Source organism: Salmo salar, chromosome 22 (assembly GCF_965601325.2).
Source record: "Salmo salar chromosome 22, fSalSal1, whole genome shotgun sequence".
Lineage (NCBI taxonomy): Eukaryota > Metazoa > Chordata > Actinopteri > Salmoniformes > Salmonidae > Salmo > Salmo salar.
In genome coordinates this window covers 15,479,421-15,623,599 of record NC_138312.1, presented here as the reverse complement: position 1 = coordinate 15,623,599, position 144,179 = coordinate 15,479,421, and the positions used below count along the sequence as shown (strand labels likewise).

Sequence of the window (144,179 nt, the reverse complement as noted above, 5' to 3'; positions counted from 1 at the left end):
CCACAAACCCAGGTGGGAAAAACACCTACTTAAGTATGATCTCCAATTAGAGACAATGATGACCAGCAGCCTCTAATTGGAGATCATCCCAAACAAAACCCAACATAAAAATACAAAACTGGAACATAACATAGAAAAACGAAACTAGAAAACCCCCCTGTCATGCCCTGACCTACTCTACCATAGAAAATAACAGCTTTCTATGGTCAGGATGTGACACATTTCATTAAATAACATAAGGTTAGAGAGCATTATTTTAAGATGGTCAGGGACAGAAGAGTCTATGTTCACCAAAGTTCCTTTTTAGAGATAATTTGTGTTTACCTAAATATTTGTGTTAAATTGCTGGGACAACTCAAGAAATTACAGAGCACACCTTTCATCTTAGCATGCTGAGTATTGCTATACAACAGACTATTACAGGAGGCAACTATAAAACCTGTAGTGGTGCGTCGGTAAAATCACAGAGGAAGCCAAGCCAAGCCTGTAAAAAAGCCATATCACAACCTATGTTGTGATAATTGCGTTGTTTGCTCTATAACCCATTCGTTCATACGCCACCGTGATATACAATAAGGCCAGCAAAACAAAAAGACAACAGTCACACTGTGGCAGAATAAATTCAACTACACATACGTCTGTTTCAGCACAAGAGTAACATTTGTCCGGTGAAGTCCACAAAGCAAATATTGCATGTAAAAACTGTTATATGACCTGCAGCATGGTCAAGTAAGGGAATGTTTTCAACAGTTTACTATACTACTGATTTAGTACCACAGAGTTACGGGAAGTCAGCACAAAGACAACAGGAGCACTGCCTCGGCTATTCCAGCACCATCAACTTAAACATTTAAACATCAAATCAACATTATGCTTTGTTTAATACACTGAAAACAAACTTAAAGATACCAAAAAAAATGTGTCTAATCAGTGTTGCTAAATATCATGTGGCTGTCCATGGTACTGATTTCTCTGTGTGTGTGCGTGCACAAGTAAAACAAAAAGTGTTGACTCACCCTACTTGTAGACTCGGTAAATGCCAATGCCATCCTCCTCTCTTTCACATTCCAAAACGGTCTATGGCTCTGTCATACTTTACGTTTTTGTTGTCATATGCTACCTATCTAAAATGCTTGCTAGCCTAACATCCTTGCATGGGCAACAATAAACCAGCTAAGCTAGCTAGGTAGTTAACGTGAGCCTAAAAGGGCAAGGCTACATCTAGGCTACATATTGAACTTAAATTGTCTAAGGCCAGTGGCACAACATATACATTTATGGTTAGATCAGAATCACCGTCATTCATAATCATTGACCTGTACAGAGAATTAAGTCAAAACCACAAGTCCAAATCCCCAAATCCATCCATGGTATAGGAAAGGGATGATTTAGAAAGCTAGCTCCTGCAGGACATCAACACAAGCAGACCAGAATCTGAAATGCAGTTTTGCTTAGAATGTGATTTAATTGGTGTGAAGCCAACTCCAAACTGGCCTCCCTTCGGGAGGCGTTTTGCTGCACCAGGACAACCCACAGTTGAGCTCACCTCAATGCTGATTGGCTAATTATTTTATCATTTTTTTATCAACGGAGGCCAAGTGCTTGCTGCCATCAGTCAATCAAATTCCACGGCCGCAACATGTCATAGTCTTTTGGTCCAGACAGCATTAGATACATGGGCTACACATACTGAGACAGAGGGCGCTGTTTCCCTCATTCTGATGATTTCTCATGTGACATTCAGGCATTTGCGAATAAAACACAGAGAGGCGAAATATATATATATACATTTTTGTTTTTTATTGGTCAAATTTTTGTGAAGCCTGGCTTTCCTTGGCATCCATGAATACACGGCACTGTATAAAACCAATACGCTACCAGATTTGGATCTCTTGGACTTGGACCAAAACAAATGTGTAGTTCTGCTATTTGTAACGCTGTTGTTTCAGTGATGAATCAGTCTAGGAAAATCATTGGATCTGATAGCAAAAATGTACCAAATCCCATGGTTTTTAAGATGAGATACTGTCATTTTCAATCAGAATCTGAACATTCCAACTTGTCTCAACATTCTTTTATCAGCCTGGGAACATTCTATTGCATTGACTCCAATACAGCAAGATATATAAAGGTATGAAAAACATAGAAAGCTACTTTTTTAAGAATACATCGATTTGATCAGGGGCTTGTGGGGAAGGAACAATGTAATACCATCAAACCTTTGCCATCCCAAAGTGGGCACATTTTTCTGCTGGCCCATGGACTAAATTACATTGAAAGAAACTTCCCTTCTCCTCTGGCTGTGAATAGCTGTATAAGTCTGGCGGGCATGTTGACAAATGGCTTGGGAGGAAATTTGAAAGGTTGCAGGGCTTTTTGTCTAAACAACTTGTTTAAAAGGGATTGCCTGAATAGCACATCACTGTCAATTTTATTATAGCCTTTGGTAATGACTAAATTACCCAGATCCTATTAATCCCAGATGGTTTATTAATTTTGCCATGGGTTGTATATTATCATACTGTCATTAGAGTATTTATACCCAGGATCAACACGTGATTAATTGAAGTATGTGGTGCAACATGACAGGTTAAAGAACCAGGGCCGGCAAAAACGTGGTTTCCTGTGTGTTATATGAATATATTTCCACACTACGAGGTTGGAATAATACTGAAATTGTGAAAATGACGATGATTCCCTTTTAGTTTAAGAGTTGTTTGAGAAGACTGCCTGAAATTTCAGCCTGTTTTGGTGAGAGGGAGTTTTGGCCTTCTGTGGTGAAATCACTGTGCAGTATATTAGTTAATAGACCAATGAGAAAGAGAGTTCCAGCATGCACAATCAGGGACAAGGAGCTCTTCTGTTTATCATAAGACTTCAATTAGGATAATGAATTTGAAACAATACTAGTATGATCAAAATATTTACTTTGAACCAAAATGTTATCACAGTGAAATGATAAAATATCGTATTACATTGCTGAATTGTTTTCGGTTTCAAATGTGAGGGACAAAAAAAACGAAAGAAAAGAAGACTAAAGTACGCTTGCATAGGCCTACCAAGTAGAACATTTCAAGCCTGCTGATGGTGCCGGCTGGCTGCCGATGGGAAATATTGAATTAAATAATCTCCTAAATAACAGAGCTGTGTGTTTTGAGACGGGCAAACAAAGACATCTGAACAGGAGAAAAAGGGGTTTTGAGACAGAACCATTTGAGGAGGAGAATAGAACAGAAAATGAATAATCAAATAAATAAATAGTAGAACAGACAGATAGCTTGTGACAAGGAGACCAGGAAATAATATTAGGGACTCGGCGAGAAAAAGAGACAGTGTGATACAAGGATTACTCATAGTGAGCGCCTCAAGGGAATAGAGAGTAACAAAGATGGAAACCTGTTTGTATCTCTAGTCACGTTTCCTTAATGGACTCACAATGGGACCTAGTTTGTGGTGTTAGATGTGGGAGTATAACCAATTGATTACTGCAAATCAAAAGCAAAAGTCTGAGGCTTCCCATGTTGCTCAAAAACAATATATTTAACAGCAGGTTTGAGAATACAATAGTAATTACTAGGCTCAGTGATTTGTGACGACTGTAACAAGCTCTGCAAGCTCAAATAGACTAACCCAGCACTATCCTGGTGTTTATACCCCTGAGATGTACAATGACTTCAAAACAACACTTTTACACATGCATAGTCAAGTTGGACTTTCCTATGCTCTGCCATGTTCTTTATGTCAACATTAACCATCACATGACATGAATAAACTCTCATTCTGTAGGCTGTGTGTTAATTGTTTGATGTCAATGAGGCTAGTGGTCTTTTGAGAGTGGAGGTATGAGATTTCATTGATTAACAGTTAAAGGATCATTGATTTACTGCTTCAAGCTGCTTAGTTATCTCCATTCAACATGGTAAGACATAACAAAATATGTGCTGGCTTTGATGTCTCTTAATCTCACAGTACAATTAATCCATGGGCAAGAGCGCCAGTTTTAACATATTTGTCCAATTTGGGGTGGCAAAGTCTAATGACGATTTTCATTAAGATCCATGTCTGTGGGTTATGTTTTGGTACGATAACCACTTATCGGAGGTAACTAAATGTGGTTATCACTGCATTATATAGTATGTTATAACCCCTATGGGGATAGTTAGGCCAACAGGATTGAGGGTATGAAATGTAGTGTTGTATTGTCAGAGAACAATCTTCTCATACTAAGGCAATTTATATATTATTAACTTCATAAAACATTACAAATTAAGGTATGAAAAAATTGGATTGGTAATGATATCTCTATGAGCCCACCTTAGGGGGTCAAAGGTCCTACATGTATGCATTTTGGGGTACATCAAGACAGAATGGACAGTATTGGGATGCACTCTATTATCACATGGTACCATAGATTTAGCTACATAGAGTCATCATAGATTTTGTCTATAATCAGTTCCAGCAGCCTATTTTTAAGATGGCTGCCATTCATTTCATTGGGAGGAACTGCATTGATTTTGCATGGCCATAACTGAATAAATGATTGATGTAATAAGACAAATAATGGCTTTAAATGTGTGTTTACAATGAGGACAACACAACATTATGGCCCAAGTATGTCAGTTATATGTATTTAGCAAGATGTTACCAAGATGTTAATCCAAGATGGCGTAGCAGTCAGACGTCTTTGTCTTTGTCCTGTCGTGTCCCTTGTATATATCTTTTTACATATTTTTCTTCGCATATCTTTTAAAAATATTTTCCTAAACCTCAACTTCTAAATACTCTCCTGCAACCCGCCTCACCCAATGTGGCGTGGATCTGTTTTTTTTTCTAAAGTATTTCTATTTACTTCGGATCTGGAAACCCTCAACTGAAGCTAGCCAGCTAACTACCTACCAGCTATCAGTCAGCAAACCATTGCTAGCGGTCATCAGCTAACCTTTAGCTGGGAAAGCTCTTGCCAGTTCGAACAACGTGACTCAAACCAGAGCATAACGGACCTATTATTATAATTTTTTCCCCCCATATCCCCGGATTCCTACCACAAACTCTGAACATTTTCATCTGGATCTTCGCAACTAGCTAACCCCAATCCCGGGTGACTACACCTGGCTAGCATTTCCATCCCGGAGCAAGCACCAATTAGCCTGAAGCTAGCCCGGCCAGGGCTCCTGTGCTACCACCGAAGCCCACTCCTGGGCTACAATATCCGGACCCCTTCTACTGCCGGTACGGGGCACGGAACCCCGCCGATCCTCTACGACTGGAATACCGACATAATCTGCCTGAGGATTCCAACAGGCCCCTCAGGCGCGACGTCCGCTGAAGGCCCATTCTGCTAATCGCGGCCTACTAGCTACCTAGAGCTACTTGGAACCCTACTAATTCCACGACTGGTCTATCAACGTCACCGCACGAAGAGGCAAAAACAAACTTACCCCCATCGCGACGTCTCCCAAAGGCTAGCTTGCTTGCCCCGGTCTGCTAACTGCTAGCTTGCCTGCACCGGTCTGCTAACTGCTAGCCCCGGTCTGCCAACTGCTTGCTTACTAACCAGGTCTGCTAACTGCTAGCTTGTTTAGCCCCGGCCTACTAACTGTTAGCGTCGGCCTGCTAACTGTCTGAATCGCCGTGTCTGCAGTCAGCCCAACCACTCACTGGACCCATATGTTCACTTGGCTACGCATGCCTCTCTCTAATATCAATATGTCTCATCCATTACTGTCCTGGTTAGTGATTATTGTCTTATTTCACTGTAGAGTCTCTAGCCCTGCTCAATATGCCTTAGCCAACCATGTTGTTCCACCTACTACATATGCGATGACATCACCTGGTTTAAAAATCTCTAGAGACTATATCTCTCTCATCATTACTCAATGCCTTGGTTTACCTCCAATGTACTCACATCCCATCTTACCTTTGTCTGTGCACTATGCCTTGAATCTATGCTATCGTGCCCAGAAACCTGCTCCTTTTACTCTGTTCCGAACGTGCTAGACGGCCAGTTCGTATAGCCTTTAGTCGTACCCTTATCCTACTTCTCCTCTGTTCCTCTGGTGATGTGGAGGTTAATCCAGGTCCTGCAGTGCCTAGCTCCACTCCCACTCCCCAGGTGCTCTCATTTGTTGACTTCTGTAACCGTAAAAGCCTTGGTTTCATGCATGTTAACATTAGAAGCCTACTCCCTAAGTTTGTTTTACTCACTGCTTTAGCACACTCTGCCAACCCGGATGTCTTAGCCGTGTCTGAATCCTGGTTTAGGAAAACCACCAAAAACCCTGAAATCTCCATCGCTAACTATAACATTTTCCACCAAGATAGAACTGCCAAAGGGGGCGGTGTTGCAATCTACTGCAAAGATAGTAATACAGAACTCTGCAGGCTATCCAAGTCTGTACTCAAACAATTCGAGCTTCTACTTCTAAAAATTCATCTTTCCAGAAACAAGTCTCTCACTGTTGCCACTTGCTATAGAACTCCCTCTGCCCCCAGCTGTGCCCTCGATACCATATGTGAATTCATTGCCCCCCATCTATCTTCTGAGCTCGTGCTACTAGGTGACCTAAACTGGGACATGCTTAACACCCCGGCCATCCTACAATCTAAGCTTGATGCCCTCTGTCACGTCCTGACCAGTATAAGGGGTTATTTGTTATTGCAGTTTGGTCAGTACGTGGCAGGGGGTGTTTGTTTTATGTGGTTCGGGGTTTGTTGGGCTGTTAGTTGTAGTCTTTCTATTTCTGTTTAGTTAATGGGGTTGACCTTCAATTGGAAGCAGCTGCTCCTCGTTGTTTCTAATTTAAGTTCTTATTTAAGAGGGGTGGTTTTTCTATGGGATTTGTGGGTAAGTGTCTCCTGTTTTGTGTCTGTGCACCTGACAGGACTGTTTAGTGTCGTTTGTATATGTGTTTTGTTTTTTCCTTCTTTTAATAAAAATAAAGAAGATGAGTATACACGTTCCCGCTGCACCTTGGTCTACTCCTTACGATGCTCGTTACACCCTCAATCTCACACAAATTATCAATGAACCTAACAGGTACAACCCCAAATCTGTAAACACGGGCACCCTCATAAATGTCGCCCTCCAAATACACCTCTGCTGTTTTCAATCAAGATCTCAGCGATCACTGCTTCATTACCTACATCCGTAATGGGTCTGCGACCAAACGACCAACCCTCATCACTGTCAAACACTCCCTAAAACACTTCTGCGAGCAGGCCTTTCTAATCGACCTGGCCGGGGTATCCTGGAATGACATTGACCTCATCCTGTCAGTAGATGATGCCTGGCTATTCTTTAAAAGTGCCTTCCTCACAATCTTAAATAAGCATGCCCCACAAAAAATGTTGAACTAGGAATAGGTATAGCCCTTGGTTAACTCCAGACCTGTCTGCCCTTGACCAGCACAAAAACATCCTGTGGCGTTCTGCATTAGCATCGAATAGCCCCCGTGATATGCAGCTTTTCAGGGAAGTTAGGAACAAATATACACAGGCACTTAGAAAAGCTAAGGCTAGCTTTTTCAAACAGAAATGTGCATCCTGTAGTACTAACTCAAAAGTTCTGGGACACTGTAAAGTCCATGGAGAATAAGAGCACCTCCTCCCAGCTTCCCACTGCTCTGAGACTAGGAAACACTGTTACCACCGATAAATCCACTATAATTGAGAATTTCAATAAGCATTTCTCTACGGCTGGCTATGTTTTCCACCTGGCTACCCTTACCCTGGTCAACTGCCCGGCACCCTCCACAGCAACCCGTCAATGCCTCCAGCATTTCTCCTTCACCCAAGTCCAGATAGCTGATGTTCTGAAAGTGCTGCAAATACGGACCCATACAAATCAGCCGAGCTAGACAATCTGGACCCTCTCTTTCTAAAATTATCTGACGAAATAGTTGCAACCCTTATTACTAGCCTGTTCAACCTCTCGTATCGTCTGAGATTCCCAAAGATTGGAAAGCTGCCGCGGTCATCCCCCTCTTCAAAGGGGGTGACACTCTAGACCCAAACTGCTACAGACCTATATCTATCCTACCCTGTCTTTCTAAGGTCTTCGAAAGCCAAGTTTACAAACAGATTACCGACCATTTCGAATCCCACCATACCTTCTCCGCTATGCAATCTGGTTTCAGAGTTGGTCATGGGTGCACCTCAGCCACGCTCAGGGTCCTAAATGACATCATAACCGCCATCAATAAGAGACATTACTGTGCAGCCACATTCATCGACCTGGCCAAGGCTTTCGACTCTGTCAATCACCACATTCTTATTGGCAGACTCGACAGCCTTGGTTTCTCAAATGATTGCCTCGCCTGGTTTACCAACTACTTCTCTGATAGAGTTCAGTCTGGCAAATCGGAGGGCCTGTTGTCCAGACCTCTGGCAGTCTCTATGGGTGTGCCACAGGGTTCAATTCTTGTCCGACTTCTCTGTATACATCAATGATGTTGTTCTTGCTGCTGGTGATTCTCTGATCCACCTCTAACGCAGACGACACCATTCTGTATATTTCTGGCCCCTCTTTGGACACTGTGTTAACTAACCTCCAGACGAGCTTCAATGCCATACAACTCTCCTTCTGTGGCCTCCAACTGCTCTTAAACGCAAGTAAAACTAAATGCATGCTATTCAATCGATCACTGCCCGCACCTGCCCGCACCTGGAGATGCTTAATGTGAGTCTGGAAGGAGAGTTTACAGTCTAACCAGACACCCAGGTATTTGTAGTTGTCCACGTATTCTAAGTCAGAGCCATCCAGAGTAGTGATGCTCTCCTTCCAGACTCACATTAAGCATCTCCAAGCCAAAATTAAATCTAGAATCGGCTTCCTATATCGCAACAAAGCATCCTTCACTCATGCTGCCAAACATACCCTTGTAAAACTGACCATCCACCCGATCCTCGACTTCGGTGAGGTCATCTATAAAATAGCCTCCAACACTCTACTCAACAAACTGGATGCAGTCTATCACAGTGCCATCCGTTTTGTCCCCAAAGCCCCATACACTACCCACCATTGCGGCCTGTACTCTCTCGTTGGTTGGCCCTCGCTTCATACTCGTCGCCAAACCCACTGGCTACAGGTTATCTACAAGTCTCTGCTTTTTGTTCCCCCCCAGTTTTATTATTGGAATGTGATTCAAAATGAGGCAACGGGGTGCTTTAGGACCATGCGAATGTCTCAGAATTCACCATGCAGTATATTAGTTAATAGACCAACAAGAGAGATTTCCAAATCTCTCTACCAATAACATCACATTTTCTGTTTTCCCCTCTCCACTCAAACCACTCCCAGACAGTGATAGCAAAATTCATGCTTGAGAAAAAGCTGTTTTTGTTTCTTTTAGGCCATTTTAATTGAAAACAATCACAGTAAGGTACTTAATTGTTACTCAGAAATGATTTGATGTTTGAATAAAAATGGCTGCATTGGACCCAGGTGACACAGATCATTTTGATAAATTATCTCTTCGTCCCTTTTACTTTATCTCATGCTGTCAAGCTGTCCCAGTCTATTTTTCACTTACCCTCTGTGATAGCTCCTGTCCAAAGGGTTTCCTTTTTCTTGATCTGTTGAGAGAGGGCGATCATCAATCAGGCTGAATCAGGCCTAACTATACAACCTGTTCGCAGAGCATTTCGTATTATGATGTACGTAAATCCGCGACACTCCATTTATACTGAACAAAAATATAAACACAACATGTAAAGTGTTGGTCCCATGAGCTGACAGAAAAAATTCTCTCAAAGTTAGTGCAAAAATGTGTTTACATCCATGATAGTGAGCATTTATTTATCCTTTGCCGAGATAATACATCCACCTCACGTGTGGCATATCAAGAAGCTGATTAAACAGCATGATCATTACACAGGTGCACCTTTTGCTGGGGACAATAAAAGGCCACTCTAAAATGTGCAGTTTTGTCACACAACACAATGCCACAGATGTCTCCAGTTTTGAGGGAGCATGTAATTGGCATGCTGACAGCAGGAATGTCCACCAGATCTGTTGCCAGAGAATTGAATGTTACATCTCTACCATAAGTCGCCTCCAACATCGTTTTAGAGAAGTTTGCAGTACATCCAACCGGCCTCACAACCGCAGACCACATGTAACCACGCCAGCCTAGGACCTCCACATCCAGCTTCTTCACCTGCGGGATTATCTGAGACCAGCCACCCGGACAGCTGATGAAAACTGAGCAGTATTTCTGTCTATAATAAAGCCCTTTTGTGGGGGAAAATCTCATTCTAATTGGCTGGGCCTGGCTCCCCAGTGTGTGGGGCCTGCGCGCTTGCGCAGTCATGTAAAATCCATAGATTAGGGCCTAATGAATTTATTTCAATTGACTGATTTCCTTATATGAACTGTAACGTTTGGTATGGTTACATAAGACAGATGGTTACTTAACGCAAAAAAAACTAAATGAGGGTGGTTGGTCAGGCGTATAACACTAACATCTAGCAATCCAAAGGTTGTGAGTTTGAATCTCATCACTGGCAACTTTATCATTTTAGCTAATTAGAAGCTTTTCAACTACTTACTACATTTTAGCTACTTTGCAACTACTTGGCATGTTAGGTAACCCTTCCCCTAACCCTAACCTTAACCCCTTTAGATAACCCTAACCTTAACCTAACCCTAACCCTAACCCTAACCTTAACACTAACCCCCATCCTAGCTAGCTAGCTAGCTAACGTTAGACACCTAGTCACCTTGCTAGAATTCATAACATATCATACATTTTGCAAATTCGTAAAATATAAAACAAATTGTAATATATCATATGAAATGGGTGATGGACATCCAAAAATATACATACCATACAAAAATGGAATAGCTGTAACGGTCGTCATAAGGAGTGGATCATCTTCTTTTTTATTGAAGGAAAAACCACTTAAACAAAACAAACAACGAAAACAGTCCAGTAAGGTGCACAGACTATACTAGGAACAACCACCCACAAACACAAGTGAAAAAATGAACACACTTAAATATGGCCTCCAATTAGAGACAACGACAACCAGCTGCCTCCAATTGGAGGTCATTGAAAAACACAACATAGAAATAGAAAAATAGAATAAACATAGAAATAGAAAATATAGAACATAAATCAAAAACCCCGAAACACACAAAACAAACATCCCCTGCCACGCCCTGACCAAACTACAATAACAAATAACCACATCAAGGATGTACATTTTGTTCACTGCCTAAACTGTACATCCACTTACACAATGTGCATGCGTCATCCAACCTGAATAATCAAGCCTGTTCCCATATAATCCATGAAACAAAAGTGCCACAGTGTTCTAACAATAACTAGAAAAGCAGCCCTGGGAAGAATAGACTTATTCACTGATTAACAACCTTCTGCATTGCACAATGATTTCAATAATGACATTCAAGTTTTGCTCCTGTTATTGATGGAAGCCTTGGAATTCGATCTTTGCTCAACAAACCTTAATGAAGGAAGTAGCAGCCTGCAGTATGTACAGTACATGCTGTCTTGGCTGCAGCTTCTGCAACTACTGTCAAATAAAACTTTGTGTCAGATATGATCTAATTGTGTCAGGGTGGCTGCTCCGTTGTTGTTTACCTCTGGTACTGTTGCAGTGCCAATTCTGGATGCGGAGAGAGAGGGGTTCAACAATGAAGACCTTATTTTCTGGTTCAAACAAATGTGACGTATCTATACATTATGCAGCCGTTACTGGGTTTCTACAGCTGTTAAACATTACTCTGGACAGAGAGATTGCCACCAAATTTATATGAAATCTGCCTTCCATTATGAATGAGGGCCAGGTGTGCCTCATTGAAAGTGGGCCCGTTGTCAGGAGAACCTCCCATACGCACACACACACACACACACACACACACACACACACACACACACACACACACACACACACACACACACACACACACACACACACACACACACACACACACACACACACACACACACACACACACACACTATGTCTGAACAGACCTCCAGCCAATCGGGCTAGGTTTGGAATACGTGTGTGGTGCCCTTGAACAGCTAGTGATAGAAACTGGCAGCGAGAGGGCTCACTGGAATTCATAATGTAAAGTGTCACTGTTCTCATATTCTTTGAGAGTGAAGCAGCATTTTCAGGCAGCAACAATTAATTATTGCTGTTACATTTTATGTTGCAATTTTTTTTTTTTGCTTGGAAGATATCACCATTAAATGTATTGTATGTTGACCTATATTATGTTAGCAACCCCACCCACCTGCCCCAGCCACCTGAGGATCTGTCTTTTTCAGCCATATATTTCCTGTGTTTGAGGGGTGCAAAATCCACGTGTCACTTAATAAATCTTGCTGGATTGATTGCTTTCATTTTACTCCTGCGACTCTTTCATACTCTTGCCTGTGCCTGTCGTTTTTCCCCGTTAACGATACGACCGCTGAAATGGTTGTAATGACCTGTCAAACACCCCTCAGCAATGGCTGAAATGGGCTCAGTGTAATGCACAGTTTTTCTGTTGCATCTACAAGAACGCTAAAGCTTTGTCAGGAACTGAACGCATCGTCTCGACACTCACATCACAAGAAAGAGAAGAAATATAACTTTATTTTGATGGGTGTTCATTGTTTTGTGAAATATTTTTTTAAATAATTTAGTACAGTTGAAATGTTTACAAATTGGATGCTCTGAAATCAAAGCAACTTCTGAAAATGAACACTCGGATTATAGTGATATTATGTCTGATCTCACAAACAATGTAAAGTATGTTTAGATAGGTGTAGTCTAGAGCCAAGCCTGTTGATTTTTAATCCGAGGATATCATGCTATTGACACACTTGTTGAGTTATGCAACAGAACATGACCACAACAGTAATTAATGAGGCAGTCTAGACAGCGCGGGTGAGTGCAGGTAGGCCTAGACCACAGTCATTGGCCTAGACAGTTTTTGGTGGGTGCAGGCCTATGCCATCCCTTTATGTTAATGTATTAATATATGCAAATACACCCAGTGTAATTATGCACATTACTTGCATATTATTTTCTTTATTTCAACCAAAAATACCTGATACCATTAGAAAATATATATATAAGTGCATTCCAAGAAAAAATGCAAAATTTGACAAATTAAATACCTGAATTCCCACCAAAATACCCGAACTCCATTAATTATTTGTCCGTGCCAGTAAAATATTTAATGTGCTATAATTCAGTGATTATCTGATGGATTTTAGATGGAAGTTTAGAGTATCTTCATCCATTGTCCAACATTGATTATAATTGTTTATAAAAATCCTTTACCAACCTTGCTAATTATATGTGGCACATGTTATCAATTCAATCCTAAAGTATCTGGTCATAGTAGTTTTTAGGATACAGATTAGTGGAATGCCACCATCACTATTTACTACTTTGCAGTGAATACAATTTAGGACATGTGAGCAAAATAAATATATAAGGCAAAAATGTTTAACTTCATTCCTCCAAAGAACTATCAAGTTTGACTATTTACAAGCCCCTTACATTTTTGCTGTTTCATTTTATGGCTGTCATAAATCTGTTGCATGGAGTGCAGCAGGACATATTGTAGATTGTATGTCCCTCCATCTGGAAGACCAAGTTTTGATTTCACTTCCGAGACCCGTAGAGATGGGGAGCCAGATGAGAGTGATTCAAAGCCCAGCCGGCTGACTCCACTGGAGCGATTGAGTGAGCCCCGGGAGGGTGTCTCTATAACTGCGGTCCTCCATCTGCTGTCCTGCAGGATCCACTTCACAGGACTGGCGGGTGCCCACTGTACCTAGTCCCAGTCCGGCTGATTCTTCCTCCCTGGGCCCGTCCGAAGTTCTAACCTGACCCCTCTCTGGAGCTGTGCCAGTGGGCTCTGCTGGGAGCCGGGCTGAAAATAACCCACCAATTCATCATGGAGAATACCAGCCGGGTGCTGCTGCCTGTGCTGCCTAGGCGCTTCTCTCAACTTCTGTAACTATTTCAGACTGACCGAGGGGACCATTCACAACTTCAATGCATTCATTATTCAAAAGCCTCTGCTGTGTCGTCTTTGTGTACCCCCATCAGATCAGTCCTCCTCTGGGTGGTCTGTGGAAATGATCAAATATCTCACCTAAGGTTCCATCATGGATGCTTTTGGCATGCATTTAATCAGTTACTGCTTTACACTGCGACCAAGGCATCACAGTGATTGGCTTACAGCATATCACTGGCTGTTATGCAAAGAAAGGTAATGGTCTTCCCCACTTTGAATTGGCTTTTGATTGACCGCAATGCTCCTGAGAAATGTCCATGGCTAGCAATGGTTAGCAATTTTTCATATCAGCCTGTCCATCTCTCATCCTCATAAATCTATGAGGGTTTCACCAAAATTATCAAAACTTGTTGTTCTTCTGGGGTGCAGGCGAGCTGAGTTATAGTAAGATGGTAGGATACTAAACAGCTTTCAGAAATATAATGTTTAATCTCTAACAGGAAACACGGGAAATAGATGAATAGGAAAATAGCCACTTCCTCACCCTTTTGAAAAGCAAGATATATTTAATTTACTGTATCTCAGAACTCGCATGAGGTCTATCTACAACACAGGCAGCAGCACAATACAATCAAATACAATCAAACACAATCAAACATTACTTTGACTTTACTCTTCTCACTCTACACAAATGACTGCACCTCCAACGACGCATCCATCAAACTGCTCAAACAACTGCTGATGACACAACCCTGGTCTCCGACAGCGATGAGTCCTTGTACCGAGGAGAGGTTGACCGACTGGTGGCTTGATGCAGTCGCAACAACCTGGAACTCAACACAGTCAAAACCATGAAGATGGTAATAGACTCTCCCTCTCGAAATCAATGGCTCAGCTGCTAGCACAGCTGAATCATTCAAATTCCTCGGGACCATCAGCTCCAATAACATCAAGTGGGACGACAACATAACAGCAGTCACCAAGAAGGCTTACCTGAGGATGTAGTACATACGCCAGCTGAAGAAAATCAAACTCTCCGAGACAATTCTGATCCAATTTTACGCTGCCATCATTGAGTCCATCCTCACCTCTTCCACCACCATCTGATTTGGGTCTGCAACTGCCCGCTCCAAGGGAAAACTGCAGTGCTTTATCCGGTCTGCAGAGAGGATCATCGGCTCTCACTTGCCCTCCATCGAGGACTTGCACGACTCCAGGACAAGGAAGAGTGTAGGAAAGATCATCTCCGACCCCGTCCACCCTGGACACCCCACCTTCCAAAAACTCCCCTCTGGCAAACGGTTCAGGTCAATCATGACCAAAACCACCCAACACCTGAACAGTTTCTTCCCCTGTGCTGTGGCCCTCACCAACCGACCATTGGGCTCATAGGGATTAAAAGACATAGCACTCTGTGCCGAACACTGCACCAGATCATCATTGACCTTTCCTGACCTTAAAAAGAACAAGTCACTCCAAGTACAGTAGTTCATATACAGAGAGAGGTATTTGAGTCAATGAGTGACAGCTACTTTGAGCTTATTACTGAGGCAGCAAACCGAAGGTACTGTATGCCTTGTTTATCCCATTTCAAGTCTAAATATGAACAACCAAGAAATATGATTATACCCCAAACTGAGTTATGTTTAAGTATAAAATCACATGCGAAGATTGAGCTTACCTTAAGGACCTGGATTGATTTACTTTAAAAGGATTTCTGGTTTGATCTCAAATTTGTCAGGCTTCATCACTCAATCCATATCATATTTTCAAAATGACATTGCTACAGTACTTCCTATTCCTTAGTGTTCCATATTCCATGCCCCTTTACTTCATTATTTCAACATCTCATTGATTTCCTGATATTTAAAGCTTGTGAGTGGGCCAGCCAAACCCTTTAGCCAAGAAAGATCTTAATCAGCGAGATTGAAGATTGGTATCAGTTTGTCTCTTCCCTCTCTGTCCTCTACTGTATTTTACAAAATATGGTAGCATGGTAGTAATCTGCCTCACTATGTGGGTATTGAGTATTGTATACACCTCATACAGTGATTGGTATAATCATGAAATGTGATTGTCAAGTCACATATACAAGATGTGACATAAAACGACTGTCTCCATCACTCTAACCCACCTTTGTGGAAATACGATACAATAAACTGTATTTAAATATAAGCTCATGTAGTCAGATGTAATACTACATGTAATAAAGAACATGGTGCAAAGTGTATTAGAAATCAAGAGGGTTTCTTTATGCTCCATCTTGCCTGGTCTGCCTAGTATTTTATAACATGCAAGGGGAATCGACTGCCACAATTAATCACAATCTCCTGGCCCGTAATTATTACCTTTATTCTCACTGGGATCACTGGGATTTCAATCTGCAATTTATCCTCATCGGGCTTTTCAGCTGTTGTCATTCCATATAATAGACTGCTTTTGAAAGACAAGTGAACAGAATGCAGAATGTCAGCTTAATTAGTGTGCTTTCTGCCCACATGGCTCGCTGCTAGTCGGCTGCAAATTAGTTCCAGGGAGCACAGCTCAAGGACAAAGGGCTTGACACTTTGATATGTTTACACATGAAGATCACTTACTGAACAGACATACAAGCAGTCTGCTGAAATCTGTTCTGAAAGACCACAGTTGTTCACTTTCTACTATGATAAGTAATAAACACACAGTGTGAAGGTAGTCAATTGTGAACTAACCCACATGAAAAAATACTATAGTAGCCTATACTATGGGATAAATTCTATAGTATTCACTGTAGTGTTTTTGCACTTTACTGTAGCATGTACTGTAGTATACTCCAGTATTTGCAGTTAACTATAGTATAAATACTGAAGTAAAAGAACTGTGGTATATACTAAAGTAATTAATTTTGTGTTTTTGTGGATTGTAGTATTATGTAGTATTTACTATAGTGTTTTGTGGACAGTACTGTAGTATTCACTGTAGTGGTTTTGAGGACTGTAGTATACTGTAGTATTTACTGTAGTGTTTTTGTGGACATTACTGTAGTATTTACTATAGTATTTTTGTTTTATTATCTTTGACATGGAAGTGGAGGCATTCTCCTTGAGGAAACCTACTGAAGAAATACTTAAAGTGTACATTTCCCATAACCTGTAGGTAGGTAGGCTTGTGGTCTGAACAAATAGCTCAGAGCTTCCACTCTTTTCTGTAACCTCTAGGAAACACAATGTATGGTCTATACTCGGCATCTATGTTTCACACTTATGGGTGGCAGACATTACGATATGGGGGAGGGGAATGGATAGGGTGTATGCAAATTACATACTGTGGTATTTACTAAAGTCAAAAAAGGTTTATGTTTTTGTGGTCTGTAGTGTTTTTGTGGACATTACTGTAGTATCTACTATAGTATTCTACAGTATACTACAACATTCTATATTAAGTACTACACATGATCGAGGGATACTACAGTGTGTAGTACAATATTCTACAGCATACTAGTTTACTATATAAGTCTATAGTAAGTACTGTAGCTCAGTTGGTAGAGCATGGTGTTTGCAATGCCAGGGTTGTGGGTTCAATTCCCACGGGGGGCCAGCACAGAAAAAAAATTATGAAATTGTATGAAATGTATGCGTTCACTACTGTAAGTCGCTCTGGATAAGAGCGTCTGCTAAATGACTAAAATGTAAATGTATTCTATAGTAAATGGTAGTATTTTTTAATGTTGAATAATGGGTATGAAAATGTTTGTGCTGTTTTGAACAAGAGCATTCTTGTGAGTCTTTAATAATAGCAACAATGTAACTTTTTACAGAACAAAATAAATGGAGAATGAGTGTAGTTGTAGGCCTATGTGAGGCATCTGATTGAGTGGAATTCACTTTTTCAGTGCTTTTTTCAGATAGCAGACCTCTATTTTTTTTCTTTCCACTGCGCTACAGTACAGTGGAGTCCTGTAGGTGCAGTTTTACCCTCAACACCTTGACTTTGACAACTGGACCTGAAAAGTCTTCAAATACTTCAAGCATCAATGGGAAGCGCTGTATCTCCAGGATCCCCCACTTGTCTATTCTGTTTGTGTTTCTAGAGCTGACGAATCGGGAACAGGGAGCTTGGAACTCCTGGACTAGGAAGGGCTGTGAAATCTAGAATAATCATCCATCTAGGATGAGCAGACAAACCCTGCCCATTGCACCACAAACACGTGTGATACAGTAAGTGCCTCTTGTGCCTCTTCCAAGAAAAACATGCACTAGCATGTCATACCTAAAAGAATACATCCCATTTTCAGCAAGTCCCCGTGAAAAAAGAGCCATCATCATCAACATTAGCATGTCCTACTAATACAAGCAATAACCACATGTATGAGAGCACCCTTCGAGTCTTTCATTTGATTGTTTTCAAAGAACATGGAAGTATATTCTATATTTCTGGTGTATCAGGTATTTTTTACTGTTGGACAGTGGATGCCAGGTATTGGCATAACACAGTAGTAGTGAATGCACACTAGAGTGAATGCACACCTTATTGAATAAAAAAACATACACATTTCTGGGGATAAATTCAATTTAAATGTATAGCTGTGATTCAGAATGGGGCATCTGTATTGTGAGATCAAGAGTCCTCCAGAGATGAAAAGATGGGGACTTGACAGATGTGAATTTGTTGTGATGTGCAGGCGGAGGATAGAGAAGGGCAGAGAGGAGCTGTGTACAGAAGCTACTACAACCCCTCTCCACGCTAGCGGCTGATAATTGCCTTTTGCGTTACACTCACATTGCACCTGGATCCCATTGGAGAGAGACGCGGCACTTTCATCAGGGTGCTTCTTGGGACAGAGGAGAGCTGTAAATAGTCGAATGTTTCTCCACAGGGAACCAGTGAAGCATTGTTGTATTCACACTCGCAATCTGGGGGCATCACAACACCATTGCTTACTAGAAAAAATGTACGCCTGTCCGGTACTCTCTTCGTTTAACAGTCCGTTTAATCTGGCGACAGGTTATTCAGTGGTGATGTGTGTTTTCTCATGTGGAGGTGTATTCATTTGTTTTGAAGCACCGAACACTAAGGTTGTGGGGTACTGTTGGACAGCGCATATTTGTAGAGAGGTTGGCTCACAGTTGGCCTATTTTATTGAAGCCTCCAATAAACAACAAGTACACAGCAAGCTCCCACTTTCCCAATTTCCTCCTGGCCATGACTCATGAGCCAGAAATGTTATTGCTCTGTTACAATTTGCTCTCATTTTTGCTTTGCTCAGGGGTGTCACCAGTGCACCCCCTCTCCTGCCCAGCTCTGGAGTGGCAGAGAAGCCTGACAGTGTTAGCTGTTGTTATCTGTTATGTTCAGACTGTATTCATAATCATTGGGACCCAGCTCCATGTGTTGTCTACACTGCCTTTCCCAACCAACACTAACACCATCAAGCTCATTACAGGACACATACTGTAAGCTCTCAGCTCACCTCCCTTGAATAACGATGTGTCACTTTTTGACAGGTGAAGAGGAAACATATTGTAAAAGCACAGGAGAGGATTGAAATCTGTTTATAATAGTCAAAAGTTTCAACAAACAAGTGCTTCATCTCAGATAACACACCAAAAACTAGGACGGAAAAGTACAAAAAACAATAAATAAAGAAGTTAGTGTAGACATTTACTATAGGATGTTGGACTGAGGCTGTGGAGAGATAATTAATGTCAAAACAGTGCACTGGTACAAATAGGCTCTGGGTCTCCTCCTAGGCTGATATGGCCGCAATGCACCAGCAGGCTTTACAGGCCTTCAAGTGCTTCAGTGGAGACACATTCCACCAGAATGCACTGCAAAGCCTTTGACTGCCCCTCTAATGAGGTGGAGGACTGTCCGCAGCCTGCAGTCCCCAGCCAGGCCCTCCCTAGCTCCCCCTCGCTCCCTACTCACAGCCCCTGCTCCCTCTGGGCCTGTCAGCCTCCCTCCCGCCTCTCACTGACTGACTGGGCAGATGAATAAAAACAAGCTCTTTTCCGGATCGCTTGTGCCTTTTTAAAGACCGGAGCCCTGGCAAGTCGTGCTGACGGTCTCTATAATCCTGTTTGGCCCTGTTAGCTGGGCTAAAGTGGGACGCCACGGCAAGCGCTCAGATGTTGCCTTGAAAGATGTGTTTGTGGGCATCTGAGACACTGGTCATGTTTTGTCAGCACATCAAGGTCCTGGTGACTGTTGTATGTTGTGCATTGATGTCTTTGAAAAGGCTGCAACAATGGCACTGAGGTGCAACATGGTATAATTACTGCCCTCATTTACATCACGCTCTATGTACTGTATGTACTGCATGTTGTTTTTGAAAAACAACTAAATATGCTCTACAGGGATGATGGACTCCACTCAAATCATCAAGGAGCCTGGACCCTCTCTTCACATTTAAAGACCGCGTTGATATTGACTCAGACAGACCAAGCACCGCTCAGGTAATACCTCCCATCCTCTCTAAGCGTTATCGTTGTACTGTTGTCTATACTTCCAGGGGTGTTGGCAGTTGTAATCTTCTACCCATTTGTTTTAACTCCACTCTTAGTTCTGCTATTGTTAGCTCAAATGAGGAGCCCACTGTGGTCTGCTCACCCAGTGCTTTTAGTTCAAATTTCAGTTCCATAAACCTGAATACCCCCTCGGTTTTCAAATCCCGTAGAGAGCTTAGTCTGTTGCACGATAGCAACCAAAGCCATGTAAGTCAGTTTAATATTCCATCATTGGTTACTCTGAGAGTTCCTCATATTGACTTTGGCTGCGGCCTCAGGACCTATAGTTTTAACCTTGGAAAAATAATTATAATTTCTTCTCCTTCCTCTATTTTTAACAGGGATAGACAAAATGTTGCAGTTCTATGCAATCTGATAGCCATACCAATTATATAAATATCAACCATCAGACAGGGCCTGTGACCACCTATTGAGCATAGCTTGTTTGAGTTGGAGCTCCCATGTGACTTAAAAAATCGTAAAGGACTTGGGTTAATGTATCGGAACATTAGGAGCTTACTTCCTTATCTGGATTACATAAAGATCTAGGCTATGCAGGCGAATCCAAACATTCTGGTACTGACTGAAACCTGCATGTCTGGGGACATTCTGGACTCTGATATTAATATTGAGGGTTATCATATGTTCAGAGCTGACAGACAGGGTAGAGGTGGTGGAGTGTGTCACGACCGTCGGATGAAGTAGACCAAGGTGCAGCGTGGTGAGCGTACATTTTCCTCTTTATTGAATGTCGCCAGCAAAAACAATAAACAATACCAAACGACCGTGACGCTTACATGGCAAAGTGCCACAAACAAAGTTAACTACCCACAAGGACAGGTGGGAAAAAGGGCTACCTAAGTATGGCTCCCAATCAGCAACAACGAAGTACAGCTGTCCCTGATTGAGAGCCATACCAGGCCAAAACAAAGAAACACAAAACATAGAAAATAGAACATAGAATGCCCACCCCAATTCACACCCTGACCAAACCAAAATAGAGACATAAAAAGGAACTCTAAGGTCAGGGCGTGACAGAGTGGCCATTTTTATAAAAATATTTTCCTGTCTCTACTGAAATCCATTTCCCTTGCCAATTGTTTTTAGCAACTATCTTTAAGCCTTTGTCTAGGGAAAAAGGTATTCCTAACTGTTATAGTGGTCGACCGTCCTCCCTTTGCTAACCTTTGTGTACTCAAGGAGTTAACTAGTTTGTTGACTTCTTTTACTAAATCAGAAGTTGTTATCCTGGGTGACCTAAATTATGATTGGGAAATGTAAGCTTCTGACAATATAAAAAACATGTGTAATGATCTAAACCTAACCCAGTCGGTGACTAAGCCTACATGGCACAACCCTAGAGATCCTTCAAAGTCAGCTCTGATTGATCTTATTTTAACGAATACACCAGAGAAATGTGTTTCTACTGGTGTCTTCGCCCAATGCATTAGTGAACATTGCCCAGTTGTTTGTTTTAGAGATGTGAGAACACAAAAATCAAATCCTCGTGTCAATACAAAGAGTAACTTGTCAAGTGTAAACTTTCTTAATAATTATGGCCCAATTTCAAGGCTTTTTGTCTAGCTAAGATTCTCATATCCTTGCTAAATGTACAAGTTCTCTTTTTTTCTGAGAAATGTATTTTGAATGTAAACCAATCAGGGTTTAGGCCAGGGCATAGCAGTATTACAGCAACCCCTTTAGTTGTTAATGATCTTGTCATTGCTTTAGACACGAAAATGACATGTGCTGAGTTGTTTGTGGACCTGTCAAAAGCTTTTGATACTGTTGATCATAATATTTTATTGAATATGTTGTCCTCGATAGGCCTGAGCTTTGACACCTGTTCTTCGTTTCATGATTATCTTAATGACAGAACTCAATCAATCAATCAAATCTATTTATAAAGCCCTTCTTAAATCAGCTGATGTCACAAAGTGAGCATGGTGGGCATCCCTAGAAAGGCCAGAACCTAGGAAGAAACCTAGAGAGGAACCAGGCTATGAGGGGTGTCCAGTCTTCTTCTGGCTGTGCCGGCTAGAGATTATAACAGAACATGGCCAAGATGTTCAAATGTTCATAGATGACCAGCAGTGTCAAATAATCATAATGACAGTGGTTGTAGAGGGTGCAACAGATCAGCACCTCAGGAGTAAATGTCAGTTGGCTTTTCATAGCCGATCATTCAGAATATCTCTACCACTCCTGCTGTCTCTAGAGAGTTGAAAACAGCAGGTCTGGGACAGGTAGCACGTCCGGTGAACACGTTAGGGTTCCATAGTCGCAGGCAGAACAGTTGAAACTGGAGTAGCAGCACGACCACGTGGACTGGGGACAGCAAGGAGTCATCAGGCCAGGTAGTCCTGAGGCATGGTCCTAGGGCTCAGGTCCTCTGAGAGAGAGAAAGAAATAGAGAAAAAGAGAGAGCGAATTAGAGAGAGCATACTTAAATTCACACAGGACACCGGATAAGACAGGAGAAATACTCCAGATATAACAGACTGATCCTAGCCCCCGGCACAAACTATTGCAGAACTCAGGCCATCGGGATGGAAGTGGTCGATTTTGGGACCTGTTCTCTTCACTATTTATATAATCACCATTGGTCAATCTGTTAAAAATGGTCAACTTCATCTATATGCGGATGATACTATTGTGTGCCATTGCCCCGACTGTTGATCTGGCTGTGTCAAAACTAAAGTGAGGTTTTATAGCTATGTGTCACGCTCGTCGTACGAACTGGAAGCATACTCGGACCAATGTGCAGCGTGATCTGGGTTCCACATATTTATTAAAGTGAAATGCACAAAACAAAGAATAGACGATACGTGAAGCTCAAGCAGTGCTCATAGGCAACTATACAGAAACAAGATCCCACAACCACAGGTGGGAAAAATAACTACTTAAATATGATCCCCAATTAGAGACAACGATTACCTCTAATTGGGAATCATACAAAAAACCCAACATAGAAAAAGAAACTAGAACACGACATAGATATACTAGATCACCCCCTAGTCATGCCCTGACCTGCTACACCATAGAGAAACAATGGCTCTCTATGGTCAGGGCGTGACAGTACCCCCCCAAAGGTGCGGACTCCGGCCGCAAAACCTGAAACCAAATGGGGAGGGTAGGGGGGGTGATTATTGTCAGTGGCGGCTCCGGTGCGGGGCGAAGTATCCACTCAGCTCGCGGATGTGCCTGGACTGTGCCTGGACCTCAGTGTCAAGGAAGGCTCCTGCCATGGAGCGGGACTGGACACCAGCCCTGGCCATTGGTGCAGAAGAAGGGTCCCGCCATGGAGCGGGACTGGCCGCCGTGCCTGGGCTGGGCACCAGCGCAGAGGAAGACTCCCGCCATGGAGCGGGACTGGACGCCGTGCCTGGGCTGGGCACAGGCACAGAGGAAGACTCTGGCACTGGAGTTGGACTGGACGTCGTGCCTGGACTGGGCACTGGCACAGAGGAAGACTCTGGCACTGGAGTTGGACTGGACGTCGTGCCTGGACTGGGCACTGGCACATAGGGAGGCTCCTGCCCTGGAGCTGGATGTTCCGGACCGTGGCAGGAGGTTCCGGGCCAGGGACCGTCGCAGGAGGTTCCAGACTGGGGACTGTCACCGAAAGCCTGGTGCGTGGAGCCGGCACAGGTGGCACCGGACTGGTGACACGCACTCCAGGGCAAGTGCGAGGAGCAGGCACAGGATGTACCGGACTGGGGAGACGTACTGGAGACCTGGTGCATGGAGCCCGCACAACTGGTACCGAACAGATGACAACCACCGCACGGTGAGTGCGGGGAGCTGGCACAGGGCGTACTGGGCTGTGGAGGCGCACTGGAGACCTGGTGCGTAGTGCCGGCACAAATTGTACCGGAACGATGACACACTCCGCACGGTGAGTGCGGGGAGCTATCACAGGACGTACTGGGCTGTGGAGGCGCACTGGAGACTTGGTGCGTAGAGCTGGCACAGATAGTGTCGGGCTGAGAAGGCGCTCTTCAGTGCGCCTGCGCTGCAGCATACTCCTTGCCAAAACCTCTCTCCGGTATCTCATTACCTTCCTCTATCGACTCCCACACAGGCTCTGGCTCACTCCCCGGCTCCGCTGACCACACCGTGTGCCCCCCCCCCATTTTTTTCTTCATTTGGGCTGTCTTTTGGACTTTCCTTGTGGCCGCGAACCCCGGCGTCGTCGCTGTCCTCCCTTCTCTCCTTGCGTCTGCCGCCCCGGAAGGCGATCCTGTCCGGCCAGGATTTCCTCCAAAGTCCAGGATCCCTTCCCATCCAAAATCTCCTCCCAAGTCCAGGATACCTTCTCCTCCTGGGCACGCTGCTTGGTCCTGTTGTGGTGGGATCTTCTGTCACGCTCATCGTACGAACTGGAAGCATACTTGGACCAACGTGCAGCGTGATCTGGGCAATTACACAGAAACAAGATCCCACAACCACAGGTGGGAAAAATAACTACTTAAATATGATCCCCAATTAGAGACAACGATTACCAGCTGTCTCTAATTGGGAATCATACAAAAACCCCAACATAGAAAAAGAAACTAGAACACAACATAGACATAGATATACTAGATCACCCCCTAGTCACGCCCTGACCTACTACACCATAGAGAAACAATGGCTCTCTATGGTCAGGGTGTCACACTATGCAGGAATTCCTTGCTGATTTACAATTTGTGCTTAGTATGGGGGGGGGAAATACATGTTGGTTTTAAACTCTTGTAAGAATGTTTCAGATGAACTACATGTTCACTCATTAGATGATTCTCCAATCAAACGTGTTCCCGTATATACAGAACCAGTCAAAAGTTTGGACACACCGACTCATTCAAGGGTCTTTCTTAATTTTTTATTATTTTCTACATTGTAGAATAATAGTGAAGACATCAAAACTATGAAATAACACATATGGAATCATGTAGTAACCAAAAAAGTATTAAGTATCAAAATATATTTTTTATTATAGATTCTTCGAAGAAGCCACCCTCAGGATTGATGACAGCTTTGCACACTCTTGGCATTCTCTCAACCAGCTTCACCTGGAATTCTTCATCCCAAATCATCTCAATTGGGTTGAGGTCGGAGGATTGTGGAGGTCAGGTCATCTGATGCAGCACCATCACTCTCCTTCTTGGTCAAATAGCCCTTACACAGCCTGGAGGTGTGTTTTGGGTCATTGTCCTGATGAAAAACAAATTATAGTCCCCCTAAGCGCAAACCAGATGGAATGGTGTATTTCTGCAGAATGCTGTGGTAGCTATGCTGGTTAAGTGTGCCTTGAATTCTAAATAAATCACTGATAGTGTCACCAGCAAAGCAACCCCACACCATCAAACCGTCTCCTCCATGCTTCACGGTGGGAGCCACAGATGCAGAGATCATCCATTCACCTACTCTGCGTCTCACAAAGACACTGTGATTGGAACCAAAAAAATCTGACATTTGGACTCATCAGACCAAAGGACAGATTTCCACCTGTCTAATGTCCATTGCTCGTGTTTCTTGGCCTAAGCTAGTCTCTTTGTCTTATTGGTGTCCTTTAGTAGTGTTTTCTTTGCAGCAATTCGACCATGAAGGCCTGATTCACGCAGTATCCTCTGAACAGTTGGTGTTGAGATGTGTCTTATACTTGAACTCTGAAGCATTTATTTGAGCTGCAATTTCTGAGGCTGGTAACTAATGAACTTGTCCTCTGCAGCAGAGGTAACGCTGGGTCTTCCTTTCCTGTTGCGGTCCTCATGAGAGCCGGTTTCATCATAGACCTTGATGGTTCTTTATTGACTGACCTTCATGTCATAAAGTAATGATGGACGGTCATTTCTCTTTGCTTATTTGAGCTGTTCTTGCCATAATATGGTATTATCTTCTGTATACCAGGCACACCTTGTCACAACACAACTACTTGGCTCAAATGCATTAAGAAGGAAATAAATTCCACAAATGAACTTTTAACAAGGCACTCCTGTTAATTGAAATGCATTCCAGGTGACTACCTCATGAAGCTGGTTGAGAGAATGCCAAGAGTGTGCAAAGCGGTCATCAAGGCAAAGGGTGGCTACCTTGAAAAATCTCAAATATAAAATATATTTTGATTTGTTTAACACTTTTTTGACACATGATTCCACATGTGTCATTTCATAGTTCTGATGTCTTCACTATTATTCTACAAAATAGTAAAAATAAAGAAAGACCCTTGAATGTGTCGGCGTGTCAAAACTTTTGACTGGTACTTTATATATACATATATATATATATATATTGTGTTTTATGTGTATTTTATATTGTATTATACAGGGCACATTTGGAAAATAAACCTAGGTCTCAATATGTGTTCCCTGTCAAAATAAATTCTTGACCTTGAAATAAATATATTTGCTCGCTTAGGATTTTATGTCTCTAAATTCATTCCTAATGCACACATGCAGAGCAGTCTTTTTATGTGCTAGCTGATTTCAGAGAGTCATAATGTGAGCAATGCTACCGTGTAGTTTCCTCTGTGGAGTGGCTTTAGTGAATGCTATCAAGGCTGTTGCTTTAGGCCGTAAATTGTATGTATTGTTCAAAAAAGTGAAAAACAGCAAAGTTGCAGGTCTTTCTGTTGATGATAACCTGCATGCACCAGTGACTTCACTAAAAGTTCTCAATATGGATGAAGGAGTGCAGTGCATGCTGGGTCCTTCCCCACAGAGCGCAGGTTGCCAAATAGGAGGGCTGTTGGCCGATGGCAGATGGTGTGGGGGGAGATTACACTGTCATTGGTGCATGGCATGAGATTGCACTGGTGTGAGTCGCTGTGGGTGAGAGTGGGATACAGTTACTCCTCCGTATGCGGATTAGCGTTAGTGTTTATACTGGCTGTACTCTCCTATATGTGTCTGCAGAGCCAGTTCCCTGTATGCTACCAGACAGGGCCAGTTGCACTGTTCCCCAGCCTCAGGGAAGAATGTTAAATGCAGCATTTTGTCTCTAACGAGAATCCAAACAGTCGGCATACTGTATGGTTTATATGCTCCATTTCTCCCCCTGGACTATGTTGCGTGCTGGATATTTATTATACAAAATATGAATTACAGAGGAATCACTGAGCAAGCCTACTTTGCATAGGACTGTAGTAGAAAATGGCCGTCCTAATGATATTGCTACTATAAAACCAGGATGAGACTAGGGAACCTCATTAATTACAGTCCCAGTCCAACAACTCTTTACGATGCATGGCACATTTAAGACAGACTGTAATCCATTTGAACAACTGTATCTTTACAGGGGCAATTAAGGACAAGAACCTTGCTAGAGGGCACAAAATCCTGAACCTCCTGGGAATCTATCTCACTGGAGCTAAATCACCAGGCCATTGGCCATCTGTGGTATCCCATGCTGACACAGTGAAACAATGCTTTGATTATACATTCAAGTGAAATTGGTAGGCATAATAATGGTAAGACCCCAAGGTCAAGGGGAGCTCAAGGTCAAGGGGAGCTCAAGGTCAAGAAGAGCTAGCAGTGTAGACTGCCTTGGTTAGAGTGCTACGTTGCAGGGCAGAAAAAAAAGCATCTTTCAATGGGGATGTTTGGTCAAATTAGTGGTGGAGTGTGTATTTATTTTTTATTTTTATGTATATCATAAATTACACATGCCATTTCCAATTAGCCGTATGTACTAAATATTAAGTCATTAATATAACGTGATGGGTTGCTATATAAGATTTTTCTCATTATATTGCGCAAGCAACATTTTGTCCAGATGGGGGCACTGAAGACAAGATAAAACTGAATCAGGTGAGGGATGGGTTTCATTCAACATAGAGGTCACGAGCGATACATTATTGGAAGTGGAATATAAAAAACATGTTTTAAATAGTTTTAATAAAGTATTTGTGGAGAAAGTGTTACTGATAGTGATGATTATTATTGAATGTCATGATTTATGACCAAATCACTAAGGAAAACTGTGCTACTCTGCAACGTGAGTGCTGCTCTTGTCAGTTGTCATTTCTATCTCTACCAGGGGAGGGTAGTACAAGCCAAGTTTAGGAGAAGACTACACAAATTGCAGGCACAGGGAGGTTACATAGGGCTGTAGGACTTTCCCATCCCTATTTGATCCCTTTCCATCAGCTGCCTATTACACATTTTAAATATTTTTCTCCCTCTCTTTTTTACAAAGATACTTTAAACAATCAGCCAATACTTCCTCATCAAATTCCATAACTCCATGACCTTACATGGGGTGCAGATGCAGGTATTGAAATGACTCAAGTTGGAGTCCACTGAAATTACACAGACACACCTATACTGGGGTCAGAAATGATTGACAATAATACATTGTGTCAAAGATCATACCCCCAAGACATGCTAACCTCCCCTGTTGTTGGTAATGGTGAGAGGTTAGCATGTTTTGGGATTATGTACTTGTCATGTCTTGTCTTAGCATGTCTTGTCTTATTATTATTCACGATTCATTCAGGATTATTTATGATCATGGCAGCATCCACATTAATGAAGAAGTGTTTAGAAACATATTCTATTCTTACTTACAATACATTATTTACCATTCAATTCTATTGGACGCAAAATAATCTGAAATAACCTAAATGAACTGCAAATGTATCCAACAACTTTGTAAAGTCACAGGCTTGATGTAGTCCTTAAGTGCTAGGAATATAGGACAAAATGCTAAACCTTTGACTACTTTCTTTGTAAGAACCTTTAGGGGTGTCAACAGGGGCGGACTGGGAACAAAAATCGTCACTAGCATTTCTAACACACCGGTCCATTTCTTTCTTCAAGGCCCCCACACCAGCCATTTTTTTTCTTGAAGCCCACATTTCTTGAAGCCCACATTTGCCCAAAATACCAGATGGACAGTCCGCCCCTAGGTGTCAATAATTTTGACCCCTACATTTGTGAGAAAAAAAAGTATTACTTGTTGAAGAAAAACTCTTGAACGAGTAGGTGTCCTAACTTTTGACTGGTAGTGTACTGTACATTGTATGCTACATTAAAAACATTTTTTTTTATTTCATACAACTACTCTTGCTCAGGTATTAGATTTTGTTTATTTTTACTGTTTTCTACATTGTAGAATAATATTGAAAACATCAAACCTAGTGTTAAACAAATCAAAATATATTTTAGATTTTTGATTTTTCAAAGTAGCCACCCTTTGCCTTGATGACAGCTTTGCACACTCTTGGCATTCTCTCAACCAACTTCACCTGGAAAACTTTTCCAACATTCTTGAAGGAGTTCCCACATATTCTGAGCACTTGTTGGCTGCTTCTCTTTCACTCCGTGGTCCAACTCATCCCAAACCATATCAATATCACTCCATAACTCTCCTTCTTGGTCAGATAGCCCTTACACAGCCTGGAGGTGTGTTGGGTCATTGTCCTGTTGAAAAACAAATGATAGTCCCAGTAAGCGCAAACCAGATGGGATGGCGTATCTCTGCAGAATGCTGTGGTAGCCATGTACGTTAAGTGTGCCTTGAATTCTAAATACATCACTGACATTGTCACCAGCAAAGCACCCCCACACCATCACACCTCCTCCTCCATGCTTCACGGTGGGAACCACACATGCGGATATCATCCGTTCACCTACTCTGCATCTCACAAAGACACAGCGGTTGGAACCAAACATCTTTACATTTGGACTCATCAGACCAAAGGACAGATTTCTAATGTCCATTGCTTGTGTTTCTTGGCCCAAGCAAGTTTCTTTGTCTTATTGGTGTCCTTTAGTAGTGGTTTCTTTGCAGCAATTTGACCATGAAGGCCTGATTCACACAGTCTCCTCTGAACAGTTGATGTTGAGATATGTCTTTTACTTGAACTCTCTGAAGCATTTATTTAGGCTTCAATCTGAGGAGCAGTGAACTCTAATGAACGTGTCCTCTGCAGCAGATGTAACTTTGGGTCTTCCTTTCCTGTGGCATCCCCATGAGAGCCAGTTTCATCATAGCGCTTGATGGTTTTTGCGACTGCACTTGAAGAACATTTCAAAGTTCTTGACATTTTCCGCGTTGACTGACCTTCATGTCTTAAAGTAATGATGGGCTGTCGTTTCTCTTTGCTTATTTGATCTGTTGTTGCCATAATAAGGACTTGGTCTTTTACCAAATAGGCCTATCTTCTGTATACCCCCCTACCATGTCACAACATAACTGATTGGGTCAAACGCATTAAGAAGGAAAGAAATTCCACAAATGTGTCACGGGCTGGCTCGAAAAACAACAGGAGAGGTAGAGTCAGGCGCAGGAGACAGAGAGTTCTTGACCACATTTCTTTATTAAAAGCAACTGGATGTGGTCGCCAAAAGTATAGGGCGCAGCCCTTAAATTATTCTGCGGTGGTGTACACAATGAAAATAAACCACAGGCAGAGGGAAAAACCCAGTACACGTTCCTCTAGCACAAAAACCCGGACAAGCAACACAATCACGTAAAACACATACATCCTACGCTAAACTAAATAACCCCCCCTTACTAATGACTAACCAAAAACAGGTGCGTGCCTACCTAGACCTAACCAACAGAAAGTGAAACAAAAAGGGATCGAAGGTAGCTAGTAGGCCGGCGACGACGACCGCCGAGGAGGGGCGCCACCATCCGTCACTGTCGTGACAAAATGTACTTTTTAAAGGCACACCTGTTAATTAAAGTGCATTCTAGGTGACTACCTCATGATTCATGGTTAAGAGAATGCCAAGAGCGTGCAAAGCTGTCATCAAGGTAAAGAAAGGGTGTCTACTTTGAAGAATCTCAAATATAACATATAGTTTGATTTGCTTAACACTTTTTTGGTTAGTACATGATTCCATATGTGTTATTTCATAGTGTTGATGTCTTCACTATTTTTCTACAATGTAGAAAATAGTACAAAAAAAAAAAAAAAACCTTGAATGAATAGGTGTGTCCTAACTTTTGACTGGTACTGTGGCGCATCATTTGAATAATTAATTTTATACAGTCATTATTGTTCATTTTTATCAAGCGTGTCAATAATTTCGGACCCCACTGTAGATGGTCTCACGTTAGCATTAGGGTCTGTCTGACTGAGACACAAAGAGCAGTACGAGTGTTTGTGGAGCCAGTGTACAGCCTATCTGCTCATCAAAACAGACCACCTGTGAAGGATGGCCAACCCATCCACCATTTAACACACAATGGACAATAGCCCAGCTCATATCGACCACAAACATGCACCATCCTGGATCCTCCTACCATTATGGCACCAGCTAAGGAACCAGACATATATTTTGCCAGTACTCAAACTTCAGATATTGAATGTATAACTTCAAATACAGGCTTAAATACAGCTAAAAAAAGATACTATCAGCAATCTTACAGCTCAGGGCTCTCTCTCAATGATAAGGTGTTATTGCAGCAAATTTACTTATTATTCAGACTGAACGTAGACATGAGCAGACAGAGAGAGTAATAGAGAAAGAGAAGAAAGAGAGAGTGAAAGAGAGGCAGCGAGACAGAGAGAGAGAGAGACTGTGTAGGGGGGTTTCATCTAAACACAGAGGGCAGACAGAAACTCGATTACTGGGAAATGTAACTCTCCTGTCAGAGTGACAGTGACAGTGTGGGAGGCAGGGTGGGACTCCTGATGATACCATCAAAGTCCTCCTTTATTTGTCTTGATGAGGAAGCGATTCCGCTTCCCCAGAGCCCCTGGGGCCATGCTGATGTCATCTGCCTGTCACCCACCATGACTGGAAGTCTCACTGCTGCCAGGCGTCAGGCACAGATGAATTAAGTCTGCTGCTCAATGCATGAGGTCTCACAATGTGACTGGTCAAGCCCAGTAATAACAGCCATTAGCATCTTCGCTGCTTCTCTTACTGTTACGGGGTTGTAGTGGTGGTATCACTATGATACCACCACTCCAACCAGAGTTAGCGAAGACTTCTACTAAAATGTGTACTTCTACGGCTGCTACCACTACTTCTACTAGTGCTACCCCACTGGGCACACACTGGTTGAAATCAACGTTGTTTCCACGTCATTTCAATGAAATGACATTGAACCAACATGGAATAGACGTTGAATTGACATCTGTGCCCAGTTGGACTAGTCCTAGTACTAGGCCTATTACATTTTGTTATTTCTCTTCTCTTGGCTATGCCCCACCCTTATTTCTTAGAGACACAAAAGCCACTGCCAGACAGAAATGTGTGTTGCTCCTTTCCAGGATTTTTGGAGCAAATGCAAGTTACATATACTATTGCCAGTATGTTTGTGTGTGTGTGTGTGTGTGTGTGTGTCCTTTGAATGTCTGAGTCCAAGGCAGCACTTTGTTGAAGAGACAGATTCATCAGCAGGCTTTTGTGAGTGTCCCTTGCCTCCAGCACCTTTGGCTTCTACAGATGACTGCAGACAAACACATGTGGTCTATCGAGATTATACCTCATTTGAGATGTACAATGGTCGCATTAGAGCGTTTGAAAGGACCTCTGAATCCCCTGTATTCACAATGGTGACAGGTTGCAGATGCTGATTTTTAACTGTTTATTGTCTTTGTCCATTGATGCAAATTATAGGATAAGAAATCCATGAATTGAAGTGAAGCATAAAGTGCTTCAATGTAAATGTCTGAAAATAAATCCCATAATCAGCTGCTTACCACCGCGTGCTTGACAATATATAATGATAAGCAGCTAGATTGTCAATTGACTTCCTGCATTCCACCTAGCCTATATCTCCATGGCAACCTCTTGGCTCTTTTCATGGTTGTTGCGAAAGAAAGATAGTTCAAAACACTCTTATTCACTCTCACATCGTGCCAGTCTATGAATTAAACATGAACACTTGTTTTTTAGACGAAGAAACACCTGAGTATTCAAACACTTTTTTTTCTCGTTTTTTAATTCTATTAAATTCACTTCCACTGTATTATCTACCATAGACTTTTTTTTGTCACGGATATCATGTAAAGCAGTCTATGGCTTCTAGGAACTCGTAAAGAATGTGTGATGATGCCCCGGATGCGCAGACATAGGGCGCTTCAGAGAGGGCAGGCGTACGAGAGCCAGGGAGAGATAGTGGGGGCTGGATGTCAGAACTGACACTAACATGGCCCTCTCTGTCCTCTGTCACAGTGAGCTCATCCAGTCCAGACCTGACTCACTGCCTGGCGTCCTGCTACTCCTTTGGGAGCCACTCTGAATCCCTCTCACTCAATAACACACTGACCCCAACAGATCATGTGTCTACAACTGTGGAGTAACAGGATAGCTTGTCTGCTGGAACAAGCACAAGAAACAAGCTGGTGTCGTTGCGCAAGAACACGACCACCATTTGAAAACAAACTCTGGATTTGTTTCCCGGGTTTCGCTAATCTCTTTGTTACATAACATGCTTAATCTGCTCTTCTTTGAACAAAATCATCGGTTTAATTGTGTCCTCAGCCAATATGATGTCACGGTTACTTATGCTGGATTATCATGGCAAATATGATCACACATGCAATGTCTTCTAATTACTGAGATCATTTCAACACCAGGGGAAAATGTCACTTGTCACCTAAATGTCATCATCATCATACCACTGTTATTCTCTACAGTGTGGAGCGCTGTGTGATGGCTGTCTCTTCACTGCAGTAAATGACATCACATAGCTGTGTGTGAGGTTTTAAACACAAGGGGTGAGAAGTGAAGGTGAGAAAGATATGCTGGAACAAACTGTTGTAGGGAAGAATATAAATAGTTAAAACGCAGTCCCAGAGTGAACGTAGCGAACACAACTCTGACAGAATAGCACCCTTAGAAACAAACATTTCCCTCTTATTTGGCCTATGAAAGGACCCCAATGAGCACTCCTCATGGCTCTTATATGTGTTCCCCACAGCCCTATAAGGAAACAGGTGGTGATGTTCCCCCCTTCCTCTGAACCCACTTCAAATGTCAGGGGGCAAGCAAGAAGATGGCAAATATGAGGGATTATTTGTATTGATTTTCCTCTTTTATTTGTAATTAGCCCAAGGGCTTAAGTCTTGATTAGATTTGGTTCTGGCTTTAACACTATTGATTTTTTGGTAGACTCCTCTAAATCCACTCTCTTCCTTATTACAGATCCCTGCTACCTCCCTCGTGGGCTGTGTTCGGAGTGTTACCAAACATGTAGTCTGTTTCTAATGGGGCCAGAAACTATTTGATCGAAAGTGACAAAATAACACCCCTTCTGTCCCACGGGCCCAATTCTGTTACCATGTTATGAACTTCCCTTGGGAGTAAAGAAGCGCTGTGCATTCTGGGTAAGTGTGCAGAACAGACACTCCAGCATTATTCTGATCTTTAAACCTGATCTTGGGAAATATTCAGGACATTTACAGCACAGAGCAGCTCAGCCCCTCATGCCTGGATGGGTGTTGATCATGTGTGTGAAACCTCCAGTGATAAAGCTCGTGAATGACATCCTCCTACAAGAATCAGCCTTTCATATCAAAATGTATTATTTTTTTTATTTTTTTTGCGCAACCTTTCACACAATAATGAGCTACAATGTACAACATCACCCGGGGTGATAGCCCTCTCTTAACATGAATTCTTTGCTGTATTCACACACAGATCAGATATGGCCATACCTGCCCACCAATTTGGCTGAGTGGAAAGGCAATTATTTGCATGATCACACAGTCATTGTGTTGCATCCATCCATTGAGAAATGTAATTATAGTATGGTAAATTCTTTCAGAGTAGAAGGACAGGACTGAAGACTCTGCCTTCCATCTACATTGATGAAGACTGCAGGTTTCTCACTGTGTACACAGTGATGCACAAACCATTCAATCCAACTTTACCTTATGTTTAGTAATGAACTTCAAACCTCTTTCAATAATGTCATGTAAAATGTACATCCTTGTATGGCAACTATAAAACCCATCACTGGATCTCTTGTTCCCCACCTACATACAGTATATGACCCAATACCGCAGTAGATTTTTTTAATAGAAGTTTATTTATTTTACCTTTATTTAACTAGGAAAGTCAGTTAAGAACAAATTCTTATTTTCAATGACAGCCTAGGGACAGTGGGTTAACTGCCTTGTTCAGGGGCAGAACGACATATTTTTACCTTGTCAGCTCGGGGATTCAATCTTGCAACCTTTCGGTTACTAGTCCAACGCTCTAACCACTAGGCTACCTGCCGCCCCAGTACAGAAGTACAGTCTAGACAATATTATTTTTTACATATCAAGTGTAACAGCAGTAATATTACAAATATGAAAGGGAAATATCATATTGCGCTTATTGTTGAGTAGGTGACAGTTTGTTGCCATCTGTTTGCTATCTCACCTCAAATTGAATTTCCTTAACATTTCAATTGCTACAGTATGGAAACAAGTATTAGCTCCCACATTTCCTGCCCCCATCCTGCCCCCCATTTAACCGCTGCCAGTATCTCCCAGCTTTTATTTTGTGAGAGAACGCTCCTTACTTCCCTCATTAAGAGTAAATGATTCCATGAAGGCGGTATGATGGAGCTCCACGCCAGCACTGGGTTGTTCCCTTGGGACCTCGCCTACGCCTGCTGTAATCTGCTTCAGGAAGATGCATGCCTCTCTCTGCCTCTCCCTACCTGCTGCTAATATTAATACAAACTCAGGACAAGGTATGGCAGTGCCTCAAGGCAGCACATCCCTGTCTCTGGGGCTGGGGATGTGGGGGTGTTCATTAGAACACAGTGAAGCTACAGATGGCTTAGGAACATTCTGATGCAAGATGGTGGCAAATATATGTACTGTACTCCAAGGTGTGTTTGGCACAAAGAAGTAGTGTTCGTCAAATCATTACGAGATTACATGTTTAGAAATCTTTTTTTTTTTTTACAAAGCTTAAATTGTAGGGCTACCTTTAGGAGATAGCAATCCTACACATTGTATTCAACAATCAAATGTCATATTATGCTGTTATTTTGTGGTTTGTAAATACCCTTGAGGAAGCAATTCTGCTTTTTTTTTGGCATTCACGTATCATAACGTTCTCATTTAAAAAGAGATGTCTGCTTTCTCCAGAGGATTCAGTTTGACAGACGAGGACCTAATCCATACTGGCTATTTGTTAAAAGAAGAAAACAATTGTTCGTAGAAATCTGTCATTCATGAGTTTTTAGTCTCCCTGTTTATGTTTACTATCAGCTCTGAATGGTTTCATCTTCAAGTGAAATGAATAAGCACTCAGCTTACCTTTGATCTTGCCTTCTAAATGTCACAACAGTAATGCATGTATTACTAGACAATATGTTGCATTAACATGTTTTTCTGGTATTTCTTTCCTATCAGGGTTTTTCGCTTGTGCTCCCCGGGGGAATATATTCTGAGCCTGATGAGTGGTCTGCTAAGTGAGAGATTACTAGGGCCTCCTGAAAAGGGCTAGTCTTCCAGACCGGTAGCCAACTGTTCCACAAGACTGCCTTCCCTTTCCATCAAAGTTGGTCAATGGCAAATGACAGATGGTAATATAATTCCTATTGAATTAAAAGGTATATGCCAATAATCAGATTAATATGCTTCTTTTGCACCATTAAATCCAATTAAATGACTGTATTTCATGTGTATTGAGAATACGTACATGAGTAGATTATACTGCAAAAGGAGTACAATTCCTGTTCAACTACGACAAAAGATCTACGGGTACTTCAAAACATATCGAATGTACTGTATCCCTCAAAAAGGGCACTTCAGTTCCGGGTAAATAATACACCATGCAACATTGTGCTCGCCTTTTGGCAACACACTCTGTCTTCATTTTTTTATGAAAGCCTATGGGCTGACTGGTAAAGGAGCAGCAGGCAGAAAACAGGCTGCATATTTACTTCCAGCTCATTTATTCTCATTATGTAGCCCTCCAGAAGTCAATGAGGGGATTTCTGCCCCACAGAGATACCCATGGTAGAAAAAAACAGAAAGGGGAGGAGAGAGAGAGAGTGAGTGACAGAGAGTGTGAGAGATGGTGTGTATAGATGTATCTAAAGAACGAGGGGTCAGAGTGACACAGGGACACAGAGAGGAAAAGGGGGAATGGGGGGGTGGAGGGGGGGGGGGGGGTGGGGGTGGAGGGCACATTCATTCATTCATGCTAGGCCCGTGAACTTTGACACCTCTGACAGAGGTGCCCTTTGTTAGCAAACCCAACTCTGATGACATGAGCTCATTCATTTCCTCTCGCTCAGTATCCATGGGACGTTTATCATTCTGACTCATAACAAGGCTATATGCTGTGTCTGGTGGCGGCGGATGTGATGCTGGAATAACTATCCTGAAATATTGGATGAGTTGAGGACATAATCCACATTTTCAGTAAATCTTCACAAACAGGCACATGCCTGTCTACCTGTGCTCGAGCACCTGCCCCTTTGCCCTCCCACTCGCCAGTTTTTGTCGTTGTTGTTTCCGAACCCACTGCCCCGCAAGTCGTTGAGACGTCATCAAGTTAGCCAGCCGCCGCCCAACCCCATCTGTTGGTTGGTTGCGCCTGTTGGTCTGCCCTGTACGGACCTCGTGCCCAGTTGCGCATATTCAAATCAAGTCAAATTGTATTGGTCACATACACATAGTTAGCAGATGTGATTGAGAGTGTAGCAAAATGCTTGTGCTTCTAGGTCTGTCAGTGCAGCAATATCTAACAAGTAATCTATCAATTCCATAACAACTACCTAATACACACAAATCTAAGTAAAGGGATGGAATAAGAATATGTACATATAAATATATGGATGAACAATGACCGACCGGCATAGGCAAGATGCAATAGGTGGTATAAAATACAGTAAATACAGTTGAAGTCAGAAGTTTACATACACTTAGGTTGGAGTCATTAAAACTCGTTTTTCAACCCCTCCACAAATTTCTTATTAACAAACTATAGATTTGGCAAGTCGGTTAGGATGTCTACTTTATGCATGACACAAGTCATTATTCCAACAATTGTTTACAGACAGATTATTTCACCTATAGTTCACTGTATCACAATTCCAGTGGGTCAGAAGTTTACATGCACTAAGTTGACTGTGCCTTTAAACAGTTTGGAAAATTCCAGAAAATTATGTCATGGTTTTAGAAGCTTCTGATAGGCTAATTGACAACATTTGAGTCAATTGGAGGTGTACCTGTGGATGTATTTCAAGGCCTACCTTCAAACGCAGTGCCTCTTTGCTTGACATCATGGGGAAATCAAAATAAATCAGCCAAGATGTTAGAAAAAAAAATGTAGACCTCCACAAGGCTGGTTCATCCAATTTCCAAACGCCTGAAGGTACCACATTCATCTGTACAAACAATAGTACGCAAGTATAAACACCATGGGACCACGCAGCCGTCATACCGCTCAGGAAGGAGACGTGTTCTGTCACCGAGAGATGAACGTACTTTGGTGCGAAAAGGGCAAATCAATCCCAGAACAACAACAAAGGACCTTGTGAAGATTCTGGAGGAAACAGTTAAAAAGTATCTATATCCACAGTAAAACGAGTCCTATATCGACATAACCTGAAAGGCCGCTCAGCAAGGAAGAAGCCACTGCTCCTAAACCGCCATAAAAAAAATTGTGGGCAGAACTGAAAAAGCATGTACGAGCAAGGAGGCCTACAAATCTGACTCAGTTGCACCAGCTCTGTCAGGAGGAATGGGCCAAAATTCACCCGACTTATTGTGGGAAGCTTGTGGAAGGCTACCCGAAATGTTTCACCCAAGTTAAACAATTTCAAAGAAATTCTACTAAATACTAATTGAGTGTATGTAAACTTCTGACCCACTGGGAATGTGATGAAAGAAATAAAAGCTGAAATAAATCCTTCTCTCTACTTTTATTCTGACATTTCACATTCTTAAAATAAAGTGGTGATCCTAATTGACAGGTAATTTTTACTGGGATTAAATTCAGAAATTGTGAAAAACTTGGCTAAGGTGTACGTAAACTTCCGACTTCAACTGGTACATATTGGATGAGTAATGCAAGATATGTAAACATCATTATTAAAGTGACTAGGGATCCATTTGTTAGAGTGGCCAATGATTTCAAGTCTGTATGTAGGCAGCAGCCTCTCTGTGTTAGTGATGGCTGTTTTACAGTCTGATGGCCTTGAGATAGAAGCTATTTTTCAGTCTCTCGGTCCCAGCTTTGATGCACCTGTACTGACCTCTCCTTTTGGATGGTAGCGGGGTGAACAGGCAGTGGCTCGGGCGGTTGTTGTCCTTGATGATCTTTTTGGCCTTCCTGTGACATCGGGTGGTGTAAGTGTCCTGGAGGGCAGGTAGTTTGCCCCCGGTGAAGCGTTGTGCAGACCGCACCATCCTTTGGAGAGCCCCGTGGTTGTGCGTGGTGCAGTTGCCGTACCAGGCGGTGATGCAGCCCGACAGGATGCTCTCAATTGTGCATCTGTAAAGGTTTGTGAGGGTTTCAAATGACAAGCCAAATTTCTTCAGCCTCCTGAGATTGAAGAGGTGCTGTTATGCCTTCTTCACCACACTGTCTGTGTGGGTGGACCATTTCAGTTTGTCCGTGATGTGTACACCAAGGAACTTATAACTTTCCACTGCTCCCTCTGCTGTTTCCTGAAGTCCATGATCATCTCCTTTGTTTTGTTGACGTTGAGTGAGAGGTTGTTTTCTTGACACCACACTCCGAGTGCCCTCACCTCCTCCCTGTAGGCCGTCTCGTCATTGTTGGTAATCAAGCCTACTACTGTCGTCTCGTCTGCAAACTTGATGATCGAGTTGGACACAGTCATGGGTGAACAGGGAGTACAAGAGGGGCTGAGCATGCACCCTTGTGGGGATCAGTGAAGTGGAGATGTTGTTTCCTACCTTCACCATCTGGGGGCGGCCCGTCAGGAAGTCCAGGACCCAATCGCACAGGGCTGGGTTGAGACCCAGGGCCTCAAGCTTAATGATGAGCTTGGAGGGTACTATGGTGTTGAATGCTGAGCTGTAGTCAATGAACAGCATTCTTACATAGGTATTCCTCTTGTCCAGATGGGATAGGGCAGTGTGCAGTGTGATGGCGATTGCATCGTCCTTGGACCTATTGGGGCGGTATGCATATTGCAGTGGGTCTAGGGTGATAGGTAAGGTGGAGGTGATATGATCGTTGACTAGTCTCTCAAAGCACTTCATGATGACAGAAGTGAGTGCTACGTGGCGATAGTCATTCAGTTCAGTTACCTTTGCCTTCTTGGGTACAGGAACAATGGTGGAAACATTGAAGCATGTGGGGACAGCAGACTGGGATAGGGATTGATTGAATATGTCCGTAAACACACCAGCCAGCTGGTCTGTGCATGCTCTGAGGACGCGGCTAGGGATGCCGTCAGGGGCCGGCAGCCTTGCGAGGGTTAACACATTAAATGTCTTACTCACGTCGGTCACGGAGAAGGAGAGCCCACAGTCCATGGTAACGGGCTGCGTTGGTGGCACTGTGTTATCCTCAAAGTTGGAAAAGTTGATAACACTCTGTATGCTTAGGTGGGATGGTACAGTAATTGTACTGCAGTGGTTAGAGATACTCTGCCCCATGACATTGTCGAGTACTCTCTGCTCATCAAATACTGAAACAGGTGTTCTCAGTCTGACAACAAATCAAATTGTACAGTATTTGATGGAGCACTCTTTGTAATGTGGAGTGTGCCTCATATAAAGATCCTATTACACACAGTGCTCCTTGAATTCATTGTGTAATCCAGTCAATGTGATTAAAATGGCCTGAATTAGATTAGGTTGGATTCTATTCAGTCTGTTCATTCCCTCTCTCAGACGTATCAGGTTAAGCACTTGAGAGAACATGGTGAAATCTATTAAATGTGGAAAGGGATGTATAGAATTGTTTTGGAACTAGCCTGTAACATTTTACAAGAAACCCCAGGTCCTAGGTCATGGGGCAGGGTTGTCATCCAATTACATCACTCTCAGCCATAAACATAGTTTTTCCTGCAATAATTGACTCTGTCCAGACCACAACAGCTACCCAGAATAACTGTATCCAACTATTGCCCTTATAACCTAGTTGACAGCATGCATTTCTAATTTGTTACAGCATGTTACTCATCACTGAGCAGAGCTTAGATGGCAGGTGTCTCCTGAAAATCCAAATTAGCACCCAGTAATATGGCGGAGGTTGAAAAGCTAATTTGATCGCTACCTGACCTCCCCCACCCCACACAGCTGATCAGTGGCACAGAGATTGAGCAAGTGCTTTAATGATGTTGCTGCTGCTGTCTGAGGTTGTGAAACAATCCCTCCCCACAGGGAGTAGTATGGCGTCTCCCTCCCTAATATGACCGTTAGGTTCTCATACATTGGGAATTAGCTGTTGACATATCGACACAAATTATGTGAATGTATTTTTTTTTTTATTATTTGTATTGTGTGGCTCATTAATAGCCTACCTGCATTATGTGGTTCCTATACAAACCTATACCACCCATGCCCTTGGATAATCTATCTGCCATATTCTGTGAAGTTGTTTGATCACATTCACAATTCTAATTCCCTTTACCTCTGATTTGCACTCACAATTTCAATTCAATTTTCCTCCCATTCAATATACTGTATGTCTTCATTCGAGGTGGCTGTCAACCCCCCCCCCCCCCCCCCCACACACACACACAGAAACCTGCCTGCCCATTTTGCTCGCGCAATAACGTTGCTGTCATTGAGGTTGTTTTAACCCGGTCACACCGTTGAGAAGTTGTGGAGGGTTTTCTCGGTTGCCATGGATTTCTAAAAGCTATTGACAGCGATAGGGTCCCTCTCTCTGAATGTCTTTGTAAAAGAAAACCTATTACTTCTCCTTTTTTCTTTTTTTCAGGGGGAGCGATAGCATCTACGGTGAAGAAAGCGTTCTCGTGTCATTCTAGTTCCGTCTGACCAATTGCGCACGTTTTGAGATTCAGTAGCGATAAGTATCTCAGGCGGCTGTGAACGAAATTCAACCTCTGCAAACTGCTTGAACGATAGGAACTGCTCTTAAAAAAAGTAAGTGTATTTACTTTCGCAAATCTATCTTTGTATATATTTACGGTAAATGCATAAATGTTTTTCTCCCTGATCTGGTCTTGTTCATTAGTTCGTAATTTTGTGATACTTTGCTCCAAAGTTGGCAAGCATAAATAATCATAGCCGGTGTATCAAGTAGGCTACTAAGATAGCCTATAGCGAATTGCCTATCATCGAAGAATGACTTGTAGAATAAAATAGAACACGTCAGAGTGAATATACAAATCACTCATACGCTAATGCCACTAGCTGTAGCCTAGAATGGATGTCTCTATTGCCAATGTAATGCCATTATAAACAATGTTGGTTTACATGCGTTCATCTTATTGATTTCACTTACATCTACATGGATTTCTTAAAACAATATCCATTGATCACACAGCATGCATAGTGTTTTATGTTGCATAGCAATACTATTGTTGGCAGGGATGCTGAGTCAATAGTGCAGAATTTCAACGTTTTTTTCACAACTTGGAATGGTAGCCCAGACAATTTCGGGAAACCCTATGGACACCTTATATCTAATTTGTTATTGGGGGCATGGGGAGAAACTGACCGCTGCCCCTAATGTCATCTGCCACTGTGAGCTACTTTTCTCCATCAAGGAAATTCATCTCCGTCATATGCATTGCTATGGATTATGAGGCAAGTGTTGTTTGTGGAGAGCACATGGCCTCACAATATGATGAGTGATTTGTCTTTAACGCGTCCAATGTAAGTCACATTTGAAGCAGCAGATTGCTTTTATTGGAGCCTCTACATTTCATAATTGATTTTGAGCAAGATAGAACCCGGTGGTGATGATTCGTTTTTGTGCGAGTCTAAAGATACCAGTATGTACAGCATAATGAAGCACGCATTGTTTTGCCTCAGTGGTTCCTCTCAGAATGTGCTTTTAGTCATTAAAACAACTAAGTAGTAAACATTTTGGTCGGTTGTTTCCCAACACACAGTACAGTGCCTCTTGGGGATTACGTGCTTGGAGAACCTAAGAGGAAAACCTGTTTTGATATGCTTCCATTCTTCTTCATCTTGTGCTTGTGTGCAGCAACACTTGCCAAGCCACATCAATTAGAGGGACCTTGCGAAGGTCACACTTCCATTTCTGGACAAATCAGCCTGTTCCCCAAGAAGAAGAAGAAAAAAAGGCAAGTTATTTTTACCCCTTTCTCAGGTAAAGGTGGCCAGGCACATCCAATGTGGATTGATGGGCCTATACCTAGATCCTGCAGTATGTATGTACAAAGAGTTTATACCACCTGAAGTGTGATATCCTGTAGGGATGTCGTGCTGAACCAGGTAGCTCGTTATTATTCCACGCTAAAGATGGAGCCTCTCATGGCATCGCGGATCGCGCGTCGTCCCAAGCCTCTCAGTATTCAGGCCACTTGTGCTTTGTGCCTAAATGTAGGTCGAATACTTCTCACCGAACAACTTGAATGAAGTCCAGTGTAATTGGACAAGGAAGGGCTCCACCACCAACTCCCTTCAGGTCCAGGTCAGCCACGGCAACATCTCTCACCACTTAACATGCGACTCCGACCGGACCAGATTTCATGCCTATTTTGTTTTTAGGTAAAGAAAGTGCATGAAAAATACCAGATTGTGTCGGGGTAGTAAAGCTACTAGCATAGACATTCAACGTAGTTTGAAGACTGAACAGTAGACTCTAAAAAACTCAGACAACATCCATTTCATTCCCTTACTCTCTCTTCCATACACAGACCAGAATACAGTCAGTCATACAAACACACACCTGTGCCTGTAACTACGTTTGCTGCATTGCCTTTTCATTTACATGCAATCCCTAATACAAATAAGCAATGCCTCCTGAGACAGCATGACTTTTGAAGCTGTGAGAGACACACTGTGTGTGTGTGTGTGTGTGTGTGTGTGTGTGTGTGTGTGTGTGTGTGTGTGTGTGTGTGTGTGTGTGTGTGTGTGTGTGTGTGTGTGTGTGTGTGTGTGTGTGTGTGTGTGTGTGTGTGTGTGTGTGTGTGTGTGTGTGTGTGTGGAGAGAGAGAGAATGAGAAAGAGAGAGAGAGAAGTGGGAGGAAGAGAGAGAGACAGGGAGAGACAGGGAGATGGAAGAAGAGGGAGGGAGAGAGAGGGTGGGGAAGAAGAGGGAAAGAGAGAGAGAGAGAGACACTCCATTATTCTACCGGTACCCTCCTGACTGATGGAATCCGTATTACACACACAGGCTACTATTAGAGATTAGAGATGAGCTTGACAACAGGAAGCAGAGATGAATTGCTGTACAGATGTAATTGCCCATTGATGATGCCCCTTTATCCCTTCATCTCTAAAACACTGGCGATAGATAACACAGATTAGCCTTTCTTGACCCTCCCTGGACTGTGACAGAGAGAGCAATTATACTGACCCAGGAACAGATACCGATATCATAAACACTGATTATATGAAACATTGTGACACGCCTAGCTGTACTCCAGACAGCAGACTCTGTATCGTATCGACAGTGTGTTGGAAGGTGTGGTGGAGCCTAGCAAGTACCCAGGCTTAATTGAACTTCCGTCGGTACAAGCTATTACAGTGACAACTCCTGCTCCCTTTAGTGCAGGCAGTGTTCACAGTGCTGCAGCTCTGCCTGAGCCCTCCTCTTTCATGTTTACTGCTGGTGACAGGAGGAAGAAGCAATCTGCCCTGTATGTTCTGGAAATATGTTTGGTTACATGAAATATTCATTTATCGTTCTCCATAATCCCTGCCTGCTTTTCTGGAAATGTGGATACAGTATCCGTTCTTGTTATGATACTTTTAAAATAGACTTGGGTAGAGATAGCGGCAAAGGAATGATTCTGTCCATTCAGCCTTGGAGGGGTTGGGTGGTGTCACATCCTGACCAGTAAAAGAGGGTTGTTTGTTATTGTAGTTTGGTCAGGGCGTGACAGGGGGTGTTTGTTTAGAGTGTTTCAGAGTTTGTTGGGCTATGTTCTATGTTAGTCTATTTCTATGTTAGTTCTAGTATGTCTATTTCTATGTGGTGTTTATTGGGTGGACCTTCAGTTGGAAGCAGCTGCTCCTCGTTGCTTCTAATTGAAGGTCCTATTTAAGAGGGGTGTTTTTTCTATGGGATTTGTGGGTAGTTATTTCCTGTTTTGTGTTCGTGCACCTGACGGGACTGTTCAGTGTCGTTTGTTGTTTTTGTATACGTGTTTCTTTTGTTTTCCTTCTTTAATAAAATAAGAAGATGAGTTTACACGTTCCCGCTGCGTCTTGGTCCAATCCCTACGACACCCGTGACAGAACTACCCACCACCAACGGACCAAGCAGCGGAGGAAGGAGCAGCAGCAGAGCTATAAGGAATCATGGACATGGGAGCAGATACTAGCGGGAGAAGGACCATGGAGGAAGGCTGGAGAGAACAGAGAATGCTATGCTGGGACACGGCTAGCAAGGAAGCCTGAGAGGCACCCCCAATAATTTATTTTTGGGGGGGCACACGGGTAGTTTGGCTGGGCCAAGGGTGAGCCCTAAGCCAACTCCCCGTGCTTATTATGGGGAGCGTGTGGAGTGGAGAGCGCCGGTGTATGCGGAAGTGCGCACGATCTCGCCCATGCGCACACACAGTCCGGTGCGAGCGATCCCAGCCCCTCGCAAGTTCCGTGCTAGAGTGGGCATCCAGCCTGGAAGGAGGATGCCTGCGCAGCACATCTGGCCACCAGTGCGCCTCCTAGGTCCAGGCTACCCTACGCCTGCTTTACGCACGGCAGCCATCAGGCCTCTGCACAGCTCAGTTCGCCCTGTGCCAGCACTCCGCTCGTGCAGGGCTACTATTACCATCCAGCCAGGACGGGTTGTGCAGGAGGTGCGCTCCAGACCTCCAGTGCCTACTCATGGCCCGGTGTATCCAGTTCCCGCTCCTCGCACTAGCCTTGGGGTGCGTGTCTCGAGTTTGGTACCTCCAGTACCAGCCCCACGCACCAGGCCTCCAGTGCGTCAGCCCAGTCCAGCTCGTCCTGCTCCTGCTCCTCGCACTAGCCCTGTGGTGCGTGTCCCTAGTCTGGCGCCTCCTAAGCCAGCCCAACGCATCAGGCCTTCAGTGCGCAGTCCCCGTCCAGAGCTTCTGGCAACAGTGCCCTGTTTAGAGTGTCCGGCAACAGTGCCCCGTCCAGAGTGTCCGGCAACAGTGCCCCGTCCAGAGCTTCCGGCGACAGTACCCCATCTGGAGATGGCCCACAGTTCGGAGCCTGCAGAGACGGCCCACAGTCCGGAGCCAGCAGTGACGGCCCACAGTCCGGAGCCAGCAGTGACGGCCCACAGTCCGGAGCCGACAGCGACGGCCCACAGTCCGGAGCCAGCAGAGACGGCCCAAAGTCCGGAACCGGAGCAGCCAGAGTCGCCCTACAGTCCGGAACCGGAGCTCCCAGAGTCGCCCTACAGTCCGGAACCGGAGCTCCCAGAGTCGCCCTACAGTCCGGAACCGGAGCTCCCAGAGTCGCCCTACAGTCCGGAACCGGAGCTCCCAGAGTCGCCCTACAGTCCGGAACCGGAGCTCCCAGAGTCGCCCTACAGTCCGGAACCGGAGCTCCCAGAGTCGCCCTACAGTCCGGAACCGGAGCTCCCAGAGTCGCCCTACAGTCCGGAACCGGAGCTCCCAGAGTCGCCCTACAGTCCGGAACCGGAGCTCCCAGAGTCGCCCTACAGTCCGGAACCGGAGCTCCCAGAGTCGCCCTCCAGTCCGGAGCTCCCAGAGTCGCCCTCCAGTCCGGAGCTCCCAGAGTCACCCTCCAGTCCGGAGCTCCCAGAGTCACCCTCCAGTCCGAGGTCTCCAGCGACGCGCATCAGCCCGAGGTCTTCAGCGATGCGCCATAGCCCAGAGACTTCGGGAGGGGTAAAATATAATAAGCATTTAGCAGGGGTGGACAGGTTAGGTAGTAAGGCCGGAGCCTGAGCCACCTCCGTAGTAGGAGGTTGGGGATGTAGCACAAGAACCGTCGGTGACGGTGGCCACCCTCCCTTCCCTCCCTTTAGTTAGGATTATTTTTGTTTTGGGGTTTAATTTTTGTGTTTAATTTTTGTGTGAGGAGCTTCCGGGGTCTGCACCTTTGGGGGGGGGGGGGTACTGTCACGTCCTGACCAGTAAAAGAGGTTGTTTGTTATTGTATTTTGGTCAGGGCGTGGCATGAGGTGTTTGTTTAGAGCATTTCGGGGTTTGTTGGGCTATGTTCTATGTTAGTCTATTTCTATGTTAGTTCTAGTATGTCTATTTCTATGTGGTGTTTATTGGGTGGACCTTCAGTTGGAAGCAGCTGCTCCTCTTTGCTTCTACTTGAAGGTCCTATTTAAGAGGGGTGTTTTTTCTATGGGATTTGTGGGTAGTTATTTCCTGTTTTGTGTTCGTGCACCTGACGGGACTGTTTAGTGTCGTTTGTTGTTTTTGTATACGTGTTTCTTTTGTTTTCCTTCTTTAATAAAATAACAAGATGAGTTTACATGTTCCCGCTGCGTTTTGGTCCAATCCCTATGACACCCGTGACAGGTGGGGGATGATGAAGATGCAATGATAAGAGTTGGCGATCACCTTTAACAGGCTGCTGTATTGTTGGGGACACTGGGTGAACATGATCAATGGCAGTCTGCTCTGCACGGACAATTCATCTTCAAACCTAACACTGAAGGACAAACCTGCAATGAGGTCAATGTTATCGCACATGTTCAGGGGTTCCTTTCCCGGAACAACCCAGTGAGAGGGAGATAGGAGGCTGGTCTCTCTCACTGGCAAGGTCCCCTGTACACTTCCATGCTTAAGGCATTGGCTGGGGCTATCATTCTCCATGTGACATGACTAAAGGATATGCCATTGCAGAGAGTGAAGCCCTGTCCCATTCAGTGCACTTGGTTTATTGCAGTCCGGATTATCATTTGCTCGTGGCTATAGGCTTACAAGCTTGTCATATCTCAGATGTTGTCATGTGTTCTTTCAGAGAGAGGCAGTTTGTGGTTATTGTTATGTCCTGGCAGAGGCATTCACAGCTCCATATTAGACATGTCTCCCCTTCATGGTGCCTTAGGCTATTTGTGAAAGGCTTTTCCATGAGAAATAAATCGTCTTTCCCCTTTTCTCAATGAAACAGGCAGCATCTTACTTGTTCTGCCTCAATACATGGTGAAAATGGCAGCTTCAAATACAATTTTGTACAGTTTTATGAAAAACAAATCCACAAAATCATGTTTGCATTTTTCATCTTGCAATGTTTTCATAGGAATGAGAACCACAACCAATAGGATTAGGTTTTATTGGATGCCGTTTGAGCCAACTGTGCATTGCCTTTCTGAAAGAGCAGGATTTACAATCTAGCCCTGAGCCACTCTAGCCCTGCATGCCTATTATCATTCAGATTTATAGTGCTTTTTGTTTTGTGGTGGTCTGAATTTTCACAAGTGAATCTAATACAGTATATGTTAAAAAACACACAATGAAAAGGCCAGAGTATCCATAAGGTCCTCAAAGGTACAGCAAAACCCAACAGCCTTAGCATAAAGAGTAAGTAGTAACAGAGGTAGGATCTTCATTTGATCACTCTTTTGTTGCTGAGAAATGCAAACTTGTAGTGTATTCAAGGTTTCAAATGGCTTTTAAAGTGTGTAATTTCCACTTTAAAATGTCAGACTTGGTTTGGATGAACTACAATAAATCTCCATGAATTATAATCCACATAATAATTCACGTTTCCTGTTGCTGCAGGATTATTTTCCTGCTGTAGCAAACTGGCTCAAATTATGATCCTACATCTGTATGAACCCGAATGAAAGCCAGCAGAATATCACCATTATTCCCAGTTTAATTGTAGTCTCATTCCAGATAACTCATGAGTATTGAAAAATACTGAACAAAGAGCAAAGACATAAAAGTGACAAATGTCCTGAATGGAATAGAGGGGGATCACAGTCTCCTCGGCTGTGTTCCCGCAGAGGGTATTGTGTTGGTTGCATGGGCAAGGTTACAAGGCACCCCTAGGGATGAGGTGTAGAAGAGCAGACAGGACGGAGGAGGACAGGACAGATGTGACAGACAGGCTTGGGGACAGGCAGATCTGGACAAGGTTAAGAGCCATTGTCTCAAGTAGCATGATACGATGAGGTAGCAGAAAGTTCCCCCTTCCTTCACTCTCAGTTGATGGGTAAATGTCATGTAAACCACTAAGGATAATGGGGAGTGTAATTTAGGAGAATATTGACTACACAAAGGATACATGAGGCTCATGTTTAACATCTACTACATGCGTTGCTATGTAATAGAGTATAACTTTCCTCGTACCAACTGTATTGTATGGGCAATGAAAATAGGTGCATGTTGTACACACAACCATATGGCGTTGTTGTTGAATGAATCTGGTGGGTAGACAGACGCCAACAAACATCAACTGTATGCACAGTGACCCCATACATCCAAGTGTACACAAACACAAGCACCAGGTGCTCCACCATAATTGCCTAACCCGCGTGTGCTCACCATTTTGCAGCTTCCCATAATATTAAAATGTAACTCCTGTTTTGTTTGAAATGAGATATGTCCCTAATAAAAGCCCCAGCCGTCATCTGTAGGGGGAGACGTTGTAATGTCTGTCCCTAAGACAGAGCCTGGTGTGAGGGCAGCGGTCCTCTGGGACCTCATTACACAGCGTGGAGCTCTGCTGGGGGCTGTAAGCAGAGCAGACGCCTGGCTGCCTGGGACTCTCAGCTTATGATGGAGATACATGCTAGATGTAGGATCACTGGGTGTGATAAGCTATACACCAGCATCCGAAAGTGTACTGCTCTGCATAGCAAGAGCCTGTTTACTGGCTCAGCCATGCCTAGAGTCAGAGCACGTATCAACCATAATTAGAATAATGAATCAAGGAGGGCATGCTTAATAGTTGAATGGGTTGCCATGTGTAAAATCTTCATCTTCTCTCAGTTTGAAGGTGCAGTGATTGCTGTGTGCTACTGTCCCAATGACTGTATATCGATTACGTGAAAACATTCATTCCTATGTGAAGACCAGTGGAGGCTGCTGAGGGGAGGGCAGCTCATAATAATATCTGGAAGGAAGTAAATGGAATGGTATCAAACGCTTGGAAACCATGTGTTAGATGTATTTGATACCATTACACTTATTCCACTCCAGCCATTACCATGAGCCACCAACCTCCCGGGGTGAAGAATCAATAGCGCATTGGAAGTTGGTTTTATCTTGCTAAGATGGCGTCTCATGAAGACATAACATGCGCAGTTTGAGCTAGTCCAGGACGTTGCAGTCTAGCTCAGTGCTGCCCCCACTCATTGTGTATCTCAAGTTGAAGGCTGGCCTCCCGAGTGGCGAAGCAGTCTAAGGCACTGCATCGCCGCTTTGCGGTGTCACTACAGCCTGGGGTTCGATCCCCGGCTGTGTCACAACTAGAGGTCGGCCGATTAATCGGAATGGCCGATTAATTAGGGCCGATTTTCAAGTTTTCATAACAATCAGAAATTTGCCAGAATTGTACATAATTATGACATAACATTGAAGGTTGTGCAATGTAACAGGAATATTTAGGCTTAGGGATGCCACCCGTTAGATAAAATATGGAACAGTTCCGTATTTCACTGACAGGAAAAACATTTTGTTTTCGAGATGATCGTTTCCGGATTCGACCATATTAATGACCTAAGGCTCGTATTTCTGTGTGTTATTATGTTATAATTAAGTCTATGATTTGATAGAGCAGTCTGACTGAGCCATTGTAGGCAGCAGCAGGCTCGTAAGCGTTCATTCAAACAGCACTTTCGTGCGTTTGCCAGCAGCCATTCGCAATGCACTGCGCTGTTTATGACTTCAAGCCTGTCAACTCCCAAGATTAGGCTGGTGTAACCGATGTGAAATGGCTAGCTAGTTAGCCGGGTGCGCGCTAATAGCGTTTCAATCGTCACTCGCTCTGAGACTTGGAGTAGTTTTTCCCCTTGCTCTACATGGGTAAAGCTGCTTCGAGGGTGGCTGTTGTCGATGTGTTCCTGGTTCGAGCCCAGGTAGGAGCGAGGAGAAGGCCGGAAGCTATACTGTTACACTGGCAATACTAAAGTGCCTATAAGAACATCCAATAGTCAAAGGTATATGAAATACAAATCGTATAGAGAGAAATAGTCCTATAATTCCTATAATAACTACAACCTAAAACTTCTTACCTGGGAATATTGAAGACTCATGTTAAAAGGAACCACCAGCTTTCATATGTTCTCATGTTCTGAGCAAGGAACTTAAACGTTAGCTTTTTTACATGGCACATATTTCACTTTTACTTTCTTCTCCAACACTTTGTTTTTGCATTATTTAAACCAAATTGAACATGTTTCATTATTTATTTGAGGCTAAATAGATTTTATTGATGTATTATATTAAGTTAAAGTAAGTGTTCATTCAGTATTGTTGTAATTGTCATTATTACAAATAAATAAATAAAAATATCGGGTGATTAATCGGTATGGGCTGTTTTTGGCCATCCAATAATCGGTATCGGTATCGGCGTTGAAAAAAAAAATCATAATCGGTCAACCTCTAGCCACAACTGGCCGTGATCGGGAGTCCCATAGGGTGGCGCACAATTGGCCCAGCTTCGTCCGGGTTAGGGGAGGGTTTGGCCAGTCGTCAGTTGATCGGTGTTTCTGCCGACATGTTGGTGCAGCTGGCTTCCGGTTTAAGTGAGCAGGTGTTAAAAAGCAGCGCGGCTTGGCGGGTCATATTTCGGGGGGCACATGACTCGACCTTTTCCTCTCCCGAGCCCATTGGGGAGTTGCAGCGATGAGACAAGATTATGATTGGATTGCAATTGGAATCATGAAATTGTGGAGAAAAAGGGGGTAAAATATATATTTTTTTAAATTAACATTAACTTTGCAGGCTGACCAAGGTACTGCAGGCTGCCATTAGCAACTAAATGATCCTTATAACTCCTTCTGTGTGAGCTTTTTAAATAATCGGTTCAAGGACATACATCTGGTGTAAGAGATGCAATTATTGGTGCCATGACTGTCTTCAAAATTGTTTTTTTTTATTTACTCAGAGATTGACCACGAAGATAGTCATTTTCCCATTCACTATAATGGGGGATCATGTTTTCTGAAAACAGTGCCAGCAGTACCACGGTCGGCCTTGAACTTCGGGGCTTCAATGAGAGGGGGAAGTCGTTCTCCCCTGTATTAATTTATGTTTGTTAGAGTTGGTTAATGTTACTGAAGCACAGCAGCTGGAAACAGAAGACTTTATCATTTCAATTGAATGTGTGCTTTCAGGGATTCTCATTTATCATAGCAGAATTGTAGTTGATTTCCCCAGCTCAATTCACAATTATATGACACCCTAAGATTCATCAGCAATCAACTGAATGTTTTGGTGCAGTTTTTTAAATGATAAAATACATTTTACATGTCTACAATGTTAAACTTGACTGCTTGGCCATGAACTTCCATTTTGGAGATTTGCCAGAATATTTAATGGGTTTCTGAACATCTTTGTGTCAGTCCTTGGCATACTGGTGGACAGCCAGAACACAGCAATAGTCTATTTCTTAATGTTCTCTCCCCCAGACATGGAAAATGTTGAGTAAAAGCCTTGCCAAACTGGTCAAGACCCAGCATCATTTGTCAGCTTGCGAGTAACTCTTCTGCCCATTTCTACTGATCTAACCGTGAGACCACCTGCAGAGCAGTGGAGACCCTTTGACCTCATTATTTTTCCAACTCCAGATTCTTGGGGTAAATACCAAAACTCCTGGCTGGAGCCATTTATTCTTATTGCGCTACATTTGATTGGATTGTAAGTTAGCCTGCCACCTATCACTTTCCAGTGTTTACTGCTAGGTTTTGCTAGGGCCAGGGGAGTGGTTTTGTGTGAATTGACTGCAGGTGTGTCTAAGTAAGTGAGTGAGGCCAGAGTTTTTATTTCTGTCAGTGGGTTAGGGGGCCCAGTCTTGATAAAACCACATGGTGTCTTTCCTCCTAATCAGTATCTCATATATCCCTAATTTAGGTAGAAACCTCTCTCTGCACACATCATTTACTATGTTTCCATTAACTTCTCCAGTTATTTTTTGCATGCTACAGTGTATTTCCATTGAACTGTCTTGTGTCGTTAAAAATAGCTGGACGTAATGACGTCACCCCCCCCAATAAATGGTGTATTAATAAATTGGCAACAGCCTGTTTCATATCTCAAGTAAGCATAATTCTCATGTGCCAACGTATCGCCACAGTCTTGCACAGAAACTTGCACTCCTGTACTCCTGTAGATCTGAAATAATTGGATCGTGAAATTTGCATCCAGCCAACCAGGAAAAACAAGACGTGAAATTTGCATCCAGCCAACCAGAAAAACAAGACAAAGCAATTCAGGCATTCATTAAAGTCGGGACAATCCTTGTCCTGCAAAGAAACATTATTTTTGTTGCAACATTACTTTTGTGGAATAAACCTGGGTCAATGGAAACCTGCCTAACAAGGCTTTGGGATAGTATGAACAGTAAATGCCACCTGTTGCTATTGTTTAACACTTTACAACTTAAAATGTCTTCATCATGTTGTGCTATGGACTTATCTCATTAATACTTAAAAAGACAAAGGCTTTAGTCCAAATTTACATTTGCTGTTCTAATATGCCATTTTGGTAAAGAATTGATCATAACGGAGGGCAATCTCTGTGGTAAGTAGTGTTTAACTGCATTAGCTAATCAGTGCAATTCAACAGATTGGCTCTACTGGAGTCATGCTTGTTATTTGAGGAAAGAGCTTGGGTATATGGGGAAACATATTTTTTTCCTGTGTTTTATATTATATTGTACTGCTGATGAAACTAACACTGTGAAAGTGTGAAACAATTTCATTGGTGTTACTTCTGATAGTTGCAGGTTTGCATGGGCATGTTTTGGCTTTCCATGGTGACATCACCATGCGGTCAATTGCTTATTAGACCAATAACAAAAAGTGTTCCAATAACAGCTAGTATTCCGTTTCCCCCTCCCCAATTTGACCACTCCAGACAGTCCTAGCTAAGTCATTGCTTGAGAAATAGTTTTTCGCTAAAAAGCTACTTTGCCCATTTTAATGGAAATCTATTATAGTAAGGTATTTAATTGTTACCCAGAAAATATTTGATGTAAAAAAAAAAAACAGCTGCATTGGGCCTTTAAAAGTACTCTGAAAACAAATTGTGTTATTCCTTTTATGGAGGATGATGAAAGAGTAAACAGACCCTAATTATTTTATTTATGTTGTTTGTTGCCATTATACTTAGGAAATCCCGTACACGTGCCCTTAGGCTTTCCTATCTTATTTTCAAAGTAAACCATCTCTAAAGAGCATCTGTGCCATATTTCTCTCTCAGAAATATAATAATACTATATATAATACTATATAACACTACAGTACATACTATAGAATTCTATTGTAAACTGTAGTATACTGTAGAATACTATACTTCAAACTGTAGTATCCCGCGATCATGTGTAGAAACTTACCAGATGTGGGACCAAGTCTTTGTTTTACCAGTCACAAGTAAGTCTCAAGTCTTAGCACTCAAGTCCCAAGTCAAGACAGGCAAGTCCGAGTCAAGTCTCAAGTCAAGACCGTCAAGTATCAAGTCAAGTCTCAAGTCTTTAACTTTGAGTTTCGAGTCCTAAACAAGTCATTTTCACCTTTATTTAACCAGGTAGACTAGTTGAGAAAAAGTTCTCATTTACAACTGCGACCTGGCCAAGATAAAGCTAAGCAGTTCGACATGTACAACACAGAGTTACACATGGAATAAACAAACATTCAGTCAATAATACAGTAGAAAAGGTCTATATACAGTGTGTGCAAATGATGTAAGATAAGGGAGGTAAGGCAATAAATAGGCCATGGTGGCGAAGTAATTACAATATACCAATAAAACACTGGAGTGATAGATGTGCAGGAGATGAATGTGCTACGCGTGCTCTTCACCAAATGTAATACCATTTCATATTTTTAACAAGAGTAATAGTTAGTATATTACATTTACGCAAATCATGAATGCGTTTAAAAATATCTATATATTTATTACTTTCCAAATAAACGTTATATTTCCATGGAAATACATGGGTAGCCATGAGAAAGACACACCCCCCCAATAGTGATCGACTATCGAGGATCGCTATGGGGCGCAATCGGGCGATGTAGGCTTGTACACAATTGCCTAACCTTGTTTTAGCAACGTCAGGCAGGATTTAGGCTACCAACTGCCTAGCCAGTTGTAGCTCAATCTTGGGTGCAATGATCACATTCCCACACTGACTGACTGTGCAGAGGCTCATTAATTTAACTTTACGCTAGCCTACATGATACACTAGTAAAGTAATAAAATATATTGCTGTCGGCTATATTAGCCATGACTTACCGTTCTTTGTGCAGGTTCAAATGTCGAACAAAGTTGGAAATTGTTGCGCCTCCGTCTGTAATTTTCTTCCCGCATGTTTTGCAAGTTGCAATCCGTTTTTTGTTGATACAGCGTTGTCTTTATATCCGAAAATAATAATTCTGGGTATCATCTTTCCAAGGGCTTCATCTGAATTTACCCGCCGACGTTCCTCTGCACTGCCACGCACAACTTTTTCTCAGCTGGCACAATTTGATTGGCTGTTGTCCGATTCAAACTGTAATCCGTTAAATTAAGAGTTTATGCGCTGCACACTTTTTTTAATAGCATAATTTTTTATATTTGGGCTTGGGGAGAATATCAAGTCAGGTCGAGTCATAAGGCTCAAGTCCAAGTCAAGTCACGAGTCATTGGTGTTAAAGTCAAAGTCGAGTCCAAGTCATCATATTTGTGACTTGAGTCTCACTCGAGTCCAAGTTATGTGACTCGAGTCCACACCTCTGGTACTTACTATATAATGTTGTAGTATACTGTAGAATACAAAAGAAATGTGTAGTAAATACTACAGTAATGTTTGCAAAAACACTACAGTCCACAAAAACACTACACATTTTTGCAGCGATGAGACAAGACTGTAACTACTACCAATTGGATACCACGAAATTGGGGTAAAATAATAAATAAATAAAATTTAAGTCTGCAAAAACACTACAGTGAATATCATAGTATTTATACCGTAAATGTTATACCATAGTATTTCTACCATAGTATTTCTTCATGTGGGAGTGATTGAGCGTGGGGGCTCTTTCAATCTCCCTCAGAGATACCAGTGAGTTGTTGCACATATTTTTCATACAAAGTTTCTTAAAGACAGCTTGCAAAAGCTCAAAAGATTAAGGCTTTAGTCGTTTTGAGGAGTGATCCAACAGCATGCAAAACCTAAGAAGTAAATCTCCTGAAGGGGAGGGGTACAACATAGAACAATAGAATGGTAATGCCATGGAAACACATTCAAATAGATGAATCAGTAGAGATATAAAGATGGAAAATATGTGCTTGGTTTCGTTTACTCTATAGGGACTTGAGAGAACCAATTGAATTCCAAATTCATTAAAATAACAGACTTTACTTACATTTTTCAATAGTCAGCACATATATAGACCTCCCACAAGCTGGTGTAATCTCAGTGCATAGAGGATTTGAAATGGCTGTGAGGCTCCAGGCGATGGCTTTGAAACAAAAACAGATCAATAGAGGTGATCTAAGAAAAATCCCGCTTTGATATCTGGGGCTACAGGCCAGGAAATGTTCCCATCAATCTTTGGTGACAGAGACTCTCTCCTGATTGGATGGACAGCCTGCACTCTATGTCGTTCTATTGACCCTGCCAGTTTCCTGTGGCGTCTCTCAGAGTGGGACTGTGCGTCATTTTTCCGGTGTGAGCGGCAGGGAGGCCTTGTGTTGCATGACTCACCTCAAAGACTACAGCTAATTGGGATGCGGCCGCAGTTTTGTAGGCATTTGTTGTCTCTGCGCAAATGACAACACTCCATGGAACAGATTTTTCACTGCTCGGATTCGTTAATGTTATTCAGATGTGTTGAAAGCACACTATTTGAAACTAGAGAGAGGCAGAGAGATGGGCAGAGAGAGAGAAAGAGTGGGACTGCCGTGCAAGCACGTCTACATGTGTAATTGTCATCAACAAAAGGGTTAGGATTGAGCTATCATTGTATCCAATGCTGTCATCTTCAGATGTCTATTGTTTTCAGATCAAACTCTGTTCTACAGGCACAGGCAATCATACTGTCTCCCCAATTATTGTCTGAATACGGAGCTTTATATCTATTCAGCGTCACGCACAATGGCTTTTCTCATGAATGAATTGAACACAAGCTTTTGTGTGAAGGAACAGAATATGTCTGAGACAAGAGGTGTTATAGGGATCTGCCTGCAGCTCTCGTTACCAGTTGACAATTATTTCCTCTTTTCCAGAATCTCCTCAATGTAGTAAACAATGCAGGGGTTAAAGATCCCAGACTGGGGGTCATGATAATTGGGAGACCATGTTGCTCTTACAATAAGATGACAGAGTCTACAGAGGATGATCTCTGGTTTATCACCAGAAAGCAGGAATGATTGACAACCTGAGCCTTGGGGACTTACCAATTCGCTCAGGCACTAGTCTCTTCTCTTCTAAATAAATCTTCCAGGCTTCCTGTTTTTAAAGTATTTTACACCTCAGTAATTCCTTCTAACTGCTATTGGCTGCAGCTGAGACAGTTTCCATTGGCAACCTGTGCCATTAGGGACACGTGATGAAACTATCGAGTGTGAGGCGCCTGTGGCTCTGGCCCACATGTTCTCACACAGCAATATGTTCTCACACAACAAACCTGTCCACAAGTGTTTTTCTGTGTTTGCCCCTAGGGGGCCTGAGTCTTCTTGCTGAACACACACTTTTATGGCCCCCATGTCACCACCCCTGGGTTAACTCACCTGCAGTTGAGATGTTAGGAGCATGTCTAAATACTCCATGTTGTCCCCTTGTAGCAGCAGGGGACCTGTGTTCAGGATGCCCCTGTTTACTGTTGGGGTCACCACCAGCAGTGGTAGAGGCAGAGAGAGTTTGGGGGTCAGACAGACCCCCCCCCCCGCTAGTCTGTATCTAATGTCATTACTGACACGGAGGCTCCCTCAGCACCCTCCCTCTGTTTGAGTAAAACAACAATCCTTGCTCACTCCACCCTGCTCACCCCTACCACCCGTGGAGTGAGTAGAGCTAGGTCTTCCGATTCTAAGTGTGCCAGCACACCCATTAACCCCATGCATTATCCTATCTCTTTATGCCAGTGTATGAAGGGCACTCAGGCAAGCTCTTCTCCATTCATTAGAGAATAGACTGCATTCCTTCCAGTGAACATGGACATGGTGTGCTGGCCCTTGAAAAGCTTTCATTCCAATTGTGCTTCTGAACAGTAGCACCACTGTTCCCCCATATACAGTGCTTTCAGAAAGTATTCACACCCCTTGACTTTCTCCACATTTTGTTGTGTTACAAAATTGGATTAAAATGGATTTCATTTTCATTTTTGTCAACAATCTTCACAAAATACTCTAATGTCAAAGTGGAGGGGAATTCTATTTAAATAAATACTAATGAATGGAAAATTGGTTAGATAAGTATTCATCCCCCGGAGTTAATACATGTTAGAATACATGTTAGAATCAACTTTGGCAGCGATTACAGCTGTGAGTATTTCTGGGTAAGTCTCTAAGAGCTTTTCAAACCTGGATTGTACAATATTTGCCATTATAATTTTGTATTATTCTTCAAGCTCTGTCAAGTTGGTTGTTGATCATTACAAGACAGCCAATTTCAAGTCTTGCCATCGATTTTCATGACGATTTCAGTCAAAAATGTAACTAGGCCACTCATGAACATTCAATGTTGTCTTGGTAAGCAACTCCAGTGAATATTTGGCCTTGCATTTTAGGTTATTGTCCTGCTGAAAGGTGGATTTGTCTCCCAGTGTCTGTTAGAAAGCAGACTGAACCCAGTTTTCCTGTAGGATTTTGCCTGTGCCTAGCTATATTTCGTTTATTTTTATCCTAAAAAAGTCTCTAGTCCTTGCCGATGACAAGCATACCCAAAATATGATGCAGCCACCATCATGCTTGAAAATATGAAGAGTGGTATTTAGTGATGTGTTGAGTTGGATTTGCCCCAAATATAATGCTTTGTATTCTGGACAGAAAGTGAATTTCTTTGCCACATTTATTTTCAGTATTACTTTAGTTCCTTATTGCAAACGGGATTCATGTTTTGGAATATTTTTATTCTGTACTTCCTTCTTTTTACTCCATCATTTACGTTAGTATTGTGGAGTACTAAAATGTTGTTGATCCATCCTCAGTTTTCTCCTATCACAGCCATTTAATGCTGTAACTGGTTTAAAATAACCATTAGCCTCATGGTGCAATCCCTGACCGGTTTTCTTCCTCTGGAAGGTATTTGTCGTTAAATCTGTGTTTGACATTCACTGCTCGACTGAGGGACCTTACAGATAATTGTATTTATGGGGTAGAGAGACGGGGTAGTCACTCAAAAATGCAACTTATTATCTGACTTGTTAAGCACATTTTTACTCCTGAAGTATTTAGGCTTGCCATAACAAAGGGGTTGAATACTTTTTAATTCATAAAAACGTTATTCCACTTTGACATTATGGGGGGGTATTGTGTGTAGATCAGTGACACAAAGTCTAAACGTAATCAATTTTGAAAGTCAACGGGTGTGAATACTTTCTGAAGGCACTGTACATAAGCCTCAGGAAACAACTTAAGGAAATGTCCCCTTCATCAGCGTTTGTTCAGACAGACCCTTACCTCATTTCCGGCATTTGAGTCCCTGCTTAACATATTGCGTTACATATTCAGGCAAGTGAGCATCAAAGTCAAGGCACTCAGTGGGTCAAATGAGTTATGGCAGATTTTCATTCAGTTAACACCCTATGAACTCAGTGAACAAGAACGTCAACAAACAGAGTCTCTCTGTCGTCACATTTGACCTCTGTGTGCCTACGTATTCATACTAGAGGATGAGCCAAAACAGTGTTCCGAGACGGTTCTGTGACTGTCTCAGCGTTGTAAGTGAAGTCACGTCTACCTGTCTGTGAGCTATGAGGCTGTGAAGTGGGGCTGGGACAGTGTGAGCCAACACAGCGAGTGCTAGTACTAGCGCTGCATGCTAAGGGGGAATTCCACTACCTCTGCGTTCAGCTCAGACAGGAACCAAGGGGGATTTGTTTTCCTCAACAAGAGCTGCAAATAATATCAAATGGTTTCCCCCCCACAGTTACTGATACATGGGCCTGTGTTTCTCCAGCTTCCTGCTGCTGCTGCAAAGAGAGAAAATGGCTGATTTAAGGAGCCGTGCTTCTCTCTTTATCAATGCACGGTAGATTTGGTGATGAGAGAGGTTGGCAACTTCAGTTTGATGCTTTGATTTGTTCTATTTGTGGAATCCTTATGCTAGAGATTACGAATGACACATGACTGCATTTCCCCCCCTTCATATTTCACCTTGGTTTGAGATTTTCATGAATGAGTGCAAATGTATTGGTGTGGTCAATTTCCTTCCCTTAAAAGGCTTTCCTCAACCTAACAGTGTTTTGCGATGTTGCGTCCCACTGGTCACACACTGGTTGAATCAACGTGGTTTCCATGTCATTTTAATGAAATTACGTTGAATTGACGTCTGTTCCCATGTAACCTGTGTGAAAAGGCTAGCTAGTTAGCTGGGTGCGCGCTAATAGCGTTTCAATCGGTGACGTCACTCACTCTGAGGCCTTGAAGTAGTTGTTCCCCTTGCTCTGCAAAAGCCATGGCTTTTGTGGAGCGATAGGTAACAATGCTTTGAGGGTGTCAGTTGTTGATGTGTGCAGAGGGTCCCTAGTTCGAGCCCAGGTACGGGCGAGGAGAGGGACATAAGCAAAACTGTTACACCCAGTGGGATATTACGATAGCAGAAATCCACTCTATTAAATGGGTTGGATCAGACAAAAAAATTGTTGGTTATAACTGTCAACTAAGCTCCAGCGCTTTTATTCGCCAGAGCGATAATATTGTTGCCCGTCCGGTTCCTGCCTATTGGGCCGGTGAATGAGGAGATATAGACCCATCACAGGAGATCCCACTGTTAGGACAGAGCCTGAGGTCTCTGGGCTCAGCATGTCTAGAATGCAGAGCACAGCATTCGAGAACTCCACCAGCCATCATCGTTAGAGCTCTACTTTTCCAGAACGTAATGGCCATCCCTGCTCTGTTGTGTTCTGCCACCTAGGCATTTTCTGAGTGCTCATTGGAGACCGGCCGGTGTGAAGCCATGAATTAATGGTGGTGGGATGAATCCTACGTGCTGTCAACCCTTTTAGAGGATGCATTGAGCAGCTCTTTGAGGAGTCCACCAGAGGTAACGTCCTCTCTCCACCAAGGCCACATCCTCAAAGGCGGCTAATTTGGGCTTTAAGTCCTCGTTTATCTTCATATAAAGGCTGAAAAGAAGATGGCGTTGTTTACTGGTTTCAGTATTGAGTGAGGCAGCGGGCTGGGAAGGAGGAGGGGAAGACAGTGGAGGCAGTGTTTGGCTTGGGGGAAGGGGAGCTGGTTGGTGCTGGTGAGCTAATGAAAGTGCTATCCCTAGACTCCTAATTACATTGAAGAGATTTCAGATACCCGTACGACGTACATCTTAAAACACGGAAAGCATTTCACTTTTTAAGAGGATGATTATTAAACGACTTCCATATTTCCATAGAATCGTCTTCATTAATCATGGTCCTGTGAAGTGCCATATTTTAAAATCAATACAACGCCATGACAAGACACATTAATCAACTGTGTTTACTGTTAATCATATTAAAAGGCTTTAAATGCTTGTAGTCTTTTTCCAATTACATGCTCCCCCCTTTGTCATCTTTGTGGAGTAGGTATAGATTTTTTTGCCGGCCAAATGAACTGTTTGCTAAGAGCCTGCAGTCATCCCTTTCTCCAAATGTACACTTTGCAAATCAATAACCCCAGAGAGGTTGAGGTTAATTCACTCCAACGTCTCCGAGGTACTCGTTGAGTCAATTTGGTTTAATGTCGTCCAGCCTGCTGTTGTTGCTACTGAACAGGCTTGTTTGACATAGTCGCGGAAAGCAACACATTTTCAATCGGCGCCATGTTTTTCTCATGTATTTTGAATATCGTATTAATTTCATTTGGAGGCAGCCATGAGAGAAACACATGGGGGTGTTCTTCTTCCTGATTTGGCTCTCAATCAACTTGTGACTCCCCTCTGACAGTGTATGAATCATCGCTGGATGTGTCTTGATGTGATTCATATCTGTCACATGGGGCATCATTAATAAGGATTAGCCTGTGGCTGTACTGTGGCATACCTGATGCTGATCAATACTTATATTCCATCAGATCAATGTCCAGTGTCATGCAGAACAGGGGTTCTGATCTCTGGCTCTCGTTGGCGTATTTGTTTTTAATTTCATTCCTAATCTTATTAAAAGGGTTTGGTCTGTCCTCTGTGGTAAAACCCTTGTGTGCGCTGACAGGAGGCAACCTTCAATTGTCTGTCTGTCCAACTGTAGCTCCCCGCCTCTCTCAACCTCCTCTACTCATTGCCAATGATGGATCCCCTACCTCTGCTTTCTCTGCTTCTGTTTACTCTGATTATTCAGAACATCAGGCACAGTGCAGCTCCTCAGGTATAGATTAAGGACTCATTTCAATATCTTTGTGTGGGTGTGCATCAGTAATTCAATTACACATTCACCAAGAGGTTTGAAGTTATTAATGAGAATGGATTAAAGGACCAGTGGGATGCTATTGTAATCCGCACTGTGTCAATGGATAGCACATTGTTATGGGGATGCTTTCCCCTAATTTCTGCAATCCACTGATTGGGGTCCTCCCCTGTATCGTAGTTGAATCTGCTTAAAGCTGGAGATAACCATGCCGGCGAAACCCCTGCCAACATCAAAAATGGAACACGTCCAAAACGAAATGGATCAAGCCGCTTGTACAGGCTCTCACATGAAAGAAATATAGTTCCCTTTCTGTTTTGATCATTTCTGTTTTTCAATAACCTACCTTCTGGATGGATTGGTCTGCATACTGTAGGGCATTAGAGCTGATACTGGCTGAAACCCACCCACTGTGAGTTGGACATATATGCACAGTGCTATGGCACACCGTGTCTGCCATTATTAACAACCAGACACACAGTATCTAAAGGATGCATTATGCATGATGATACCAAATCAGAGTTTTCCACCGTTGACGCTTTCAGCGTTACCAGGATGAAAGAGTGCAGGATAACCAGCTAAGGTACGGCCCTGGACTGACCAGATGTCCCGCTGGGTCCACAGCGCGAGCCCAAACAAGAGATCAATGGAGCTTTCATTAGTGCAGAAAACAGCAGAGTGGAATTCTGCTCCATCTATTACCAACCTCTTTAAAAGCATTAAGAATTATATCAATTAAATACAGCTGTGTGACATTTCACATCCTTTGGTGTGTGTGAAAGCGAGATTAGTAAATATATGTCATGAAGGCAAATGTAGTTACTGTCTGGCATGTCTTTGCAGATAGTCTATTTTGTTCTCTGTGGCACACCAGAAAAGGTCACATTTGAAGCTTACTCCACTTTTTCTATTGATTTATTTGACCTCTCGGTCCCCACATAACCTTATGTCTGTTGAAGATCAATGGACTATTAACAGTAACGTATTTGACAATATTAGAAAATGCATTGTTTGAATCTAAAAAAGTTATATTGCACATACAGTATACTGAACAAAAATATAAAAACAACTTGCAACAATTTCTAAGATTTTCCTAAGTTACAGTTCATATAAGGAAATCAGTCAATTGAAATAAATACATTTGGCCCTGATCTATGGATTTCACAAGACTGGGCAGGGGTGCAGTCAGAATTCGTTTTTCCCCACAAAATGGCTTTATTACAGACATAAATACTCCACAACACCCCCCCCCCCCCCTCCCCCCCCCCCCTCCCCCACACACACACATTTTAAAGTGGCCTTTTATTGTTGCCAGCACAAGGTGCACCTGTGTAATTATCATGCTGTTTAATTAGCTTCTTGATACACCTCACATGTCAGGTTGATAGATTATCTTGGCAAAGATGAACTGCTCACTAACAGGGATGTAAACAAATGTGTGCACAACATTTGAGAGAAAGAACCTTTTTGTGCGTTTGGAAATTTTCTGGGATTTTTTATTTCAGCTCATGAAACATGGGGAAAACACTTTACATGTTGCGTTTATATTTTTCTATTTTTTTTATATATATATATACGCAGTGCCTTCAGAAAGTATTCAGACCCCTTGACCTTTTCCACATTTTGTGACAGCCTTATTCAAAAATTGATGAAAAAAATATTTTACTCATCAATCTACCCACAATACCCCATAATGACAAAACCAAAACAGGTTTTTAGAAATTGTTGCTAGTTAAAAAAAATTATAATAACTGAAATATCACATTTCCATAAGTATTCAGACCCTTTACTCAGTAGTACTTTGTTGAAGCACTTTTGGCAGTGATTACAGCCTCGAGTCTTCTTGGGTATAGATTGGCAAACCTGTATTTGGGGAGTTTCTCCCATTCTTCTCTGCAGATCCTCTCAAGCTCTGTCAGGTTGGATATGGAGCTTCGCTGCACAGTTTTTTTCAGGTCTCTCTAGAGCTGTTAGATCGGGTTGTTGTCCTGTTGGAAAATGAACCTTCACCCCGGTCTGAGGTCCTGAGTGCTCTGGAGCAGGTTTTCATCAAGGATTTCTCTGCTCCGTTCATCTTTGCCTCAATGCTGACTCATCTCCCCGTCCCTGGCGCTGAAAAACATCCCCACAGCATGATTCTGCCACCACCATGCTTCACCGTAGGGATGGTGCCAGGTTTCCTCCAGACGTGACACTTGGCATTCAGGACAAAGAATTCAATCTTGGTTTCATCAGACCAGAGAATCTAATTTCTCATGGTCTGAGAGTCTTTAGGTGCCTTTGGCAAACTCCAAGCGGGCTGTCATGTGCCTTTTACTGAGGAGTGGCTTCCATTTGGTCACTCTACCATAAAGGCCTGATTGGTGGCATGCTACAGTGATGGTTGTCCTTCAAGAAGGTTCTCCCAACTCCACAAAGGAACTTTAGAGCTCTGTCAGAGTGACCATCGGGTGATTGGTCACCTCCCTGAACAAGGCCCTTCTCTCCTGAAAAATCATGGCCAGCTCTAGGCAGAATTTTGGTGGTTCCAAACTTCTTCCATTTAAGAATGATGGAGGCCACTGTGTTCTTGGGCATCCTCAATGCTGCAGACATTTTTTGGTACCGTTCCCCAGATCTTTGCCTCGATCCAATCCTGTCTCTGAGCTTTACGGACAAATCCTTGGACCTCATGGTTTGGTTTTTGCTCTGACAAGGACTGTCAACTGTGGGACCTTATATAGACAGGTGTGTGCCTTTCCAAATCGTGTCCAATCAATTGAATTTACCACAGGTGGAGTCCAATCAAGTTGTAGAAACATCTCAAGGATGATCAATGGAAAAAGGATGCACCTGAGTTCAATTTTGAGTCTCATAGCAAAGGGTCTGAATACTTATGTAAATAAGGTATTTCAGTTTTTTTATTTTATACATTTTTTAAAATGTCTAAAAACCTGTTTTTGCTTTGTTATTATGGGGTATTATGTGTAGATTGCTGAGGATTTTTTATTATTTAATAACATTTTTAATAAGGCTGTAACGTAACATAATGTGGAGAAAGTAACGAAGGAGAGTGATGGAGTGCTTGGAATGCGTTGGACTGCAGAGTGAAGGAAAAGCAGCCAACAAGTGCTCAGCGTATGTGGGAACTCCTTCAAGACTACTGGAAAAGCATTCCTCATGAAGCTGGTTGACAGAATGCCAAGACTGTACAAAGCTGTCATGAAGGCAAAGGGTGGCTACTTTGAAGAATCTAAAATGTATAATATATTTTGATTTGTTTAACACTTTTTTGGTCACTACGTGATTCCATGTTGTTATTTCATAGTTTTGTTGTCTTCACTATTATTCTACAATGTAGAAAATAGTAAAAAATTAAGAAAAACCCTGAGTAGGTGTGTCTAAACTTTTGACTGGTATTGCATATATGGTGTAAATAAACAGTATGGACTGTATATTCATGCAATATGTATGTAATGCAGTAGTTATATAGGATGAGCCTTCAGTAGAATACAGTATATACATATGAAGTAGGTAAAACAGTATGCAAACATTAAAGTGACCAATGTTCAATGTCTCTATCTATGGTACATGGAGCAGCAGGATTTAGCCAACAAACTGGATGAATTATTTCCACAAAACATACTCTTTTTTTCCCCCCAGTCCTATTATGGGAAAGCATGGTGGGTAATTCAGTAAAGCGAAAGCCCTAATGATAAGCATATTGAGCATCTCAGGCCTTTTAAGGAGTGGCCTGCCTGCCTGCCGTCTGTCCACACAGACAGACAATATGGAGGGCCAGTGCACGGAGACAGACGAGCCTGTCTGTCGTGGAACACTGCTAATCCTCCTGTGGAAAATGTCTCAGGGATCCGTCTCACATGAACGAGCAGCTCGAGATGAGGCAGTCCAATATTTGGGGGGGGGGGGGGAATTAAGTGTGTGTGTGTGTGTGTGTGTGTGTGTGTGTGTGTGTGTGTGTGTGTGTGTGTGTGTGTGTGTGTGTGTGTGTGTGTGTGTGTGTGTGTGTGTGTGTGTGGGGGGGGGGAGAGAGAGAGAGTAGGCGTGTGTTTGTATCTACCGTACATTGACATTCTGGTCACTAAAAGCTGCGCTCTTCCATAACCCTTCAAGCTGTACCATTATTGTAATTTGATGAGCAAAAATAATCTATAAAGCCTTCACGTGTTTTATTGTATACTGGCAAAAACATACTTTGTAATTCTGGATGTTTTTCTTCTTTGCCTGCATAAATCTGTAGAACTACATATTATATTAATGTATGGACACATTAATGGAGGCCATTTCTAATTCATTGTGTAGCGTACATTTTTTAGAACATACCGTGAAACTGTCAGTCTGTGGGAACCCCACAGTGGTGGGAAAGACATGCTTTATTGTTCTCAGTTTTAGGCCATTCTACCTTTCCCATAGCCAATTAGCTGCTGTCAGGTAGAGCCCACAGGCACAATTCTATAAAAGTTCACCAGGAAACTGTATTACCATGCAAACAACGTCCCTTCTGGCTCCATGTTTACCTGACGGACTGCACTAATCAATTGCTTGTTTGGGTAAGAGGGCTCGTTGTTATTATTCTTCAATCCAAGCTCGTTCTTGAGGAAATGATGTCGATAATGGCTAACTTAGACTCTCAAAGTAGAGCCTTATTCTTTATCAACTTTAAACCAACAACAGTAAGGCTTTTGATATTTGTGTTCTAAAGGGTTTTGTCGAGAAAACAGGTTGACAGTGCTGTGAATTCACAGGTTTGACGTTTCTCTACAAATCGAGGGCTTGGGATGATAAGGTTCTACCCGCAACAACATGATTCTAAGATAACTGGCTTTAAAAAGCTCCAAACCCTCGTTGGTTAACAACATGAATTGGGTTACTTGAACAAAACAAGGCTACGTAAACAACAACATTTTGACGAAAATGCAGATAGAACCTTATAGTTCCAAGCTGTCGCAATGTAGAATAGTAAAAACCAAAAGACCACCGTAGCAATTGATTGGGGTGTATAAACCCACACCTGCAGGCCACATCTGGTGTTTCTGAACCCTGTGGAACGGTATAGTAGTGTACATTTCCTGAAAATTACTTTTAAGGCCTACTTTTCCCGTACTGTTTTACCTCACAAATGGATAGTAGTAAGGAGAAGCAAAGAACATGGAACTACACGTATTATCCTGTTTGACTAGAAGATCCACATCTTAGTCTGTGGGCAAAGTAAACAGAAGTTCCAATTCTCTTTTCAAACAATTAACATTTTTATTCATAATATCTGTAACCCATACATATGATTTCTACCAGCTACGCTGTATAACATGTGGGGTATCGCTGAATATCAAGTGATTGAAAAACCTTTCAGTGTCGTAAGTCTCTGACAGCCTGTGCCACTTCAAAGCCTTCTCGCATAGATGAAATGAAACACCTGCTTCATTGAAACTCTACGTACACCCGGAAAGTTATCTTTCTGAAACTTGAAAGGACAGATGGAGCATTTAGGAATCGAGTCAAAAGGGATCCTTTAGAGTGCTGCCTTTGTCAAGCTCACATCAAAAGCCCCGCCTGGAAAGAAGAATAGAATTGCTCTGTGTTGTCTGTCCGCGTGTTAGTGAAAGTTTGTTGTTTGCTACAGTAAAAGTCACACAGAGCAAAATGAAGTACTTTCCCCACGGTGGTGTATTGATGATATGTCGACAATTTGTACGAATATTTACTCCTCATGTACAGTATTTCAGATGTTAACAAAAAAAATTGTTTGAGTCTATAACTCGGTCATACGAAATAGTACCGAAGAGTACGTGAAGAACAGATACTGTGATTACTTCATTTGTTCCAGTGCACTAGCCATTTAGAAAGTGATTCCTAACACAAAATAATATATTCTGGTCTATCTGTTTTTGCCAGGTGCTGTGCAGACAAAGTGGAAAGGACATCATTTATTAGTGCTGCCCATGGACAATTGTATAATGATATCCACTTTTGGAACCTTCTAGTGGTATCCTTGCTCCAGCAATCATGGCTGTGGTTGGGTTAAACATTTTGGGCCAGAACACAGGGTATTATGTTCCAGATTTCCATTCAATATTCATACAAAGAATTTCAGGATTCAAGTGATATGTTGAATATATTAATTTCCATAAAAGTGGTGTATGATACAGGTTGTGTTGAATGTGCTACTCTTTCCAGGGTTAAGGGGGACACAGAGAGTTAAGTGGAATGTTAAGGGTCTGCCGTTCATATGAGCAAAGAGAGAGTTAATTGAGGTCTATAGAGGTTTGGAGTTGTTGGGCAAAAGGACACTGATGTCCTTGGTCTCAGTGTAAACGTTACCGTGACAGACAGTGCAAAAGCATTTAGCTGTTTAGTGGAATATAATCTTGTTTTGGAAATATTTGCTTAATCCTAAAATCTAAACCAGAACAGGTTATGGTGGGCCAGGGGTGGGTGTGGATGTCATCATATGCCACCTGTAGAGATAGTTCTGTCATGAAAAAAGTGGATAGTGGAATAAGTCATAGTTGTTGCAGGATACACAGACATTGTTAATGCAGTAAGAAAGATTTGTTGTGAAGTACAGCATCGTAACTGCCTGAGGTCAAATACTACAGAGCGGAGGATGGGCTAGAGTTGAGGTTGGCCAGAGTTGAAGCCAGCCTATCCAGTTACCTCTCTGTAGCAATAATGTATTTACTGGGAGCAGCTGGGTAATCATGATAGCTAGTTATTGAACCGAAAGCATTGTGAACTCCAAAATACGTCATCTAAAAGCAAAAAAACAAACAAAAAAAAACAGTGATTTAGAACGGGTTTCAGGCAGGGCACTTCAAAGCCGGTACACTCTTAGAAAAAAAGGTGCTATATGGAACCAAAAAGGTTCTTTGGCTGACTCCATAGGATATTCCCCTTGAAGAACCCTTTTGGGATCCATGTAGAACCCTTTCCACAGAGGGTTCTACATGGAACCCAGAAGGATTATACCTGGAACCCAGAAGGATTATACCTGGAACCTTAAGGGTTCTACCTGGAACCAAAAAAGGGTTCTACATGGAACTCAAAAGGATTCTACTTAGAACCAAAAAGGGTTCTCCCATGGGGACAGCTGAAGAACCCGTTTGGAAGCCTTTTTTCTAAGAGTGTATCGTACTTTAAAGTCTAAATCAAATAAGGTAGATGATGTATTATTGTATGTTGTAAGGGAGTGAAATAACAGAATTCAGCAACAATAATGGCAAAAAGGGTAATGAAGGTTAAATGTAAAGGAAGGTTTTCTCTACAATAGATAGAGTCTGGGCAGAAGCCACAATCATTGCTGTGATCCACAGAGTGTTTGATCATAATGGCACCATCAAATATTTGACTGGGCCACTCCTTTAGAGATTACTGATGCATCTTAACAGCAGCCTTTAGACAGTGTGAGGGAATGAATGCATCGCGCACACACTCCCAATAACACAGGTTTTGAGTGAAACCCAGAATCACATATTAAATATCATTCAGGGAACTGAAAATAGTTTTACTCACAGTTGAGCTTTTGAAACTTGCTTGGTAAAATATATATTAAGGCAAAAAAATAAAAATAGGTTAGGTCCCCTGACACTATTCATAAAAATTCATATATGCTAATAGTGAGGGCTTTGAACCCTTTCTATTCATTGAATGACAAAATTCCAGATACAATCTGAGAACGCTTTATATAATATACTTTATTATATAAAAGCACTGGTGGATTGACAATGTAATTGAACCATCTGTTTCTTAAGATGAAAACATAATATCGCTGAGGATCAGGATTTGGGGGAATTTTTTCGGGAGATCAGGGAAAATGAGGGGAAATCCTCTCCCTCTCAGCTGGTATTGATGTCAGGTTTTCACTCTGTTGCTGTAGAGAAAACATTCCATGTACACACATGTCGAGTGTGCATACAGAGGATCAATCCGGGGGTCAGTACTGTTGTCAGGGCTTGATCCCCCTGGAACTGTAGGCTTATTCTGACTCCACCATCAGCTCAATCAACTGCCAGTTCAGCACCGAATATACGAATAAGGACTGCCATGCAAGTGTATCAAAATACAGGATAAAAGTGATGATATGTCTTTGCACAACAACAGAAAACTCTTAGAATAAAAGGTGCTATATGGAACCTAAAAGGGTTCTTTGGCTGCCTCCATATGATAAACCTTTGAATAACCCTTTTTGGTTCCAGGCTGAACAATTTTAGGTTCCAGGTAGAACCCTCTGGGGACAGGGTTCTACCTGGAACTGAAAAGGGTTCTTCAAAGGGAATATCCTATGGAGTCAGCCAAAGAACCCTTTTTGGTTCCATATAGCACCTTTTTTTCTAAGAGTGTAGCTTCAGGGAGAGGAAAGATGACAGATCATGCAGCTTTGTGTGAAGGCCATGTTGTGAAGGACATCTTGAACACAGGTTGAGTGTCTCTCTGCTGGCTTCTGCCTAACAAAGCACAGCAGCCCAATCTTGCTGCCTTGCGTCACCCATATTGATAAGGAAATAATTACTTTCCCTTCTTCCCCTGCAATGACTGTCCCCTGCATCTCCTTCACTCATTAACTTCCTCAGTGTTCCTCCTCAAGTCAGAACTGCTACTGCAGTCATTAAAGACAAAGAGAACACAGAATTGCTGGAATTATATTTCATCCTCTACAACAGCACCTGTTCCGTTGGCCCTGATACGCCTTTGTTATCCCTCTAACCAGCACACAAGGTCCCACAGCACCAGGACATATGTGGACGTTGTTATAGCGACAAGTCGCCCACAATGCCATTAACTTCTACAAGATATTTTAAATGTCTAGGACCAATGCAATCTTTATATTCTTCCACATACCATAAAGGTTCAGAAAATCACTATAGAGGCTCACTTTGTGAGCTTGTGTGACTACGTACGCTTGATAATAGAGATAGAGATAATAAGGCCCCCGCAATTCCACAGGAAACCAGTTTTGTTGTTGTCAAACACTTCTGTTGAAAGTATGTCTATGTTTTCCATGAAGCAGAGACCCCACCAGTAACCACTATTAGGGCAAACTGTGCCATGTCGTGACATGGGAACACCAATAAAAAGTGTTAAGAGCCAGAGGCATTAGCATTTTGGAAGCAGCTGAATGGGTGCGTTTGTTCCTCTTCCTGCGCCTCCCAGAAAGACTCTATTAAAGGGAGGTTTAGAGATCGCTTTGCTTTGCTCATATTAAAGTTGGGATTGCAAGGGGAGAAAGTTTGACAGTAAAAGTACGTTTTCCTTTGAGAGTTATGCACTCTTCTTCTTTCAACCGTCAGTTAGTTTCCCTTGGTGATATTTTGAGGTCCCTCAGAAATGTAGAGTTTTGTATTTAAATGAGGTGGAACAATAATTGCTTTAAACAGGAAATCATGAAGTAAGCATCCGTCATTCTTTGATATCTTCAGGAATGTGTCTCTCAATGTACAGTATATATACAGTACCAGTCAAATGTTTGGCCACACCTACTCATTCAAGGGTTTTTCTTTATTTATTTGTTTTGCTATTTTCTACATCATAGGATAATAGTGAATACATCAAAACTATGAAATAACACATATGGAATTATGTAGTATCCAAAAAAGTGTTAAACAAATCTAAATATATTTTAGATTCTTAAAAGTAGCCACCCTTTGCCTTGATGACAGCTTTGCACACTCTTGGCATTCTCTCAACCAGCTTCATGAGGAATGCTTTTCCAACAGTCTTGAAGGAGTTTCCACATATGCTGAGCACTTGTGGGCTGCTTTTCCTTTACTCTGCGGTCCAACTCATCCCAAACCATCTCAATTGGGTTGAGGTCGAATGATTGTGGAGGCCAGGCCATCTGATGCAGCACTCCATCACTCTCCTTCTTGGTCAAAAAGCCCTTAAACAGCCTGGAGGTGTGTTGGGTCATTGTCCTGTTGAAAAAAACAAATGATAGTCCCAGTAAGCGCAAACCAACATATTGCTGCAGAATGCTGTGGTAACCATGCTGGTTTAGTGTGCCTTGAATTTGACAGTGTCACCAGCAAAGCACCCCCACACCCTCACACCTCCTTCATGCTTCACGGTGGAAACCACACATACGGAGATCATCCGCTCACCTACAGTACACTGTGTCTCACAAAGATACCGCTGTTGAAACCAAACATCTCAAATTTGGACTTATCAGACCAAAGGACAAATGTCCATTGCTCGTGTTTCTTTGCCCAAGCAAGTTTCTTTAGTAGTGGTTTATTTTCTTTGTAGAAATTCAACAATGACGGCCTGATTCATGCAGTCTCCTCTAAACAGTTAATGTTGAGATGTGTCTGTTACTTGAACTCTGTGAAGCATTTATTTTGGCTGCAATCTGAGGTGCAGTTAATTGCCGATTTCTGAGGCTGGTAACTCTAATGAACATATCCTCTGTAGCAGAGAAAACTCTGGGTCTTCCTTTCCTGTGGCGGACCTCATGAGAGCCAGTTTCATCATAGCGCTTGATAATTTTTGGGACTGCACTTGAAGAAACTTTCAAAGATCTTGAAATTTCCCGCATTGACTGACCTTCATGTCTTAAGGAAAGAAATTCCACAAATGAACTTTTAACAAGGCACAGCTGTTAATTGAAATTCGTTCCAGGTGATGCTGGTTGAGAGAATGCCGAGAGTGTGCAAAGGGTGGCTACTTTGAAGAATCTCAAATATAACATATTTTCATTTGTTTAACACTTTTTTGGTTACTACATGATTCCACATGTGTTATTTCATAGTTTTGATGTCTCCACTATTTTTCTACTATGTCGAAAATAGTAAAAATAAAGAAAAACCCTGAAATGAGTAGGTGTGTCCAAACTTTTGACTGGTACTGTATATATACATATATTTTGATCTATATTCCGGACTCTGACATTGCTCGTTCTGATATTCTGTTACTTTTTGGTTTATGTGTGCATTGTTATTGTATTGCTAGGTATTACTGTGCTGTTGAAGCTATGAACATAAGCATTTTACTGCACCTGCGATAACATCTGCAAATCTGTGACCAATAATGTGTGATTTGATTTGATTTTGAATCCGATAGAAGAGAACCATAGTGGAGGGTTCTGCTTGGAGTGGTTTATGAGAAAATGTGTCTATCTTACAGACAACAGGTGGGCTGCTGATGATTCTGCTGCTGCTGCTGCTGCTCTGTAGATAGTGATGAGGATCTGATCTGCACAGCTCCCTGCCTGCAGAATCTAACCATTCAATTACAATTGAACTGCTCCATTTGGAGGAGGGCTGAGTCAATGTAGGAGGGCTGATTCTATGCAGTCTGCAGTGTGTGATTGAGTGTATTGCCGAGCCCTCCAACCATTTGGAATGCTGAATGCTGTGTGTTCTGGGGGCTGTGTGTGTTCTCTCTCCAGGTTGAGGGAAGCTCGGAAGCACGGTTGCCATGCCTACACATTTGACTGAAGACAGCGCGGTTATTTTAATGAATTTGTCTTTTCAGACTTCTCTTTGCACCGTATTCTCAATCTGCTGTGTACACACTTAAAATATCTCAGCGCTGGGGACCCTTTCGTTTGTTAACAGTGACCTTTGGGGAAATAGCTTATTGATTCCTGGGGTAACATGATTAAAATGGGTTCTAAGTGGACACTTCATCTGAACTTGTCCACAAGACTACTGCGAGGGTAGATAAGATGTGGAATGCGGGAGCCATTCTCTCTTTCCATCCTGGTGGTCCACTCTTTCATTTTTACTTTCCTTCACTTGTTTTTCATGGTTTTCTATTTTGAAAAGGACTGTAGAAGTAATCCACAGCCAGAAACATGAGGTTGAAATAGAAATACCAAGCACACGCTCACAAACAATTTCCAGTTACCCCATTGCTGTCTCTCAACCAGTGATGAATGTGCACCAGACGCTAGCATGCACACAGCTTTTAGTAGGTGTGCTAATCACGAGGAGTTATCCCATGATGACTGCCATGATCGCTGAGCGCACCATCTGTGCGGCTCCGCCGGGCTCTCCACCGGGCCTGGTGTCTCACTGAGAGAGCTGGATGCATCTCGGGCCCACCTGGCCCACTCCCTCCTGTCCTCCTGTCTGTCTTTCCAAGACTGCAGTCAGTCAGTCAAGGCTCATCCCTGCCGTATGGCTGTAGAGACTCACCTACTGCTGAACTCACAGTCACACACAGTACAGTATACCTTACAACCTGCTGGAACCACTTAACATGTTCAGAGCAGCTTAAGCTGTGACAATATATTTTAAGTGTACGGAAATTTCAGAAAGATGTGGGATTTATAATAGGCACATGTGTTATACAATCTGGACCATTTTGAAAAGGTATCCTTCCTTGGTTGCTCCCTGATTTATCTGGTGTTAGCTTAGCGGTCTGATCGGACGCTCTCTTTGGAGTGTTGCGCTGGATAAATCACCTATAAACCTGGACCTGGAAACAATTGTAGAGGCCATTAAAGTGTCAGGGATAATGGTGAATTGCATATAAACATGGGCAATTAAATAGGTGGAATGTCATCTGGTTTTCATTAGCAGTTGGAGGTCACGTACAGTACCCATCAGATATCCGGCAATTAACGGATTTCTCTAGGTTCTAACAGAGGTGGGTGTTGTTTGTGATGGGATACTCAAACCATGAACACAAACATCCACAAACATCCTCAAAACAACAGGATTGTGTACTACAGCTAGTTTTCCATACGCATCAGCTGTGGAGAGCATTTATCAAAGCCATCTGCATGGTAAACTGTAGTAATGTCACTGTAACAAAATACACCGGAAAAAATACACAGTTCCGTTTTTTTTTGTTAGCCACTTTCAGAAGCAAGCATACCGGTAATGAAAAATATGCCACGGCTCTGCAGATGTCAGCTTCTAGTGTTAACATCAGGTTTTCTGACACATTGACTAGAAGACGAGTTTGAGGGTGAAAACAACAAAATCAGGCTATCTGCCCATAGTTCAATTAAACAACCTCATACTGTGTACAGTCTGCATATCTGCCAAGCCTCTGAACTAAATTAGCTTTTGTGCCGCCTCATCAGTGATCCCTCTTGTCCCAGTTGGGATGCCCTTCATTGACCCCAGCGTACTTGACTTTTAATCTAAGGCTTTGAAGCGATGCTTAATGCCTGAGCATAGATCTCCTTGACGGGACAGACGGCGCTACTCAAGACCCACCTGAGCATAAAGAGCCGACTGTCTAATGTCTAGGAGTATAGGGGTTAAACAAGGGCTAGACACAGCTGGTGAACACACCAGACTGCTCTCCTCTCGCTTGGTCTCTTCTCTGCTCTCAGGGCAGAGTGAGAACAACATGGACACTGTGATGTGTGCGGCTGATGTTGTCGATGCAGGCTGTGCTCCTCCCTGTGTCCTCCTCTCTTGCTTCATTCCAAGTCGCCTGAGGGAACTCTGGTCTGGACCGAGTTTCTAATTCCATTACAATGACATGATAGGATAGATAGACCTCTATCTCACACTGGCCAGATTGATAGTATTTGTTGATCGCTGCCTGAAGGAGATAAGAGATGTGTTGTAAATAAAATGGAATTGTGAACGTCTTCTCTCACAGAAAGATCATTGGAGGATATCTCCATTTTATTTTCCGATTTCTCCTTTGTTGTGTGCGTGTCTACTATGAATTAGCTGTATCACATAGAGACCCTCAAGCAAATATCCCAACAATGTCACATTATGAAATATGTTGGATGACACGAACCGGCCAGCCACTATCTCAGTTTATTACAGCTTCCATTTTATGTATCTCCAGCTCCAGCTTTAGTCGATCTTCATGTACTCTGAGAGTCTCCCACAGCCTGCTCCATGGCATTTTAACAAATGGCTTTAAGTGTGAATAAATGTTTGGTTTTGCGCCCCTACAAGTCATGTCCCATTCATGTAATCTGTGGGGACAGAGGTGTGAATGGGTTGGAGCAGTCGAGAGCAGAGGAAGAAGAGGGGAATAGGCAGTCCCCGGGGCAGTACCCAGGACAATGTCAGGTTTGTCTGGCCTGAGTGAGTGAACACTAAGCTTTTCGGAACTGGCAGCTTGCCCCGGGACCTTCCCTCCCATCGTCCTCGCTTCCAGAGCTGTCTAGCTCCAAGCAGTAAGCGTTTGTGCAAAGTTCATAAGGCTTCCCTCTGTTTGTGTGGCCATAATGGCGGCTTCATCCTGCTGCTGCTCAAAGAGAGGGCTGAGTGCCTTGGAGGGCCTGGCTGGCACTGGGTCTCTCTGGCTCTGCAGAGGAGAGGCGTGTCAGTGTTCTCAGTGTCTGGAGCTGGCAATCTGCTGCTCACATTATCAAGAGGCCAATGTCCTCCGACTGTCCAGTACTTCAGCTCTAAATCCCTGTTTATATCTGGTGCTAACATGCATCCTTTGTCCTGATCCTGTCCACATTCTGATTGTGCCCACATTTTCAGACAGGTGTAGAGGATTAAAAGACACATTGTGCTCTAATTGTGATCAGATCTTGCTGACCACCTTCGAAGGTGGTCAAGCAAGCATTGCGTCTGGATATCTTACAAGTGTAGATGGATCTGGACAGTGAAACCATCATTATGCTGCCTTCTAAAATCATTGACAAGTGGCACCATTGATTTATGGCATCAATATGTAAATATTATTTTGAAATAATAGCTGTCAAATAATTTGCATACAGGGAGGGACCAGGAAATGTGGCCACAATGCAGGCACAGTAGACGGATAAGACACACATTTTAATACACTGTGTAGACATATTTCTGAAATGTGGGCACAATCATAATGTGGACAAGATCAGGACAAAGGTCGCATGTTAGAGCCAAGTATAAACAAGGCTTAAATGGTGACTTTTTAAGGTCGCATCCATCATCTTTGTTTCTTCTGGAAATCATGAAAATCATTCATTTTATTTAACTAGGCAAGTCAGTTAAGAACAAATTCTTATTTTCATTAACGGTCTAGGAACAGTGGGTTAACTGCCTTGTTCAGGGGCAGTACGACAGATTTATTGATTTCAACAATGTTGTTAGAGAATAAAGTTACAAGTGCACATTAAAACCAGTACTATAAATTACTTAAGTAAAATACCTTAAAGTACTACTTAAGTATTTTTGGGAGGTATCTGTACTTTACTTTACTACACTGAACAAAAATGTAAATGCAACATGCAACAATTTAAAAGATTTTACTGAGTTACAGTTCATTTAAAATTAAAATAAATTCATTATGCCCTAATGTATGGATTGCAAATGACTGGTAATACAGATATGCATCTGTTGGTCACAGATACCTTAAAAAAAGGTAGGGGTGTGGATCAGAAAACCAGTCAGTATCTGGTGTGGCCACCATTTGCCTCATGCAGCACGACACATCTCTTTCGCATAGAGTTGACCAGGCTGTTGATTGTGGCCTGTGGAATGTTGTCCCACTCCTCTTGGCCCATGCGAAGTTGCTGGATATTGGATCATGCTGTCATACACATCGATCCAGAGCATTTCAAATATGCTCAATGTGTCCCATGTCTGGTGAGTATGCAGGCCATGGAAGAACTGGGAAAATGTCCCAATTCAAGGAATTGTGTATAGATCCTTGTGACATGGGGCCGTGCATTATCATGCTGAAACATGAGGTGATGGCGGTGGATGAATGGCACGGCAATGGGTCTCAGGATCTCGTCACGGTATCTCTGTGCATTAAAATTGCCATTGATAAAATGCAGTTGTGTTCATTGTCCGTAGCATATGCCTGCCCATACCATAACCCCACCGCCACCATGGGGCACTCTGTTCACAACGTTGACATCAGCAAACCGCTCGCCCACACGACGCCATACATGCTGTCTGCAATCTACACGCTGTCTGCCCAGTACAGTTAAAACCGAGATTCATCCGTGAAGAGCACACTTCACCAGCGTGCCAGTGGCCACTGACGGTGAGTATTTGCCCACTGAAGTCGGTCACGACGCCAAACTGCAGTCATGTCAAGACCCTGGTGAGGACGACGAGCACGCAGATGAGCTTCCATGAGACGGTTTCTGACAGTTTGTACAGAAATTCTTTGGTTGTGCAAACCCACAGTTTCATCAGCTGTCCAGCTGGCTTGTCTCAGCCGCATGTGGAGGCCGGTTGCACAACCGGGTGGCCGGTTCGACGTACTGCCAAATTCTCTAAAACTACGTTGGAGGTGGCTTATGGTAGAGAAATGAACATTCAATTATCTGGCAACAACTCTGGTGGACATTCTTGCAGTCAGCATTCCAATTGCACACTCCCTCAAAACCTGACACATCTGTGGCATTGTGTTGTATGACAAAACTGCTAATTTTAGAGTGGCCTTTTATTGTCCCCAGCACAAGGTGCACCTGTGTAATGATCATGCTTTTTAATCAGCTTCTTGATATGCCACACCTGTCAGGTGGAAGGATTGTCTTGGCAAAGGAGAAATGTTCAATAACATGATTGTAAACAAATTTGTGCAAAACATTTTAGAGAAATATGTTTTTTGTGGGAAAGGAACGTTTTGGGTATCATATGTTTCAGCTCATGAAACATGGGACCAACAGTGCATTTTTGTTCAGTAAATGTATATTTTTGACAACATTTACTTTTTCTTCACTACATTCTTAAAGAAAATAATGTACTCTTTACTCCATACATTTTCCCTGACTCCCAAAATAACTTGTTACATTTTTTATGCTTAGCAGGACAGGAAAATGGTCCAGTTCACACACTTTTCAAGAAAACATCTGCTCATCTCTACTGCCTCTGATCTGGTGGACTCACTAAACACAAACTCTTTGTTTGTAAATTATATCTGCGTGTTGTGGTGTGCCCTGGCACTATTTAAAAAAAATATATATATATACTTAAGTACATATTTGCAATTACATTTACTTTTGATACTTAAGTATATTTAAAACCAAATACTTTTTGACTTTACTCAAGTAGTATTTTACTGGGTGTCTCACTTTTACTTGAGTCAATTTCTATTAAGGTATCTTTACTTTTACTCAAGTATGAAAATTTGGTATTTTTTCAAAAGTGATTAGATTTAAAAAAAATTGTAATGCAAAGTGAAAAGAATGACATTTCCATAAAACATTTCATATTACAGTGTTAATGTAATTAGTTAAAATCACAAAGGTTGAAATGAATATTACCTCAGAATGGAATGCACTTATATGAATTAATCATAATTGAATTTCTAGTGAAAATAATATCGCCTCCATATACAGTACCATCAGAAAGTATTCAGACCCTTGGCTTTTTCCACATTTTGTTACGTTACAGACATATTCTAAAATTGAATAAATCTTTTTTTTCTCATCAATCTACACACAATACCCCATAATGACAAAGTGAAAACAGGTTTTTAGAATTTTTTACAAATGAAAAAACAAGAAGAATACATTTACGTAAGTATTCAGACACTTCGCTATGAGACTCGAAATTGAGCTCAGGTGCATCCTGTTTCCATTGATCATCCTTGAGATGTTTCTACAACTTGATTGGAGTCCACCTGTGGTAAATTCAAATGATTGGACATGATTTGGAAAGGCACACACCTGTCGATATAAGGTTCCACAGTTGACAGTGCTTGTCAGAGCAAAAACCATGCCATGAGGTTGAAGGAATTGTCCGTAGAGCTCCGAGACAGGATTGTGTCAAGGAACAGTTCTGGGGATGGGTACCAAACAATTTCTACAGCACTGAAGGTCTCCAAGAACACAGTGGCCTCCATCATTCTTAAATGGAAGAAGTTTGGAACCACCAAGACTCTTCCTAGAGCTGGCCAAACTGAGAAATCGGGGGAGAAGGGCCTTGGTCAGTGAGGTGACCAAGAACCTGATGGCCCCTCTGACAGAGCTCCAGAGTTCTTCTGTGGAGATGGGAGAACCTTCCAGAAGGACAACCATCTCTGCAGCACTCCACCAATCAGGCCTTTATGGTAGAGTGACCCGACGGAAGACACTCCTCTGACAAAGGCACATGACAGCCCGCTTGGAGTTTTCTAGAAGGTACCTAAAGGACTCTCAGACCATGAGAAACAAGACTTTCTGGTCTGATGAAAACAAGATGGAACTCTCTGGCCTGAATACCAAGCGTCACATCTGGAGGAAACCTGGCATCATCCCTACGGTGAAGCATGGTGGTGGCAGCATACTGTGGGAATGTTTTCCAGTGGCAGGGACTCAGAGACTAGTCAGAATCAAGGGAAAGATGAACGGAGCAAAGTACAGAGAGATCCTTGATGAAAACCTGCTCTAGAGCACTCAGGACCTCAGACTGGGGCGAAGGGTCACCTTCCAACAGGACAACGACCCTAAGCACGCAGCCAAGACAATGCAGGAGTGGCTTCAGGACAAATCTCTGAATGTCCTTGAGTGGCCGAGCCAGAGCCCGGACTTGAACCCAATCTAACATCCTACCTGACAGAGTTTCATACCCAAGAAGACTCGAGGCTGTAATTGCTGCCAAAGGTTCTTCAACAAAGTACTAAGGGTCTGAATACTTGTAATATTGAACTTTTTTATTTTTAATAAATTAGCAAACATTTCTTAAAACCTGTTTTTTCTTTGTTGTTATGGGGTATTGTGTGTAGATTGATGAGGACATTTTTTTTTAAATAATCTATTTTAGAATAAGGCTGTAACATAACAAAATGCGGAAAAAGTAAACGGGTCTGAATACTTTCCGAATGCACTGTATTTGATCGCTTAATGTATTTATAGTGCATTGATCCCATATCAAAGCGTACATGTATCTAATGTCTCCATTCAAAGAAGGTATACAATCTAATTTCCACCATTTCCCAACTGTCAGCACATATGAAGCACGAGTGATAATAACCTTGCATGGGCCTGCACAAATAGCGCTCCGCTTAAAAAGGCCCGTTTTTTTTGCAGTTTTCAGCTAATTCAAGCATGACCCTCTGCCCCTCCCCCTTTTAATATTCTCCCTTTCTCCTTGTTAAAGCCCAAGTCTCAGACCTGGGTCCACACCATACATCATCCAGACTGTGCCGCTCCCTTCCCCCCGTGTCATGGGAGACAGGCTGTGCTGTTGTTGGGCTATGGAGGGCTCTTATCGGCAGTCTCAGCACTCTCTCTCTCTGCTCTGCTCTCTACTTCTTCCCCATTGGTCACACAGGCCCCCATCTGTGGAGTCTTGGAATGATGTCTGTGCTCACCAATCTGTCAATCAAGGTCTCTAAACCAGTCGCTCAAAAAAATCCCAGTTTTCATTCCACAGGTTCATTGGTTCTTCTGGTCAAACAAACAAAACATAATCTTCAAACAGATTATTTATTATGCTTCCTTTGACTGTGTGGGTAAGAGCAGACCTGGGCACAGATGTACTGTAGGGATACTGTAGCCTCGTCTTCTGTAATGCTGAGAGACAATCGCCACCAGCATTATAAGAAATAAGGAGATTGTCCCTGCCTACAAAGAGGATTGGTCCCTGAGATCTGTAACACTCAAAGGCTGATCTCTACCCTGCTGCTCCCACCTGTGCTCTTGCATGCATTCTGTAAGACATGTGTGCTTAACTCTTTTTAAAACAACACTTTAACCAAAGCTTCAGGTGAAGTAAATATTTTTCTGTTCAGAACACTGAGGGGGGGGGGGGGGATGGAAGATGCTTTCCTCCCCTTCTCTTCCTCCGTCTTTTGTACACAGTCAGTGAATGGCCTTTAGAGAATGATTGTCAGTGGCTTAATGAGCTTCTTTGCCAAGCTAGAGGCTTTGGTAACATATGCGTCCACAGCGCCTCTCTCACTCCGTCCCCAGCTTGTGTGACAGGATCCGGTGCGGGTGGGACGCCTCTAGAGCAGTCCCCGGGATTTTCACAGATCATTTACTGTTCTGTGCTCTGTTTTTCCCCTTTGGATTGGATTGCCTGTAGAGGGAACGGTTGTTCTAATGTATCTCGCGAGGGACCAGCGCAGAGAATGAAGTTAAGTCTTGTAAGTGATGTGTTGTCTTGGGATGTTTCTGTAGCTGCCTGTTAAATGTTTTGGTTTTTGCATGTGTGGTGAGGTGCACTGGGACGATCTCTCCCTCAAAGAGAGGAGAGGCGCAACATTGTCGATGTTCATGTCTTGAATGTGTTGAACTGAGCTGTCTCAATAGTTTCTTGTGGGTATCTCTTGTTGTCATGCAATGACTATGGTAATATTGAGGTTATTCTGTTTTGAAAGAAACAAGAAATATCTGGGCAAAAGAATACAGTATCTAAATTTGGCATCATTTTGATTCTCTGGATATATACAATTTTAGGACATCCTGATAGGATTGTGAACTGTGTACGTCAGTACATGAGGCTGGGTGATAACATTATACCAAGTTTGAACGAACTTGTCTAGCCAGGAGTATCATACTGCCCTTAATATATCTCCATATAGTGGGGGAATCCGTAACATTATCTAAGTCTTTTAATCTTTCATCTCTGACACTGAACCCCCACCCCCACACACACACACACACACACACCCACACACCACACACACACACACACACACCACACACACACACCACAACACCACAAATTGATCGAGACGTTCATGACTCATTTCCGACTGCTGTGTCAAACAGTTCGCCAGTCCAGATGTCCTGCTGTAGAGCGCAGGAAATACAAAATAGATTGCATACAGCATTTTACTGGTAGATTGGAGGCAGGAATTTCAATGTGTAGAAAAAGGACCTAGGGGATAGGAAAAAGGGTAGCAACCAGCCTGTGGCAATTCAATATTCTATTCTGTATCTGCGTTGGGGGAATCAGACTTTCCTGGTGTTGGACGGAAGTAAATTGCTTTGGGGTTTGATGGAAGAGGGGATTTGGGATATAAGTCCCATCCATCATGTCCGGCTGTGGCACAGTTTCATCCACAGTTTCATCCTGGGAAATAGCCATCATCAGTCAGATGGAGTGAATGAACGGGACGAGGACCTCGCTGCGTTAGTTCACACAAAATAATGTCCCTGTCCCAGCAGTCCAGGCTGTAAATCCATAACGCTCCTCTCCTGGCGACTCCGTGAGGATCACAGACTAATGTGATGATCGTCCTGGGCATGGGGCGCCCATCTGTGACTCGGGACTTCAAAGAGACTAGAGCTGAGAGGAAAAAAGTTGAAGCGCTTGGCTTCTCACCATTCTGCAGACAGTTAGACACAGGAGCAATTTACAGTACCTTTTGTGTCACTTGTACTTGAAACGTGACACACTGAGATATTCTGTCTGGCATTACTCTGCTGCCTCAACGCTGTGACAGCTTCACCATGATTTCTCTCAACCCTTGAACTCTCAGATTTACACTTCATTTATAAACCAGTTATAGTAAGCCATTGTGTGACACGGCCCGTTGCTCACTTCCCAGTCACATTTGCTTCCAATTACAGTGATGTGTTTTTCAACAAAGAAATTATACACACGCGGCTAGCCCATATATGTAGTTAAAATCTCACCATATCTTTAAATGAAGAATAATGGTGAAATGATTGGGAGAGATTGCAGCAATATTTGCACTGAAACAGTTTTTGTCCCTGCTGTGCCTTAATATGCTCAGCAGGCCTCCATATTTCACTGAGGCAAACAGAGCTTTCAGCAGCGAACAGAGCGGAGTTTCACAATGGAACAACTCATTAGAGAAGGAGAAAAACCTCCACCTCTCTTTTACTCATGAAAGACACTGTAATCGCTCTGCAAAGACTAAATAGACAGGTGAGGAAATGCAGAGACAAAAAAGGAACCTTGAAGTGATATAAAACAAAGCTGATGTTTTGGCTATCCTTTTCCTTAATATGTATGATCAAATAGCTGATATTTTGCCAATGGAAGATGCTACAGACACAACGTGTACAGTACACCAGTATTTTACTCCCAAGATTTTCATTGCTGGTTAAAAAGCGATGTCTGTGCCCTGGAGGTCATAGGTCGTATGGTGTCACCCGGGGATGTGTCCCACTCCGTCCCTGGCCACGACAGTTTATATGAAGTCAGTAAGGTCATTTGTCATTTCTCCACTTGGGACAGAGGTCAGCGACCCTGCAGTACATCTCAGAAACCACTCCATATCCACATTGGTCGAAAGCCCTATAGCCTCATTCCCTCACCCTCTATGCTTCATGAGTGGACAGACTCCTGCAATATTAATGGTGTGGTAATTGAACTGTTCACTTTCTTGCATGCATGGTAAAGCAGAGTGAAATTGAGCCAAATCTCAATTAGGCAAGGTTATTATTTAATATTGGTCTGACTTCCTAATCTCATTAAGGACCTTGTTTATGTTTTCCTCCTGCTGCTGAAGTTTTATTAATGAATTAACTCCTCTGACCCACAAGCATGGAGAGGAATCTGAATCTTGTCTCTGCCTCTGTTCGCCAGAGGTCAGAATGGAACCCATTGCAAATGAACAGGAAATATGATTACATTACAGTAAGTAAGTTAATGCATCCAAATAAAAGTGCTTTTTCCGAAATTCCAGTGGGTCTACTTCCACTGTAGCAGTTAATTATTATGATGTTTTTGTAGAGTTTTAACAAGATGTGGGTGTGTCTAGGGCAATTCTTCACACATAACATAATTGTTCAATGTACCCCTAGATCATCAGTAAATAACTGTATCCTTATGTTTTTTGTCTAGAACCAGTCTCAAGTCATTTGTAAACTAAATAAGAAATTGACTTTGCGAAAACAGAAAGGAAAGAAAATGAAAAATAAATAATTACCGGCAACAGAAATGCAGGCTAATTGCTGTTTAATGTTAATCAATTCTCCCAATGTTGTAATTGTACTTCGGTGATTAACTGGGATTCAGTGCTGAGGCATTACCAGGAGTGTGTGTGGAGTGTGGTGGTACTGTCTTCCTGCATCGAAGCTCTTTAGTGAGGAGAATATTTTAATCCAGTTTGACAAGACGAGGATCTGCTTAATCCCATTATAGGCTTGCAGCACATCAAATTACAGTAGGCCTGTAGACACAGACACTCTCCTGCCTGTCTGCCTGTCGTATTGCAGAGCCTGTAAACACTCTCCTGTCTGTCGTACAGCAGAGTTTTGCATGTGAAGGAGGCAGACCGCAGACAACAGAACGGCAAGAGGTTAAACAGCATAGCATATTTGAATGGCAGCAGTTAAGGACACCTCACGGTCCTTCAACAGAGCTTCACTATTTCCCTTCAGCCAAAATGTTTTGTCTATGTCTTGATAATAATATCTATAATAATCTATCTTGATAATGCCTCATCTAGAAAATCATTGTTATAAAGCCACTGAGGAAGTAGTGAATTATACAGTATATCAACAGACCCTTGACTTTGGTGTATAAGTCAAGGTTAGTATTCCATGCCAGCCCAGATGGAGGAACTAGGAGACTGAAGGGATAGAAAGCATGCCAACCAGAACACTGTGCCAGTAACATCTCCTTATGAAGAGAGACATGGGTGTCTTTGGTTCAGCCTGGAGCCTGAATTATAAGGATGGGGCTTCTCAATCAAATGAACCAGCAGGTAGAGCGAGCATGGAGCAGACGCGACATCCCTCTCTGCCTGCCTCTTACATTTCCTCTGTTATCAGTCTTGTGCCTGGTGCTCGTTTTGAATGAGAAATGGTTTTTGCACGTCTTGGCAGGTAGCCCACTGTAAATGATGGAGAGCGGTGTGAGAGCAGCACTCTACAGTATCAGTCAATCCGAGTTGAGTTTAAGCCACGGCTCTAGATTGCACAGGGCCCGTGTCCCCTGTCCCACTCCCTCCACCCTAGACCAGCTTCTGTTTCCTCTGAGCCTTGGTTAAGAGAGGTCAGAGTTCATTTTGGTCTTCCCACTGTGAGTAGCTTTTAACCACCCGCCAGCTTCGTCATTCTCAGACTCCTATCTATTTCTGCCGGAGGAGAGGATTAAGAACAGCCGGCGGTCTTAGAGCAAGCTTGCCTCGGGCCCACTCAACGGATTCATCTAGCCTGTAGCTTATACTGTATACTGGGTTAGAGCAAGACATCTCAGTCTCCCACCAGTTTAGCCTGTATGTTTTATGGACCTCCCTCAACCAGATGGACAAGTTGGATCGGGCTAAATGCTCAACGAGGGGGAGAACAAAATCAGATGGCAAGTGATCAAGCACAGTTTTAACGGAACGTAATCCATCTAAGTTGTGTTAGGTTGATAAAGGCCCTGAGAGGAACACATTGTCTTGGAGGGATTGTAAAAAGCTCCCCCTTAAACTCACCAAACCTACGGAGAAAGCGCTGGCCAATTAGCACAGCACAGCATCCTACTTTCTGATTCTAATCTGTAATTTGCAGCATAAATCAGTGTGTGGGAAAAGAGTAAAATGAGAGCAACAAATCAAGCCTGAGGCATTTTTCCAGTCCCGACTCATGGATCATAACAAAGCCATGTCAATCTGAGGTTGGAGGAAAAGTCAATGGCCTAGTATTGTGATTAAGAGAGGTGGCTGTATTGAACACTGTTGTCTGTGGCTCTGCCGGTGACTTCAGTGACTTCACTGGGTCAGAATAACCAGGATGGAGTCAGAGGCCCCAGACAGAGTTAATACCATTAGCATGAGGCATGGGGAGAGAGGTCAGGGTTCGTGTCCATCTGAAAACAGAGCCTCACAAAGAAATTAATGAAATCGACTCTTTCACTCCTTGGTCAATTATTCAATTTCTTCTCATGAACTGCCATTTGACCTCTGTGTTTCCAATTGAATTTGGTAATTGAGGGAGAAGATGAAAAAAAGAAGAGCAGTCTTTTCAGTCAGTATGATTGAAAAGACACCAGTAAAAAGCCAGCTGTTTGTGAAAACTGCCAGGCCTGTTGGAGCGTGGCTGTCTCTTAGGTCTGGTTCTCTCCGTCCTGCTCAAAGAAAAGAGCTTGACACACACAGATTTCCTCTCCCAATACAAAATCATTTTTTTGGGCGTTAACTGGAAGCTCCATCATCAACACGAGAAGAGACACCAGTTCCAACCAGTTGTAATTACCGGATTTGTATGCTTGTGATGAGAAGTCTTCAGCTAGTGTCATTGTGGGGACTCCCCGAAGACCCATGAGCATTATAGTTTGGCAATTTTCGTAGTAGTGGGATATTATTGCTTATTTTTCCATGTGGTCTGGTCTGGTCTATGCTACCTTGCATTGAACTAATTGGAGTCCTGACTAGAATGACCCAATGAGCTGGGTCACTGCCAACATGAGGGAGGCTAATGAACGGACACCCCAGAGATTCTACTACAGAACAGAGGCTGGTGGGCAACAATGCCGCCCGAGGTGGACATTCCTGCAGAGAGCTCTTCCCCCACAATCCTTTGCTCTAGTCATACTGTTAGGTGGAGGATGACCTGTGCCCTCTGACCATGTGACCAACTGCTTATCAGATAACATGTTACGCAGTGTGTAGAGTGGTAAATGTGGGTAGAAAAATACTAGTGCCGTTCTTTGGAAGAGGACTATTGCTATGTCTGAGGACCATGTGTGCAGCGTTCCTAGATCGACAGGGTTGTGTCGTTCTATCTTTTTGAATATTCAGGGACGAGCCCGGAGACACAGAACAGCAACAGCAGAACGCTGCAGCAGGGTTATAATCTTAATCATGGAAATCTTTCGCTCCATTGTGGAATGAATTCCTAATTTTCACTTTGAAATGTGGAAACATCTGCCGTGTATTAATATAACCACAGGCAGCCACATATATTTATATATTTCAACTCTTGTTCTACTGCGCATGAAATTGTCCTGCCTGTTGTACTGCCAAGCCAACACACTCCAACAGACAATAAACAAGAAAACAATTTATGTCTCAAGGGAACAGGGTGATATAGAGCTTTAATATGCAGATTTTTGTTTAAGCCCAGAATGTGGTCCCTGCTGATGCGAGTGACTGCTGTGCCGGAAACGTGTGTTGTGCCTGGCTAAGCATCTCTCTCAATCACCGGGGGTTCTCTCCCTACGTTGTGTTGCATTGTGTGGGATTGCCTGACTGTCTGCCGTGCCTGACGCGTGGGTGGATCTGGATTCGTGGGAGGCCTCTCTTATTCTTTCTCTCTCTGTTGTCTGTGTTGTTCTTGAAGGTCCTTCGTCTTCGTCAGGATATAGTTATGAACTGAGAGTGGGAAGAGTGCAGCTTGTGTCACTTCCTCCATGATGAACTCCGAGATTGTTGTCTGCTGTGGAGCGATGAGGATGAGGTCATCGATGTGGAGCCCAGGATTGGCTCTCCTGATGGGCGTGGTCGTCAGTGTCTGTGCCTTTCACCTCACCACTGCCATAGACATCCCACTGGAGGGTAAGTGCTCACTCTTCCCATAAAGTGCTTGGTGCAGAATATCATAAACCTTTGTAAAGTACAGTATATTGATTTTGTTTTCCAATGTCTGTAATGGTCAATGCAATCCACAGGTATTCTTTGAAATATAGCATATTCTGTAAATCTATATCATGCCAAAATCAGTTCAATTATATTCATGGGTCAAACACATCCTTAACTGGGATTTGGTTTCTAGTTTCAGCTTGTTTAAATCAGGTTTCTTCATTCTCTTGTATTGGGGGCTGTGTATCTTACAGTTTCCTTGGAAACAAGTATCAAGTTTTCTCTTCTAAATTATTCAGAAACATCTCTTAAGGGCCCGCTTACAAAGAGCAGTTCAAACAGGTTTTGAAAATGCAACGCACACTTGCTGTTGATGCAGGGTAATTCATTTCACGCAATCTCCTTAAATGCAATTCACAATCCTCTGTTTTGTTGTACCTACGGTACTAATGTTTATAAAGGCCTATAACCAATCAAAAAAACAGTATTATGCTTAAACTTCTGCCTGTGTTTTTGTTGTCTTCCTGCCGCCATGGATATTTTAGTTTTAGGTCATGTAAACAGTAAGTTTGCTCTGATGTGACCTGTCCCATCCAGCATTAGTGACCGCCTGTCTGTCCTCACTTAATCTCTTGGCTCAGTGTTCAGCACCACAGCAGCTGTACCATGTGGTCATCTTGTGTGTGATCTGCATCTCATGTGCCATCCTCCGTTTATTTACAAAATCAACATCTTCAAATTGTATTGTCTTGGACGACTGTCATCCATTTAGTGGCATGTAGTTTTAACCTGCACCATTGGCCATACTGGCCTGACCTCATGCCGCTAGTTTTACTGTTGTTGACCCCTGTAGTTTTGTAATGTACTTCTAAGTCATATCACTTAAACAAGAACGCATTGACAAAGCAGGGCAAGTTCAAACAGTGCTGTATGTCACTGTGAAATAGAACTGTAAGAGAAGGAACCCACTGGGCACAGACGTAATTTGAAATGGCCCAGTGGGAAATACCATCATAATCGAAATGAACCATCCCATAACACCTTATAGAGTGTGAGAGATTATATTATCAGAAACCTACAGGGGGTCTATGGGACTCTTCATAAAGTGTTGTCCTTGTTGCCTGTTTTCCAGTTGAGCAGCTGCCCACCATCACAGAGGCCTCCCCCAGCTCTCTGATCGCCTTCCCCTTCGATGAGAGCTTCCCCATGACGTGTGAAGCCAAAGGGAACCCTAAGCCAGAGTGAGTTCTGAGTGTCCTACTCTACCATTCCATACCCAGGAGATGGGAGAGGGACAGCCCAGGAGAGCTCGTTAGCAGCCCGACAGACAGTCTATCACCGGCCATCGATTTGGCGTGTCACATTTGGCTAGTCGATTTGGCGAGTTTGAGGGTTTGATTTTCAAGTATTGGACAGACTGTGAGCACCAACCTTGGACACTAAACACACTGTACATTTGGCTGAAACACATGAGACATTTTCAAGATTTACGTGGAATTTTATTAGTGACTGATTGAACTGTTGATTTTGTAGATACCGGTGGACAAAAAATGGGGAAGAGTTTGACCCTTACCAGGACCCGAGGCTGATCAAGGAGGACAACTCGGGGACGTTTGTCATCCCCAACACTGGGAATCTCACAGAGTACCAGGGAACATACCGCTGTTACGCTGACAACGAACTAGGGACGGCCATAACGGAGGAGATTGAGTTTGTTGTGCCCCGTGAGTAGCATACTGTACATCCATACATCTCTGATCTCTGTGGCGCTCCATTACAGCTCTTTGAAAGTGATTCAGGGCCTGGAATTCAATTCAACGACTGTGTCGCTCCATCGTGAGCTGTTCGTTGTATTGGCCATGGCAGAAAGTCATTGAAGCTCCAGAGCATTCCACCCCCAGTTGCCTCTCATCTATACCTATATAGACTGTGTGGCAGAAGGGAGACTGATCTATCCTCCATCATTTCCCTTGGTACATTTTTCATTTTGTTCCAAAGCATAGTACATAAATCTTCTAAGAAATCCAGACCGAGGGGAACTATGACAAAATTTGGCCGTGCTTCAACCTTTCAGTGCGACTGACACGCAGCACAACAGTACTAATGACGTTTATTTCTTCCCGCAAGTCAAAATCTGAAGAATGTGCTGTAAAATCCAATTCACTGGAACAAACACCTCCATACACGACCAGCACAAAACACTAGTATCGTAGGACTGCCACCTGCTGGAGAGAAAGGCAACTACATCAAATGACAGACAAATCATTGACATACACTGTGTACAAAACATTAAGAACACCTTCCTAATATTGAGTTGCACCCCCCTTTTGCCCTCAGAACAGTCTCAATTCGTTGGGGCATAGACTTGACAAGGTGTCGAAAGTGTTCCACAGGGATGCTGGCCCATGTTGACTCCAATGCTTCCCACAGAGTGTCAAGTTGGCTGCATGTCTTTTGGGTGTTGGACCCTTGTTGATACACACAGGAAATTGTTGAGTGTGAAAACACAGAAGCGTTGCCGTTTTTGACACAAACCTGTGCACCTGGCACCTACACATACACAATCCATGTCTCAGTTGCCTCAAGGCTTCAAAATCCTTCTTTAACCTGTCTCCTCCCCTTCATCTACACTGATTGAAGTGAATTCAACAAGTGACATCAATAAGGGATCATAGCTTTCACCTGGATTCACCTGGTCAGTCTATGTCATGGAAAGAGCAAGTGTTCCTAATGTTTTGTACACTCGGTGTCTATTATGGGTTTTTTTTATCAGACGTTCCTAAGTTTCCCAAGGAGAAGATTGATCCCATCAAGGTGGAGGAGGGTCAGCCTGTCATTTTGGAGTGTAACCCTCCTAAAGGAATCCCTCCTTTACAGATCTACTGGATGACCATCGGTGAGTCACTAACGGCTTGCCAGACCTAACACAGTGTCTGAGTCATGTCCCATGCTTTGTGTTGACACCTGCCGTTTTTATTGAAGCACGAATGATCAAACGAAAGCGACCAACGTGTGTATGGAACGTCCACCTCTTTTCCTCTCTTCAGACCTTCAGCACATAGAGCAGGATGAGAGGGTGTCCATGGGTCTGAACGGCGACCTGTTCTTCTCTAACGCTCTGGAGAAGGACAGCCGCAGAGACTACTGCTGCTTCGCTGCCTTCCCCAGGATACGCACCATCGTGCAGAAGAATGCCATGTCTGTCGTAGTCAAGAGCAGTAGGTGTCAATCTAAGAAGGCATGTTTGTGATTAGGTGTGTTTATTAACTCTGCTACAGCATAGAGCTTGACCAAATGGCTTTGTTTTGATCACCATAATGACTTCAACCTCTGACCCAATGCATACGTCGCTATGATCGTGTACATGATTAAGAACATTCCCAATGTCCAGCAGCCTCTCCAAAGTTGTATTTTCCCTGCTCTTGACAGCACTGATGTTTTCATGAATCTACACCACCCCCATTGTCTGTCATGATTGTTTTCGTTTTTTTATGAATGCTTTGCACATTTTCATATGTTACCCACCTTAATTTCAGAAAATTCAAACAGTGACTCAAGTAGCAGTCCTGGTCGTGGTAAGTTACATGCCATACCATATCATTGTCTAGAACACTCCATGTGTGATTTGTTTTTCATATCAGAGTGTGATATGTGGATCCAAACATTGCATTGTAGGTTAGCAGTCCAAGAGTTAGACCCATGCATTGCATTGTTTGAAAAACGAAGCTTAAAAACAATGTTTCTATTCCATTCTCAAAAGCCAATTCAATTCTGGAGAGAAAACCACGTTTTCTGATGCCCTCTGGTGTCAAGTCGGAGACACAGCTGGTGAAAGGTGATGAGCTACTACTGGAGTGCATTGCAGAGGGCTTGTAAGTAAACCTTTGTCTCTTCTTTTTTTCTTTTTTACAAATTACTGCATGATATCTTCTAGACACTTCATTGTATTCGAAGCAACTACATCAAAACGTCAATCATTTTACTCCCCCTTTCAGTCCAACACCCAAGATTGAATGGGTAAGGATGGGCCACAGGCTGCCCGACAGAGCGACGATAGAGAACCATGGGAAACTCCTGAGCATTGACCGGGTCAATGAGGACGACAGTGGGAAATACATGTGTAAGGCTAGGAACATCCTCGGAGAGGCCAACCACTCCTTTGATGTATCAGTGGAAGGTAAGTGGGAAAATGTACAAAGGTTGAAATAATAGGATCTTAGTGTGATTATGTGTATCTGAAAAACAGCTGTTTTGCTTAAACTACATTTATAGGTTTTACTGTAGGAAAACTCGATAAAGTCTGATATGATAAGTACTTCATAATAGTAACACATTTTCATGAGAAAGTGTGCCATCTACTGTACATTGAGTGAACTGCTGTTCAAGAGGGATTCAAAAAAGTCACCATTTGAGAATTGGCTCCAGGTGATAGAAAACACAAACATCATAACTCTTGCATGATTTCCATGTTTTTTAAATGCAAATTCTCGGAGAGAGTTGTAAACTGTGCTCTGGTTCGCTCACTGCTTCCTGGTGTTACGTCTGTCTTTGATGTTGCGCTTTCCAGAGCCTCCTAAGTGGGTATCTGAGCCTGAGAGCCAGCTTAGTACGATTGGCTCAGACGTGCATATCAAGTGCTCTGCCACTGGCACTCCTGAGCCCACCATCCAATGGAGGGTGAATGGAAAACCTCTTAAGGGTATGTTCTCAGTCTACCTCAACAAGACATGAATGTCCTATTTCTAGTACTGCAAATTGGTGCACAGTTAATGGATTTCATTGTTGATTGCAGAGGTCCCAGCATCTAACAGAAAAGTGTTGGATGACGCCATTGTCTTGCACAACGCCAAATCGATTGACAGTGCCGTCTATCAATGTGAGGCCTCCAACAGACATGGAACACTACTGGCCAATGCCAATATCATGATCATGAGTAAGTTTATGTGGCTTCGTTGGTTTTACTCTCTACCTCTGAAAGTAGCCTCTACTTTCCTCTGAGGCTTGAAGTCTTAATGGTCACAAATAAATAGTTCCTACATCTCAGCCTTCATCATTGTTTTACCGGTTGTGCTCATCCATTTAGTTACCCACTAAGTATGGAATTGTATGATGATGAAAGTGTACTAAAGAATTCAACCAGTTGCTTGACATTGTCATGAGGCAGTGGAAGACTGTCTGTGAGTGGCGGTGTGTCTGGTTTGAAAGCCGGCTCTGGCGCCAGCGCCCCTCGGGCCATGGTGAAGGATGTGTTGTCTGAGCGCCACAGTCCTCCATACAGACTACCCACCCACGTCCCATGTCCCTCTTGATCAGCCCGCATGCTCCCAGGCATTTATTTCTATGCTAGCACGTTTCTCTACTCCATTCAGAATGCAATGCCACAACACTAAAATGTGCTCCTTCTATAAGAGCAGATTTTAAAAAAAGTGCTCTCTTTGGCTTCTCAGAAATGTCTGGAGTTTGTCACTGGTGACAAACTAGGAAGTTATTAAGCAGACTGTTTCTGGATTCCAAGTCACAGCTTTTTATTTTGGTTAACAATGGAATGAGACAGACAGGATGTTTTGGTTAGAAATGATGAGACATTTCATTTCTTATTCATTGTTTTTTCATTTTCAAATTGTATGACAATCATCGTGTCAGTCCAGCCATTCTTTCAAAAGAAATGGTAATTAACAAAAAATGGAAGACAATAACATTTCCACGTCACTTGGTCTCCTTAGTTTGAATCTTAGCTATCAGTGTATCTTTGTAACCAATACTGCAGTACAGTCGGAGGGCCATTCCTCAATCCCTCCATATCTGTATGGAAGTTAGAAAATAAATCTCTCTCTCTCGTTCATGTCCCAAACCCCGATTCATTAACTGGGATGTCTCTCCCCACAGATCTGCCTCCTATGATCCTGACAGAGGAAGGTCTGGAGTATTCAGCTGTGGAGGGAAAGAGTGTAGTCATGCACTGCAAGGTGTTCAGCTCTCCGCCCGCTATTGTAACCTGGTGAGTAGGCTCTCCCTAACCATAGCCTGGTCCCAGACCAGAATGTGCTTCAGCCAACTCCTACTCTTCTTGTCATGTCATCAATCATTGGCTCAAGCCCATACAAATGCTGGACTAGGCTTCTCCACCTCCAACCAGTCCTCTCAGAGACCAGTAGAGAGCAGTAGATATCAATGTGTCATTAGTAGATAACAATGTGTCAAAGTGTCATTAGGTAGTTATAAAAATAGCTGTGTACAGGATCCGTTTCTCTGTTGGTGCACCACTGTTTGCTGTGGAAATGTGCAGAAAGAAAAAACATCTTATGCCTACACAAATACTTTAAGGGCCGTTATTGCAGTATCTTCTTAAGTGCTCAGCAAGGTTCCTCTGTAATTGAATGAAATCGCAAGTGGAGACTTTAATTGATTGCTTTAAATGTTGTACAGGAACAAGGATGACTCAACAGGGTCTGTGGAGGGACCAAGGTTTACAGTTCACCAAAATGGATCATTGGAGATCCATAATGTGGAGAAAGAGGATATGGGCCAGTACACATGTTACACCAAGAATACTGAAGGGAAGTCTGCTATAACTGCCTTACTGGATGTTAAAGGTATGAAACTAAATACAAGACGGCATGTGTTTAACACACAACTAGGGCCATGTGTTTAACACACAGCTAGGGCCATGTGTTTAACACACAGCTAGGGCCATGTGTTTAACACACAGCTAGGGACATGTGTTTAACACACAGCTAGGGCCATGTGTTTAACACACAGCTAGGGCCATGTGTTTAACACACAACTAGGGCCGTGTGTTTAACACACAGATAGGGCCATGTGTTTAACACACAGCTAGGGCCATGTGTTTAACACACAGCTAGGGCCATGTGTTTAACACACAACTAGGGCCATGTGTTTAACACACAGCTAGGGCCATGTGTTTAACACACAACTAGGGCCATGTGTTTAACACACAGATAGGGCCATGTGTTTAACACACAGCTAGGGCCATGTGTTTAACACACAGATAGGGCCATGTGTTTAACACACAGCTAGGGCCATGTGTTTAACACACAACTAGGGCCATGTGTTTAACACACAGCTAGGGCCATGTGTTTAACACACAGCTAGGGCCATGTGTTTAACACACAACTAGGGCCATGTGTTTAACACACAGCTAGGGCCACAGCTAGGGCCATGAGTTTAACACACAGCTAGGGCCATGTGTTTTTCTAAATACAGTATGTGACCTGACAAGGAACAACTGCGTTACTGCCTCATGTAGTGTTTCCTGCTAAAGTCACATGGTTAAAAAAAAAGAGGGGTCCTAAACACAACCCTTTACATGTAACTTTACATGTAACTGTACAGTTGTGTGTTTCATCTATCCAAGATCCCACAAAGATATTCCAGGCCCCAGAGGACTTGCAGGTTCTAATAGGAACCACAGCCCAGCTCTCCTGCCTGGCGGTGTACGACAACTCCTTCAGTGGCGACTTTGAGATCGTGTGGGAAAAAGACGATATGGAGATAGCGCTAAACCACACTGAGAATTCTGGGTAAGACGACGCCTTTCTTATGGTGTCACAGATCCAAGCCTAGCCCGGGAAAGTTCACTTGTTTTTTTTTAGATTGCACAGATCAATAGGTTGTCTCTCTTTTTTTTCTGCCGATAGATATTTCTTAGAGGATGGCATACTGCAGATCGTCAACGTCAGCCACAGAGACCAGGGCATGTACAAGTGTGTGGCCAGAACTCCAGTGGACCAGGACACTGCCTCTGCACTACTCATAGTGCTGGGTGAGCAAATATGTCAAATACTGTACATCAAAACCTGGTCTGACCCCAATGGGTCTATGACCCCCAGCACAACAGAAATGCATAGCATGTCACAATATGGATCCGTATGCCGAAGCCAAGCATTCCATGGTGTGGTACACAGAGCAGAACATGATTAACCTGTGTGTCTTCAGACTTCGCCTCTGCATTTACAGAACAATGCCTTTACATCATTTGCATCGCAGTTTTACATTTTGCTTTCTTTCCCATTGGTCAGTCTCTGACTGTTTCATGGTGCTTTTCCAGAGGATAAATCAAATCAAAACAAATTGTATTGGTCACATACACATGGTTAGCCGATGTTATTGCGAGTGTAGCGAAATGCTTGTGCTTCTTGTTTCCGACACTGCAGCAATATCTAACAAGTAATCTAACAATTCCGCAACTACCTAATACACACAAATCTAAGTAAAGGGATGGTATAAGAATATGTACATATAAATATATGGATGAGCAATGGCCGTGCTGCATAGGCAAGATGCAATAGGTGGTATAGCAGTATGTACATATGGGATGAGTAATGCAAGATATGTAAACATCATTATTAAAGTGACTAGGGATCCATTTGTTAGGGTGTCCAATGATTTCAAGTCTGTATGTAGGCAGCAGCCTCTCTGTGCTAGTGATGGCTGTTTAACAGTCTGATGGATACAATGTCTTTGTGTGTTATCAAAGTAATGTCGTTGTGGTGGTGGTGTTTTCCAGATGTCCCTGATGCACCAGAGAACTTGGTGCTGTCTGAACACAAGGGCAGAAGCGTGAAGCTCAAATGGATCCCTGGGGATGACCACAACAGCTCAACCACTGGTAATAGTCTGGCTCTACAAACAAAGTTCAGCTGCTTTGCATGATTTAGGGAACACCAGGCCTGTAGTATATACAATGATAATAACATGGCACATATTTACTAAGAAAATGGAATTAGTACTTTATTATTGTGTAAGTCTCCTGTCAACATTCCAACACAAATGTGTCGTATTTTTTGGGGGGGAGCAAGTTTCCTGCTTAGTGCAGGGTCTGAAGAGTTTGCTACGCAGGTGGCTGTTAGATAAGCAGCCCCTTTGGCAAAGGGCTTGGGCAGATTGGGGTCTGGTCTGTGTGTCTCACCCTGTGAACAGACTTCATTATTGAGTATGAGGAGAGCCAGTGGGAGCCAGGGAACTGGAACGAGCTTCAGAGAGTTCCAGGAAATCACGGTTCGGCAGTCCTCAAACTTTATGGACATGTTGACTATCGCTTCCGAGTGTCTGGAGTCAACGCGGTGGGTAGGGGGAGTCCCAGTGAGCCCACAGAAAGATACAAGACCCCTCCTGCAGGTAGGAAGTCCAGTTATGTTTTATCCACTGACCTGCCTCCACCGCTCGTTGAACTTTAAAACACTCAAACATCTGAGATAATTGATTTCACTCTTAGGTCTCTCGTGCACATTTCACAGGAGATTTATTTAACTAACAATTTCAATTCTGCCGAAATCCATATTTCTTCTCTGCCACCAGCCCCTGATAAGAACCCTGAAAATATAAAAATCGAAGGTCATTTGGCACATGAAATGGATATCAACTGGGAGGTAAGAAACAGAATGTGGTTCCTTTAATATTCCTTCCCTGCGTACGTACGCACCCCTCCGAGTGTTGAATATTTCACAGCAGTTACATTTTGGGGAAATCAAAGAATCTGTCTTTATTCATAGAGAAAATAAGCTTTAGTGCTATCCCTCAGAAATAAATCAAATATCCCTGCTTTTGATGTGTCGTATTGTGATGTATAACTTTAGAAAACCTATTTTTGATGGGTCATAGTGAATGGGATAGCTATCAAAGCAGTTCTTTGTGAACCTTTTATTAGAACGTGAAAAGGAATGGAGCAGAGAGGAGTACAGTAATACAGTAATAAATTCTGCTTTATTGTAAAAAGATTAATCTTACCCCCACAAATCATCTTCCTGTCCTAGCAGAGTAATGCAACCTGAACTTCTGAATGTATGAGCTCCCTCATTGTTAATGATTTGCTTTTGTGGATAATAGTGTCTTATTCTATTTCCCATCGTGGTCAGGCCATTGTGAGGAAAGCAAAAGATCGCTCTATAATCTCTACAGTCTGTGAAGTCCTAGACTGCTCTTTATATCAGAGGGGTGCCTCAGAGCTCCCTGGAGCCAGCACCCAGCCAATTGTCTTATTGTTTTACTGATTTTATATGATCCAATATTAGGATCCATGAATATGGGCTTGACATGATTACCCCAAAATAGCCAGGGATGTAGAAGGAAATATAAAGAGCTCCTTGCTTGATTGTTCAAGTTCCTATTAAATGGTAATAATCTGTGTGTTACTGCTATTCTTACATTCCTCGCCCTTGCAGCCATTGTCCCCCATTGAACACAATGGGCCAGGCCTTGAATATAAGGTGAGCTATAAACGGCAGGATGTGGAGGAGGACTGGCACGAGCATGTTGTGAAAAGACACTCGTTTGTGGTGAAGGGCACTCCCACGTTTGTGCCATATGAGGTCAGGATCCAGGCGAGGAACTACCAGGGATGGGGACCTGAACCCAAAGTGATGACTGGCTACTCTGGAGAGGACTGTGAGTGACTACTGTTGTTTTAAAAAAATAAAATCTCACAGCCTTGTAAATACAAAGAATGTATGTGAATGACACAATAATAATATCATTCAGATGTATAAGGCCAGTACCGTACGTACCATTCAGCTTTGTGTGTGGTTGGCTCCAGTCCTTAAAAGCTGGACTCTTTCTTCTTTACAAGTGCTATAGATTTGTGAGCAGAATCCTAACCCACCAGCCAGAGTAGTTGATGAAATCCAATGTTTGCTTTGTGATATAGGCTAGTAGCTTGGTTGAGCATCACTTTATAGGGCCTATGTACCCTTTCACTCATGCCAAAGTGAAAACTCTCTTTTAGAACCATTTCATTCCATGCACTTACTAATTTCTATCTTTATCTTTAGCGTTCTTTTGGATTTGCCCTCAGGATATAACCGCAGGTCGCGTGTACCATCTCAACCTTGTTAACAATGTGTTGTCCTCCTTTAGAAGCGTTGTACTCCTTTGTTGTCATACTGCCTGGTATCATCGCTTAGGCAATAGCAGTGAGCCTAACACTAGTTCCACCCTTGGTATATCACGTTATTTAGATTGCAGTCACTGATCTATAGATTATTATTTGATAGAGGTAAAGCTTTGAAGCACCTAAATACTCAACCCTGCCAATGCTACACATATGATCTGGTGGATCATTCACTGTAAAGCTGAGCTCATCCTTCACATGTTGGGCTGATCTTTACAGTACTCAGTGTGACATACGGGCTGAATGGACTGTGACGTGAGTGTGTTTGGCCCTGCAGTCCCCTCCGCAGCCCCTGATGATGTAGAGGTGGAGGTGATGAACAACTCGCTGGTCAAGGTCAGCTGGACACGTGTTCACAAGGACAAGCTGCACGGACATCTGGGAGGCTACAGGGTAATTCCTCAAAACAGCCCAGTAGTTTTAAGACACGGTTTAAAAGGAGAGACCCTGACCTCGCTGGATCTTCTGGCCCCTTCACACAACTCTGTCTCCCTACTGCTGGCAGCTCACTGTTCCCTTACACTAGCGAAAAAATACCATGACCAAGACCGTGGCATTTTTCTATTTATGAGCTGTTGTCTTTTTCTCACATAATTATGATCTGTTAGACCTATAACACTGTCTCCCCTCTGTCATGGCGGTGTCAGATAAACTGGTGGCGGCTGCGTAGTCTGCTGGACTCAAAAAAGACTCACGGGAACAAACACACACTGACATTCCCGGGGGACAGGAACCATGCCATGGTACCAGGGCTCACACCCTTCTCTGAGTACAGCCTCATCGTCATGACCTTCAACGGGCGAGGCAACGGGCCAGGCAGCCACGCCGTCAACTTCAAAACTCCCGAGGGAGGTAAGACATGAGGGGAGAGGTCTGGGGTGCCATGGAACATAGTGATTCAGTACTGTCCAATGGAAGAAGAAAATAACTATCTGGAGACGAGATTATTGTGCTACACTATCAAACTGCTTACTACCTGTATATTCTTTTGTTTCCCAGTTCCAGAGGAAAACCCTGTTTTCAGGGTCACAGATGTTCAGAAGCACACCGTCGCTCTCACCTGGGCACCTCCTCTGGTTGCCAATGGAGTCGTCACAGGATACCGGCTAGAGTATCAGCTAAGTGTGTACAACTCTTTCCTCATCCCCATTGAAGTGCAGTCTCTTACATGCACCAGCCTACCTTCATTCAAAGTGACTAGCGATTCCTTGATCTTACCACTAGGAGATAATGTTGTGCTTGTGAATGGTGCTACAGCACATTGTTGAACGAGTTGTTAATGAGGGTTTAGAGTTTAGCTCCTACAGCTGGTGTTCAACTTTAGCCCTATTATAGAAATGTGAGAAAATGCATGCAGAGCTGTGATCCACAGGTTTAAGTCTCACAGTGATTGCATGAGAATATGATCCAATGTGGGGAAACTCAGATTAAAGTAACGAGGCTTGAATACAACTAAATGTTAAATGTTTTTTTTTATTGGATGGCATCAGAAAGCATGGAAGTGGATATCCAGTAGGACTTATTGATAGTATAACCCGGGATTGACCCCCTTGGTGGAAAGAGGGGTCAGTGTCGGGTTGGGGTGTGACACACTGGCCTGTGTGGTGTGTCATGATCCGGCCCCAGCAGCGCTGACCAAGGCCAGCGTGTCACAGCCTTTTAAGGTCTTTGTTAGTGACCCGATACCGTCCACTGGGGCCTTCATCACAACCAACGACCCAGATTAATCCCAAAGGAAACAGTCACTGGACATGACGTGCGTGTGTGTGTGTCCCACTCTTCAACCCCTGGCCTGAAACAATAATGATGATGAAGGCTAATTACAATGTTTTAAAGACAGCATTGCACAGCAACTCTCACTAAAGGTTTTGGATTTTGCCGCAGCACAAGAGGGCCAAAAGTGTCATGCTGTATTTCAGAAGAAGGGACGTTTACATTGTGCAAGCGTGATAAAGCTGATGGACTCTTTTGAAGTGAGGGGTTTTTGAAGTCCCCTTGAAGGAACTCGTGTGTGAAATGTTGAGGATAATGCACACAGCTGTCAGCATGGTACCGGGAGGACGCACCAGAGGAATTTAAAGGCTGCTGCACAGCTGTCTAGGGCTGAGCCCAGCTTCTTAGAAGGCCTTGCTAACTACATTTTTCACAGGTTTCACAGGACCTACACTTACATTGAGGGCCAGTTCCACCGCTAGGGAGGGCTGAAGCAACTCACAATGCAGATCACGTTGTACATTCTTACATAGCGGGGTCATGTATTCATCAAACCCCCCAACATATCATGTGTCCTTTTCAAATGATCTATCATAGGCTTCTTGTCTCCTTGGTGTTTCAGAGAGACACCTCTGTGTCCATTAACGTAGCAACACACGTTTAATCCAGTCTATGTGTGTGTTTAGTCAACGACACAGAGGAGGTGGGTGTCCTGCAGTCGATGGACATCAGCAGCCCGGACACCACCTCGTGTGTCCTGCGGAACCTCGAGGCCGTCAGCAGGTACAAGTTCTACCTGCGCTCCTGCACCAGGGTGGGCTGTGGGCCCCAGGTCAGCGAGGAGAGCACCACCACACCTGTAGCGCGTAAGTCACACAGGCCAAGGTGTTGCAGGGCAGATGGGGGATGCTGGAGGAAGTCCCATAGGGACAGAAAGGGGGCATGGATTTAGGGTTGGGGGTAATAGTGAGATGTGAGAGCCGGACTTTGGGATGAGGTACTCTAGCAGATGACCAAGCCATGTCAGTAATGTATTAGCTCAGGGAATATGATATTGGCGCCAACTGCCAGGCTTTTCATATCTCTATCTAAGTCATTTTTGTGGTTAAACAATATCATAAGGGTGTGAGCAGGGGTTTCATTCATCATTGTCATAAAATAGCAAGTGTTTATTGATTTAAAGGGGAAAGCAAGCTATGAAACAACCAGATGGAAAAGAGATTTGCCTTCGGCAAGTGAAACTGTATATTTTCTATATCATATTGTATTATTATATAGGAATTGGTAAGGTAAGTCAATTGCCAGCCATTGCAGTATGTTTGGTTCATGCACATGATACATCATTTTCATTTTATAAAACGCAGTATATGTCATTTCTACTTCACACAAGTAGTATGTACTCTTCTGAGTCTGTGGGAGTGTAGATAAGGGGGTGGCACCAGTCAAATATAATTAGAATCTAATGAAAATAAGCAAGTGCACTTGAATTTGTAATGGAGAGTCTGTACTGTACTCTAAGGTGCCACAACACACACAGCCTCTGTCCAACAATTGTAATAATTGATTTGGGTCCTCTCTAATAGCACATTTTAGTAATTTAGCAGACACTCTTATCCAGGGCAACTTACAGGAGCATTTAGGGTTAAGTGCCTTTCTCAAGGTCACATCAACAGATTTTTCACCAAGTCCGCTCAGGGATGCAAACCAGCGACCTTTGCGTTACTGGCCCAACGCTCATAACTGATGGGCTACCTGCAAGTAAGGGCTTTCACATTGATATAAATGTACAGTATAACAAAACATAGCATCCTATTCAATCTCAGTAAGCAGGCTTCTGGGTTGAATTTAAAAACATAACATTTGGTGTGCTGCGAGAAGGAATGTTTAGATTTGTTTACTTCATTTTATTTAACCTTTATTTGACTAGGCAAGTCAGTTAAGAGCAAATTCTTATTTACAATGACGGCCTACACCGGCCAAACCCAAAATGGTTATGGGACTCCCAATCACGGCCGGTTGTGATACAGCCTGAAATCAAACCAGGGACTGTAGTGACACCTCTAGCACTGAGATGCAGTGCCTTAGACCGCTGCGCCACTCAGGAGCCCAAATAAAACTTAACAAAACGTTGTTATAGTGTGAAAACCAAAAAAAACATGCTTTTGTGTGGGAGTAATGATATTTTGCTTTGGATGTATATCCTGTAAATATTTCTTTGTCTGTCCCCATAAGAGAACCCTTTTGGGTTCCATGTAGAACCATCTGTGGAAAGGGTACTACATGGAACCCAAAGGGGTTTTTACCTGGAATATAAAAGGTTCTACCTGGAACCAATAAGGGTTCTTCAAAGGTTTATCCTATGGGGACAGCTAAAAAAAACTTTTAGGTTCTACATAGCACCTTTTTTGACTGTTTATTCAGATAGCTGTAATCTACTTCATTTACACACATTTATGTAGGGTAACATTTTGCATCTTTTTCATGCTTATGTTGCGGTTGGTGTCTGCATATGCTTTCGCTATGCCATGCTAATGTACACTGAACAAAAATGTTAACGCATAGTGTTGGTCCCATGTTTCATGAGCTGAAATTGAAGATTGCAAAAATGTTCCATACTCACAAAAAGCTTATTTCTCTCAAATTTTCAAACAAATTCGCTTACATCCCTGTCAGTGAGCATTTGTCGTTTGCCAAGATAATCCATCCACCTGACAGGTGTGGCATATCAAGACGCTGACTAAACAGCATGTTCATTACACAGGTGCACCTTTTGCTGGGGACAATAAAAGGCCACTCTAAAATGTGCAGGTTTGTCACAAAACACAATGCCACAGATGTCTCAAGTTTTGAGGGAGCGTGCAATTGGCATGCTGACTGCAGGAATGTCCACCAGAGCTGTTGCCAGAGAATGTCATGTTAATTTCTCTATCATAAGACTCCACGTCCAACTGGCCTCACAACCGCAGACCAAGTGTATGCCGTCGTGTGGGCGAGCGGTTTGCTGATGTCAACGTTGTGAACAAAGGGAAACAAATGCATTTTATTGATGGCAATTTGAATGCACAGAGATACCGTGACAAGATCCTGAGGCCTATTGTTGTGCCACTCATCCGCCGACATCACCTCATGTTTCAGCATGATAAGCACGGCCCTATGTCGCAAGTATCTGTACACAATTCCTGAAAGATGAAAATGTCCCAGTTCTTCCATGGCCTGCATACTCACCAGACATGTCAAACATTGAGCAAGTTTGGGATGCTCTGGATCGATGTGTATGACAGCGTGTTCCATTTCCCGCCAATATCCAGCAACTTCGCACAGCCATTGAAGAGGAGTGGGACAACATTACACAGGCCACAGTCAACAGCCTGATCAACTCTGCGATGGAGATGTGTCGCGCTGTATGAGACAAATGGTAGTCACACCAGCTACTGACTGGTTTTCTAATCCACACCCCAACCTTTTTTAAAAAGGTATCTGTGACCAACAGATGCATATCTGTATTCCCAGTTATGTGAAATCCATAGATTAGGGCCTAATGAATTCATTTCAATTGACTGATTTCTTTATTTGAACTGTTACTCAGAAAAATCTTAGAAATTGTTGCATGTTACGTTTGTGTTTTTGTTCAGTATATTTAAGGCTTTTAACTTATGCTATTGAAAATAATGTATGCCTATCAACAACTTTCAATACATGTACCTGCTTGGCAATGCTTTCCTTTTTTCTTTTCCTTCTCTTCACCAGCTTCAACAGCGGTATCCACTGTCAACTTCAGTATGTAGATTTCTGTTTATGTGCAGTAAAAAACAACTACTGTTGTCTAACGCTGTTGCAAGTCACGCCCTCGGGTATATTAACTATGTCGAAATGTATTACTGTATGAGTCTGCAGTTCATTAGTTGTATCACATCCTTGGTGGATAGTTGAGTAGAACTGTAGCTCTCTCTCATTCCATTTCTGAGAAAGACTCATGCTATTCTTTTCATATACCTGCTCGCGTGATTTCTGTCAGCTATAGTTCCTTTAACATAGACTCGCTGTGAGAGCATGAATATGGATAAAGGGCTGATAAACGGGTGGGAGGTGACAGCTCCAGCCAGCTCCTAGGCCCTGCCTGCCTCCATGGTTGAATGGGTCAAGCGGGCATTTAGCGAAAGTTACTGAATCTGATGTCGGCAACAATTAAGACCTTTTAATATTTCGCACAAATACGAAGCTAAAATGATGCAGATACTCCTCTCATCTGTGAATAATTGCCCTTGTCTGTTGCGTGCCCTTGCCATCAGCGCTGAGCACTCTGATGCCTCCTTTCGTTAGTAGACCAATACAGACTCCCCTGTTTCCAGACAAAGTTTGTGGTTTTCTCTACAATAACAAATGGTAATGAGGATCCTGATTATAAATTCATATGAATCCGATCTCATTAGTGAATCCCTAAATGAATATTGACTTGTGTTCTAACAACGGCAGGATCAATGCCACCTGTATTACAAAAGCAACGGGATCAAATTCAACTTTAAGTGCAACGTACAGGAAGGCTATCAGACAGGCATCTCTATTGTAGTGTCATTCAGCGTTCAAATGATGGCGTCTTTGCCTCAAACTGAACAGTAGAATGGTCACTTCCTGTAGGACAAATTATTACCAATGATCATATCTAACCAGAAATTACACCTTGTTTCCTAGTTCTTTGATGGTATGCATTGCTCTGTAGTAGTAACCACCTTGACTAGTCATTATAGTAGACATATCTGTAGACTAGAAACTAACATCAGTTCACTTTACCCATAGTTGTAGTGTACTAACAATTCTACTAGTAGTCAGCAGACAGTAGCTCCCCCTCCTTCACTCCAAAAAATAGCCAATAATCTCAAGATCTGTCTTTCTTTTCAGACCAGTCTGCCTCCCCCTCACCTCCAAGCACTGCAGTCTCCCACGTGTCCAATGCCACCCGTTCCAACATAGGTATTCATGTCACCAATTGTGCTCAGTATGGTAATGATAGTCATAGGTGGAAAAACTGTCAACTCTAGTGATCGCTATGACACAAATCCTCTATTTTGAGCTTAACTTCGATCAATGAAAAACTAGCCTCAGCATCGATGTTGAGTTAAAGTTCCAGCAAACGGCTCAACAAGCTCATCAACAGACAGTCACGTTATTGAATCTATTCCATACCCGAAGGTGGGAGTGTAGTGTGTTGTAGTTCAAACAGGACAAATATGTCTAATTGTCAAGGATTGATTTTTTTTGGGGGGGGGGGGGGGCCCGGTCCTCTTTTACACAGCAGAATATTGACCAAACAGTCACCTGAACATTTCCATGTAACCTTCAACTGGGTAAACAACAATAGTGCTGTGGGGCAAGCAAATGTCCGTAGCACCATTTGAGCTGAGGAGAATGTCGGCTTAGCCAGGCAGAGTGAGGAGGAGGTGCGAGCTCTTAAAGAGACGGTCATATTTAGGGGACTGAGATAAGTGGACAAATTGAAAGCTGTTGAAAGCTGTAGATCAGAATATTTCTGTGTACTGGGGCACTCCTTTTATAGAACTCCCTGACTTTGAAGAGCCATCTTTCAGGCATTGTGGCAGGGCCAGGGCTGTGCTCCCTGCTGTGACAGCAGATGCTTTCTGCAGCCTTTAATACCAGGCTGAGCAGCGCGGTGACAAACACGCCAAGCCCTGGGATATTTTTAGTTAGGCCCCGTGTCACTTAGTCATCATACTAAGCGAATGATGGGAATTACCATAGTTACGAAGTCATATATCAGCATTACCCACGGTGTGTCATTTGTGCTCACAGGGATGGGCAGCACAGACACAGGTGTCCTTGTGTACTGAATTATCACCTGAGAAAATAATGACACCTGAGCAGGAGACGCAGTCACAGATTTGCATGTATGCCCGAGGGAAATGAAGGGGATTGGTTGCTGTTGACCGGGTCAAACCATAGCTTTCTTTTACCAACTTTAGCAATATGGTGTGATGCATGATTCTCACCATCACTCCTGGTACAGTGGTTCTTTGATTTATTCTTGGAGTGTCAGAGTCTTCAGAGTCTTTATTAGTCTGTTGTTGTCTAATGTATTCACCACACCTGAGTTAAACTGTAGTGAGGCAAAGGGACTTACTAACCTCTGATATTTAACATTCCCATTGAAGTGTTTACTGTTGTAGAAGAAAAGCTCAATTTTGTGCTTGGACCCATCTACATGAACCACTTGAACCCCTCCACATCTTAAGCATATTTTCCATAGGGGTTTGTACACTGAGTGTACAAAACATTATAATATTGTGTATTTGTGCCCTGAGAATACCCTCAATTTGTCCTTTGGGAGGTGGACCATTCTTGACACACACGGGAAACCCAGCAGCATTGCAGTTCTTGACACACTCAAACCTACTACCATACCCGTTCAAAGGCACTTCAATCATTATATTGCTCTGAATGGCACACACACAATCCATGTCTCAATTGTCTCGAGGCTTAAACATCCTTCTTTAACCTGTCTCCTCCCCTTCATCTACACAGATCGAAGTGGATTTAACAAGTGACATCAATAAGGGATCATATCTTTCACCTGGATGCACCTGGTCAGTCTATGTCATGGAAGGAGCAGGTGTTCTTAATATTTAATACACTCAGTGTACAGTACATATGTATTGCAGCAGGGTAAATCTATGTGATTTGAAAAGTGAGAGCAGTCAGTGGTATTGCTTAAGAAAACGCATACATTTTTGGTGTCAATAAGCAGGGTTTTGCTTTGTTCTTTCGTCTGCAGGTTTCACTGGATGCATGCTATCTATAGATTTCCATTCAGCTCTGCGAACTTTCCTTGTCTAAACATTTCCATATCATTGTTGTTTTCCTTTGGCAATTTCATTCCAAGTGATTCATGAAATGTGTTAAAGTTGTTGATAAGCCTTAATTCTGTGTCCTACAGTAATATTAGGAATGAAACACGTAAGCAAATGGATTGACTTAATCAACATCTCTGGCCAGCTTCCGATCCAATGTTTTTTTTTTGTGTGGATGTAATCTGTCTTCTCGTGACTATCCTTTACTAACCCTGTTCTGCCGTTTCTCCCCTTTTCACCCCTCATCTGTCTGTCAGTCCCAGCCCTGTTGAACATTAGTTCCTCAGTTAGTGACAACTTTGCAAATATCAGCTGGATTCCGGGAAGCGAACAAACCGATTCAGAGTTTTATGTTGCATATATGATCAACCGTAAGCGCATATTACTTCTCTGTCCATTTGTAGTCTATTTTATAGTGATACATGTTTAAGGGGATTTTGAATGTATTGGTAACATCTGAGAAATCTGTATTCCGTATTACCGTTAACGTTACATGCTAGAAATGTTGTTCTGTGTTATTTCATCGAACTCTCTGTAAGTAACCTTTAACCCTTGAACCTTCACCCCTCATGAGTACTAACCCTCCCTGATTGTGCACCTTATAGGTAAAGGTAACTGGAAGATCTCTGAGGCAGTAAACACCTCTAAGACTTTCCACATCATTGAGGGGCTGGAGCCTGGAACTGCGTACACTGTGCGCCTTATGACTAAGAACTGGGTTGATAATTCTAGTATTTTTGAAGATGTAATCAGGACCAGGGATAAAGGTGAGCAGGGATGCCACAGGAAAAGAAGCAAACGCTCTCCCACCCCTCATTCAACCCCCCCCACCTACATCAGCACCACAACCAATTGATGTCTTATTGAGTACTAGGTCTATGCAGGTGCACCAATGTCCTTGAACGTGTCTCAAGGTATCATGCATGGTTTTCTCAGTGTCAATAGGATCCCCCCCCAAAAAAAAAAACATTCTGTGTGACTTGGTGAATGAATTTCTGTTTGAACAGCCTCCTCAGTTGATTAATTAGACAAGGGGATTAGCTGTTTAATATTAATACGGGTACATTTCCATTTCAGCGTAACCTGCTGCCTCTCTGCCTCTGCATCAGATAGACTTTGTCGATGTAAACATTCAATTAAGTGTCCTCGTGAAAGGCAGGGTCAAGTCAATGTCAAAGAGTTGTGTTGTTGTTCTCCTCAGGTCTGGCAAGCATCCATGGAGGAATCTCCACCCAGGGCTGGTTCATCGGGCTGATGTGTGCCGTGGCTGTCCTCACACTCATTGTGTTAATCGCCTGCTTTGTCAACAGAAATAAAGGAGGGAAATATGCTGGTAGGTGCTCACACACACACACACACACACACACACACTGCACCTTATGAATGTTAACTAATCATTACACTAGGCATCATTATATTTCCATTTAGAGTCCTCGTTACAAAAGAGAAATGATACATCACTCTGGACACCATTATAGATATACTTAAGCTGATGTGTTATTATTTGTAGAAATATACATCACACCACTGCTCAAAATGTCAACGCTGATATATTTAGAGTATAATGGGAACTTGAATTAATGGGAGCATATGCATTTGTATTCATAACATTTAAATACAGCATATCATATTTGGGATATGCTGAATTTGAATAACAAAGCATACAATGCACAAAATACACAGAAGATATGCAAATGTTATGGTCACATGCCAGTGGTGGGGTGATGCCATAAGGACCAGCCAGGGTATCTTAATGCCAGTCCTGTCTGTGGGGGATGGGGGGTATTTTACAGTACCTTTCATCTTTATACACTTATTGGGCTCAGCTAATCGCCTATCATGTCAGAAAGACAGTCTAAATCACATGGCTTTGTTCTGTGTTGCCTTCATTAAACACTACCTCCTGCACTTTCACTGATAGTAAGCTTCCCACTTTGAAATGAGGATTTAGTTGTTACTCATATTGTAAATGTTGCTGACATCAAGCACTGAGTACCGTAATTTCCGGACTATTAAGCGCACCTGAATATAAGCCGCACCCACTGAATTTTAAAGAAATTATTATTTTGAACATAAATAAGCCGCAGATGTCTATATGCCGCAGGTGCCTACCGGTACGTTGAAACAAATGAACTTTACACAGGCTTTAACCTCTTGGGGCTAGGTGGGACGCTAGCGTGCCACCCGTGGTGCACTCCATCAACAGCAGGTGCATTTCAAGAGCGGCAAATTTGAATCCAAATAAATGTCAAAATTCAAATTTTTCAAAAATACAACTATGTTACACCATTTGAAAGATAAACATCTCCTTAATCTAACCACGTTTTACGATTTCAAAAAGGTTTTACGGCGAAAGCATAAATTTAGAGTATGTTAGGACAGTACATTTACAAGAGTTGTGTGTAATGTTTTGTCAAGTCAAAGACAGGGTCACCAAAACCATAAAACCAGCTAAAATGATGCACTAACCTTTTACAATCTCCATCAGATGACACTCCTAGGACATTATGTTAGACAATGCATGCATTTTTAGTTCTATCAAGTTCATTTTTATATCCAAAAACAGCGTTTTACTATGGCATTGATGTTGAGGAAATCGTTTCCCTCCAATAACCGGCAGTCAAGTCAGCGTCACAAATTAAATAATTAAAATTAGAAAACATTGTTAAAATATTATATTGTCATTTAAAGAATTATAGATTTACATCTCTTGAACGCAATCAACTTGCCAGATTTAAAAATAACCTTACTGGGAAATCACACTTTGCAATAATCTGAGCACTGCGCCCAGAAATATACGCGTTGCGATACAGACTAGACGTCATGTTGGGGAGATCTAAAATCGAAAATACTATGTAAATAATCCATTACCTTTGATTCTCTTCATCAGATGTCACTTCCAGGTATCACAGGTCCATAACGAATGTAGTTTTGTTCAAAAAAGCTCATCATTTATGTCCAAAAATCTCCGTCTCGTTAGCACATGATGTAAGCCAGCCGGACTTCTCGTCATGAACGAGGGGAAAAAATATATTTCCGTTCGTTCAAACATGTCAAACGTTGTATAGCATAAATCATTAGGGCCTTTTTTAACCAGAACATGAATAATATTCAAGGTGGACGAATGCATACTATTTTATAACGTATTGGAACGAGGGTACCCAACATGAAGTAGCGCGCCAGGTGTCTAATGGGACATCACCGTTCCATGGCTCTTGTTCGGTCAGATCTCCCTCCAGAAGACTCAAAACACTTTGTAAAGGCTGGTGACATCTAGTGGAAGCAATAGGAAGTGCCAAAATATTCCTAAACCCCTGTGTTTTTCAATGGGATAGGTTTAAAGTCAATACAACACATCAGGTATCCACTTCCTGTCAGAAAATGTCTCAGGGTTTTGCCTGCCAAATGAGTTCTGTTATACTCACAGACACCATTCAAACAGTTTTGGAAACTTTAGAGTGTTTTCTATCCATATATAATAAGTATATGCATATTCTAGTTACTGGGTAGGATTAGTAACCAGATTAAATCGGGTACATTTTTTTTATCCAGACGTGCAAATGCTGCCCCCTAGACCCAACAGGTTAACGAAACACGGCTTGTAAAAAAAAAAAAGGCTTTAACGAAACACGTTTTGTAACAAAAAATAAAAAATTAGCAGTAAGCTTTAGTTGTCTTTTTGCACTGAGTCAATTCCTCACGCTGCTGTTTCCAACGTCTTATCATCGACTCATTAAGACCAAGCTCCCGTGCAGCAGCTCTATTTCCTTTTCCAACAGCCAGATCAATCGCCTTCAACTTGAAAGCTGCATCATATGCATTTCTCCGTGTCTTTGCCATGATGAGGGTGACAAAATGACTACCGTAATCAGAATGATGGGAAGTTTGAGAGCGCTCGATTTAATCTAAACAGTAAACAAAAAAGTTGTTTGACCTTAACCCATTCGGCAATTTCATTGGTCTAATGAAAGCTTCATGCCGCCAAAAAACTGAGCACGTCACAGAATGTGTTTTTTTGGATAAAAGAAATTGAAAGCGGGAAAAATCCATATATTAGCCGCGTCATTGTTTAAGCCGCGAGGTTCAAAACTGGGAAAAAAGTTGCGGCTTATAGTCCGGAATTTACGGTATGTTATTACTTCAGAATGTGAGAGAACTTGTAAGGCGTTTTAACAGAACATTATTGTGTCTTCATCAAGCATTACAATTTTTTAAAAATGTAAAAAACACTTGTGCGAAAAAAATAATTACAGCTTTTTTTTACCACATGAGTCAGACAGGTGGTTTTCGGACACTACATGGATTTTTGACAAGTACATTTTTCACGTTTTTTTTTTTCATCTGACTCATTTGACACGTTTCCAAACGATATTATACATTTCACTAGAACCCGTGTCTCCAACGGGAGAAGCCAACGTCATGACCATTAAAACAAACGGGTCGACACTTTTTCTCATCCAGTGTATATTTATTATACATTTCTCACAATCTCTGAATTTTGACTGTTCAATTCCGAATAGGGCAGTCAAACATTTAACATTTTTGTCAAGTTGCTAAAATTGAGCTGTAATTTAAGATGTTTTTATAAAAAGCATTGACGTCTTGAATTTGTCCAAAGTAACAGTTAGCAAAATCAGCTAAATTGATAAAACACACTTTCGTTAACCTCAATCTCAACTTGTTTTGACTTCGCATTGTTGTTTTTAGCTGTATCGATTATGTATTTTGGATGATTCAGTGTATTTTGATTAATGCGATTAATCACGATTTTAACTTGAGTTTAACTCGAGTTAACTGATTAACTCTGACAGCCCTAATTCTAAATCATCTCTTTATAGAAAAGTATCTGTTTACATTAATTCCAAACGCAAACAAATTCACACATTTTCAAATACATTAAAATCCCTTTTAGGCCTGTTTATTAAATGTAACAAAACCAATGAACAGTTAACAATAACAGAAGCGAAAAATAGGTAAATAGGACAACATTGAAGGTTAGCTATCACTATCACTAAGCTAGCTAGCGGTTAGTAGTTAGCATGCCACCATTGGATACAAATTTCATAAAACCTTCTAAAATACAAATCATTAAAGTGATTAATATGTAGACATGTAAATACACTCAATATGAGCCCTTGTTTATAAATATAACAACAATATCCTCTGAAATGCCATGTTGTTCTCTTTGACTTGCACACAAAAGTGAACTAGCTAGCTAGTTATTTAGCTTGGCTACACTCATGTGAATGGGGACATCTTACTCGTTTTTCACTCAGTCAAAACAATTAAAATGACCAAAAATATCAACACAGTTTATTTAAAGATGTTCTATATAGATTTTGAAAATGTAACCACTTTTGTGTCCAAGTCAACGAGAACAACATGGCATTTCAGAGAATATTGTTGTTATATTTATAAACAAGTGCTCATATTGAGGGTATTTACATGTGTACATATTAATCACGCTAATTATTTGTATTTTAGGTTACTTTTTATGATGCTAACTACACAAGTGGGGCGGCAGGTACCCTAGTGGTTAGAGCATTGGGCCAGTAACCGAAAGGTTGCTAGATTGAATCCCTGACCTGACAAGGTAAAAATATGTCTTTCTGCCCCTGAACAAGGCAGTTAACCCACTGTTCCTAGGCTGTAATTGCAAATAAGAATTTGTTCTTAACTGACTTGTCTAGTTAAATAAAGGTAAAAAAAATATAACCAGGATAATGAATTATGAGACACAGAGAGCTATCTTTTCTGTTCTTTTCACTGGGCTTCTTCCAATGGTCACGGACCAACACGCTTACAGCAGTAACACTCTGAATGCCTCTCCCTAGTGGTAGCGCTAAGTATACATGTATATCAATGCAACACCATGGAGGACTAATAATGGAGTGGATGGCTCAGAAAACAGAAATAATAGTTTTTTACTTGAATTATTATACTCAGATAAGCTAAGTAAGATTTTCACATGTGGAGTTTTCTTATATGTGAAATTGCAAATGTGATTTTCACGTGATTGTTTTTAACACGTGAACTTGCAATTCCACATGTGAAAGTGAGATTTACACATGGAGTTTTCTTACATGTAAAACTGCAAATGTGAATTTCACACGTTAAAGGTCCAATGCAGCCGTTTTTATCTCAATAGCAATGATTTATGGTTAACAATTAAATACTTTACTGTGATTGTTTTCAATACAAATAGTCAAAAAGAAACATTAGCAAAGAGCAATTTCTCAAGCAAGAATTTTTCTAGGACTGTCTGGAAGTGGTCTGAGTGGAAAGGGGAAAACTAGAAACTAACAGTTATTGGCAGAGAGGTTTGGAACACTCTTTCTCATTGGTCTAATAACTAATTTACCACCTTTTGATGTCACCAGGCAGGCAAAAAAATCCATCCCACCATAACAGGCTGATATTTCAGACTGTCTTTTCAAACAGCTCTTACACTAAAATGGCATCACCATTTTCACGATTTCACAGTAGTATTCCAACCTGTGTACAAAACATTATGAACATGCTTTTTCTATGGCATAGACTGGTGAAAGCTATGATCCCTTATTGATGTCACTCAATCACTGTAGATGACTGTAGATGAAGGGGAGGAGACAGATTAAAGAAGGATTTTTAAGCCTTGAGGCAATTGAGACAAAATATATTGTGAAATTTAAGCTCAACATGTGAAAGCAGCCATTTCACCAGTTTATTTTGTAAGGGAAGGTAAAAAAAAATGTTATGGAGTGTTATACTGTACTCATGGTCTCCTAAATAATGATCTTTCTCTCTGAGCAGTAAAGGAGAAAGAGGACCTCCACCCAGACCTTGAATCCCAGGGTATGCATGATGACACCTTCTGTGAATACAGGTAAATCACACCTCCAACCACCACTGCATCGAGAATCCATTGTACCCAATGTTCTGAATTGTATCACATCATATAATTCTATCTGTGCATTTCTCCTGATTTAAAAGAAAACCCCACATGCATGAGCTATACACGGACCCTCACAGACATCCCTGTTCGAGACATGCGATGGGCTGAGTAGCATGTAGGCGTAACATGTATGTGGTAAACAGCAACAAACACCCCTGTTGTTGTTGACGAATTCGTGATGTCGATGTGGTATCACCCTATACGGTGCGTTGTGATTAGGTAGACGTGTGGTGGTAGAGCTCAGCTCATTAGCAGTAACAGCCTCATTGTTCAGATGTTACTAATTGTTTCTGAATGGAGCTCAATGAAGGATGGCTGCCTGGCCACAACACAACCTAGCAGGAGGCTAAAACCAATCTGTGTAATTGAATGCAGCTCATCTCCGGGGGCAATAATATCTGTGCTCAATTCATTAATCCTCCACTGGTCCGATTCAGAACACACTCAAAGAATGCAACTCAGAGACCCGCACACCACTCCAATCAGTAGAGTCTCACACTCAGAACCTAAATTGAAGCAAAAGTAGCCTAGACATCTTTCGCCATATGGTCACAGTAAAGTTGAGAACTAGAGTGGTGTGTGTGGTCCTTAAAATATATGGCGTCAAAACGTCAGACAACAGGAAAGCACATTTATTGTATGTTTGCTCCAAAATCTAAAAATGCTCAGAACGCTGAAGCACACTATAATTGAACACTACAACAGCCCGACATCCACATCAATACCCTGTCTACTTTAAATCATCCCATTCATTGTCACATATAGTACATGGATATACTGTACATGTAGAGTTTAAGTACACTTGACATATTTGATCATTTTTCCTCTGTCCATCAGTCAGAGGTAAACATCGCTGCCAAATCACCGAAGCTCTTCATTGAAGCTTTATGGGTTCAAACCCGCCTGTGTCCCTGTCCTCACCAGTAAAGCCTATTGAGTTAAGCCATGAGTGAAATTAGGTGGATTTTAAATCCCCTGTCTTTGTGCCATCGTGTTCTGACACAGTGACAACGATGAGAAGCCACTGAAGGGCAGCCAGCACTCTCTGAGCGGACAGATCAAAGCAGAGGACAGTGGGGACAGCCTGGTGGACTATGGGGATGAGGACGCCCAGTTCAACGAGGATGGCTCCTTTATCGGCGAGTACGCTGGACGCAAGGAAAAAAGGGTGTCCGTGGAAGTCAAAGGAACCACCAATCAGAGCAAAGCGTAAGAGAAAGGAAAAGGGGCCATCATCCATCCTTAGGACAACACTTTCATCAGACTGGTGGAGGGGGGGACTTAATAAAGGAAGTACATGACATCATCCATACCAAGCAGAATCTCATGTGAAATGTAATTTGTCATTGTCAGCTGCACTGCCATCTTCATTTTATAAAGCTTGTCCTTTTATCAAACTGTAACAGAATGCATCATTTCGAAATGTATATATTATTGTATGTGTGGAGTGTTTTATATTACCGCAAATCAGTGAAAACCTTTGAGGCTTTTGCATTTTTTTGTCAAATGCAACAACTGTTTGTAATCCAGTCAAATATAAAAGGAAGAAATTAAGAAAACTCCAGTCCACATTTCTCCTTGTGTTATACTGCCAGGTCTTTTAGCAAACAACAAGCGTATGTGAGCGTATGATGTCTGTCTTGTTCAGCTGAAGCAAATATTATTGACATTTTATATTTGAAATGCATTCATTAAATATGATTTTAATATGTGTACAAAAGTTGTTTATTAACTTATTTCCTGGTTTTATACATGACAAAATAATACAAAATGGATGCCTTAGTTATATCACATGATGAAATACACAAAAGACCTAAGGCAGGTGGGTCGTTCCACTGATTAGGTGCCTTTTGAGTAGTGTAATTTGGTAAACATTATATATATTTTTTACCTCATTTTAATATTCTGTCATAAAGACCAAATGTTCAACTTAATAAAAAACACTTTTTCCCGTCTCAATGTTTTTTTAAATAAAACTATAGTAAGTGCCTATTAAGTGGCAAATAAAGTAACAGGATTGACCGTAACAGGGTTCATCTTAAAACTTCATCTTAAATCAGCCATGAATCCCCTTGTGACTGGGGGGAAATAAGCTTGTTGTGTGCAACAGGGAGGGGCAATTGAATGCAAGCTTCACAAAGAAAATGGCATTATAAAAAAATGTCTAGCCTGTTGATCTATGGGTTACAGGGTTAATGTGTTATGATCGACTCGCTCAGTATTCCTCCACAAAAGACCAGAAAATGTCCGAAAAGAGTAGAAACAGCTCACCTGCATTTATACTGTAATTATAACTATTAGACGTTCAATGTTTCTTTTGAAAAAAAGATTTGAAAATGAATAGTTTCACTATATTAAAACAAGAGTTCAGTTCACGTAACAGGGTTGACATTAAAATGACGGACAGTTTTTTTTTTGTTAAGCTTAAAATGAATTACTAATCACATAAAATAAATCATCATCATCAGAAATGAGTGTCAAAGCATCAAAATAACTAGGGCTTTACAATGATGGTGAAAACTTGGAGAATGTTGGGGTTAAGTGGATTAAAATCACAGAGGATGCACAGAGCGACATGAATTTTATGTCTATTCATATAAAAAATCTGATTTCTTGAATTTTCCATGTGGTCTATATTGAAGGCTACTTCATTTACTATAACAGGCAATTCAACATTTGTGTACAATTTCTACTTAATATATCAAAGGGACACAAAAGGCACTCATTTCATGGAACGACCCAGGTGCTCTGAGAACTCTCATTTGATAACAGGAAAGTACTTATACTGTTGTTGTAGACGTTTCTGATCCGGTTTCCACGGCGAGGCTGTGATTCAGTGGTTTTATGTGACAGCTTGCTACAACATGCAGACAATTATCAACCGAGTTACCGCTTGATCTATTCTAGTTCATCAAAATACAAATTAAAGCATGGCTTAATGTTGTCCCAATGTTCTTAGAACAGCCTTGCTCATTTCAACTTGCATGCCATTTTAGACACTGCCGTTCAACTCCAAAAAAAACGAATCACAGTAGTAGGCCTGTTTTAAAGTCAACCTAAACGTTAACACGACGATCGCCTTCTATTGCGTCTTTGTACAACAAAAAATAACATGTACAGCTATTGCATGTGTTTCAGAACGTTTGTGGATGTTTTTGATGTTATTAAATTGTTTCACTTTTCATAACCGTTGGCCATGGACTGACTGTCCGTCTTTAAACTGTTCATATAAAGAATACTTCCACTTCAATATAAACAATTTGTGCTTTGGGGTTTGTGATACACTGAACATTCTGCAGAAAGCTTTGCAATTATAACATCTACTGGTTAGGATGCGGAACATGACTATGTTACAATTGTGGTAAGTGTTCTGTCTGTTGTAAATAATGCATAACACTATTGGGACATGAATGTGTATACTTTGTGTGGGGTTAGTTCTGTTACTGAAATGTATTGCATATCTACAGTGATCACTCAATTACATGTTTACCTCAAATTGTGCCAAAGGAGCTTCTCTAATTCATAGATTCTAGAATGCATATGTTTCTTCAGCTTTGAGTTTCGAATATGTATTGACTTCATCAGGTGTTAATTAGCGAGAAGCAATATCATATGCAGAAACAGATCACACGCCAATCATAACAGCCTTCAAATCAGAAGTCTGAGAACAGTGGGGGGGAAACGTTTATCTGAAAATAAATCACTTCAATGTCAGGCCTGTCTCCAAGGTTGTTAATGGGTTGTTTAAAACAACTTGTGCCTCAGGAGACTAACATGGGAAATCAAAGGGGTGGGTTCAGTCAGTGGATAAAGGAGCAGGGCTATAATCACATGGAAAAGCAGATAGCAGAGAGTAGAGTATCACACTGATCAGGTCATGATGGGTTACCCTGTTCCATTTGACTGAACTTTACAAGTCACACTTCCTCCTGTGTGAGGGACCACATTTGTTCTTTAGGACTCAGCAGACAAAATAAATATATAAAAGAAAACTGCTATATACAGTGCCTTCGGAAAGTATTCAGACCCCTTGACTTTTTCCACATTTTGAAAGGTTACAGCCTTTTTCAAAAATTGATTATATAGTTTTTTTCCCACATCGATCTACACACAATACCCCATAATGACAAAGCAAAAACAGGTTTAGACATTTTTGCACATTTATTAAAAATGAAAAAATGAAATCACATTTACATACGTTTTCAGACCCTTTACTCAATACTTGTTTGCAGCACCTTCGGCAGCGATTACAGCTGCCCCCGTAGCTCAGTTGGTAGAGCATGGTGTTTGCAACGCCAGGGTTGTGGGTTCGATTCCCACGGGGGGCCAAGTACAAAAAAAAAATAATAATAATAATAATAATAATAATAATTGTATGAAATGAAAATGAAATGTATGCATTCACTACTGTAAGTCGCTCTGGATAAGAGCGTCTGCTAAATGACTAAAATGTAAATGTAAAATGAGTCCTCCGGGGTATGACGCTACAAGCTTGGCACACCTGAAATTGAGGAGTTTCTCCCATTCTTCTCTGCAGATCCTCTCAAGCTCTGTCAGATTGAATAGGGAGTGTCGCTGCACAGCTATTTTCAGGTCTCTCTAGAGATGTTCAGTCGGGTTCAAGTTTGGGCTCTGGCTGGGCCAAAAAATTCAAAAAACCTTTTTCACTTTGTCATTATAGTGTATTATGTGTAGATTGATGAGGAAAAAAATATTTTTATCCATTTTAGAATACGTTTTTACATGAGGAACAGCTATATTGATCCATTATATGGCTGCTTGGATGTTCTGTGTACGTTAAAATGTTTTTAGCTGTCAATAACCCACTACATTGTTCTCCCTTACCTCTAGTGTAGTGTAATTGACTGCAGGGACAAGGACTGAGCCCCTGTGCTCGTGTTACTGAGGCTGCTGAGGAATGAATGCAGGAGAGGAGAGGTCAATGACTCAGAGCACAATATGAACCTATAAGAGCCCCAGTGACGCCAGAAAGAATTTTCAGACAAAGCACTTCCACAGCGTTTCATCTAAATCACTAGGAAAGTTATAAATAATGTACAACTCGGGTCAACGTCAGCATTTGCATAGACGGCCCAGAGCAGGAACAAATGGCTGGATTAAGTAGAGGAAAAATGGGCTCTCCCACACTATATATTATTTCCTGTGTCACCAGTTCTAGTTTATTTCAGATATCCAGGTCGCAGCCACTGGAGGAGCCAAATATCCAACCTGGTCTCAGAGCATTTCGTATTATTCTGTACGTAAATCCATTACACTCCATTTAGTATAATATGTTACGTTTTGTATGGTATGTATCCATTTGTGGATATCCATCACCCATTTCAGATGATATGTTACGAATTAAAATTTGTATGATACAGTTGAAGTCGGAAGTTTACATACACCTTAGCCAAATACATTTAAACTCAGTTATTCACAATTCCTGACATTTAATCCTAGTAAAAATTCCCTGTCTTAGGTCAATTAGGATCACCACTTTATTTTAAGAATCTGAAATGTTAGAAAAGTAGTAGAGAGAATGATTTATTTCAGCTTTTATTTCTTTCATCACATTCCCAGTGGGTCAGAAGTTTACATTCACTCAATTAGTATTTGGTAGCATTGCCTTTAAATTGTTTAACTTGGGTCAAACGTTTCAGGTAGCCTTCCACAAGCTTCCCACAATAAGTTGGGTGAATTTTGGCCCATTCCTCCTGACAGAGCTGGTGTAACTGAGTCAGGTTTGTAGGACTCCATGCTCGCGCACACTTTTTCAGTTCTGCCCACAAATGTCTATGGGATTGAGGTCATGGCTTTGTGATGGCCACTCCAATACCTTGACTTTGTTAAGCCATTTTGCCACAACTGTGGATGTGTGCTTGGGGTTATTATCCATTTGGAAGACCCATTTGCAACCAAGCATTAACTATCTGACTAATGTCTTGAGACGTTGCTTCAATATGTCCACATAATTTTCCTACCTCATGATGCCATCTATTTTGTGAAGTGCACCAGTCCCTCCTTCAGTAAAGCACCCCCACAACATGATGCTGCCACCCCCGTGCTTCACGGTTGGGATGGTGTTCTCCGGCTAGCAAGCCTCCCCCTTTTTCTTCCTAACATAACGATGGTCATTATGGCCAAACAGTTCTATATTTGTTTCATCAGACCTGAGGACATTTCTCCAAAAAGTACGATCTTTGTCCCCATGTGCAGTTGCAAACCGTAGTCTGGCTTTTTTATGGCGGTTTTGAAGCAGTGGCTTCTTCCTTGCTGAGCGGCCTTTCAGGTTATGTCAATATAGGACTCGTTTTACTGTGGATATAGATACTTTTTTACCGGTTTCCTCCAGCATCTTCACAAGGTCCTTTGCTGTTGTTCTGGGATTGATTTGCACTTTTCACACCAAAGTACATTCATCTCTAGGAGACAGAACGCGTCTCCTTCCTGAGCGGTATGATGGCTGCGTGGTCCCATGGTGTTTATACTTGCATACAATTGTTTGTACAGATGAATGTGGTACCTTCAGGCGTTTGGAAATTGCTCCCAAGGATGAACCAGACTTGTGGAGGTCTACAATTTTTTTTATGAGATCTTGGCTGATTTATTTAGATTTTCCCATGATGTCAAGCAAAGAGGCACAGAGTTTGAAGGTAGGACTTGAAATACATCCACAGATAAACCTCCAATTGACTCAAATTATGTCAATTAGCCTGTCAGAATCTTCTAAAGCCATGACATTTTTCAGGAATTTTCCAAGCTGTTTAAAGGCACAGCCAACTTAGTTTATGTAAACTTCTGACCCACTGGAATTGTGATACAGTGAATTATAAGTGAAATAATCTGTCTGTAAACAATTGTTGGAAAAATGACTTGTGTCATGCACAAAGTAGATGTCCTAACCGACTTGCCAAAACTATTGTTTGTTAACAATAAATGCATGGAGTGATTGAAAAATGAGTTTTAATGACTCCAACCTAAGTGTATGTAAACTTCCGACTTCAACTGTACGTTACACATTTGCAAAATGTACAATAAGTTATGAATTTGTAAAATGTATGATATGTTATGAATTCTAACTAGGTGGCTAATGTTAGCTAGGTGGCTAACGTTAGCTAGCTGGCTAACGTTAGCTAGGGTAGTGGTTAAGGTTAAGGTTAGGGTTAGACTTAGCTAAAAGGGTTAAGTTAAGGGAATGGTTAGCTAAAATGGTTAGGGTTAGGCGAAGGGTTTGCTAACATGCTAAGTAGTTGAAAAGTAGCTAAAAAGTTGTAAAAGTTTCTAAGTAGCTTAAATTGTCCGTGATGAGATTCAGACTTGTAACCTTTGGGTTGCTGGATGTTTGCATTATACGTCCCTCCAACCTCCCTACTTTCGTTTTTGCCTTAAGTATCCATCTGTCTTATGTAACCATACCAAACACATCATACTAATTAGCCCTTCCCGAGTTAAAAATAATAATACGAAAAATAAAAATAGTAACACAAGAGGAATAAAATGCACAAGAATGAAGCTATATACAGGGAGTACGAATACCATATTACTGTGGAGCTATATACATGGAGGAGCAGTACCAGATCAATGTGGAGCTATATATAGGGAGTACCAGTACCAGATCAATGTGGAGCTATTTACAGGGAGTACCAGTACCAGATCAATGTGGAGCTATATACATGGAGTACCAGTACCAGATCAATCTGGAGCTATATACAGGGAGTACCAGTACCAGATCAATGTGGAGCTATATACAGGGAGTACCAGTACCAGATCAATGTGGAGCTATATACAGGGAGTACCAGTACCAGATCAATGTGAAGCTATATACAGGGAGTACCAGTACCAGATCAATGTGGAGCTATATACAGGGAGTACCGGTACCAGATCAATGTGGAGCTATATACATGGAGTACCAGTACCAGATCACTATGGAGCTATATACAGGGAGTACCAGTACCAGATCAATGTGGAGCTATATACAGGGAGTACCAGTACCAGATCAATGTGGAGCTATATACAGGGAGTACCAGTACCAGATCAATGTGGAGCTATATACAGGGAGTACCGGTACCAGATCAATGTGGAGCTATATACATGGAGTACCAGTACCAGATCACTATGGAGCTATATACAGGGAGTACCAGTACCAGATCAATGTGGAGCTATATACAGGGAGTACCAGTACCAGATCAATGTGGAGCTATATACAGGGAGTACCAGTACCAGATCAATGTGGAGCTATATACAGGGAGTACCAGTACCAGATCAATGTGGAGCTATATACAGGGAGTACCAGATCAATGTGGAGCTATATACAGGGAGTACCAGTACCAGATCAATGTGGAGCTATATACAGGGAGTACCGGTACCAGATCAATGTGGAGCTATATACATGGAGTACCAGTACCAGATCACTATGGAGCTATATACAGGGAGTACCAGTACCAGATCAATGTGGAGCTATATACAGGGAGTACCAGTACCAGATCACTATGGAGCTATATACAGAGAGTACCAGTACCAGATCACTATGGAGCTATATACAGGGAGTACCAGTACCAGATCACTATGGAGCTATATACAGGGAGTACCAGTACCAGATCAATGTGGAGCTATATACAGGGAGTACCAGTACCAGATCAATGTGGAGCTATATACAGGGAGTACCAGATCAATGTGGAGCTATATACAGGGAGTACCAGTACCAGATCAATGTGGAGCTATATACAGGAAGTACCAATACCAGATCAATGTGGAGCTATATACAGGGAGTACCAGATCAATGTGGAGCTATATACAGGGAGTACCAGTACCAGATCAATGTGGAGCTATATACAGGGAGTACCAGTACCAGATCAATGTGGAGCTATATACAGGGAGTACGAATACCAGATCAATGTGGAGCTATATACATGGAGTACCAGTACCAGACCAATGTGGAGCTATATACAGGGAGTACCAGTACCAGATCAATGTGGAGCTATATACAGGGAGTACCAGTACCAGATCAATGTGGAGCTATTTACATGGAGTACCAGTACCAGATCAATGTGGAGCTATATACAGGGAGTACCAGTACCAGATCAATGTGGAGTTATATACAGGGAGCACTAGTACTAGATCAATGTGGAGTTATATACAGGGAGTACCAGTACCAGATCAATGTGGAGCTATATGCAGGGAGTACCAGTACCAGATCAATGTGGAGCTATATACAGGGAGTACCAGTACCAGATCAATGTGGAGCTATATACAGGGAGTACGAATACCAGATCAATGTGGAGCTGTATACAGGGAGTACCAGTACCAGATCAATGTGGAGTTATATACAGGGAGTACCAGTACCAGACCAATGTGGAGCTATATACAGGGAGTACCGGTACCAGATCAATGTGGAGCTATATACAGGGAGTACCGGTACCAGATCAATGTGGAGCTATATACAGGGAGTACCAGTACCAGATCAATGTGGAGCTATATGCAGGGAGTACCAGTAGCAGATCAATGTGGAGATATATACAGGGAGTACCAGTACCAGATCAATGTGGAGTTATATACAGGGAGTACCAGTACCAGATCAATGTGGAGCTATATACAGGGAGTACCAATACCAGATCAATATGGAGTTATATACAGGGAGTACCAGTACCAGATCAATGTGGAGCTATATACAGGGAGTACCAGATCAATGTGGAGCTATATACAGGGAGTACCAGTACCAGATCAATGTGGAGCTATATACAGGGAGTACCAGTACCAGATCAATGTGCAGGGGTATGAGATATTTGAAGTAGATATGTACGTAAAGGCAGGGCAAAGTGACAAGGAATCAGGATAGATAATAATAAGAGTAAAGAGTATCAGCAGCATATGATGAGTCAGAATGTGTGTGTGTGTGTGTGTGTGTGTGTGTGTGTGTGTGTGTGTGTGTGTGTGTGTGTGTGTGTGTGTGTGTGTGTGTGTGTGTGTGTGTGTGTGTGTGTGTGTGTGTGTGTGTGTGTGTGTGTGGCATCGGTATGCGGGTGTCCTTAATGTTGGACCTGATTCATGTTTTTGCTGATGTACTGGCATTAGTGAAATAATCAAGAACATGATGTAACTTTTCATACTGTGTTCCATTTGAATTATATCTCTTCAAGCACACTGGAACAATTTAGAACAGTAGAAACTGTCAATGTCTGGGAAGGTGTAATCTTTTTCGTCAAGTTTGCACAGTTATGTTTTAATTTGTCTTTGGGACTTGAAAGGAAATAAATTCATTGTTAAATGAAATTACACATATTTTGTTGACTTAAATATAACGTATTGTTTTTAATTAAAGACCGAAACATCTTTGCCTAACAGGTTGATTTCCAAAGTAAGTTTCCAATTTGTCCCTTGCTTGGATACTTTCTGAGTTTTTTGCATGAAATTAAACTCTTTCTGCCCTTCTTATTGTCTTAGCAAGAGTTAGTTACAGCCCACATTCATATTAAAGTAAGGAGGTCCTGCATTACAAGTGAACTGAACTCTATGCGAAGGGTGATTCATTTAGAGAGTGGCAAAAATGGTAATGCCTGTGCAGGCCTGTGACTCTCTCAAAGCTCTGATGCAGCTGGGACATCTAAGGGATTGATCTCAACACATCGTACTTATGCTGCAAATGAATTGATCCCCAGGACTCTTGGAGCTGTCAGCAACTCACGTTGTATGAAGCCTTCATTCATCAACACATTTTTCCATGTGAGCAGCAACTTTTGGGGGAGAAAAATAGAGCAAAACTTATCTGCATAAATCCTGCTGCCAGCACTACTGGACATTTCAGGATAACAAATGATGGTCAGGAGGCAGTTAGAGCTTGCTGAGTGTCCCAGATGATCTGAAAAGCATTTGGCCTGGCCTCTGAAAATGTAATTTCTGTTATTCTGCTCTTCTGAGGGTTATATAAAGCATAATTCTTATATATGGTCCAGCATGGCTCAATTGGTAGAGTGTGGTGCTTGCAACGTCAGGGTTGTGGGGTTGATTCCAGCCATACCAAAATGTATACACACACTACTATAAATGGCTTTGGATAAACTCATCTGCTAAATTATTTATTTATGCTGTAATCATACTTATGTACCTCAAAACCATAAATCAACCTTTGTGGCCTAAGACTGGATTTAATCTTTATTATGAGAAGAAATAAACTATCTATGTAACGCATGGGATGTCAAACTCATTCCGTGGAGGGCCTTGTGTTTGCTGGTTTTTGGTTTTGCCTTTCAATTAAGACCTAGACAACTAGGTGTGGGGAGTTCCTTACTAATCAGTGAACTTAATTCATCAATCAAGTACAAGGGAGGAATGAAAACCCGCAGTCGCTCGGCCCTCCATGGAATGAGTTTGACACGTGATGTAATGACTCAGGTCCAATTATCCACAGACTGGATGCATGCACTCTCACCTACAGACTTGGCATGATGCTTCAGCCTTGACTTTCTAGTGGCCCTACAGTCTAACAGTAATTCTGAGGTTAATGATGATTACAGAGACATCTCAAATGTCTGGTACTGGCTCTTGATATTTTTTACATTTTAGATTGACATTTTAGTCATTTAGCAGATGCTCTTATCCAGAGCGACTTACAGTAGTGAATGCATACATTTTTTCTCCGTACTGGTCCCCCGTGGGAATCAAACCCACAACCCTGGCATTGCAGACACCATTCTCTACCAACTGAGCTACACAGGACTATGGTGTGCAATCCAAACTTTTGCAGAACGGAGTGGTTTTTTCAGTAAAACAGTTATTTGCATTTGTAACGTTAGAGTATTTTCCCAAAGCTTTGAATGATAGGACTAGGACATCTTCACAGCATTTCTGGAGAAGCCATGAAATGACCAACCCCAGATTGACATATCTGGCACAGACAGACTCTGTACTGTGACTCTGCTAGCACTTACTTAGGAATGTTGGCTATGGATGAACACATGGCAGGGCAAAGGTAAACAGGACCCCTTGTGAGGTGGACAGATGGGGGTATTTCACACAACTAAGATGGCTCTGGGCCTGCTCTGGAAACGGCCCAATACTGTAGCAGAGGTTCCTGCAGTTCAGACTGGGGAGACTCCTTGTTTGACCTGGAATCTCCATTCATCTCCGGCCAAGTCTCCACACATCACCCTCCACTGTATGTGGATCAGCCTGTCTGTCTGTGTGGTCTCATGAGCAGCACAGTGTCTGTCCTCTAGGCAGTGCTACAGTATGGCCTTCTCTACTAGATAACAGGTCCCCCTAGCCTAGCTTGTATAGTCCATGGGTTTCATGAATGATAAAAAGTGTGGAATAAATAAATAAACTGGAGCATTACCATTCTACAGAGACCTGCCCTTATCACAAATGCACAAGTGGACGCATGCTTCGAAGTGTGTTTGCATATTTTACTCCCTTTGTCATTAATACGCAATGCAATCAAAAACGTTTTTCCAAACCCATTTACACTCCTGCCTTTATGTCTCTGTGCAAGGCTTATATAGACTATCACCTGGAATAATGATGGATTTGCAGAAGTCAAAAGTTCAGATATACACCCAATCAGGAATATGAATGACAGATACATCTCCTGTACATTAACATACTATTTGTGGAAATGATATGCAGGAACGGAGTAATATAAGAAATGCCCAAAGCTTAAATCTAATAAAATAAATGCAATGTATTATTTATTGATATGCTGTGGGCATTAAACAGCTTCTCGTTATTGCCTTAATGGTGTTGTGCAAATCCCTGCCCTTGGTCTTCAGGATTAGGATTATTAATTTTGCCAGAGTGCCTTACAGATGGGGAAATTCCCACAAGTTTTTTAAATGCAGAAATATTTTCTGTACTTTCAAGTATATCATGTCCACCTAGTTTTATGAGCAATAACAATGTTAAGTGGTTGCTGTGCTGAGTAGTGCCAGTGCATTTCAACTGCACAGTGTAATGCAGCACCAATGAATGTGTTTGACAAATGTGTTATCAAAAATGAATCCAAAATTGTTTCATTACATTGCAGTCAGAAGTAATAGTGATAATGTATGGTCTAATAATTCAGTTGTTCAGGATTTGTTTTCATCTGTTTGATTTACAACATGAATGGATTGGAATAAGAAGTCAAGCTTCAATGAAACATGTAGTACAGCTCCAAGATACAACAAAGTGGGCTGGCCAAATAAAGTGAAAATACTATTATTCAGATAAATAGAGCTACAGTAATTGGGCAAAACAGGTCCCTGTTTTATTGAGCAATAAATCAATTTGGTCTGCTCTCAGAGCACCAAGTGCAACATATCCCTAAAAGGGAATACCCCAAATGCTTATGATATTTTTTTAAGAGATTTCAATTATGTTGATCTAATTGAAAAGCATTGACTGGTCGTACAAATACTTCAAAGTATAATGATGTTAACACTTGCCAATATAATGTCTTGAGAAACAAATAACCTAATTTTAGATTTGTGGAAAAAATCATATACTGTATGTCTCAATTGTATTATCTAGTTCTTTCTCTGGAAGGGGCCTAATCTAAGATGTTTTGTATTGCTATATCTTGTATGAGGAGAGATGCAGCACTGCCCCTGGCATTTCAGAAGACCTACAGTATATAAAGTATGTCTAACAACTTAATGACTTGAGTGGACAGCGCCTCCAGCTCGTCCTAGCGTCTGGCTTCTAGCTTCTGGCTCACAGCTGGCGAGGAGACCGCAAGAGGAGTGGTTCTCTGTGATCCAATCAGGTGAGGGGGCTATTATCTGCTGTGTGCTGGGCTGTTCAGCCAGCCACCTGCACAGGGCTCCCCACCAGGGGTTGTCAACCACGCCAGAGGCTCTTACACATTCTGACCACATTTTTTTATACCAGTTACTCCATGATAAACTGAGCCAAAGTCCTACTATGCTACTTTAAAAAGCCCTCACACTAGAGAGGATCAGCTTCAGAGCACTACAATCAAGGCATTCCGGCTCAATCACTTCGACCTTCAGGGGTAAAAAAAAAAAAAAAGTCTGTAAATTGCTATGAAAATGAGGGCTGGCACAGTAATCATATTATTGCGTAATCAACAATTATGGACATTAACCGTGAATTAAAAAGAATGATCATAATCATAATCATGTACGTACATTTTAGGGTGGAGGGGGGATTTTAATGTAATTTTCAAGTAAAGATAGTTTACCCGATAGCAGTTTTTCATTTTTACAAGAAGAGGATATGGTTTTTAATTTCTCAACAAGGGCAGCAATCATTTTACGAGCAGTATGGCACAGTCAAGAAGAAAAGATTCATTTCCTGAAGTTCTAAACGGTCAAAACCATTTGTTTTTGAGACGGTCAACGCCACTTGTTTTTGAGACGGTCAAAGCCACTTGTTTTTGAGACGGTCAAAGTCATTTGTTTTTGAGACGGTCAAAACCATTTGTTTTTGAGACGGTCAAAGTCATTTGTTTTTGAGACAGTCAAAACCATTTGTTTTTGAGACGGTCAAAGTCATTTGTTTTTGAGACGGTCAAAACCATTTGTTTTTGAGACGGTCAAAAGCATTTGTTTTTGAGACGGTCAAAGTCATTTGTTTTTGAGACGGTCAAAACCATTAGTTTTTGTCAACAAAGCAGTGTTGTATTCATTACAATTATGACAATAACCATGGTCATGTGCATGACAATTAAATGAACATTTCATGAATCTAGCACAATGTATCATTAAATCATTTAAATTACCAGCTTTTCTGTGAAGATTATTGCAGATCCATTCTTTCACGAATCTCTGAAAAACGGATAGGCCTATATAACATGATTTTATAGCATGATGTAGGGATCAGCTCTGCACTGGCCTGGTACATTCAACTACCAGAAGAACCAGACTGAAATACACCTAACTGGTTAAAAGTTATTTACCACAATCACCCCCTCAATGACATTGATCTTCTCTTCATGGGAGCTGGCTACTGAGGCTTATCTGATTTTAAGAGCAGATTATCAGTTGTTTAGTCTGTATAATTGACCTGGATCCTACTGTTTATGTTATTCTACCCCAGAGCTGGAGTCTTGGATCTTTCTGCTTGACATCCGCCCCTGCTTTTTTTTGTGTCAGACTTGAATAACTTTGAGTGGCTTGTGGGCTATTAGTTATACGGACACTTTAGACTGTGGGCTGTTAGTTATACCAAGACTTTAGACTGTGGGGTATTAGTTATACCAACACTTTAGACTGTGGGGTATTAGTTATACCAACACTTTAGACTGTGGGGTATTAGTTATACCAACACTTTAGACTGTGGGCTATTAGTTATACCAACACTTTGCACTGTGGGGTATTAGTTATACCAACATTTTGCACTGTGGGGTATTAGTTAGACCAACACTTTAGACTGTGGGCTATTAGTTATACCAACACTTTGCACTGTGGGGTATTAGTTATACCAACACTTTGCACTGTGGGGTATTAGTTATACCAACACTTTGCACTGTGGGGTATTAGTTATACCAACACTTTTCACTACCTACAACTACATGGAGTGACTTCAGGCATTTTGGAATAGTCCACATGATATTTAGTCATGTACACTACGAGTCAAAAGTTTGGACACACCTACTCATTCAAGGGTTTTTCTTTATACTATTTTCTACATTGTAGAATAATAGTGAAAACATGAAAACTATGAAATAACACATATGGAATCATGTAGTAACCAAAAAAGTGTTAAACAAATCTAAATATATTTTAGATTCTTCAAAGTAGCCACCCTTTGCCTTGATGACAGCTTTGCACATTCTTGGCATTCTCTCAACCAGCTTTATGAGGTAGTCACCTGGAATGCATGTGTGCCTTGTTAAAAAACAGGTGTGCCTTGTTAAAAGATATTTTGTGGAATTTCTTTCCTTCTTAATGCATTTGAGTCAATCAGCTGTGTTGTGACAAGGTAGGGGTGGCATACAGATTATAGCCATATTTGGTAAAAGTAATTGTGATACAGTGAAATGATGTAAACAATTATTGGAAAAATTACTTGTGTCATGCACAAAGTAGATGTCCAAACCGACTTGCCAAGTGGTTGAAAAATGAGTTTTAATGTCTCCAAGCTAAGTGTATGTAAACTTCCGACTTCAACTGTAGCTTGATACTTGTATCAGCAAAGAACATTTTTTTCACCTTTATTTAACCAGGTAGGCTAGTTGAGAACAAGTTCTCATTTGCAACTGCGACCTGGCCAAGATAAAGCATAGCAATTCGACACATACAACAACACAGAGATACACATGGAATAAACAAAACATACAGTCAAAAATACAGTAGAACAAAAGAAAACAAAAAGTCGAAATACAGTGGGTGCAAATTAGGTAAGTTAAGGCAATAAATAGGCCATGGTGGCGAAGTAATTACAATATAGCAATTAAACACTGCAATGGTAGATGTGCAGAAGATTAATGTGCAAGTAGAGATACTGGGGTGCAAAGGAGCTAGATAAATATATAAATACAGTATGGGGATGAGGTAGGTAGATAGATGGGCTGTTTACAGATGGGCTATGTACAGGTGCAGTGATCTGTGAGTTGCTCTGACAGCTGGTGCTTAAAGCTATTGAGGGAGATATGAGTCTCCAGCTTCAGAGATTTTTGCAGTTCATTCCAGTCATTGGCAGCAGAGAACTGGAAGGAAAGACGACCAAAGAAGGAATTGGCTTTGGGGGGTGACCAGTGAGATATACCTGCTGGAGCGCGTGCTACGAGTGGGTGCTGCTATGGTGACCAGTGAGCTGAGATAAGGCGGGCCTTTACCTAGCAGAGACTTGTAGATAACCTGTAGCCAGTGGGTTTGGCGACGAGTATGAAGCGAGGGCCAACCAACGAGAGCGTACAGGTCGCAATGGTGGGTAGTGTATGGGGCTTTGGTGACAAAACGGATGGCACTGTAATAGACTGCATCCAGTTTGTTGAGTAGAGTGTTGGAGGCTTTTTTATAGATGACATCACCGAAGTCGAGGATCGGTAGGATGGTCAGTTTTACGAGGGTGTGTTTGGCAGCATGAGTGAAGGATGCTTTGTTGCGATATAGGAAGCCGATTCTAGATTTAATTTTGGATCGGAGATGCTTAATGTGAGTCTGGAAGGAGAGTTTACAGTCTAACCAGACACCCAGGTATTTGTAGTTGTCCACGTAAGTCAGAACCGTCCAGAGTGGTGATGCTGGACGGGCGAGCAGGTGCGGGCAGTGATCGATTGAATAGCATGCATTTAGTTTTACCTGCGTTTAAGAGCAGTTGGAGGCCACGGAAGGAGAGTTGTTTGGGATTGAAGCTCGTCTGGAGGTTAGTTAACACAGTGTCCAAAGAGGGGCCAGAAGTATACAGAATGGTGTTGTCTGTGTAGAGGTGGATCAGAGATTCACCAGCAGCAAGAGCAACATCATTGATGTATACGGAGATGAGAGTTGGCCCAAGAATTGAACCCTGTGGCACACCCATAGAGACTGCCAGAGGTCCGGACAACAGGCCCTCCGATTTGACACACTGAACTCTATCAGAGAAGTAGTTGGTAAACCAGGCGAGGCAATCATTTGAGAAACCAAGGCTGTCGAGTCTGCAACAATCAATAATGCTAAGGTAAACTGTAGATACTGCAGCCCAAAGATTGGTGAAACCAAGGAAAAAGTCAGTAACTGATGTGAATGATGGCAGTTACTGCTTTTTACCTTGCTTTCACCATAACTATTTCCAGTTACTGCAAATTTGACCCCCCCCCCCCCCCATTTTCTCCAGAACACAACACAGTGGAGGCAGGATATTTGTCCATTTTTGACCAAATGTGCAGTTACACCTATTTTGCTTGGTTGGGCAGAGTGTAACATTCTCTGTTCTCTGACACGGCATTGAAAACTGATTTAAGTAGACGACCATTATGCATAATTATGTACCACTATTCAATAGCCTAAATCGCCCATGACTCATACAGTATGACACAGACATAGAAATATAATAGTAAAAACAGATCCACTCAGGATAGTCAGTGTTTCAAAAAGAAATCAAATGAAAGCTGAATTTGTTTGTTTTGTTATTGTCATTTTTTTCTCCACACACTGCGGCACTTGAACAAAGTGCGCTAAATCACTTAACTTAGTGAAGAAAAGAGAGCCATCTGGTGCTTAAACCATAGTTCATAATGAAAAATAATGCAAATCAAACAAGATTTTAAAGGTCTCCTTTGTTGTGAAAATAAAATATTTTCATCCAAGAGTGTTGGTGTTACAACTCATTGATAAGGTAATGATGTATACCACAGGTCAGGCAAGGAATGGAGGTAATGATGACAGTCATTTAACATATTTACTGGCGTATACTGGACCACCATCTGCAATTTTATGGTTGATTTAGAATCGCTTTATCCTCTCTTTATAGCCGGGACTTCACAATCAAATGTGCATCAGGCATCTTTTTATCATCACATGTCTGCTGAGCCAGCAGGGCTCATTTGATTGCCATAGCGAAATGCTTTTCTACCCTGCAGTACAAATGTCCTCCATTTGAATCTATTTTTCAAAGGAAAAATCCCTTTTTTATTGGTCTGGCCAATACTCAACAACATTATTCTTCATTACTCGGTCATAAGGCATTGACCCTTTTATTTTTTTTTATTTTTTTTTGCACTGACTCTATGCACACTCACAGGACTCTACACACTCACTCACACAAACTCATACTGACACTCCAACACACACTCACACACTTAATTTGCACACACACACATAGACGCACATACATTCATACTGACTCTAAACACACGTACACACATTCACCTACAATCTTCATCAAATACCTGCTGCTACTCCTGATGCATAGTCACCTTACCCTTATACATATCTACCCTTATCACTCCCGTATCCCTGCACATTGTAAATATGGTATTGGAACTGACCCTAGAACTGACACTTTATACCGCTTACTTACTTTCTCATGTTATTCTTATTTCCATTTCTCATGTGTTTTTGTTCTGCTTTACTGAATTTCTTTCTACTATACAGTATATTGAGTGACACTGCATTTTAAGGGGTTCTTATTACATGTGTAATTACACTGTAACGAGTATTGTAGTTAACTGTAACAACCAATAGTTACACTGTAAGAGCAACATTGCGGTGTTACCATGCGTGTTACCATGCTTGTTACAAATGGGTAAGTTTCCACTAAATTCACAAACTTTGTGTTTTGTTTCTTCTCAGCTGCATCCAATTGAGTAACAACTGTCACAAAGGTTGTGACCCCTCGTGGAAGTGCTGGGTGTCCGAGAGATTATACCAATAGGCTCTAATTACTTACCCACGAATATGCGCTGTTGAAAATAACTCTACGTTATTGCCAGCAATAAAGTGTACCATCTGGGTTAATTTGGTCATCCCAGCTGAGGAAAAACATTATTTCAAAGCATTGTACATGTTATGTTTGCCTAAGCAAAATGTAATTGCTAGGTGTTACACAGGATTTAAATTATGTGTGTTTTGAGGGGTACTTACTTGTAATTAATGTGTACTTATACAGTACACTACCCATCCTGACAACCTGGCCCTCATTTTAAAGCTGCTGGAAGTGGGATCCAAGTGGGAAGATATACACGCTAGTACACTACAGAGTACAAGTAATTTCTGAATAAGTACAATGTAATTACTATCTGTTAGACAGGATTCAGCTAGTTAAAGTGAAATGTGTCTTGAGGGGTACTTACTTGTAATTAATGTGTACTTATAGAGTACATTACCCATCCTGACAACCTCACCCTCATTTTAAAGCTTCTGGAAGTTTCACTTCATTTCTGTACCTTCTTGTAAAATCAGAGCCAGGTTGTCAATATGGGTAATGTACTGTATAAGTACCCCTCAACATACACTTCATTTTAATGAGCAAAATCCTGTGTAACAACTAGTAATTACATTGTAATTAGGCAAACATTGCATGTACTGAAATAGTGTATTTTTCCTCATCTGGGATGCCACCCATATTAGATCCCAGTCAGTGAAGTTGACGTACTGATCTGTACACTTTATTTTGGGTGGTACACTTATTTTGGGGGGAAGTGCTACTGTATCAACAACACTGAATGGAGATATAGTTTGAACAGTGCACGTTCAAGGGTAAGTAATTAGAGCCTATTGAGCATACTGTAGGCTATAATTTCTCAGACACCCAGCGCATCCACAAGGGATCACAACCCGTGTGACCGTTGTTACTGTATGCAGCTGAGAAGAAGTGAGTTGGTTAATTTAGTAGAAACCTGCCCATTTGTCTCAAGCATAGTAACAAGCCTTCATTTTTACACCTTGGTAATTACATTGTGATAAGGACCGCTTAAAATTAAGTGTTACGCATATTGATATTCATATTCACTGCATTGTAGGGAAATGTGCTTGCAAAAAAGGCATTTCACTGTACTCGTGCACATGACAATAAAACTTGAAACTTGAAACTAAATGACCAGCCTGGCCCATGGTAAGCAGAAAAGTATTGCCTTCCTTTCTCTTTTTTGATTTGCTTGCTACATGCCCAACATGGAATATCAGGGATATACTGTATAAACTGGAGTAGGAACTCATGAACTCAATCCCAAGATGGCCTCTCAGTCTTCTGAATACAGATATCCAGCCTACAGGTGAGAAGCCATCTCATGTGTTATTCATTGTGATGCCTCTCAAACATCTAACATCTGATGTCCATGATGAAAATGTATTTTTTTGTTTTTGTTTTACACAGCTCATTTGAGTCATATTTTGATGATTGTAGATGATAACTCTGAAATTGTAATTGTTTCCAATGAATCATACATATAAACATTGACAAGAATAGGAAAACTGATTGGCAGCTTGTGAATAGCTTAGCATATGTATACGTTTTGCTTGCATATGCAGACTGCAGTATATTTCTCTTTGTTGATGATATTTAGCATGTATTATTTTAACAAATGTTTTTGATTCAAAACGGCAATGAAACTCACAACAATTTCCTGACATTCATTTACATTTGCATGACTTATAACATCTGAAATGGTCCAATAAGTCTATAAACAACCAGAAGCAGCATGTTGTGGCAACTTGCCATTCTCACACCCTTCACACCCACTGAGCAACTGAGTGCTCCAGGAGATTAGGCACAGGAGTAGTATTTGTGCAGACAATAAGGCAGATTGAGAAAACAATTCCGAGGTGGTTATCAAAAACATGTCGCATTTCTAAACATACCGTACGATGTTTCTCTCTGTCTTCCTTCACTGCAGCCGTTCTTGTTAAAGGTGACTAAGAAGTCACAAATCTGAGACAAATTATTAATAGTTAATATAACATTTCTCCAATCCAAGTTCCTTTGCCTTTTTATAGTTGATGTCTAACAGCCAGTAATTCACACAGAATTAGCTAGACAATAGATGTGTTGAAGCAAAAGAGATTGAAATGTTCATGGATTTGAAATTGCTTAGTTGATGACAACACGTTTAATTCCATATGATTTTAATATAAAAATGAGCTAGAACTTCACCAAGTCTTGAAACACAATACGAAAGTCAGCAGTAAAGTCAGTCACCAGAGAATGAGGTTGAGATCCTTCAGCATCTAGTACCAAAAAGGCATTTGATGACTGGAGAGGTTTTCAAACCATTTTGGACGATGGAGGACTTCAGTTCCAATATTGTGACAGAGGGCTTGAGACCTGAAACCAAGGCTACTGAGCATTATATTATATTGGTGCCATAAAAAGACCTTTAGCAAGTGAGTGGGATTGTAACACCCGTTGAGTCATTGAGATTGTAGAGCTAGCTTCAAGGCCTATTTGGAGTAGTCCTGTCTGTTACATTCTTACAGTCAAACCGTCATACAATTCTTTGAAATGTCTTTCTTTTTAAAACAGACCCTTTCTCTTCCTTAGATAGAAAAGGACAGGTTATGTTGTGCCTGAGTATTTAAGGTATAGCCAGACACATGACCATGGAAGAGTGCTCTTCTGACTGAGAGGCCTGCTGTCTGTCTGGTTACCTTGGAGGCAATCTCTTTGACTGATATCCTTTGGACAATTTGCTTTCCCCAACAAATATTATCATTTTCTCTTGAGATTCTCTGTCTTCTCATATTTTACAGTAGCTCCAACTTCACATCTTTGATCCTTCTCACAGATGTTTTTTTGTTTTAGCAGGTAATTCATATAATAGGCAAGTTGAATAATCATTATGACTAAATGGTGAATTTACAGCAATGGAGGCAGTGGAGGCTCCTCAGAAGAGGAAGGGAGGAACCATTCTCCTCAGTGAATTTCATAAAAATAGTGAAACATTTAAAATGTCTTCCTTTTTAGATAAAACTATACAAAATATATTCACGTCACCAAATAATTTATTAAAACACACAATTTTGCAATGATGGTCTACAGTAGCCTCAACAGCACTCTGTAGGGTAGCACCATGGTGTAGCCAGGGGACAGCTAGCTTCCTATGTGTACATTAACTTCAATACAAAACCTAGGAAGCTCATGGTTCTCACCCCCTTCCACAGACTTCCACAGTAATTATGACAACTTCCGGAGGACGTCCTCCAACCTATCAGAGCTCTTGCAGCATGAACTGACATGTTGTCCACCCAAAAAATCTGAGAATGAATCTAATACTGAAAGCGTAAGCTACAGCTAGCTAGCACTGCAGTGCATAACGTGTGGTGAGTGGCTGACTCAAAGAGAGAAAGACAATAGGTGAACAGTTTTGAACAAATTCATTTATAAAATAATTAAGTAGAAGCAAAAAATATTTCGTAATTTTTTTCTTCACTTTCCTTTACTTAGCTGGTAAATACAGCTAGCTAGTTTAGCCTATTCGAACACCAAGCTCAAACAGAGGGATGCTATGTTAGCTAGCTGGCTATGACTATCCAACAGAACACTGGAACTTTTCCAAGTCTAGGTAAGCTTTTGGTTTGACAAATTTCTTGCCAACGGGGCCTGCCGGTTTAACTGCTAAACTGCTTACTGACTGTACTGCGTGATTGTAGCGGGTTTACTAACATGTTGGTTCTATTAGCTATGTTGACTATGACGTTCCTTTAGCTAATATGGTGACAACGATGTAGGCTGTGTGTAGAGGTTATGATGTAGTTTGGCTTAGAAAGTTTTTTTCACCTGGTCACATAAAGCTGATGTGCTGTGCATTGAAGTCCAAAAGCCAAGGGAAAAGGTGAGAGGAGGAGAGCATGTAGATGCGAGAAGGAATATAATGTGGCTGCTATGAAAGTTAACTGTTTTTACCTGTGATCAGGGGTGTATTCATTGCACCAATTCTGTTGAAAAACATTTCTTAAACGGAAGCAAATGGAATGAAACAGGTATAAACATATCAGAATTTGTCAAATAGAAGCTCTCGTTTGCAACCGTTGAACTAATGAGCACTCCCTAGATCAGCTAGATGCAGGCAAGCGTGTGCAAGGCAATACTGAATGTGTCACTGTCTGTCCATGTGTCACTGTCTGTCAACTCAAATTTTGTGACAAATACAATTTGATTTGATTTGACTATGGAAAGTGGTATGGAGAGTGGTATTTCTTTGCCAATTGTTTTGCAGTATTACTTTAGTGCCTTGTTGCAAACAGGATGCATGTTTTGGAATATTTTTATTCTGTACAAGCTTCCTTCTTTTCACTCTGTCATTTAGGTTAGTATTGTGGAGTAACTAAAGTACAATGTTGTTGAGCCATCCTCAGTGTTCTCCTATCACAGCCATTAAAACCTGTTGGGGCTACAGGTTAGCAATGAACCCTGAGTCGGGATTGCTAACAAGGCTGGAAATTCAAAACATCAAAAATCTAATAATTTCAATTTCTCAAACAATCAACTATTTTACACAATTTAAAAGATAAACATCTCCTTAATCTAACCACATTGTTCGATTTTCAAAGAGGCTTTAAGGCAAAAGCATAAAGTTAGATTATGTTAGGACAGTACATAGCCACAAAAGTACAAACATCCATTTTCAATTCAAGGTCAGGCGTCACCAAAAGCAGAAACCAGCTAGAATTATGCACTAACCTTTGTCAATCTCCATCAGATGACACTCCTAGGACATTATGTTATACAATACATGCATTTTTTGTTCCATCAAGTTCATATTTATATCCAAAAACAGCATTTTACAGTAGCGTGAAATTCAGATTTTTTTCTTCTCTGAAATGCTTCCGGTGAACATAACAAAATTACTATTCGAAAACATTGGTAAATTATAATATTGTCATTCAAAGAATAATATATTATCATCTCGTAATTGCTACCGAATGGCCAGATCTCAAAATAACTTTACTGGGAAATCACATTTTGCAATAAACGGGGTGCTATGCTAAGAACAATAAGCTATGCTATACAGTTAGCATCATCTAATATCGATAATAACATTGTAAATATCCCCTTACCTTTGATTATCTCCATCAGAAGGCACTGCCAGGATTTCCCAGGTCCGGAACAAATGTGGTTTCTTTTGACAAAGTTCATAATTTATGTCCAAATAACAACAAGTAGTTAGCGTTCATTATGCTCCCACAAAACGTGGTGGGGGGGGGTGTAAAATCACGCCGAAAAGCTAAAAAAAACTAGTAAATAATCTATTTACGTTCGTTCAAACATGTCAAACGTTGCTTAGCATTAATCTTTTGGTCCATTTTTAACGTTAAACATCAGTAATATTTTCACACAACCTATCCTATGTCTAGATAAACAATGATGACAAACTCACGCTTCTCAGATTTATGCGCAGGCGCAAAAAAAATGAAGTGATGACATGTCAACTTCCTTGCATTCTAATTTGCTCTCTGTTTATCATAGACGCTTCAAACAACTTTATAAAGATCGTTGACATCTAGTGGAAGCCGTAGGTGTTGCGAAATGAATCCTTTCTCACTATGGTATCTATAAAACAATGACACATTTTTTTTTATCTATTTTTCACAGGTTTTTGCCTGCAATATGAGTTTTGTTATACTTACAGACACCATTCAAACTGTTTTAGAAAATTCAGAGTGTTTTCTATCCGAATGTGTTAATAATATGCATATCCTAGCTTCTGAGTTGGTGTAGGAGGCAGTTAAAAATGGGCACATATTTTTTTCTAAATTTCTCAATACTGCCCCCGAGCCCCAACAGGTTAAACTCTGTAACTGTTTTAAAGTCTCATAGTGAAATCCCTGAGTGGAATCTTTCCTCTCCGGCAAACTTACAGATAATTATAGTGCCTTCCAAAAGTATTCATCCCCCTTGGCGTTTTTCATATTTCGTTGCATATTTCGTTGCATTTCAACCTGTAATATAAATTGATTTTTATTTGGACATCACGTAATGGACATACACAAAATAGTCCAAAACGGTGAAGTGAAATGAAAAAAATTACTTATTTCAAAAAATTCAAAAAAATTAAAACGGGAAAAGAGTTGCGTGCATATGTATTCACCCCCTTTGCTATGAAGCCCCTAAATAAGATCTGGTGCAACCGATTACCTTCAGAAGTTACATAATTACCTAAATAAAGTCCATCTGTGTGCAATCTAAGTGTCACATGATCTGTCACATGATCTCAGTATATATACACCTGTTCTGAAAGGCCCCAGAATCTGCAACACCACTAAGCAAGGGGCACCACCAATCAAGCAAGCGGCACCATGAAGACCAAGGAGTTCTCCAAACAGGTCAGGGACAAAGTTGTGGAGAAGTACAGATCAGGGTTTGGGTTATAAAAAATATCCAAAACATTGAATATCCCACCATGCACCATTAAATCCATTATTAAAAAATGGAAAGATTATGGCACCACAACAAACATGTGAAGAGAGGGCCACCCACCAAAACTCACGGACCAGGCAAGGAAGGCATTAACCACTTTAAGCCATACACTCCACAGAGCTGGGCTTTACGGGAGAGTGGCCAGAAAAAATAAGTGAACACATTTGGTGTTCGCCAAAAGGCATGTGGGAGACTCCCCACACATATGGAAGAAGGTATTCTGGTCAGATGAGACTAAAATTTAGCTTTTTGGCCATCAAGGAAAACACTACGTCTGGTGCAATCCTAACACCTCTCATAACCCCGAGAATAGCATCCCCACAGTGAAGCATGGTGGTGGCAGCATCGTGCTGTGGGGATGTTTTTCCTCAGCAGGGACTGGGAAACTGGTCAGAATTGAAGGAATGATGGATGGCGCTAAATACAGGGAAATTCTTGAGGGAAACCTGTTTCAGTCTTCCAGAGATTTGAGACTGGGACGGAAGTTCACCTTCCAGCAGGACAATGCCCCTAAGCATACTGCTAAAGCAACTCTTGAGTGGTTTAAGGGGAAACATTTAAATGTCTTGTAATAGCCTAGTCAAAGCCCAGACCTCAATCCAATTGAGAATCTGTGGTATGACTTAAAGATTGCTGCACACCAGTGGAACCCATCCAACTTGAAGGAGCTGGAGCAGTTTTGCCTTGAAGAATGGGCAAAAATCCCAGTGGCTAGATGTGCCAAGCTTATAGAGACATACCCCAAGAGACTTACAGCTGTAATTGCTGCAAAAGGTGGCTCTACAAAGTATTGACTTTGGGTGGGTGAATAGCTATGCACGCTCAAGTTTTCAGTTTTTTTGTGTTACTTCTTGTTTGTTTCACCCCCCAAAAAATATTTAGCATCTTCAAGTGGTAGGCATGTTGTGTAAATCAAACGATACAAACTCCCCCCAAAAAATCCATTTTAATTCCAGGTTGTAAGACAACAAAATAGGAAAATGCCAAGGGGTGTGAATACTTTCGCAAGCCACTGTAAATGTATGTGTGGGGTACAGAGAGGAGGTAGTCATAAAAAAATCATGTTAATCACTATTGTTGCACACAGAGTGAGTCCATGTAAGTTATTATGTGACTTGTTAAGCACATTTTTACTCCTGAACTTATTTAGGCATTCCATAACAAAGGGGTTGAATACTTATTGACTCAAGACATTTCAGGTTTTTATGTTTTATTAATTAGTTAAAAAATATATATTATAATAAAACATACACTTTGACATGGTGCGGTATTGTGTGTAGGCCAGTGACAAAAAAATCTACAAACAAGGCTGTAACACAATAAAATGTGGGAAAGCTCAAAGAGTGTGAATACCTTCTGAAGGCACAGATCATCATGGAAAAAATATAATCTCATTTTATTAACAATTTGCTGCAGCTACTTATGAGGATAATGGTTAATGTAAGAGAGCATATTTGTTTTTATTTTGATGGTTTGCTGAGTTGTGATTGATTAATGTTGGATTAGTGCTGTTTTTAACTTCCTGAATCTGTGATTAGTGTGAAGTTTAAACAGAAGTGACAGGTATCTACCCTGGCAAAAAATGCAAAACATAAAAAGGATATTTAGGCATTGGGTGTTTTAGGCATCCTAAAAACATCCCTTAAGTTGATAAAGCTCAATACGATTAACATTTACATTTTATACATACATTTTTAGTCATTTAGCAGACACTCTTATCCAGAGCGACTTACAGTAGTGAATGCATACATTTCATAATTTTTTTTCCCCGATTAAGACAGTACTTTCTACCTAAAACAGTTAGGTCTACTTGACTGTCTTCTTGACTTATACCTTTCAGCTCCTAGTGGAGGAAAGGGCCTCAGCTGTGCATCTACAGCGAACTCTGTTCTGGGTGGTTTTCTTGACCACATTCCAGGTGGTTCCTGCCTTCTTACTTTCTGTAAGATAGTTACAGGTGTGAGAAATTACAATTTGAATGATGAAATTACTTGCATTAGTTAATTAATTAGTTGATGATTGGCACAATTATTTTCAGATTATCTGATGATTGTGAATGTCTCTGCTGCCCACAGAACGTGATACAATCCATAGGTGTGGTTGGTTGCTTTTCCTCAGAGTCATGTCTGGCGTTGTTTGGGTATGGTTTTAAGAGCCAGACACCCCAAATACCTGCTTTTTACTGCATGGATGGAAACCAAAAACAACAATAAAACAGGGTTTACACAATAGGTCTTTCTGGTCATTATTTCATCAACAAAATATATCTGATATCATGTTGACCTGGCAACCAATCATAGGATTTGCTCCTTTGTCTGGCCTGTCTCGATTTATTTTTATTGGCTTCAAGTGTTTACTTATGGAAAGCTTCTCTTTAAAAAGTGCCCCACTATTAGTAATCATTCATGTAAGATGCCAGATTGCAAAGAACCCCATTGCATAATAAGAGACAGGAACACAACACTATCAGCATTTGTGAAACGATTCAGGATCATGGCTGTTTGACGCTAATTTGTAATGCATAGTATGGCAGTTTTCTATTTCTATTTTGT

The 144,179-nt window shown here is 41.9% G+C and overlaps 1 protein-coding gene and 1 non-coding gene across 9 annotated transcripts; both read left to right on the top strand.

Moving 5' to 3' along the window:
* Nucleotides 1-42,136: 42,136 nt before the first annotated feature.
* Nucleotides 42,137-117,809, top strand: chl1b (cell adhesion molecule L1-like b). 8 transcript variants are annotated; one of them, XM_014166367.3, is made up of 29 exons: nt 42,137-42,463; nt 89,203-89,417; nt 89,987-90,004; nt 90,574-90,682; nt 90,975-91,165; nt 92,215-92,337; nt 92,489-92,659; nt 92,978-93,016; nt 93,202-93,313; nt 93,437-93,618; nt 94,009-94,140; nt 94,234-94,374; nt 95,328-95,439; nt 95,868-96,034; nt 96,817-96,982; nt 97,100-97,224; nt 97,969-98,070; nt 98,382-98,579; nt 98,760-98,830; nt 99,623-99,845; nt 100,625-100,740; nt 100,995-101,199; nt 101,347-101,469; nt 102,747-102,926; nt 109,178-109,291; nt 109,526-109,687; nt 110,122-110,253; nt 115,713-115,785; nt 116,860-117,809. In XM_014166367.3, exons 2-29 carry the CDS (start codon nt 89,273-89,275, stop codon nt 117,065-117,067), a joined length of 3,840 nt encoding a protein of 1,279 aa, XP_014021842.1. In that variant the 5' UTR covers nt 42,137-42,463; nt 89,203-89,272; the 3' UTR covers nt 117,068-117,809. The 8 variants fall into 8 exon arrangements, with proteins under 8 accessions (XP_014021842.1, XP_082823520.1, XP_014021843.1 ...); XM_014166368.3 differs by lacking the exons at nt 109,178-109,291; nt 109,526-109,687 and adding exons at nt 105,808-105,837; nt 106,957-107,028 and having other exon boundaries at nt 42,138-42,463; XM_082967391.1 differs by lacking the exon at nt 42,137-42,463 and adding an exon at nt 82,870-83,099.
* A 2,300-nt stretch (nt 117,810-120,109) lies between these two features.
* trnaa-ugc (transfer RNA alanine (anticodon UGC)) lies at nt 120,110-120,182 on the top strand. The gene has a single exon. It is a non-coding gene; the product is annotated as a tRNA-Ala (tRNA).
* Nucleotides 120,183-144,179: the final 23,997 nt, after the last annotated feature.

What these genes read in the sequence shown, in the direction of transcription:
- chl1b (XM_014166367.3), top strand. Translation starts at nt 89,273, where the DNA reads ATGATGAACTCCGAGATTGTTGTCTGCTGTGGAGCGATGAGGATGAGG. An exon ending in GATTGAGTTTGTTGTGCCCC is followed by an intron (nt 91,166 to 92,214) that starts GTGAGTAGCATA and finishes TTTTTTTATCAG; the next exon opens with ACGTTCCTAAGTTTCCCAAG. An exon ending in ATACAAGACCCCTCCTGCAG is followed by an intron (nt 98,580 to 98,759) that starts GTAGGAAGTCCA and finishes CTCTGCCACCAG; the next exon opens with CCCCTGATAAGAACCCTGAA.